Genomic DNA, 144179 nt, shown 5'->3' on the forward strand with positions numbered 1-144179 from the left:
CTTTAAGTTTCAACAGATCCCATTTGTTGATTTGTTTTTATTTCACTGTGGGAGGTGGGTTAAAAAGGATCTTGCTGTGGTTTATGTCTTAGTGTTCTGCCTATGTTTTTCTCTAAGAGTTTTATAAGTGTCTGGCCTTACATTTAGGTCTTTAATCCATTTTGAGTTTATTTTTGTGTACAGTGTTAAGGAGTGTTCTAATTTCATTCTTTTACATGTAGCTGTCCATTTTTCCCAGCACCACATATTGAAGAGGCAGTCTTTTCTCCATTGTGTGTTCTTGCCTCCTGTCATAAATTAGGTGACCATATATGAGTGGGTTTATCTCTGGGATTTCTATCCTGTACCATTGATCTATATTTCTGTTTTTGTGCCAATACCATACTGTCTTGGTTACTGTAGCTTTGTAACATAGTTTGAGGTTGCGGAGCCTGATTCCTCCAGCTCCAATTTTCTTTCTCAAGATTGCTTTGGCTATTTGGGGTCTTTTGTGTTTCCATTCAAATTGTAAAATTTTTTGGTTGTAGTTCTGTGAAGAATACCATTGGTAATTTGATAGGGATTGCATTGAATCTATAGATTTCTTTGGGTTGTATAGTCATTTTCACAATATTGATTCTTCCAATCCAAGAACATGGTATACTTCTCCATCTGTTTATATCATCTTTCTTTCATCAGTGTTTTATAGTTTTCTGAGTACAAGTTGTTTGCCTCCTTAGGTAGGTTTATTCCTAGGTATTTTATTCTTTTTGTTGTGATGGTAAATGAGATTGTTTTCTTAATTTCTCTGATATTTCATTGTTAGTGTATAGGAATGCAAGAGATTTCTGTGCATTAATTTTGTATTCTGCAACTTTACAAAATTCATTGATTACTTCTAGTAGTTTTTTGGTGGCATCTTTAGCATTTTCTATATATAATATCATGTCACTTGCAAACAGTGACAAATTTTACTTCCTTTACTAATTGTATTCATTTTATTTCTTATTCTTCTCTGATTGCTGTGGCTATCAAAAAGCAGCCCTACTGATGAAGAAAAGAAGACAGAGGTGAATTTGTGGCTTGCAGCTCAGCCTAAAACATGTTTTAATGAGGGAATATGAAAGCTGTTGACAGATGGGCAAAGTGTATTGAAAACCAAGATTATATCAAAAAATGATGTATTTGTCTTTTCTAAAAGTTAATTAAAATAAATTCTACAGCCAGACTGTGGATAATTTTTGACTCACCCTTGTGTATTGAATAAGCATGGCAAGAGTGGACATCCTTGCCTTGTTCCTGATCTCTGTGGAAATGCTTTCAGTTTTTTACCATTAAGAATGATGTATGTTGTGGGTTTGTCATATATGTCCTTTATTATGTTGAGGTAGGTTCCCTCTAAGCCCATTTTCTGGAGAGTTTTTATCATAAATGGGTGCTGAATTTTGTCAAAAGCTTTTTCTGCGTCTATTGAGATGATCATATGGTTTTTATTCTTCAATTTGTTAATATGGTGTATCACAGTGATTTGCATATATTGAATAATCCTTGCATCCCTGGGATAAATCCCACTTGATCATGGCATATGAGCCTTTTAATGTGTTGTTGGATTCTATTTGCTAGTATTTTGTTGAAGATTTTTGCAGCTATATTCATCAGTGATACTGGTATATATTTTTCTTTTTCTGTGATATCTTGTCTGGTTTTGGTGTCAGGGTGATGGTGGCCTTGTAGAAAGAATTTGGGAGTGTTCTTCCCTCTCCAATTTTTTGGAAGAGTTTTGAGAAAGATAGGTGTTAGCTCTTTAAATGAGAGAATTCGCCTGTAAAGCCATCTGGTCCTAGATTTTTGTTTGTTGGAAGAGCTTTAATTACATTTTCAATTTCATTACCTGTTGTCCATTTTATTGGCATATAGTTGTTTGTAGTAGTCTCTTATAATCCTTTGTATTTCTGCAGTGTCAGTTGTAATTTTTCCTTCTTCATTTCTAATTTTATTGATTTGCATCCTCTCCCTTTTTTTCTTGAGGAGTCTGGCTAAAGGCTTATCAATTTTATTTATCTTCTCAAGGAACCAACTTTTAGTTTTACTGATCTTTGCTATTGTTTTCTTTGTTTCAATTTCATTTATTTCTGCTCTGATCTTTATGATTTCTTTCTTTCTACTGACTTTGGGTTTTGTTCTTTTTCTAGTTGCTTTAGGAGTAAGGTTAGAGTGTTTGATTTTTGTTTCTTGAGGTGAGATTGAATTGCTATAAACTTCCCTCTTTGAACTGCTTTTGCTGTGTCCCATAGGTTTTGGGACATCCTGTTTTCATTGTAACTTGTGTCTATGCACTTTTTAATTTCTTCTTTGATTTCTTCAGTGATCTCTTGTATTTTTTAATTTCTTCTTTGATTTCTTCAGTGATCTCTTGGCTATTTAGTGCACTGCTTAGCCTCCACGTATTTGTGTTTTTTACAGTTTTCCCCCCAATCCTCCAAGCCCCTGAGGGTCCCTCCAGCTCTGAGAACCCCTCCCCTCTCCCAGCCACCTCTTAGGGGCTCTAGGGCCTGTTTTGCCTTCACTTTTCCAACTCCCTCACCGACCACCCCCCCCACATCCTACCTGGTTGCTTGCGGTTCCTCCCATCTCCTTGAGCACTGAGATCCCCCACCAGCATCAGGCAGGTGCCCTAGTTGTGGGGAGATGGGAACTCTGCATCCTCCAACGTTGCCATCTTGACTCCACCAAAACAGCATTTTTAAATGCCCACATGCGGGGTCACTCCTGTAGGCGGCCTGCACAGGGAGGTCAGTAGCCTCACAAGTACAGCTGCCTCAGCCATTCAAAAACAGGAATGCCCTGCTCACAGGCAGGCATGAGAGGGTGGGCTGAATGCAATGGGTCATGCAAGGAGAGCATCAGACAGACATCATTGAGAGCCAATGGCTGGGGAGGGAAGGTGAGCTTTGACACAAATCAGCAGCAAGAAGTGCTTCAAGAAAGAAGCCCACACCACATAGTCTTCTGTACTCCCAGTTGGGGGGAGCCTGGGAGTTTCTGGAGCTGCCTTGTAGATATTTGGTCTCCCATCTGCCTGGTTGGTGAGGTATCACATGGCCTTCCAGGCCAGCACAGGGACCTGGTGCCCCAGGAGTCACCATGGGCTGAATAGTGAGGGTGTCTAAACATGTCCTGTGATCAAGAACTCTGGGCTTTGCTCTAGAGACAAGACATGATAGATTTAGGCAAAAGGAAATCCCCAACCTGTCCCTTAACTTTTCCATTACCTTTGAGATAAGAATGATGAAACCAGTTCCACTGATGAAAGTGACCTAGTGGTGAAAGGTGCTATGTTCCAATGGGTCACAAATGAATTGGTTCAGAAGCTCAGGGTACAGAACTCTCCTCCCCTCATGGAGCACAAATGCAGGCTGACCCTGCTCTACCCTTCACTCTAATGAATAACCTCCCCCACTCCCCACCTCAAAGACCTGTACTAAAGCAATAATTTCTGCTGTTGCACCCCATGGAAAGACATACTGCTCAAGGACAATAATGTCTTTTTTTAAAAATAAATTTGCTTACTTACTTATTTATTGGCTGCATTGGGTCTTCATTGCTGTGCACAGGCTTTCTCTAGTTGTGGTGCTCAGGCTTCTCATTGTGGTGGCTTCTCTCATTGTGGAGCACGGGCTCTAGGCTCATGAGCTTCAGTAGTTGTGGCATGTGGGCTCAATAGTTGTGGCTTGTGGGCTCTAGAGTGCAGGCTCAGTAGTTGTGGCACACAGGCTTGGTTGCTTTGTGGCATGTGGGATCTTCCCGGGCCAGGGATTGAACCATGTCCCCTGCGTTGGCAGGTGGATTCTTAAACACTGTGCAATCAGGGGAGTCCCAATAATGTCTTTTATAATGTTCCTGTCACCAGGGACCCACAAGCCACCTTTTATGTGACAAGTAGCTGAGCAGTCAGGAGGGAGAAAAGGTGGGAGGAGGACAGCTGCCTGTGAGAGCAGTAGGTCTGGGTAAAGAGTGAAGAAAGGGCCAGAGCTGCATTGAATGCAGGGTCCCAGAAAGGTCAGGGACAGAGTCAATGGGAAACTCAATGGAGGGCACCATTGGGGGCTGAGGGAGACAGCCAGGTCCAAAGTCGTCTGGGATAGAAAAGGCCAATGTGAAGCCTTCATGACCCAGGAAAGCTGGGCAACAGCCATAGCCATTCCCATCATCATTGGTGTTAAGTCCATGGTGGGGCAATCATGCAGTCTTCACAGCTGTGTCCCCTCTGGAGGGGGTCAATTTACCTCATGATAGTGCATTAATTTCACTGTTTCTGATGATACCGAGCACTTGCCCACAGGGCTATCCAAGTCCCTGTCAGATGTAACCTCTCCCAAGAAGGTGGGGCTCTGCCAATCCAGCTTGGTTCTTTTTGCCACCTGGCTCTGTTTAGTGGCTCTTCTGACTATGGACTGGTTTCTGGGTCTTTGGGCCAATGTGCTGCTGAGGAGTGGACAATGGGTACTGATGTATTCACAAGTCCCAGTACAATTTGTACAAGGGAAAAGGTATTAAGACTTCAATGAATGATGTAAATTTAAATTGTTTTAGGGTAGCAACTACAATAAAAGTAGTGGAGCATATAAATTTCTATCATCGACAGTTAAATCACTTACATGAAAATACAGTAACAATGTAGAGAAAGATGGATAATGAGATAAATATGGAAAAAATAAGATGCTAGACACAAACCCAAATTTATTATATTATATAGTAAACTCTCCAAGTAAAAGAAAAGGGTTTTAAGACTGCATAGCAGAAAATTAGGTATTTTAAAAGTTCACATAATGTCTGTGTATAAAGTGACATAAAAAAGGTAGGAGTAGTATAAGATTGAGAAATTAAGGAAAAGCAAACTGATATAACTACTGATACATTTACTGATAAGCCTCACTAAGAAGCAGGACAGTAGAGATCCTTGTTCCCTCTTCTTGCCCCAAACATGAACAAATGTCTAGGGGAAGAGCTTTCATTACTGGATTCCAGATGCTTTTCTGTCTTTCCACCCAAACTGGGCACTGCTGTTCTGCCTCTTCCAGGAAGCCACATCTCCATCACCAAAACTGTTGGAACTGTGACTTGATTACGCCCTTCTTTCAAGGAAAGTTAGCCTGTTTGTATTGGTTCCCTTTGTCCCTGAATCTCTTGAGGTGACACAGAGGGCCCATGTGGCATCTGCATATATGCTGGGTTGTCTCACAGGAGAGGAATGCTGAGGTTGTAGAATTTTATTTCAGTTTCTTTGAAGTAGGAAACAAGCCTGCTTGTTTTCTCAATGGGAGAGATAATCTCGTCTTTTGAAGTCCCTCAGTGCATTTTTCACTTCTGAGGAAAAAGAGGGGTCAGAGCCTTGTATTCACATGTACAATATGATGAGCAGGAGTGAGATGCACAGATGAGGGTTTTCAGCAAGCTACTCCTGGTTCACACGTCAACTTGACTTTTGGAGAATTTTCACATGAAAATGACACCTGGTCAGCCACTGAAGAACAAGAGCTGGGATGAAATCTGCTTCATGGATCTCAGTGAGTACTTGTTGATGACACTACCACTAGCAGTCCAAGCAGCAGAATGAGACCAACCTGCATATAAACCTCTAACACGACCCATGAGGTCTCAGATTCAGGTAACTGCAACAAATTTTGCTGGAAATATAGGTCTTATTTCAGAAAATAAGAGTGTCATCTGGAGATAGTGTACAATCCACTACACTGCATTCAAGGGAGTTAAGACTAATGTGCTGATAATTCAGTGTCACTGCCAATAATTAAAGAGGTTAACAGATAGGCCAAATAGCAATATGCATACACAAAGAAGAACCACAACATGACACATTACTTCACCCATACAAACATGTAAATGAAGGTTCATGGGTAATTCCAGGCCAGGCTTTGTTTTTGTTTAATTTTTAATTTTCTACAATAAACTACATATATTTAGAGTGTACAATTTGATATCCCAATCTCCCAATTCATTCCCCCCCACAACCCTCCCCGCTTTCCCCACTTGGTGTCCATATGTTTGTTCTCTACATCTGTGTCTCTATTTCTGCCTTGCAAACTGCTTGATTTGTACCATTTTTCTATAGTCCACATATATATGTTAATATATGATATTTGTTTTTTTCTTTCTGACTCATTTCACTCTATATGACAGTCTCTAGGTCCATCCATGTCTCTAAAAGTATCCCAGTTTCATTGCTTTTTACAGCTGAGTAATATTCCATTGTATATATGTACCACATCTTCTTTATCCATTCATCTGTTGATGGACATTTAGGTTGCTTCCATGTCGAGGCTACTGTAAATAGTGCTGCAATGAACATTGGAGTGCATGTGTCCTTTTGAATTATGGTTTTCTCTGGGTATATGCCCAGTAGTGGGATTGCTGGGTCATATGGTAGTTCTATTTTTAGTTTTGCAAGGAACCTCCATACTGTTTTCCATAGTGGCTGTATCAATTTACATTCCCTCCAGCAGTGCAAGAGTATTCCCTTTTCTCCACTCCCTCTCCAACATTTACTGTTTGTAGATTTTCTGATGATGCCCATTCTAACTGGTGTGAGGTGATACCTCATTGTAGTTCTGATTTGCATTTCTCTAATAATTAGTGATGTTAAGCAGCTTTTCATGTGCGTCTCGGCCATCCGTATGTCTTCTTTGGAGAAATGTCTATTTAGGCCTTCTGCCCATTTTTTGATTGGGTTGTTTGTTTTTTTGATATTGAGCTGGATAAACTGTTTATATATTTTGGAGATTAATCCTTTGTCTGTTGATTCATTTGCCAATATTTTCTCTCATTCTGAGGGTTGTCTTTTTGTCTTGCTTATAGTTTCCTTTGCTGTGCAGAAGCTTTGAAGTTTCATTAGGTCCCACTTATTTATTTTTGTTTTTATTTCCATTACTCTAGGGGGTGGATCAAAAAAGATCTTGCTGTTATTTACGTCACAGAGTGTTCTTCCTATGTTTTCCTCTAGGAGTTTTATAGTGTCTGGCCTTACATTTAAGTCTTTAATCCATTTGGAGTTTATTTTTGTGTATGGTGTTAAAGAGTGTTCTAATTTCATTCTTTTACATGTAGCTGTCCAGTTTTCCCAGCACCACTTATTGAAGAGGCTGCCTTTTCTCCACTGTACATCCTTGCCTCCTTTATCGTAGATTAGTTGACTGTAGTTTATCTCTGGGCTTTCTATCCTGTTCTATTGATCTATATTTCTGTTTTTGTGCCAGTACCATACTGTCTTGATCACTGTAGCCTTCCTTGTAGTATAGCCTGAAGTCAGGAAGCCTGATTCCACCCACTCCATCTTTCTTTCTCAAGATTGCTTTGGCTATTCAGGGTCTTTTGTGTTTCCATACAAATTGTAAAATTTCTTTTTCTAGTCAGGCTTTGTTTTAAGCATGATTTGGACTATCATTACAATGGTTTGATTAGCCTCAAGAAAGTGTCATCAAGATGCTGCACCCTGGGGACTTCCCTCATGGCTCAGTGGTTAAGACTCCATGCTCCCAATGCAGTGGGCCTGGATTCGATTCCTGGTCAGGGAACTAGATTTCACATGCATGCCACAACTAAGAGTTTGCATGCTGCAACTAAGATCCAGTAGAACCAAAAAAAAAAAAAAAAAAAAGCTGCACCCTGATGGCTGTATGCAATATAACCCAAGGCTGCTCAAGCATCAGAACTATGTAACCTTTTATCAGATGTTGAAATGAGGATTTTATTATTAGACAGAGTGCTAGGAAGGCAAGATGCAACATACCTGGGTTCTGCCTAGCTGAAACCTGGCATGACATGGGGTACCAGAAACTTAAGATTGGGGTGGGTGGGGAGGTTAGGCATTCCTGCTAGTAAACACATCAGACCTGGTAATCCAGTAGCTGGGTTCACTGGTGGCACATAAATGAGGGACTGGTTAGTTCTGGTGACAATAATGGTGAGGTTGGTACCCCTATACTGAGGATGTCACTGACAGCTGGTAGAATTGAGCCAATAAGAAGTCCTGAGAGATCCTGTTCAATTTCTGTAATTCCCAGTGGTGACAAAGATGGGGGAGTAGCTGAGGACAAGTGAACCTCCATAAACCCATCTTTAAGAGGAGTAATAGATGTACTAGTCATTTGTCTGTGTCTGCACCCAAAGCCCACCTTCAGGAACTGCCAGTCATGGCATCAAGCAGTGCATATTATCAGGACAAGCCAGAGTCACATGAGATTTTCACTTTTCAAGCACTTAAAATGGGATGACAAACCCAGAGGGAGCCCACGTCACCAACAGCAGAGGTTGCTTGACCCAGACGCATGATATGATTGTTTTCCATGGGTTTGGAGCTGGATATAGGGGTGGAAAAGAGCATTCATTGCTCTCACCCTCTTTCTGCAATGCCTGAGGTTGAACATCCTCCACAGGTGTCAGAGGTGTTGTTCCCCCACAAGGGTCAGGACACCAGGGTGTCTCACATCAGTAGATGAAATCTCACTTTTTCTCCACTCATTGCATGCTCGACCCTGACCCTGAAAGGATCAGGTGTGGGAGAGGACAAGGCCATCTTTACAAGATTTACAGAGATGTACTATATCCTCCACTTTGGCCACTGGGACTTGATGTAGATGGACTTGGTGAACACTGTACACAGTCAAGCCATCCCTGTCTTCACAATGTAAGATCATGTCCATCCAACAGGAGAAACCAGGGGGTCCAAAGAGGATTAAGTGTGAATACTACAGGCCAAGTTGTGACCCAGATGTAGCAACTAGACTGGCCTGGCCTGATGATGAGGGGAAAGAAAGACGTATCATTGTCCAGGAAAGGTCAGGGCCAAATGACAAATGTTCAAAATTGATCTTTGGGACCACCCGAACACTGTCCTTTCTCAGAAACCCTAAGATTTCAGACTCAGGGTAGCATTTCCCATATTTACTACACTCCATTTTTCTTGACTGTGAATCACCCTATGTTTATTAAGCATGAGGAACAATCTAATGGAAAAAAAATGATGACTACAATATTTCTTACATTCCTAATGTTCTTTTCCACAGTGAGATCACAAGTGAACATCAAAGTACTGAAGAGATACACAGTTTTCCACAAATCTTACATTAGCAGAGTTCCTCTGCACTGCAAGATCTCCCATATTGAAGGAATATATATTTCCCTGAGGAAACAGTAATGTGCTTTCCATGTTTCTTAACGGTATGGCTTCACTGTGCGCCCTATCAGTCTGGGTTGTGAAATGGATGGCCTTCCTACATTCCTTCCACTTGAAGACCATCTCTCCAGTGTGCTCTTTTCAAGTCAAGTGAATCAGGACAACTGAAGGCTTTCCCACATACCTGACATCAATAAGACAAAGTGATTTCTTTCAAGACAAAAGAACTAAGAGAGCTGAAGGCTTTCTCACATATTCTTCATTTATAGGATTTTGCTAGAGGGTGAGTTTTTCCTGTATCTAAGAGGAATTGGAATAACTGAAGACTTTCTCATGTTGTTTACATCCTTAGGTTTCTCTCCACCATGAGTTCGGACATGTTTAGAAAGGTCTGATTTCCAAGTGAAGTCTTTCCCACATTTCTCACATTTGTAGGGTTTTATTCCACAGTGAATTGTCTTGTGACGATGAAGGTATAATGAACGTTTAAAGGATTTTCCACATTGCTCACATGGAAAGGGCCTCTCTCCAATGTGAGATTTTCTATGGTCCCTAAACTGAGATCTAACAAAAAATTTTCCACAATCTTCACATAAAAATTTTCTAGCATGAGTTTTCATATGTTCAGTAAGTACAAAAGACCTGATGAAGGCTTTACCACATTCCTTACATTTATATGGTTTTGTTCCAGTGTGAATTCGATTGTGAATCTTAAGATATGAAGAACTTTTAAAGAATTTTCCACATTTTTCACAGGGAAAGGGCCTCTCTTCACTATGAGATTTTATATGTTCTTTCAGTCTATAGGAAGTAAGGAAGGCTTTCCCACACTCCCTACATTTATGCAGTTTTATTTCACTATGATTTTGCATGTGATCATTAAGGGATAAGGGATAAAAATAGGATTTTCCACTTTCCTTACATATAATGGGTCTCTCTCCAGGATGAGATTTTTTATGGTTCCTAAGGTGATAAGCTCTAATGAAGGCTTTCCCACATTCCTTACATATAAAGGGCCTCTCTCCAGTATGAGATTTTATATGGCTCCTAAGGTGATCAGCTCTAATGAAGGCTTTCCCACATTCCTTGCATATGAAGGGCTTCTCTCCACTGTGAGATTTTATATGCCTCTTAAGTTCATAAGCTATAACGAAAGCTTTCCCACATTCCTTACATTTATAGGGTTTCTCTCCATTGTGGGTTCCCATGTGAATTTTAATGGATATATGATATTTATAGACTTTCCCACATTCGTTACATTCATAACTTTTTTTTGTGGTGTGATTTTGTATATGTAAACCACAGTTTGTGGAGTGAACAGAAGCTCTCCCATGTTCCTTCTGTTCACAGCATTTTTCTGCATTCTGAGTTACCACTTGTGCCTGAAGGGAAGGCTGATTAACACAGGCTTCCTCACCATCACTGCATTCCAAGGCTTTCTCTCCCATGCTGGTTTTCCCATCCATGATATTTGGAGTCAGGATGATGGCTTTTTGACACTGGTTAAACATAGAATGCTTCACAGTAGTAGAGGTTTTCTTCTGCTGAGTAAGGAAGCTTTTTCCATACTGATTATGCTCATAAGTGCTGCCTCCATTTTGAGTTCTCCTGTGTGTCCTAAGGAACGGATGTTCACTGAAGTCTTTACTATGTTGCTCACAGTCATAGAGTTCCAGTCTGTTCTGGATTCTGGCCTGTGAATGGATAGATGAATGATGATGCAAAGACTGCTCAGACTCATTAATTGATTATACTCATCTTAAACTTGAAACATCATTATAACAATGATGACTTTTAACATTTCTATTACGAGGGTGAGTCAAAAATTATCCGCACTCCATAAACCATGTATAAATTCTACAGCCAGAGTGCGGATAATTTTTGACTCACCCTCATACATTCATACACCTCTGCCCTGTTGATTTCTTTCAAGTTGAATGATGGAATCTTTCTGCCAGAATGATGTTCTGTTTACTCCAACCTTCAAATAATCCTGTACAGCTTTATGAATTGTTGTAAAATCTCAAATGTCCTGTTATATATGTGGAAATGAGGACTTATGGGAACTCTGAAGCAATAATTATCAGGTTAGGTTTAGGATATTCCCAAATTCATCCTAATCAGAATATCTTGCCATAGACATTGCTCTCCCCTGGGTGACTGCCACCTATTGCAAACATCTATCACTTGTGCTCATGATATAACTAATGAAATTCCCATACTTTTCTGAATGTGGAAAAAAACAAATATGATGTTTTAAACTTACCAATGTTACTGTTTCCATCCCAACAGATGTTTCATCCTCAAGATTATCCTGCTGAATTGCTGAGTCTTTGGTTTTAAGTTGCATTTCCCATAAAAAAGGATCAACAAATGTAAGAGTTTGTAGAGAGAAAGAGAACACTGAAGGAGTTAAAAATAATAATACTCAGTTTTATTTGTGTCCAAATTAAAGATGCTAAAAATATTGATACACATATAGTAGATTTGAGGAGTTTGGCTATGCCAAATATTTAACAATGATAGGGATGCAGAGTCAAAACCCAGTACCCATTTAAAAAGAATTTTATGAAAATTAAATATGATGGGGAAAAGAAACTGAACATTATCACTGAAGGAAAAGAGAAATGTTTAGAAAAATCACCTACATCAAAATGATAAACTTAAAGAAAGAGAACAAGCCATTTTGGATAAATAAGATGTGGTACATTGTACAATAGAATATTACTCAGCTATAAAAAGAATGAAATAATGTCATTTGCAGCAACATGGATGGACCTAGAGATTATCATATTAAGTGAGGTGAGTCAGACAGAGAAAGACAAGTATCATATGATATCACTCATATGTGGAATCTAATTTAAAAGATACAAACGAATTCACTGACAAAACAAACAAGACAATGATATCAAAAATAAACATGGTTGCCAAAGGGGAAATGTGGGATGGTGGGATAAATTAGGAGCTTGGGATTAACATATACACATTACTATATATAAAATAGATAACCAACAAGGACTTACTGTGTAGCACAGGGAACTCTATTAAATATTCTGTAATAACCGATATGAGAAAAGAATCTGAAGAAGAATGAATATATGTGTATGTATAACTGAATCGCTTTGCTATACACCTGAAACTAACACAATGTTGTAAATCAACTATACTCCAATATAATTAAAAAAAGAAAAAGCCATTTTGTGAGCTCAGAAATTTTGAGTAAATGTGAAGTACATATATATGACAACTTGAATATATCCTGAAACATCAGAGACCAGTGACCTCAGACTTCTGTCAAAAAGCACATCTTAACAAGTTTCCTCATTATTATTCCAAAGACACTGAAATTTTCATTGACCAGGAATCACTTACCTTGGAGGATTCCTCTTCTCTCCACTCTCCTCAAATCTTCTTGTTCCAACCAAGAGATCAGAGGGGGTTTCAATAATTGATACCCTGTTCATGAGGAAAGATATATTAATGGAACAAGCTCCTGCAAAACAGGAGAAACTGTCCAATGAGTTAGGGTCTATATTTCTAAAAATGTGGTAAAACTATTTCAGAAGAGACAGAAATGGAAATTCACCTCGTTCCATTCTCCACAAAAGTTGTTTCTCTCTGGCCCCTGAAGCCCATGTTCAGATTGATATACACAATTACAAAGCTTACGACTTTTTTTCAAATGGGAAACAAAGTAAGTACAAAAAAAAATGTTCATTCACATGGAGAAACAATATACCAATGACTGTCAAACTTCGGTGTCCATGAGAATCAAGTCCAATGTTTGTCACAACATGGATGCCTGGGATGCAAAGCCACAGTTTCATTCAGTAGGTCAAAGGTGGAGTCTGAGAACGCACATTTCTAATAGTGATGGTGATAATGTTAATCCTAGAATTACATTTTCAAACACCAACCGAATTAAAATGCATTCACATGAAGACCAGTGTTTGTTAGTTTCCATTATATTCACATTTGACATCACCCATGCTGCAACACAGTAAGTGCATCACATATATCTTTTCCCTAAGAGCCTACAAGATGATGGCAGCCTTACCTGCTGTGGTCAGGTTCTTGTAGTTCTCTAGCATCACATCTCTGTATAGCTTTCTTTGAAAGGAGTCCAGTAAAGTCCACTCTTCCTGGCTGAAGTCCACAGCCACATCAGCGAAGGTCACTGAGTCCTAAGCCATCACATACATACTAGCTTCAGTAAAGTAAGACCTCCACCAATGTTCCATGGGGAATGAGGATGGGAGATCCAATATTAATACAGGGCTTCAAGGTCTCTCACCATCTCCCCCAGGACACACTGGTCCTAGGTTCTCTTCTATCTACACTCACTTGTGATTGATATCCTTCAGCTATGGCTCTAATGGAACATGTAACACATGAAATTATCTCAATACAATGAGCCTAAAAGCATTTTATTTCCCCCTTGGAGCACCTAGGCCAACTAGAGGCACTTGTAAATGTTGATGAATGAATATATTCTTTGAGAAATGCACAGTTATCTTCCTTACTACATAACAGCACCAAGCAAAACAAAAAATATGCAGTCACCATCGTGAGAGGCAATATTAGGAGGTAATTACTGAAATACTGAGATTATTCAGGGTAAAGTGTCACAGGTATGAGCCTCCACTTTGGGAGGGAATTCATCAGGGACTGAGTCCTGTTGTGGCTTTATTTAAGAAGCTCTGGACACAGGTCTACAAAAACAAAATATGTCCATCTGGTGAATGCAGTAGGTTATTTTGTAGAAGGATATACTTTCTTCCTACCCACACTGTCCCCTTACCTGAGAACAATTTCCTAAACACTCAGCCATCATCCTTTCTGCCTCTATCTTTTTCCTCAGGAAGGCAGAAAGCGTCCTTAGAAAGAACACCTAGGAGAAAAGAAAGAAGGCATGAGCACCCAGAGATGACCATAATTCCCAGTCACTGCCTGGAAGTAATTCCACTCTACCTCAAAATCTCGAATATCCCTGCACACTCAAGAAATCTCACATAAATGCTACTGCCATGAAATGCCAGAGTAGCCCTATTTCACCTGGAGCCAGAATAGGGGATGGTGAGCCATGCTGACCACCAGGAAAAGAGTAATGGCTTTATTTTACAGGTAAGCAATCTTAAGACCTGAGTAATGTGACTTTTCATTTGTAAAGACAATAAAATACATGAATAAGATTATGCAGCAACTCTAAGACCTAATGCATATACTGGAAAGCCAACTTAGAGAACAGCATTCTCTGGCTCCCTTCAGCAATTCCTAGATGAACCAGAAGCAAGACTGCTTAGGCCCATACCAAAGGACTGGCAGATCCTAAAGTACAGTCTCTGAAAAAGGGCATTAATAAGGATATCTCATGGGACACACAGTTGTCACGCTGCGATGGTGAAATTTGCTTGAAAATTCCTTTCTTTGATGTCAAGATTATGTCAGGCAACTTATAAATGTAAGTGGATAGGGACATCTTGATCTCCTTGGAGATCGGGTTACATGGAGTCCTGCTTCATATCAATTATTAATCAACAAGTATTAGTTATCTCACACACAACATCATAAATTAGCTCTTTCTATGTAGATAACATAGTTACTAAAAGAGTATGCTCTACAACAAGAATATCAGTAACATCAATTGTTATTCACAGAGGACACTATGTACCAGAGATCTCATTAGGAGCTTATAGCTTATCTATATGTTTGGAACAACTTGAATATTGGAATCTACTCTTTCAACTGTAAATTATGTTTGCTGTAAGCAGAAATCAAGCATGTATGATAAAAATTTAATGTCCAGTAAATTAAAAACCCTTCAAATTAATAAAATAATACAAAATATCTCAATTTTTGTATTGACTAAATATTTCAGTAATACTTTAGTATATAGGGGGTAAAATAAAATGTATTCATATAAACAATCTTCCTTTTTCATTTTTGTTTATTGTGGGTACTGAAATATTTTCATTACATACATGGTCTATACATTATATTTATATTGGAAAAGCACTGGTGTAGGCTGCTGCTGGGCTTATGAAGGGAAAAAATAAAACATTTTATTTGGTCAACACCCTTGAGCTTCTCTTGATGGACGTTGGAGAATTTTGAAGCTCTAGTCCTCCTTTAAGTTCTTATCACTGGATTACTCCTTTATTCTTTCAATGCCCCTGTGCTAGGCAATCACTTGAGGTCAGGTACATATACAGAAAATATTCTAGGCATTAAATATCCACCATTCTTATTAGAGAAGATAGATGATAAAGTAATAATTGATATAGCAATTCATTAGTAACATGGGAAAACAAGCAGGTTAAAAAAATAAAAGGTATCCTACACACACGTACACACACACTCCACATATATTGTGTTAGTTCCTGAGCCAGATAAAGAAAGGGGAAATCATTAGGCCTTCCAAACTTGGTCCAAAAAGATCAGAAAAAATTTTATCAAACTTCTTAAAAAAAGAATTCAGAATACATGAGAGTACTGGGAAGCCCCCATGGGTCTCCATTGGAAACACTCAAATCAAACAGGTCTGCACTCTCTCCTTGCCTTGGACAAGGAGCAATACCCTGTCATACTTAGTCCAACATTTGTCTATTTTATTAATCTTTTCAGACAACCACCTTTTCATATTATTTTTCAGTTCCATTTTCATTCAATTTGCTTTTATGTTTACTTCTTTCACAGACTTTCTTCATTTCTTAAATTGTCTTTTAACATTCCGTATTTAAAAGTTAACTTCTTTTTATTAAATATCAGTAACATTTAATATATCAAACACAAATCACCAGGCCAAATGCTGACCTACAAAATGGTACTCTAATGATGACAATGAAAGCTCCACAGTTCATTATCTATGAATTATATTCACCCTCACTGTCCCCACAGTCCTTACTCTTCAGTTGAGAAGACTAAAACCCAGATACACATATGCTCAAAAAAAAAAAAAAAAAAAAAAATCACAGGTCTAGACTCCCTTATAACTGTACTTACTACTAGGGGTCTCAAACCAGGAATCCTTAGGCTGATTAAGTTTAGTGAGGTGGTACCTGCTAAAATGTTTTTTCTGTTTATTTTGTAGTTGGATATTGTGGGGAACCAGAGAGGACGCAGAGGACAATAACTTGGAGAAACCTGCAGATGGTGCATGACAGCTACATGACTGCAAATATGTTCTGAAAGCAGAACCAATCTCAAAGGAAAATGGACTGAAATAAGGCACTCACGTAGCCTGGTGGCACTGGCTCTTGGTTAAAGCTTAGCTATCCTCCCTAGTGGTCATAATTTACACAAGGCGTTCTGTTTTTGCTCTTCTAAAGTCTTATGCCTTGTGTTATTCATTATTTTGTTTTCTAATTTAGTCTCTGCTAGAATGCTTTTGATCTTTCTCAATAAATACACTATGAGAATCAGAGCTTGGGACTCTTAACTGACTTGGTCTTGAGTCCCCTGACCCCATGCTTTCCTATACTCTTGTGTGAATTTTCTTAATTCCGCCGTGCCACTCACATTCAGGTTTGTTCGTGTGGATGCTATCTCCACCGGATATAATTAATGTCTAATCAAATGCACAGATTTTAAGTATTTAGTGGGTGAGTTTTGATAATTGCATATACATGTATAATCACCAGCCTAAACAAGAAACAGAACATATTTATTTCCCTGGGAAGCCTTCTTGCCCCTTTCCATCCATTCCTTACTTCTTGTGCTCAGACAAGCACTTTCTGATCTCACTCAGTTACTAGATACATTATGCTATATATGTATATTAGGCAGTTAATACATCAATTTCAAATGTAAGTCCTAATTGATTTTTCGTGTACTGTTTAGTGGAACAATATGGGCAAAATTCACTAAAATCTCCCACTAGGAATTTGAAATTGTCTATTTCTTCTTCCACTTCTTTCAAGTAATGCTTTATATATTTGCAACATTATTATTGAGTGGATACACATTTGAATTTTTTATATTTTTGGAGAAACAGAATCTTTTATCATACTGACCCCTGTATCTATAGTAACGCTTCTTGACAACATTGTCTAACATTAGGTTCAGCTTCTGGGGGCAGAGTTTCTTTTCCTGGCATATCATTGGGAGCACTGTATCTGTTTTGGATGCCAATGTCTGCCAGTACAAAGAGTGGCATGGTGTCTGGCACACTGAAGGCACCCACTGATTGGTGACTGACAGAGTGGAGCTCCTTCACATCACTCAACTACACCTAGATTATACTTAAATAACCGTTTATAACACAACATATATCTGTTTTCAGAAATGTATTTGATTACTCTAAGGATGTAAGGGTGGGAGGAACACCATCTTTCGAGCACTTGCACCAGCCTCAGCTTATCTGCACATCTGTCACTTGTTTCCCATGGCCTCCTTACATGGACGTCTTAGTGCTCTAGGCCTTGCACTGGCAGTGGCACCCCAATTCCCTCTCTACATCTACATATCAGTCATGGCTTGTCTGCATTCCAGAGGAATGCTTCCTCCTTGCCCAGTGGCTGTTAAATAGTTCCAGTCCTGGCAACCTAGCAAATTTCCTCACATTCAATGGGCTGCCATGACACCTTCTCTAACAAGGTCTGAAATCAATCTTGGGGACAGGGCCCCACTATGAGTTTGGCCTTCCTTAGGTACTCTCCATGAACTCTAGGGTAAATGACAGAATTCTCTTTACAACTTTACATTTCTCCTGTTTAACTCAAAGTATGATTTCTGTCTCTTCATTTCATGCAGACTTATACACAATAGAGAAGATAGGTGATTCCTGGAGACAAAGTAGTAAAGATGAGATTTGGGGATATGTTTAGTCAAACCTTTGGACTCAAGCATAGAGCTGAAAACCTTGCCAATGGGAAAGACATCACAGAATTACAATTGTCAAGCTATCACCTATGGTGATTCTGGTACAAATCCTGCCTTGGGAGACCAGGTGAATGCTACACTTAAGAGTAAAATAATAATGGTGATTATAATGGTTGTGGTGAGAGATGGATTCTTTTGAGTGTACTTGCCCAGACAAAGACAAGCTCAAATCTGCTATCTCAAATCAAAGTCTGAAACAAGAGAGATTCCATGACAGATTAAAAACTCATTTCATGTGGTCACATGGGGAAGATATTGCTAAAAGTCAAACGCAGAGTTCAAGTACTCAACCATACTTAAAGTCAGTCCCACATACTTTTGTTTTGTTTTTTTAGGGGCGCACGAGCTTAGTTGCTCTGCGGCATGTGGGATCTTCCTGGAGCAGGGATCGAACCCATGTCCTCTGCACTGGCAGGCAGATTCTTAACAACTGCAGCACTTAGGAAGCCCTGTCCCACATACTTTTTCATGTGAAAATGAGGGTACTGATGAGGGAAGAACGAGACAGGAAACTTGAAATGGGGACATCTTCACGGACCCTGATGAAACTCACAATATTGAACCTTTAAGACACTCTGAGCCTCCATTATCAGGGAAGTAGCTTGCTCTTAGATTTCTGAAGATACTAGCTTTCCTCTGCTTGACAAATGTGTGATAATCTCACTTAGAGCAGATGCCTTGGAAGGAATGCTCATTCTCAAGACCCACCACAATTACCTGCTGTGCCTCTGGACACAAAACTAGTGCAAAATCCAAGGGGACAGTAAGCAACATAAGGTAGGAGAAAACAGCTTACATACAAAATAAGTCCAACTCTGCACATGTGTATCAAAAGAATTTATCAAACATGTAAGCTCCTAGGAGTTCCTAAGGGATTAAGCTCAGGCAATTCCAGTAAGTGCAAGTAATCTTTATGATAGGTTGCCAAGGCTTTTTCAACACTTTAGTACAGTTGCACTACCTCCTCTTCCTCAGTCCATGTTTATGGCTTTCTGCAGTACTCCTTACACCCAGCTGGCTGAGACAAAGCCTGGTTTATAGATGGATCTGCATAGTGAGCTAGTTACACCTGGAAGCTTAGAGCTGAAGCTCTATATCCTTACTGAAGGGATGACCCTGAAAGGCAGTAGTAATTAAAAATCTTCCCAGTGGCAGAAATTCAACCAGTACATTTGGCTGTCACTAGGTCTGGAGTGAAAAATGGCCATATGTATGGATACACATTGCTTCACGAACAGTTGTCAGTCATTTGACTGGATAGTCCAAGATGTGGATGGAACAAGATTGAAAGGTTGATGACAAAGAAGTCTGGGAAAAGGTATATGAAAGGATGACTCTGAATGCAGATAGACTGTAAAGTTATTTGTGCCCTATATGAATGTCCAGCAAGAGCAATCCACTGTAAATAACACTATTAATAATCAGGTGGACAAAATGATGGTCTGTAGATGTTGCTTTTCCCAGCCACCACAGTGTTTTCTCAATGGAGCCATGAACCAAATGGCCATGGTAATGGGGATAAAGCCTATCTGTGGGCTCAACAACATGGACTTCCCTTTTCCAAGTATGACCCAGCTAACACTACTGTTGTGTGCCTGGGAATGAAGATTTGGTTCCCTCCAGCAGGACATAACCCGGACCAGGTGAAGGTCTCATTGAAGGCAAGGGAAATGTGAAACTGATTGTTGAAGAAGTAACCCATGGATGTCAACCACAACCTCAAGACCAATTAGAGAAATAAGAACCGTAGCAGCTTTGCAAGTTTTCTCTTTGCTTTGTATATGTATACATGTATTTAATGCATATGTTTATTTATATATACTAACCATTCACTTCTATCTCCTCCCCATTTTAATTTATATACAGGTTACATTACCATTTAGTCTTTAGGAAACAATTTCTGGAAGTCTGTGAAGAAATGTGAGGAATTCAATTTTCTTCACTATGTCTTCATCATTCAAGCACTGACTAAGTATAGTATGTCCTTTAGTAAATCAACAGATGAAGGAATAACTTCATCAAGTAATTAAAATTCTCTCAATTTTACCTTCTATAAAACTCAAATCATTTCATTTATTTCCTTTGCTGTAATAATAATCCAATTGTAGTTTAACAGCATTGTGTTTTAAAACTTATTTATCATAAGCTTCTAGAGTTTGATTCCATGCATTCACTCTCACACTTTCTGAAGACCATTATCAAACTAGGAGTTGTAAGTAGACTCAAATCACTTTTGTGTGTGTGCGTGTGTGACTGCATTGGGTCTTCATTGCTGCACACGGTCTTCCTCTAGTTGTGGCAAGCAGGGGCTACTCTTCATTGTGGTACACAGACTTCTCAGTACGGTAACTTCTCTCATTGCAGAGCACGGGCTCTAGGCATGCAGGCTCAGTAGTTGTGGCATGTGGGCCTCAGAGCTCACGTTCTTCAGTTGTTGCAGTGCGTGGGCTCATTAGTTGTGGCATGCAGGCTTTAGAGTGCAGGCTTAGTAGTTGTGGTGCAGTAGCTTAGCTGCTCCACGGCATGTGGGATCTTCCCGGACCAGGGATTGAACCTGTGCCCCTGCATTGGTAGGTGGATTCTTAACCACTGCGCCACCAGGGAAGTCCCTCCATGGCCTTAGAATATGATTCAGAGTATGTAATTCCCTTGGCCCTATGCCCCACTCTCCAATATACCTCCCAACACTCTCTAGTTCTGCTCTGCTTCAGACAACCCTCTTTTCTCGGCTTAGGAAACACACTGAATTCTCAGCTTCTTTGGAATTTTTCTCATGAAGTTCCCTTCATCTGAAATGTTCTCATTCACTCTACACCTCCTCACCTTAGCTCAACAACCTAATTAGCTAAGTCACATCTATGCTTTCATTCTCAATTTAAATATCAACACCTCCCAATACATCTTTTCCCCTCATATTAAGCTACTATTATGTCCAGCTAACAAATTCACCAATAGTCAGTCATTTAAAATGTCTTCCAAAATAAACTGTAAACCCCATAGTAGCAATATTATCCTTACTTTGATCTCCATTGTTTCTCTATTTCTTGCACATAGCCTAGCTCATTAAAGATCATTGGTGGACTGTCAGAGAATTGCCAGTCCACACAAATGTTATAGTACAGATATGCACAAACTGAAGTAAAACAAACAAAAAATTACAACACAAAAACTAAACAGGAATCATATAAAAAGTCTGTGCACAATACAAATCAAAATGCAGTACTTCTGAAAACGTACTTGTACTTGAGTATCCTTAGGAAGAAAGTGGACTGGATATCACTTTTTTTTTTTTTTTTGGCCTTGTCTCACAGCTTGTGGGATCTTGGTTCCCTGACTGGGGACTGAACCTATTCTGCCATCAGTGGAAGCACCGAGTCTTAACCTCTGGACCACCAGGGAATTCCCTGGATATCATTTTTGAAAACAAGTGCCTTGAAGTTAAAACTAATATGTGGGGACTTCTTAGGTGGTGCAGTGGTTAAGAATCTGTCTGCCAATGCAGGGGACACAGGTTCAAGCACTGCTCCAGAAAGATCCCACATGCCGAGGAGTAACTAAACCCATGCGCCACAACTACTGAGCCTGGACTCTAGAGCCTGTGAGCCACAACTATTGAGCCCATGTGCTGCAACTACTGAAGCCCACGTGCCTAAAGCCTGTGCTCTGCAGCAAGAGAAGCCACCACAATAAGGAGCCTGTGCACCGCAATGAAGAGTAGCCCCTGCTCACTGCAACTAGAGAAGGCCCATGTGCAGCAATGAAGACCCAATTCAGCCAATAAATAAATAAAAAAAAACCCAACCCCTCCACAAAAAAACCTAATATGTGTTCCTTATGTTTCTCCAGAATAATTTTAATCCTAGTTTAATGTTGATTCAGAAACTACCAAATGGCACAAGATTTATGGAAATGATTTATATACTGTGAAAAGTTAACCATGTTTTTCCCCTTTGACCTAGAAATCCAACCTTAAAAATCTAGTCCTGAAAATGCACCTCTACAAATGTGAAACAACAAATACAGAAGATCACTGTTAGTAGTGCTAGAATCACAGATGCCAAAATAATTGATAGAAAGGTTGTTAGAAAACAAGATATTCTGAGTGCCAGAACATTACTCCACATATTACTTTCTTACTCAAGAAGAAAAGTCTACCTTTAAAATATAGGGCTCTGGTGATGATTACCTTAAGTAATCAAATGTAGCATCACTAACAGAAGGCTGAAATAATTCTAGGTCCTCCTGATGAAATACAACTTAAGATATACAACATCATCTACAATATATTTTGTAAATGATCTTTTGAAGCCTGCAGACCAAAACTATGACCCACAGGCCTGTTTTTGTGAATAAAGTTTTTTGGAGAAACAGCCATATACATTTGTTTATGAAGACCTATAGCTACTCCCCCACCACAAAAGTAGAATGGACTAATTCAAGACCTTGTGGCCTGGAAAGCATAGAGTACTTCCTACCTGTCTCTTTTCTTTTCTTTTTTTTTGGCCATGCCACGCAGCATGTGGGATCTTAGTTCCCCAACGAGGCATCAAACCCGCACCCCTTGCACTGGAAGTGCAGTCTTAACCACTGGACCACTGGGGAAGTCCCCTGTCCCTTTTTAGACAAAGTGTGTGCCAGCTGTTGTTCTGGACCCAACTACCAGAAATATAAGAAACAGAATAAACATTTAAACACACCATGAAAATAAAATCAGAAATTTCAATATGCTCAAATAAACAAGCTGACTTTACACTCCAAGAAACTAGAAAAGAAAGGACAAAGCCCAAAGGTAGTGGAAGGAAGGAAATAACAAAGATCAGAATGGAACTTGATGAAATAAAGCATAAAAATAAAATAGAAAACATCACTAAAACTGAGAGGTTTGAAAAGATAAAATAGACAAACCTTTAGCTCACTCACCAAGGAAAAGAGGACTCATAATTAAATATGAAAAAGATACTACAACTGATACCATAGAAATACAAAGGATCATAAGAGACTGCTGTGAACAACTGTACACCAAAAAACTGGACAACCTAAGAAATGGATAAATTCCTAGAAACATACATCCTACCCAGAGTGAATCATGAAGAGACAGAAAATGTGAACAGACTGATTACATGTAAGATTAATCAGTAATAAAAAACCTCCCAACAAACCAAAGTTCAGGACCAGAATGCTTCACTGGTGAATTCCACCAAAACATTTAAAGAGGAATGAATATCAATCCTTTTGAAATCTTCCAAAAAACCAGGAGGGAACACTTCCAAACTCATTTTATGAGGCCAGTGTTATCCTGATACCATAACCAGACAAGAACATCACAAGAAAAGAAAATTACAGGTCAGTATCCCTGAAGAACACAGATTCAAAAATCCTCAAGAAAATATTAGCAAACCCAATTCAATAATACATTAAGAGGATCATATACCATGATGAAGTGGAATATATCCAGAGATACAGGATGGTTCCATAACTGCAAGTCAACCAATATGATACATATTAACGAAATGGACAAAAATCATATGATAACCTCAACAGAAGCAAAAAAAGTATTTGACAAAATTCAATATCCATTCTTGATTAAAACTCAACAAAGCAGGTAGAGAGGGAATGCTGCTCCATAATAAAGGACGTATATCACAAGCCCATAGCTAACATCTTACTCAACAGTGAAAAGCTGAAAGCTTTTCCTCTTAGGTCAGAAAAAGATAGGGATACCCATTCTCACCACTTTTATTCAACATAGCATTGGAAGTCCAGCCAGAGAAATTAGGCAAGAAAAAGACAGGGCATCTAAATCAGAAAGGAAGAAGCAAAAGTGTCACTCTTTGCAGATGACATATTATATATAGAAAACTCAAAAGTCTCCACCAAAAAACTGTTACAACTAATAAATGAATTTGCAGTATAAGAAATCAATATACAGAAATCAATTGTATGGCAGGGGGATAAATTAGGAGTTTGGGATTAACATATACACCCTACTACATATAAAACAGATAATCAACAAGGACCTATCGTACAGCACAGGGAACTCTACTCAATATTCTGTAATAACCAGTAAGAGAAAAAGAATCTAAAAGAAGAGTGGATATATGTATATACATACAACTGACTTACTTTGCTGTGCACCTGAAACTAACACAACACTGGAAATCAACTATACTCCAATATAAAATAAAAATTAAATTAAAAAAAAACCGCCCCAAAATTATGCTAATGAAGGAAGCAAGAACTTATAAAAAAAAAAACAACTGTTTCTATACACTAATAACAAACTACTAAAAGAAAAATTAAGAAAATAATCCCATTTACAATTGCATCAGAAAGAGTAAAATACCCAGGAATAAATTTAACCAAGGAAGTGAAAGAGCTGTACATGGAAAGGTATGAGACATAGATGAAAGAAATGGAGAAGATATAAATAAAAGACAATATATTCTGTGGCTCATGAATTGGAAGAATTATTGTTAAAATGTGCCCTGTACCAAAGCAAGATAAAGATTCAATGCCATTCCTATCAAAATTCCAATGGCATTTTCCACAGAAATAGAACACACAATCCTAAAATGTGTATGCAACCACAAAAGGCTCTGAATAGTCAAAGTGATCTTGAGGAAAAAAGAACAAAGCTGAGGAATCATGCTGTCCAATTTAAACCATATTACAAAGCTACAGTAATCAAAACAGTATGGTATTGGAAACAGACACGTATCAGTGAAACAGAATAGATTCCAGAAACTCAAAACCACACAAATACAATTAATGTGACAAAAGAACCAAGAATATATGATGGGAAAAGGACAGTCTCCTCAATATATAATGTTGAGAAAACTGAACAGCCACACGCAAAAGAATGAAACTGGACTACTCTCTTACAGCATACACAAAAATTAACTCAAAATAGATTAAAGACTTGAATGTAAGACCTAAAACCATAAAACTCCTAGAAGGAAATATAACCTCCTTGACATCCATCCTGGAAAGGATTTTTTTGCATTTGACAACAATAGTAAATACACTAAAAGCAAAAATAAAGAAGGGGCACTATGTAAAAGTAAAAAAACTTCCTGTACAAGAAAGGAAACCATCAACAAAATGAAAAGGCAACCTACAGAATGGGAGAAAATTTTTGCAATTCATGTATCTGCTAAGAGGTTAATATCCAAAATATATAAAGAACTCATACAACTCAACAGAAAAAAAACGCAATTTAAAAATGGGCAGAGGATCTAAATAGACATTTTTCCAAAGAGATACAGATGGCCAACAGGTACATGAAAATATGCTCAACATTACTAACAAGGGAAATGCAAATCAAAGCAACAATGAGATATCACCTCACATCTCTCAGGATGGTTATTATCAAAAAGACAAAAGAATAACAAATGTAGGTGAAGATGTGGAGAAAAAGGAACCCTTGTGCACTGCTAGTGGGAATGTAAACTGGGGCTGTCACTAGGGAAAACAGTGTGGAGGTTCCTCAAAAATTAAAAATAGAACTATGATATGATGCAGCAATTTCACTTCTGGGCATTTACCTGAAGAAAACAAAGACACTACCTCAAAAAATATATATACCCCCATGTTCACTGCAATGTTATTTATAATAGTAAAGACATGGAAGCAACTTAAGTGTCAATCTATGGATAAAGAAAGAAAACACAGTGTGTTTGCATGCACACAGAAATATATACATACACAACACATACACACAATGGGATAAAAAAAGAAGGAAATCTTGCTGTTTGCAACAACATCAATGGACCTTGAGGTCACTATGCTAAATGGAGTCAGACAGAGAAAGACAAATACCAAAAGATCATATGATCTCACTTATATGTAGAACCTTAAAAAAAACCAACTATAGGGACTTCCTAGGTGGTGCAGTGATTAAGAATCCACCTGCCAATGCAGGGGACACGGGTTCGATCCCTGCCCCAGGAAGATACCACATGCAGCTGAGCAACTAAGCCCGTGCATCACAACTATTGAGCCTGAGCTCTAGAGCCTGTGAGCCACAACTATTGAGCCCATGTGCTGCAACTACTGAAGCCCATGCGCCTAGAGCCCGTGCTCCACAAGAGAGGCCACCAAGAGGAACCCATGAACCACAACAAAGAGTAGCCCCCACTCGCCACAACTAGAGAACGCCCGAGTGCAGCAACGAAGACCCAACATAGCCAATAAAATAGATAAATAAATTTATTTAAAAAAACACAAAAAACAAACTATAATGCATGATTTGCAGATATGGACATGCAGATTAATGGTTGCCAGAGGAGGCGAGAGGGGGATGGGATGAATGGGTACCGGTGGTCAAAAGGTACTTCTAGTTATAAACAAGCCCCAAGTACATGCAATATATATATGGTGGCTATTAGTAATAATACTGTATTATATATTTGAAAGTTGCTTGGAGAGTAGATCTTCAAAGTCCTAATCACACACAAAAATCTGTAACTATGGGCAGTGATGGATGTTAATGACTTATTTGGAATATGTATACAAACATTGACTCATTATGTTGTACACTTGCAACTAATATATGTCAATTATATCTCAACTTTAAAAAACTTAAAAATGTGTGACTTTTTAAAACGTGTTACTTTTCAAAAAATCAAATTAATGGACAAATAACAGCCAACGCTGTAGGTTAAAGGAGACTAAAAGACACGAAAAATTGCCATTTATAAACACTGACTGCCTCTCAGATCCAAAGACACTCAAAAATATATTTCAAAGCAATGTGGAGAATTTCAGTTTTTACAGAGTAGATACAAAGTGACATTATTACTTTAAATTTTCTTGGGGGGAAATAATAGTCTTGTGGTTTAATTACCACAATGTTCTTTTCTTTAGGAGATGTATTACCAAGTATTTAAAGGTCAAGTATTAATATATGGCTGCAATTTATTTTCAATTAACTCTCTCAAATAGTTCACCAAGAAATGTATTTATCTAGAGAGAGACCAAACATGCAAAATGCCCCATATAGGTGAATCTACTTCAAAGGACAATAATTGTACCGTAAGACCACATTTTATCTAGGTTTAAGACTTTTCAAACGAAAAATGTGGGAAAAAATACTTAGTCCAAACATCCTGTTAATCAGAAGTTCAATTATCTTAAAAATAGGGCAAAAAAGCCTCCATCCGTTTTTCTTGGAATCCCATGTTTTGAAGTTTTGTGGGGATATACGGGTTTAGGAGGAAGTTCAGATGAAGAGTGAAGTGAGTATTCTTGTTTTTCTCTTGTAGGAAGACTTGTGGCCTATATAAGTTTATATTTCTATACAGAAAAATGCCCAGCATAGACATCTATGAAAGTACATTTTTACCTGAATGTAATGTACCAAAAATAAAGAACGCGCAAAGATAACACCAAATTTTCAGATGAAACTTTTTTTTTTTTGCCATAGAAATGGAAACGGAGGCCCTTTCAAACTAACTTCCCCCCACTGCTTACCGGCATACGCCGGAATCGCGGGGTCCGTGAGAACACGAGGCTGCAGTCAACAGACTCTTTAAGGCGGAAATTCTTCACCTCTTGAAGAAAAATCACGAAGGTTGCTTTGGAGGCTTTTGAAGAGGGGAGAGCAAGATGAAACCTAAACGATCCCGCGGAAGCGTCCTTACGACATTTTGCCGGAGCGGCCTCGGGACCTGGCCGTTCCGGGAGGCCCCGAGGCCGCGGCGGAAGCGAGCGGCGGGCGCCAGGCCTCTCTAAGCAGGCCCCAGGGCGGCCCGGGACAAGGTCGTTCTGATCCCCCCTTCCCTTTCCTCTCCTTCGCGCCGGCCTAACAGACGCCGGCTTGAGTCGATCCACGACCTAACGGTAAACAGCGAAAGAAGCAGCTGAAGAGACTGCTGCCAACGATGGTCGCCACTTCCGCTTCCGGCTGGGAGGAGGTCGGAAGAGGCGGGGTTTCGGCGTTGGCGCCGTCCGCCACGTTTGATCGTTTCAGGTGGAGAAGTTCTAGTTTTCTTTGGCGTGGATACAGAAAGGCTCCGGGTGGGCTAGGTGCAGGGGCTGGGAACCGAATGAACCCCAGAGACAAGGTTGAAGCTGGAACCAGTCTTTAGGCGGGGCTACGGGTGGAGGGCGAGACCTGTTTCTGAGGCGGGTTTGGACGTGGGATATATTTTATGCGTATTTAGATTGCTGAATATTGGAGCCTTGAAGGGCATGGCTGCGGGCAGGGACCCATCCCAAGCAAGCACATCTGGAGGTCTTCTGTGTTCTTCTCCCCTCGTTCCTAGAGCCCTAACAATGATTTTCCCATATCGATAATCCTGCCAATTCATGAAGTACTCTATCTTCTCCAGTCAATTCCATAAAACAGGACACAATGCTAAACTCTAATACCGTCCCGTGCACCTGGGGGTTTGTTTTTCATTGTTTTTAAATCAGTAAGCAAGCTAAAACTTAGCATTACGTTTGCTAGACCTCACAACTACTTGGTACGTAAGATTTAAAGTTTCCCCATTTTTTGATAGGGAGTGGGGGGATTGCTTGTAGCCACCTAAAGCCCCAGCCTTTTTACTTATTTTTTTTTCTTTTGGTCTCTTGTCTTCCCCCCGCTTTTTTTTTCGTTTAGATATTTACCTGATAACTTTCTGGTAGTCCCGAGTGACGCCTACTGTGAGCAGTGGCCTCCTTTTCTAGACTGTCCCTATCAACCTCGGAGGAACTAGAGTCTATATCCAACGTGGGGGAATCCTTGTTTTGTAACAATTTGATTTTCAAGAAGGTGCTCTTACGTGTTGATAGGCAGCAGCACTCAAGAGAGCCCAAGTACACTGATTAGGAGATTTACAAACTGATTTGAGAAACCTTCTGAGGTTTCTTGGGAGCAAGAACAAAATGTTCCTTTTTTTCCTTTCTCGGTAAACATTGAGCCACCAGTCTCTATGGATGAGATCGCTCATATCCCACTAGGTTGGGGAATAAATCACTACAGAAGCAAAGCAAGGAGCAACAGAGAGCTAGAGGGTGCTGGTGTCTTTGGTGAGGACAGCCGCTGGGGAACTCCTGATCTCTTTGTCTCCCACAAGGGATGTTGTGGAGGAGATCGCTCTTGGTGTTGCAAGGAACATCATAAAAAACATGGTGATGAAGAAAGGTAAGTTGTTTCTGGTTGTCCCTCGAAACTGGTAGGGATTAAAAAGAATATTGGTAGGGATAAAATGTTATCTACTAGGTCAATAGCTCACATTTATATCAAGTGAATTAGTGAACATTCACTATTAGGGGGAAAATGATAAACACTATATAAGAATGAAAGGAAAATTTACCAGAAACATATAAAATGACTACATTTGTATGCATCCAGTTCTATTGCCTCAAAATAAAAGAATTTAAAAAACAATCTGATTACCCACAGTCATACTGGGGCATTTTAACATACCTCTCTCAATAAAGGGGAGATCAGGAGATAAGGTTTGTAATGATACAGATTTTAAAAACACAATAAGATTTATCCATCAGATATACTGAAAATCTATTATACCCAACAAGTACAGAATATACATTGTTTTCAATTATACTTGAAGGATTCTTTTTTTTTTAAATTATAATTTATTTACTCATTTATTGTTGGCTGTTTTGGGTCTTTGTTGCTGTGCACAGGTTTTTCTCTAGTTGCGGCGACCAGGGGCTACTCTTCATTGTGGTGCAGTGCGAGGGCTTCTCTTGTTGCAGAGCTCCAGCTCTAGGCACATGGGCTTCAGTAGTTGTGGTGTGTGGGCTCAGTAGTTGTGGCTCGTGGGCTCTAGTGCGCAGGCTCAGTCATTGTGGTGCACAGGCTTAGTTGCTCCAAGGCATGTGGGATCTTCCCAGGTCAGGGATTGAACCCGTGTCCCCTTTGTTGGCAGGCACATTCTCAACCACTGCACTAGGGAAGTCCCTTGAAGGATTCTTAAAACTTGACCATATGTGAGATGTATCAGTTGAGACTGAAATCCACTGAAACAGACTCTTCCCACAAGAGTGGTTTAAACCAGTTAGTTTATTTTTTTCATGTTACATGAAGTCCAGAAATAAAGCAACCCATAGTTGCTTATATACAGCCAAATAATATCATATGTCCCTATTAGATAATCAGCAGTGTATGATTGTCATCCTATTGGTCTGTTCTCTAGGAAAAAAGAAGAGATAAGACAAAGGACAAAAGGTAAAGTGAAAATGCCAGATATGATGCTCCCATTTCCACGGAATTCTTTAGAACCCACAAGCAGTGACCTCTGCCTCTTTCTCACTGGCCAGGACTGTGGGCTCATGGGCACTCACAGCTGCAAGGAAAGCTGGGAAATGAATCCTTAAAACTGTCCACACTGCTAATCTGAACACAGTTGTAGTTTTGTTACTTAAAGGAAGGAAGGGAGGAATGGGTATTGGGACAGCAACTTATTGTGTCTCACACATTAGGCCACATAGCAAGTCTCTAATGATTTTCTGTTTGAATCTATGTCTTACAGAATCTGTATGACAAAGACCATGCATTCTGTGCATAATGCAATTAAGTTAGAAATCTATTACTAAAAGATAACTAAAATATGCACAAAGTCTGCACATTAAAATATATATTTCTAAATAACCTACAGTTTGGTCCAAGACATCTTGATGAGAAATGGACAGTATTTAGTACTTAATTACAATAAAAAAATTATATATCAAAACTTTTGTGATGTAGAATTTAGGGTTATATAATCTGATGAGTTGTTGCACTTCAAACACTCACTGATAATTACAGTCATGGAACCACAACATTTATAAGGTTGGTCCCAGTATAACACAACTCAAGAGTTGTGCCTGAAGGCTTTCTAAATTGGTCACAATAGGGCTTCTCTCCAGAGTGCATTTTAAAATGAGGAGTGAGATGTGAAGGACCCCTTAAGGCTAGTCTGTAGTCATTTTATTCATAGACTTTCTGCCCAGCATGTATTCGCTTGTGCATTATAAGGTTAGTGCTGGTGCTGAATGCTTTTCCACACTGAATACATTTATAGGGCTTCTCTCCTGTGTGAGTTCTCAAATGTACCCTTAGGCAAGAGGAATTCCTAAAGGCCTTCCCACATTCTTTACACTCATAGGTTTTCTCTCCAGTGTGAGTTCTCTTGTGCACAATAAGATAAGAGCCTGTGCTAAAGGATTTTCCACACTGATTACACTCATAAGGTTTCTCTCCAGTGTGAGATCGTGTATGTTTCTTAAGGGATGACTGATCAATAAAGGCTTTCCCACAGTCACTGCATTCATAGGGTTTCTCTCCAGTGTGGGTTCTCATATGTTTTTGAAGGGATGAAGGAACAGTGAAAGCCTTGCCACATTCCTTACAGTCGTAGGGTTTCTCTCCAGTGTGAGTTCTTTTGTGCACATTAAGATGAGAGCTCTGGCTGAAGGATTTTCCACAATGATTACACTTGTAAGGTTTCTCTCCAGTGTGTGATCTCACATGTTTCTTAAGGGATGACTGAAAAACAAAGGCTTTCCCACAATCACTACATTCATAACGTTTCTCTCCAGTGTGAGGTCTCACACATAGCTGAAGGGACAAGGGACCAGTGAAAACTTTCCCATGATGTTTGTTACATTTTGAACTTTCCTCTACAATACACATTTTTTTGTGGACACTAAGGGAAGATCTTTTTCCATAGTCACTGCATTCACAGAGTTTCTCTCCAGTAGGTATTTGTTCATGTAATGAAAAGGAAGAGTGTAAGTTGAAGGACATAAGATGTTGATTACCCTCAGAAGATTTCTCTCCCGTGATAGTTCTTAATTGTTTCCTAAGGGATGACTCTTGATTGAAAGTTTTTCCACAATAATTAAATTCAAGAATTTTCTCTTCAGTGTGATTACTCACATGGCTCCTAAGAGTTGAGGGATGGTCAAAGTCTTGCCCATATTCTTTATATTTGTAGTTTTCCTCTCCCTTGCAATATCTTATACAAATAAGGTGACAGTTCTTTCTGAAGAATTTTCCACAATGATTAAATTCCAGTGGTTTCTCACCAGGGTGAATTGATGCCTAGAGAATAAGGAATAAGTGGTGACTAAAGAGTTTCTCACTTTCATCACAGAGGAACTCATTTCCATGTGGATTCTGCCATATATAGGAAGCATATTATTATGACTAACATTTTTACGATTTTCAGGGTGTGTGTATACTTTTTGCCTATTCTTTCAAGTTGAAATAGCTGAATACTCTTCCCAAGTCCCCATGGTATTCATTCCCATCAAAGGGCATCCTAAATACAGAGGTTTTTCTAATCATGTATGAGGAATGAATGAATTATTTATTAAATACTTAATAATGGAATCACATTTAAGTAAATGTTTACATTTTGATATTCTCTGCAAGGCAGTAAGTGTTGAGGTAGGTTTGGAGATTTCTCCAATTTTATGTAATTCATAAAGGCTTTCCTGAAGCAGCTTTCTGGTGAGTGAATTCCACTTGCCTCAAGTGTCTCCCCTTGTTTGGGTGCTGCTGCTGTTTTAATTCCTTGAATTTGGAGTTCTCCCACTCTAAAAAGCCAGGAATCATTTCTAGTGAATCTCACCATTTTTGTGCCATCAGAAGTTTTTCTCCCAGGAACATTCTGCATAAGAATTGCATCTTTTGATTTAAGTTGAGTATCCCAGTCTGAAAGTGAAAGGGGAAATTTTTTGTAATTATTGGGAGAAAAAGTAGGAATGAAAGAAAAAAAGGAGGCAGGCACCCTATGGATTTGTTTTCAAATAATAACATTAAATATAGGGAGAATATGTGAAACAGAAGATGCAACCAGTGACCAGAGAAATTAAAGAACTTAGCTCTGGAAAAAAGATGCCGACAATGGGAACAAGCAATGGAAGTGAGAACTATTTTACTAAGGATTCTGGAAGTTTGAGACAATAAGAGAAGGTATCTGGAAAGCAAGCAGGGAGAACTGAACAAGAAGTATTCAAGGAAATGTGCAATTGAAAGAGGAAGTAAAATAGTTCTTTCTTTGAGACCGAATGGAAGTATGAATGACTAGAGAGATGGTCAAAGAAGGAAAGCTCATGTAATGGCCTCAGTCTTCTTTTCCCACCATGACTGACATTTCCAACTGTATCACCCCTCGCAGGCTGTGGCTATTCCATACAATGATCCCTTTCTGCCTGGGCCTCACCTGTATAAGCATCTTGGAGAATTCCTCTCCCCTCTGGCCTCAGCTCTTCCTGCTCCACCTCAGTGATCAGACTGTGTTTGTAGAGATGATACCCTGCTCATGGAAAAAGACACATGATGTGGGAAGACTGTGAAGGAGACAAGAAATCTTTCTACAAAACTGATTCCAATACTTTGGTTTTAAAGGATTCTGAATATAGGCAAGTACAGCTTTAGGAGCACCAAAACAATCAGATCATATAGCTCTTCCACAGGGCCCCAAAACAAACATCCACACTCCTTGTCCCACATGACCTGACCCTTGAATTCCAAGCCCAAGATCTGCAAATTACCTAAACTTTTCAGGATTGAGAAAATACAATCAGTGCATTTTCATCAGATGCCACAAGACTGCCCCACAAGGGCAGGAACCATCCATTCTGTGTTTACCATCCATTGCCATCCTTTTCACAATTCCTGGAAAAGATATGTGATGAACTATTACGTGCATGAACAAATGAATATGAAGGAATGAGGCCAGCTTTACCCACTGAGGCCAAGTTCCTGTAGTTCTCCAGCATTACGTCTCTGTACAGGATTTTCTGAGCAGAGTCCAGCAGTGCCCATTCCTCCTGTGAGAAGTCCACCGCCACTTCCTCGAAGGTCACTGAGTCCTAAAACATCATATGTACATGCAGGTTCAGCCAAGGACCATCTCTGACTCTGAAGCAGAAAGACAGTGAGTGAGGCTGACAGGACTTGGGAAGGAGACCCAATGTGTAGGAAGCTCAGACATGCTTCAGAGGTCTCTCATTATTTGACCCAAGGCTCAGTTCTTGGATCTTTCCACTTTGTTCTCACTCCCCAGACCATCTCATCCAGCAGCTTAGCAGCTTTTCTAACACAGTAGAACTGATATTTCCACAACTAGATTGTGAGGAATCTGCTAGTCTTATTCAAGATCAAGACTGAGCATACTGCAGAATGAGAAAAATACTTGGAAACTGAATATTTTTCCTAATGAAAAAAATATTTATTTTCTTTCTTGGCACCCAGGAGAATATGGAACTAATACCCTGGAGGATTATCTGAAAAAAAAAAATTAACAAATGTTGAAGCCTTTCCTAAGACATTCTCTTCTCCCATTCTAAGAAGCCCAGAGAACTGGGGAAGCCTGAGGCCAGCCTGCTTGGGCTGTGAAGCTGTGGGTCATGGGTAAGAGATGTATCCTTTAGGAATAGCAGTGCTTTTTTGGAAACAGTAACTTCCCACATACTTGTGACCAGGTTGTTGGCAATCCTGTAGCCATTCTTCCTCTTGAGTCTCCCTCCTGACCAGGCAGAGTTCTGAGCGTGCACACCTAGGTAAGAAAGAAGCCATGAGAGTCCAGGCCTGACAGATATTCAACACTTACAGGTCTGGAAGCTTCCTCATACTAGCTTCAGAGTAACCACGCACACACAAATGTACATATCCATACAAACAATATAGTACAGATTTTATCTCCCTATCCAAGAACAATTAGGAATTGGGAATACTGTATGTACTTATTTTTTAAACTTTTCCCTAGATTGAACCACCAAAAATGCCTAGAGTCACTAACAACTCAGGAGCAATGAGCCCTCTAATGTTAAAATTCCCTCAAAATGCCATTTGTCTGTATAAGAAACCAGGACTCCTTTGAGAAATAGCTGAGTCCTGTGTGAAACAAGAAATGTTCAAGATGAGCCTGGAACAGCTTATACCAGAAAGCAAGGAGCCTATCACACAGGAGAAAACTTAAAAAAGTTCCCACTGGCTTAAGATGGAACAATTTAATAAAGAATAATGACTACAATCAGTTGAAATATACCAAATGTAAAACAAAGCCATGAATTTATAATGTTATTAAAAAAAAAAAGCCCTCAATGGTCACTACTGGAGGTGGCCAGGATATAACTTTTTTATTCTGAAAACTTGTTAAAAGAATCAAGTGTGTTATCACCCTGTCCCCTCCTTTATGAACAATATTTTATGATTACCAAATAGTTGTGGTGAGGGGAAGTTGTTTACAGAATAATCATAGAAACTTTATTAGAAACTTCACTTATTATGAAGAAAATGCTAGAATCAGAAAGTCACCATTCTGCAACCATTAGTAAATTAATGGACCTAGGCATTGACAATGGCTACTAAAATATTAGGTGAAAAGTGAATGGGGATGTTTAATTTCAACTTTTAATTTTGAAAAAATTTCAAACTCAAAAGCTGTAAGAATAGTGTAAATATGATGAACTTGCCTATACTCTACCAATTGTTAAAGTTCTGTCAATTTGATTTCTTTCTCCTCTCTCTGTAGGTGCATGTGTGTGTTTCATCAAGAATAATAATGAGAGGGATTTACTTGAGAGGAAATTGTAGATGTCATGACCCTTTTCTCCTAAATTCTTCAGAGTGTCATAGGAACTTGGGACATTCTCTAACACAAACACAATGATCAAAACCAGGATTTAATATTATTATCTAAGATACAATCCACATACAGAATTTTACCAAATGGCCCAATAATGTCCTTTATAGCAGTCACTTTTTACATTTCCCACCCAGGATCATGCCTTCAAACTATGTTTCTTTAATCTTTTTTAATCTGGATCAGCCTTTCTTCATCTTCCCAGGTTTGAAGAGTCCAGGCCAAATGCTTTACAGACAAACTACACCTCAGTTTTGGTTTGTCTGTTGTTTTCTCATGATTAGATTCACAAAGTTCATTTTTGGATGACATATTATGTAACTGATGCCAGTCTGTCTTATTATTGATGTTAACTTTGATCACTTGGTTAAAGTGGTATGTGGCATGTTTCCCCATTAAGTTACCCTTTTTTTCTTTTGTAACAAGAAATCTGAAGGGGATAATTTAAGACTAAGTGGATGTTCTGGGGGGCTTATAAAAGAAGATCAAGCTGACTCTGGAACCAACTGATAGATATTAATATCTCAAAAGAGGCATCTGGACATCATGAGTTCTGATATGATGTAATAAGAAACAACACTAATTATAAAATATTTTTGCCAAAAAAACCCTAACAAATCCTTTAATCTAATTGGGAGTTTACAGAAGAAGGGTAAGAGAAAGAGACAGAGGACATATTAAATGATATTATATACAGGACATAATCAGACAAGTCCAATTTGGAGGAGAAAGAGGAAGGGAGAGCTCTTCCTGATTAAGAGACTTAAGAGGCGTAACAATCCACTGCAAAGTGTGGCCCTTAGCTCTTGATTTGAACAACTATAAAAATACATTTGAGACACTTGGGGTTAACAGAACACAGACGGGGTACTAGATGATACTGGTAAAGAGAAAAGCATCCCTAGTTTTGGCACAAAAAGAGAGAGAGAAGCCCCGATATGCTGGAGCTGACCTGGTACTCTCAGCTAGGCCTTGCTGTTGTCATGAGCTGGCCTGGTACTCATAGCAACGTCTGGGTGTTCTGTTCAACACTCAAAAGAACAACAATAGACAAGGTCACTCTGTGACCAAGATATATTAAGACAAAAGCAAGAACACTCCGTAATTGTGTCTGAACATGGACAAAATATAAACATTTACACCTAAAAAATGACCAAAGCATCCATCCCCCCATTCTGGCTAATATGAGCGACTGCCACTTATCAATTATAATTTTAGCCTCAGTGTAGTTTTCTCCCTTTGTAGGTTAAGACTTACTAAGATACCCAACATAGAATACCCTTGCATCCCACAACATCCAATCCAGAACTCACTACAAAAGCACCTAATACAAACCCCAATTCTTTGTTTTATAGGTTAGAAAAATGTTTTTTTAATTTTAATAATATTAAGGCTTTGTAGTTGCATTTACTAAGTTCCTGGTTTCAGCTGGCATCTTAAAATATATTCCTTTAAGTTACATGATTTTAGATTCTCAATTGACAAAGGTCAACTAGACATTGACGAAGTCTAAAAAATGCCCAACACTGACCAATAAATTAGTTCAAAAACTAGAAAATTTGCCTTCAAAAATAGCTATTCCTACCAAAATGGGAAAAAGATATTGTTGTTGGATTAAACCACAATTTTATTTTAAATATCACCGTCCCTCGGAAAATAACACGATAGCTTGAAAAATCATATTCACTTACAGCCCACATTCTTGATCCTTGAAATGACATTTTATAATTCCAATATGCAATGCGCTTCTGAGTCAGTAGTTTTATCCTGGATGCGCTTTAAAGCAACCTTCCTGAATGTTAAAATGGTGTGTGACTTTTTATTAAACTTACTAGCTAATTTGCTAATATGTAAAGCAAGAGCAATGTTCCCCTTTTCTTTTTTTTTAAATTCTTATTTATTTCCTTGGCTGTGCGGGGTCTTAGTTGCAGCACACGGGATCTTCAGTCTTCCCTGTGGCATGTGAGATCTAGTTCCCCGACCAGGGATTGAACCCGGACCCCTGTGCACTGGGAGCATGGAGTTTTAGCCACTGGACCACCAAGGAAGTCCCTCCCCTTTGTTTTTTAAAAATAATTTTTAAATTTATTTTTATTCACGTAACAATGATTTATAAAATTACATGTTTCAGGTGTACAAAACCAAATTCCTTAATAAGTCTTTTCTAACACTTTCTTACTGAGACATCCCACAGTTCACCATGGTGTGCATTCTGCCTTGCTGCAATAAGTAATAAATCCAACTTGTTTAACTCTGTGTGTCCCTAGTGGTCTTTGGCTAAAGACCACTGATAATATCAAGAAATACTGTTAATTTGGGGGTGTATGATAATGGTGTTGTCATCATGCTAAAAACTTCTGTTAAAAGTTTATTTAAAAAATTGTTTAAATTGAATTTATATATACATTTGAATTTATATAAAATTATTTAGATTGAAATTGTATTTATACACACACATTCTTTTTTTTTTCATACTTTTTTTTTTTTTTTTTGGCACACGGGCTTAGTTGCTCCGCAGCATGTGGGATCTTCCTGGAGCTGGGATCGAACCCATGACCTCTGCATTGGCAGGCGGATTCTTAACCACTGCGCCACCTAGGAAGCCCTACACACACATTCTTTTGTAGATTCTTTTCCATAATAGGTTATTACAAGATATTGAATATAGTTCCCTGTGCTATATAATAGTTCCTTATTTTTTGTCTATTTTACATGTAGTTGTGTGTATCCATTAATCCCAAACTCCTAATTTATTTAAATTAGGAATTAAATTAAAATTTTATTTTTTAAAAGAATTATCTTGTAAGTCTCTTGTTCTGTAACAGTTCTCCTTGCTTTTTTGCCCCCAAACTGGGTTAGGTTGGTTGTATTCTTATGATGTCCTTTTCTTTTAGAGATACAACTCAGATTCTGGGTGAAATGACATGATGCTGATATTTATTTTAACATGCTCCAGGAAAGAAAAAAACTCAGTTATTATAGTACACAAGGGGAAGAATTAAGAATGCAAAACTGTGGTAATCACTGAAGATGGATAATGGGTCCAGGGAGATTTCATCATAGTACTCTCCATTCCTGAGTATGTTTGAAAATCCATAGTTAAAAGTTCTAAAGAAAAGAAAGAAAACTTTCCATACAGAAGGGGACAGAGAGAAAATATACTGGTCTAGACCTTGGCATCAGATATAGTAGAAAAAGAAAATCTTACATTTTAGTCCAAATTCACATTATTCATGTAGTTCAAAATTACTCCCTTGAGAGGATAATTTCATTTAAAGAAGGTTCCAGGTTTCATTACAGAGGGTCCTCCAGGCAATAAGCGTAAGCAAATGGACCTATCTCTGGAAAACTCAACTTCAAGCCAGGCCTCAAAGGATTCCCACAGATAAAATTCTAAGTAAATTGAGGAAGTCACAGTTAAAAAAATTATAAAACACAAATATATAATGTAACTTGAGTGAGAACCAGTCAAAACACAGGCAGCAGGAAAAAGAAAGCATAAGATTGCAGATATTAGACTTTTTAGATGTATTATATAAAAAAACTATATTTAACAGGCTTAAAGAAATTAAGAGAAACTTGGATAAATATGGAATAAGATACATCAGAAATGGTCAGTTTTAAGAAACAAACATAATTTTTAGAAATGAAAAACAGACTCATTGAAGTTAGAAATTCAATGCAAGGATTAACCACCAGATTAGAACTTTGTTACACCATTTGATAAGAAACTAGCTAGGAATTTCCTAGAACTAATAAAAGACACTAACCTTTGGGTCCAGGAAGCACAATAAATCCCAGGCTGAATGAATAAAAAGAAATCCACACCTACATTAATTTTCTTCTTTTGTGTTTGACTTTTTTCCCCCCATAATCTTAAAAGCAGCCAGGGAAAAAAACCCAGGTCACCTGAAAAGGAAAGACAAACTGATGTCTCATGTCTCAAGAGCAACAAAGGGTGTCAGAAGAAAACAGGACAACACCCTCTGTGTGCTGAGAAAAAAATAACTTATCAACCTAGAATTCTAAATCCAGTTAAAATGTCTTCTTTAGGTTCAAGGGTGAATTTATGAAATCAAATGCTGAATCTAATCAAGCTTCTAGACTAACTACTGTTAACAGGAAATACAGAGATAAACAAGTTAAACAATACAAAGAAACAGCAATCAACTGAATCCATAATGTAGGACAAATGTCTTGATATCTCCAATAAGTCAGTGGATTAAAAAAAAAAGGAAAAAGGAGGAGGGGATAAAACAAACTTAAGAGATACATATTCAAGAAATAATGTAGCTACCCTGTTAAGATCCTGATTTGAACAAACTGTGAAAGATATGCTGGAGACAACTGGTGAACTTTGGAGTTTGCCAGGTGGCAAAATGCAGTGATGGTTATGTACCAGTCAGAGACGCAAACTTAAGTACGGATAAAAGGACACAACTGGAATCTGCTGTAAAAAACAAGCCAGAAAAAAGAATAAGCAGGTAACCAGGCTACCAGCACTGTCCAACTATTATGTACACTATCTAATACAGTAGCCATCATTTACATATGGCTATTGAGCACCTGAAATGAGGCTAGTGTTATTTAAGTAATTTAAATTTTAACTTAAATTTAAATAGCCACATATAGCTAGTGTATTAGACAGGTCAGGCCTATGGGATCCAAGACTGGTAAAATACTGATAATTGTCAAAGCTGAGTGTTGAAGATAGGATTTGCTATATTATTTTCTCTACTTTTGTGTGTGCTTGAAAATTTCCATATGAAAAGCTTAAAATTTTAAAAGGGGAGTAGAATAAAGACATTTTTAAGTAAAGACCTGAGAGAGCTTACCCATCTAAAGATCATCACTAAAGTAAATTCTCAGTATTCCAGGAAATAGGAATTTTATGTCTGAAATGTTAAGTGAACTTTGATTATATAAAATAATAATAGCAATATCTAATTTGTGAGATGGAAAAGCAAGCTGGAATGCTAATACTGAATAATAAAAATACATAAATTGGGAGGGATGTGACTGTAGTCTTATGCTCCTGGTATTCTTCCACTAGAGAATAAAGGTATTGATTAGCTTTAGACTTTAAGTGTGCAAGATAAAATAGCTATGGCAACTACTGAAGAACACAGTGGGTTTAACTCACAGGCTAGAAGAAAAAATGGAATGAAGAAAAAACTTCAGTTATTACAAAGGCAAGAAAAATAAGCAGGGAAAAGAAAATAAAAGCAAGTAAAATAAACAGCACGATGTGAGATGGTAGAAAATGTCTTTATCAATAATCACAATATATGTACAAATAAATGGACTGAACTCTATAGTTTAAAAACAAAGACTGCCATGTTAGATTAAGATAAATTTCAGCTCTATGCTGTTTCATAAAATGCACTAAAAACAAAACAACACAGAAAGACTGAATCTCAAAAATGGAAACAATATACCAGGCAAACATTAACCAAAATAAAGTTTGTTTGGTTAACTTAATTTCACACATTTTAAGGCAAAAGGCACTACAAGAGGTAACTACATTAGGATATAAGATTCAGTTAATAAGAAGGTATAAAGAGTCTGAAGTTGTATACACTAGTAACAGAGTCTTATAAAATTTATAAACAGAAGGGAACAGAATTAAAGTAGAAACTGACAAATCTCCATCAGTGTAAGAGACTTTAACACACTACACTGAGTAATGGATAGATCAGAGGAAAAAAAGAGGATATGAAGAGCTGAATAGTAAAATTAATAACCATCTAAAACACTTATAGACACTACTCTAAATAAACAGAGAATACATATCTTTTTCAAGCATAAGTGGAATGTTTACAAAACTGGCCCCACTGCTACACTATAAAGCTAGTCTTAAGCCTTTCAAAAAGAATTTGTATACAGATACATACTCTGACCAAAATGAAATTGTTATATATTAATAACAAAAGAAAATTATGTTGATCCATATGAAACTGCCATTTTTATAGGTTTTTAAAAAAAAGGCTGAATGTTAGCAGTTTCACATGGTTCAATCTAATAGAAAAAAGCCATTGACATTTGGAGTTTAGAGAACATTATTACACTTATGAATATCTCATGGGTAAAAGATATAATTAATGAATTAAATTAGAAATTAGGAAATACATTAATGCTATGGTTATTGATCAGTGCTAAGTACCAAAACTTGTAGATTGCAGTTAAAGTGGGCCTTAGGAAAAAAAGAAAAAAAGTAGGCTTTATGTACTTACATTAGAAAAAAAAAGTTAAGTTAAAAATTAGTCTAAGTTTACAGTTTAAAAATTTAGGGAATTCCCTGGTGGTCCCACGGTTAGGACTCAGCTCTCTCCCTGGTCAGGGAACTAAGATCTCGCATGCCACATGGCGTGGCCAAAAAAAAAAAAAAAAAAAAAGAAAAAGAATTTAGAGGAAAACAACTCTCAAAATAAATGAAGAAAAATTGAAAGAAAGAAAGCATAAATATGATGAACTAGGAAACAAAAAACCAGAAAAAAATCAAATAAAAAAACTCTCTGAAATTAATAGGAAAAATCATGGAAGATTATTCAAGAGAAAAAGAGGGAAAAGGCGCAAAGAAAATTGAAAAGCAAAAAAGGAACACCATTATAGATGCTACAGAGATTAAACATGTGAGATATTATGAATAACTGTATGCCAAACAAGCTCAGAAGTCACAGGAAATAGATCAATTCCTAGAGAAATAAGGCAGAATAGTCCTAAAATGATGATCAAAAATGAACTAGACAGGGCTTCCCTGATGACGCAGTGGTTAAGAATCCACCTGCCAATGCAGGGGACATGGGCTTGAGCCCTGGTTGGGGAAGATCCCATATGCTGCAGAACAACTAAGCCCAAGCAACACAACTACTGAGCCTGTGCTCTAGAGCCTGTGAGCCACAACTACTGAGCCCATGTGCCACAACTACTGAAGCCCCTGCACCTAGAACCCATGCTCCACAACAAGGGAAGCCACTGCACTGAGAAGCCCGTGCACCACAACGAAGAGTAACCCCCATTTCTCCACAACTAGAGAAAGCCCCTGAGCAGCAACGAAGACCCAACAGAGGCAATAAATAAATACATAAATAAATAAGGAAAAAAATGATTTGTTTTAAAAAAATGAACTAGACAGTGATAGTTGCACAACCCTGTGATTGTGATTAATGGCACTGAATTATATGCTTAAAAGTGGTTATGATGGCAAATTTTATGTTGTATATTTTTTACATTTTAAAAAATGTATAAAAGTGGAATAACCTGGGCTGTTGCTGACCCCCTCAGAGAGACTCCAGGTCTTTCCAGCCCAAATAATTCACTGCCCAGATAGTATTTAAAAAACAAAACAACAACCACCACCAAAAAAGCAAAAACAAAGAACTAGGCATTTAAATTTCTCCCACAAAGAAAACATCAGGCTCAGAGGTTTTATAGATCAGTTCTGCCATTCAAAGAAGAGCTAATTCTAATCTGACTCAAATCTTCCAGGGATTAGACACACTTATGCAAAACTCCAGAACTGTGCATGATCCAAAACTTCACGTTTGCATTTTGGTTAATGTATTACAGTGTTTTACATAATTACCATGGGGGAAAAGAAGGGGAGGAGATGGACACACCACTTTTAAGATAACTTCACAAAACAGTGATTTATCAAAGGGTTTACCTTAATTAAGTATATAAAGAGAAGAGGAATGTTCCTTGAGATTGGTATAATATTGACATCAAACATGACATAGCCATTCTAAGAAAACAAAATGCTACACAGGTCTCATTAATAAACTTAGATAAAGAGTCTATAGAAAATAAGTCCAAAGCAAATACTTCAAAATATGAGAAAGATAATACATCAGAACCAAGCTGAGTTTATCTCAGGAATGCAAGAGAGGCTTACTAGAAAATCAATTAATAGAATTTGTTTCATTAATAGATCAAAGAAGAAAACAGAATGATCATCTCAGTAATACAGTAAAAGTGTCTGATAATACCCAACATTACATAATGATTTAAAAATAATTTTAGTCGTCTATTAAAAAACTGAATTTTTAAAGATGGGCAAAATATCTGTATAATATGCTTATTATTAGCCACCAGGGACATGCAAATCAAAACCACAAGATACCACTTGACACTAATTTTGATAGTTATAATCAAAAAGACAACAATTGGTGAGGATGTGGAGAAATCAGAACTCTTATTTGCTGGTGGGAAAGAATAATGGTGCAGCCACTTTACAGAACAGTTTGGCAGTTCATTAAAAGGTTAAATATACGATTATCATATGAATCAGCATCATACTACTACTTATAAACCCAAGAGAAATGAAAACTAAGTCCACACACAAAATTTAACAGGAAGGTTCATAACAGCATTATTTACAATAGCCAAAATGTGGAAATAACCCAAATGCCCTTCAAATTATGAGTGGATAAATGTGATGTATCCATTCAACAGAATATTATTTTGCCATTAATAGGAATTAAGTACTGATACTTGCTACAAGGTGGATGAACCTTTAAACATTATACTAAGTGAAAGAAGCCAGTCACAAAAGATAAAATATTGCATAATTCCATTTATATGAAATGTCCAGAACAGACAAGTCTATAAAGACAGGAAACAGATTAGTGGTAGCCTGGGCCTGGGGCGGGGTAGGAGGAATGGGGATTGAGTACTAATGAGTATGGGATTCCTTTCTGGAATGATGAAAATTTTCTAAAATTAGAAATTGTGGTGATGGTTGCACAACTCTGGGAATATACTAGAATACACTGAATACACTTTAGTTACATGTGAATTATAGTAAACGAAGAAAAGAGGAATAGAAGGAAATGTCTTTAAACCTGAAAATGTATCAAAAACGTGGCGCAAACATTTCAATTTACTAGATACAAGCTGAAGGCTTCTAAGACACAGAAGAAGTGGCTCCTTCTACTAATCATGATACAGACATGTTACAGTGCAGTAAGTTGGGGAGAGTGGACAAGGATGGGGAGACATGATAGGTTGGAAGACTGTAAAGGAATAAACCTGTCATTCATAGATGATATGACTGTATGTAAACATCCAAAAGCATCTACAGGTAAGATTACTTGAAAACTGAGAGGTGTGCAGCTTGCTGGATATAAAATATATGCCCTGAGGACTCAAAATAGAACAGGGGGCAGTTGGCAATATCTGAGAATATTACATATGATGGGACATAGTTTTAAAAATCGACCTTAAAGTCCTAAGTCCAGAAGTATGAAGAAACTTGCACAGGTCCATTCAGATGGAAACAATTCAATTGTCCACCAATAGGGGACTAGGGTGCTTCCACACAATAAAGAACTGTAAGCCAGATCAAAAAACAAAACAAAACAAAAGGCAGATCTCCGTGAACTGATGACTACTTCAAGAAATGTTATTAACGGGAGAAAATGAGGTATAAGAAAAGGTACCTTCTTAAGCAAAAGTAAAGTCTGTGGGCTTCCTAGGTGGTGTAGTGGTTAAGAATCCGCCTGCCAATGCAGGGGACATGGGTTCGAGCCCCGCCCCAGGAAAATACCACATGCCTCAGAGCAACTAAACCGCTGTGCTGTAACTATTGAGCCTGCGCTTTAGAGCCCGTGAGCCACAACTATTGAGCCCATGTGCCACAACTACTGAAGCCCATGCACCTAGAGCCCGTGCTCCACGAGAGGCCACAGCAATGAGAAGCCCGCACACCACAACATAGAGTAGCCCCTGCTCGCCACAACTAGAGAAAGCCTGTGTGCAGCAACTTACACCCAACACAGACAATAAATAAATAAATAAATAAATTTATTAAAAAAAAAAAAAAGTAAAGTCTGACAGGGGGCCTTTAAAGAGGGGAGGACAGGAGATGGAGAAAAGACGATGCGGACGTGCCCTGCCCGCATTTTCAGACGCTTCTCTTCCCAAGGGAAAGACCACCCTAGCGGTGGTCCCAGAGACGGGAGGAGCCGCGGCCCCAGCGGGCGCGCGCGGAGCGGACCAGGGCTAGGAGGAAAAGCAGCAGCGTCCTGAGGCCCCAGGAAGGGAGTTGCGCGTGAAGCCCCGCAGGAAGCGCCGCAGTCCCCGAGCAGCTGGCGCCGTAAACCTTACCCTTGACCCCTCCCCACTCCGAACGGCCCTCCCAGAATCGTGGTGGGAACCTGGGGTTGGGCCCGGCCGGCTCGGACGCCAACGGATATGGAAACGGAAAAGACGCCGGGGGCAAACATGGAGGAAACCAAGCAGCCAGCGGACGCGCACTTCCGCTTCCGGGCCTTAGGGAATGGGTTCTGAGACTCCAGCCTCCTCGGAACTCCGACGAGGGGGCGGGGCTGGGAGGAGGGCCCGGGAGGCGGGCCCAGAGAGAGTGGCTGGGGTATGGCCAGGCAGCTGGGGCACAGAGTTCAGGCTAAGTGCAGGAAAATTTATTTTAAGAAAAAGAGGCTTATCAACTTACTACTGATCAATTTAAGTAAAATGGTCCGCAGGTATTTGAGCCTAGGTCTTTGACTCCATATGGTCTCACCAAGGGAAAAAGAATACGTCCACAAGATTTTGAAAAGGAGACTAAGCAATCAAAAGGGAAAAGGAGTCCAAACTTCACTTCTGAGCCATCATGGATTCGCTTGCAAGTTCACTGCTCCTCCCCTCTTCCTAACCAATGCAAGCCCCCCAGAAGTCAGAGACCTTTTTTGTCCGGACTCCAATTTAAACAATGATTATCCTGGTATTAAAAACAAAAAACCGAGAGTATCGATTAGCACTGTAATCTACCTGCCAAGAAATGGGATTTTATCAGAGCCAAGAGAGGACTGACTCTTAAATCTGCATAACAGGAATCCATGATTTAAAAAGGAAATCTGGTAGTAGAGGAAACGACAGATTTCAAGGTGCTTTACGGTTGTTGTTACTACATTTAGACAGCCCGAAATTAGGATTTAAAAAAGTCCCAGTAACTTCCTCTCTGAGCTTTTTCTAGGCACCCCCATGAATAAAACACCTGCCTAGACATAGCAAGACTTAAACATTAAGAGGATCCTTATTACTTAACGGAATCACCCAGATCTGCAGATCTGTATTTAAAAGCTCATCTCCTCGCGGCTGACCGTGCCTCTCAGGCAGATTGGCTCCATAAAACATCTGCCCATGCACAGAAGGGCCCTGAAATCTTAGGCACTTATCTGCTAATATTAAAGACTTAGGAGCATGTGTTTAAATGGAAAAGTATCAATCTACCTTCCTCCTCAAAAATATTTTAAGGAGGCTATGTTTTTTTCACCACGTAATGAGCACAGCCTGACAAGGCAGTATTATGGGCACTGTGAGGATATTTAGGTACGTTTATTGACCAAGGACTCCAGGCTTTGCTCAAGGACCAAAGCATGAGGTACTGAGGCAGAAGTAAAGTGCCCACTAAGCTTCTTGAACTCCACTGTAAACACAGACACACTGCCTTTGCCAGTAACTCTGCCTTGGCCATCTGTATTCATGCTCTACACTAGAACCCCAGACCCTCCTGTTTCCAGAGGAAATGACAAGGTTGCACCAAACACAGATGCAGAGGTCAGGCTGCTTATTCACTGGGATACAACCTAGAAAGGAGAGTTCACTAATGAGACTGATTTCATTGTTTAATTTGGGGGGGGGGGGTAGGAGGAAATTCCAGAGGGGTCAAACAGCCCAGAAATTCATACTGTAGAATGTTTCTTCTCACCACAATTTGCTCCGCTCCCTGCTATAATCATTAATAACCCTGTTTGGGAAAACACAGATTGTAACTGCCCACCCTGGCCAGGCAGACAATAACAATTTGCATGAGTTCTTTTACGACAGGTCACCACCAACTGGAAGAATATGGGAAAAGTCAAAAGGAAAAGCCAGTCCACATGTCCTACCTACCTCCCAGAATTCTCCTCACCAGAGTCCATCTTGGCTGAGAGATGCGCACACCACTGGAAAGGACCCTAAGTCAGAGTGATTGGCCAGAGACAACCCGGAAAACCCACCCCATCACCATAAAACCCAAGACTGCGAGCCATGTGGCAGAGCAGTCCTCGTGGGTTCCCTTACCCTCCTGCTCTCTGCCCACCCCTTCCCAATAAAGTCTCTTCCTTTGTCAGCATGTGTCTCCTTGGACAATTCATTTCCTAGTGCTAGACAAAAGCCCATTCTTGGGCCCTGGAAGGGGTCTCCCTTCCAGCAACAACCTTTGGCGCTCACCTCAAGACTCTTCCAGCCGCTCATACCTCTGATGGATGCAAATATTTGGGGTGGGGGGGATGATGACAAGGGACACTAATTTGATGTTAATAATAAGTCTTAACAGTACCCACATAGATGCCTTCCAGGTGCCAAGCAGAACCTGAGGCCAGGAATGAGGCTGGTGTAAAACTACTGCACCAGATGTGAATTTCTCATTTGGATGAATCTCATTTGAGAACTACAGATGAACACTGAACATATGGGGGTTAGGGGCCCCGACCCTCTTCAAAGTTGAAAACCCTAGTACAACTTAACAGTTGGCCCTCTGGGTTCTGCACCTGCAAATAAAACCATCCATGAATTGTGTAGTACTGTAGTATGTATTCACTGAAAAAAATCTACATATAAGAGGACCCATGCAGTTCAAACCCTTGTTCAAGGGTCAATTGTAATGATGTATATCCATTACAGTATCATACTGTGTATTTTTCACTGCCCTAAAAATCCTCTGTGCTTTGCTTATATATTCCACCCATCACTCTCACCAATCCCTGGCAACCACTGATCTCCACAGTTTTGGCTTTTCCAGAATGTCACAGAGTTGAAATCATACAGTATGTAACCTTTCCAGATTGGCTTCTTTCACTTAGTAATATGCATTACTTAGTATATGCATTAAGGTTCTTCCATGTCTTTTCATTCATTCATTTTAAGCACTGGAAAATATTCATGTCTTTCATTCATATATCCATATCCATGTCTTTTCATTCATTCATTTTAAGCACTGGATAATATTCTGTTGTTTGGATGTACCATGGTTTACCCATTCACCTTCTGAAGGACATTTTGACTGACAATTATGAATAAAACTGCTATAAACATTCATATGCAAAGAAACACCCCCCCCCCCCCCCCCAAGCATGCATGTACTGGTTTTTGTGTGGATGTAAGTTTTCAACTTACCTGGGTAAATATCAAGGAGTGTGAATACTGTATCACTTGGTAGGATTCTGTTTAGTTTTGTAAGAAACCATCAAATTGTATCCCAAAGTGGCTGTACAATTTTGTATTCCCACTAGCAATGAAATGAGATTTCCTGTTGCTCTATATCTTTACCAACATTTTTCATCATCATTGTTCCAGAATTTGGCCATTCTCATAGATTCATAGATTTGTAGTGGTCTCTCTTTTTTTCCGATGATACATGATGTGGGCCATGTTTTCAAATGCTTATTTGCTATCTGTATATCTTCTTTGGTGAGGTGTCTATTAAGGTCTTAGTCCATTTTTAATCAGCTGTTTGTTTTCTTAATGCTGAGTCTTTTTATTTTTTAAATTAAAAAAAAAAAAACTTTTTAACCACACCATGAGGCATGCGGGATCTTAGTTCCCCAACCAGGGATTGAATCCATGCCCCCTGCAGTGGAAGTGCAGAGTATTAACCACTGGACTTCTAGGGAAGTCCCTTATTGCTGAGTCTTAAGAGTCCTTTATCAGTTGTGTCTTGCAAATATTTTCTCTCAATTTGTGCTTGTCTTCTCACTTGACAATGCCTTTCACAGAGCAGTTTTTAGTTTTAATAAAGTTTAGTTTATCAATTATTTCTTTTATGGATCATGTCTTCCATGTTGTGTTTTTAAAAGTATTGCCACACCCAAGGTCTTCTAGGTTTTCTCCTATGTTATCTTTAAGCAGTTTTATAGTTGTGTATTTAACACTTAGGGCTGCAATGCCTTTTGAGTTAATTTTAGCGAAGAGTGTAAGGTCTGTGTCTAGATTTATTTATTTTTGCATGTGAATGTCCCGTTGTTCCAGCACCATCTGTTGTAAAGAATTACATTTATCATATTCCATTTTTTTTGCTCCTTTGTCAAAGATCAGTTGACCATATTTATGTTCAATATCATTAGTCTTTAAATGGGTCTACCTTGAAACACAAACACACACACACAGAAAGGCAACTCATTTAAATAAAAATTTGCTTGGTTTTCTTTTCCAGTATCAATTTTCTTTACTCAGTAAGTGAAAACATGTACTCCAAAACTTTCTCAAATTCCTTACACTTTTAGGTCTTATTTAAAAACCTCTTTGTCAGACTTCCTAGGTGGTGCAGTGGTTAAGAATTCGCCTACCAATGCAGGGGACAAGGGTTCGATCCCTGCTTCAGGAAGATCCCACATGCTTGGAGCCACTAAGCCCATGCGCCACCCAACTACTGAGCTAGAGCCCATGAGCCACAACTATCGAGCCCGCATGCTGCAACTACTGAATCACGTGTGCCTACAGCCTGTGCTCTGCAACAAGAGAAACTACCGCAATGAGAAGCCCGTGCACCGCAATGAAGAGCAGCTGCCACTTGCCATAACTAGAGAAAGCCTGTGCATGGCAATGAAGACCCAATGCAGCCAATAAAAAAAAATTATAAAAAGAATTAAAATAAAATAAAAACCTCTTTATAACAAAGGTTTTTCATTAAAAAAAAAAACCTTTTTAGGATTTTTATTTGTAAAAATATATAAAAATATTTATTGAAAGCATTCTAATTGTTTTTACATTCATACAGAATCTCTCCAGTATGACTTTTAGAAGTACAATAAATTGACATAGCCTTTTCCATGCTCCCTACATGTGTAATTTATAGTTCTTCTCCAGTGTGAATCTTGTTTCCTAATGACAAAGGACAATCAAAGGTCTTCCCATATCCCTTTCACTCGAGGGACTTCTCATTACATGTGCTTTCATACTTTCCCAAAGCAGAGAATAAAAACAAAAAAGCCCTATACTTTTTATTACTAAAGATTTTCCCATATTCCTCATATAAATGGCTTCTCCCCACTGCGAGTTCTTAAATGTTGAATAAGATATGTGGATCAAGTAAAGGATTTCCCACATTCCTTAAATTCAAAAGGTTGTTCACCAATGTGAGTTCTCATGTATGCTATAAGTCCTGATGAAAGTGAAGGCTTTCGCACATATTTTTTACATTTATACAGCTTCTCTCCAGTATGTGTTTCTTTTATGTTGACTAGGGTATGAGGATTATCTAAATGCTTTACCACATTCCTTACATTTAAAAGTCTTTCTACACTGTGTATTCTTTTTTTAAAAATTTTTTAAAAATTTATTTATTTTTGGTTGTTCCAGCACATGGGGATCTTAGTTCCCCAACCAGGAATCGAACCCACATCCTCTGCATTGGAAGTGCAGAGTCTTAACTGCTGGACCACCAGGGAAGTCCCTACACTGTGCATTCTCAAATGTTAAATAAGAAATGAGAATAAATAAAGGCTTTCCCACACTGCTTATAAGGTTTAACCCCAGGGGAGTTTCCATGTGACTTTTAAAACAGAATGAAATACTAAATGTTTCCCCACATTCCTTACAATGATAAGGCAACTCACCAGTGTGAATTCTTCATATGCACAGTAAGGTGTGAGAAACTAGCAAAGGTTTTTCCACATTCCTTACATTTATAAGCTTTTTCTCCAGTGTGAATTCATGTGTGAATATTGTTTTGAGAAACAAACTCTTGGCTGCACTCCTTACAAATACAGTGTTTCTCTCTAGTATAAAATCTTATACATTCCCTAAGGTATGAGGAAGAAGGTGAGCCTTTCTTACAGTCAGTACATTTATAGGGTTACTCTTGAGTGTATGTTTTCTTGTGAACCAGGTGTAAATTTTGGTTGAAGGCTGTTTCACACCGATTATATGCAGAAGAATTCTCTCCAGAATGCACTGTCTTGGGTAGATCAAGGGCAGAGTTCTTTATGAAGGCTTTTTCACACTGATAACACTCACAAGTTTTCTTTCTAGTGTAAGTTCTCCTGTGAGTCCTAAGGCATGAGCTTCTTCACAATGGTTAAAATTAATTTCTCTCCAATGTAGCTTCTCTCCTGTCACTGAAGTGATTAATGATGACTTTAAAAGTTTTCCAGCTTTGCAATATTCAGAGATTTCCCCTCTGCCTTGAGTTCTGTTCTTCTATACAAAAAACAAATCAGTACTAAGTTTTTTTATTTGTTTTTATTTTTTTCCATTTTCACTGCAATGCGTGGTTCCAGACCCTCAGTGCTTTCAAATGGAATGAGTGCTCATTCTGCTAGCAAGTTCTGTTGTACTCTTTACTTTCACAGGGATTCTTATACAGTTTAGCTGATAATTGATTAGGATGAAATTATTTATCAAAAACTTCATCTAAATGACATAAATGGGAATATTTAGCTGAGTGAACTCTGTGTGAAGAAATGTATCATGAGGTGTGTTTAAAATGTTTGCCAAGGGCTTCCTAGGTGGCGCAGTGGTTAAGAATCCACCTGCCAATGCAGAGGTCACGGGTTCGATCCCTGCTCTAGGAAGATCCCACATGCCGCGGAGCAACTAAGCCCGTGTGCCAAAAAAAAAAATAAATAATAAAATGTTTGCCAAATTCACGAGGCTCAGAGACTATGAAAAATAGGTGAATGACACTAGCCTCAAATATCTGATACGGTTATCGTGATGCTTTTCTATCTTACGGAATTGCTAATCTTCCATTAATGTGGAAGGCAAGGAATTATACCTTGTGAATCTTACCATTTCCACCACATTGGATTTTTTTCCCATCCAAAGTATTCCACTGAGGTGCTGACCATCTGGTATTAAGACAAATTTCCCAATCTGAAATAAAATTTAAAAAAAAATTTTTTTCTTGGAGAAATAAATGGAAGGAAGGTATTAAAAATGAAGGCCAATGTGTATTTACTTTCAAACACTGACAAAATATATTTTAAAACAGAAAGAAAGAAGAGATTAAGAAATTTGGCTGGACTAAGAGTTTGGCCTGATAACGTGCTGTGGTTCAATTGGGAGGTGATTTACTAAGAAATAACTCTATAAATGTTCAGACTGACAATGAACAGAAAGCAGCATAACTAAGAAAACAAAGTTGAAAGGAAATGGATAAAGAGCTTAATGCAAATGCAAAATTTAAAGGAAAAAAACAAAAACAAAAACGGGACAGATCCTACTGTCAGGCCAAAAGGAAGTTTCAGAAGGAGAATGAAAAGTTGAAGAGAAAGGGAAGTTGGAGGTACCTAAGGAACCTCAGAAACCAAATGACCTCAGCATCCTTAGGAAAAAAATTCTTCAAAAGCTTCTTATTTAACATTTCCAAATGGACTGCAGTGCTCATTGATAACAGCTGTTTCTCATAAGGAATCACATCTGCCTTTTCTCTCACCTGGAAACCTATTCTATTTTCTTCAGCTTTCCTCTTTGTTCCACCTGAGAGATCAGACCAGGTCTGCATAGCTGGTGCCCTGCTCTCAGAGAAAGATGGCTGATGTAAGAAGAACACGTAAGGGATGACAAATACTTTCATAAATAAGGGGCCAAGACTCTGTTCTTCAGGGATACCAAATACTGTCAGGTATAACTTGAGAAGCAACAAAATGTTCATATCAACTCTATCAAATCAGCAAATTTTCAAATAAAACTAAAATGCAAACACACACACACACTCCCTCTCTTTGTGCACCAAAAGGGTTGCCAATCTTTTGCCTAAAACCCAAGCTCAAGCTTATATACATAATTTTGAAGTCCTAAGCCTTTTATCCTAGAAAAAATAAAGTCAGTACAATAAACAGATCTTCATTTTCAAGCGGAAGCCACTTCACTGTAAAGTCTATGACCTCAAAGTTCACTGGATCCTAAACCATCACAAACATCTTGGCAACAGGCAATTGCCATCTCCTTCAATGTTCCCTGGAGAAAGAGGAAGGGAGACTCAAAGCCCAGACAGGTTTTATGTTTTCCCATCATCAAATCCAGGGCTTGATAGTCCTCAGGCCCCTTCTCCTCTCTACCTGGACCTATTCATGGTGACCTCATCCAATTACATAGCTTTAAGAGCACCTCTCTCACCTAAACGATTGTGACCTCTTCTGGTCTTATTTTTCTCTATTGACAGGTTAGCCATAGTCCTGAACACATTACAGACACAAATAAATGCTGGTAAATGATTCATTTCTCCAGTGACAGCACAAATTCTCAGAAGCACATGTTGGGTCCCTGTTTATCATAGCACAATGAGAGCACACAATCAGTATGGATGAATTGGATTGAATTAGTAAATATGGGGATGACAGTATCATTGTCCTATGTAAATGAAAGGCCCTAAGACCTAAGGAAATTTAACTGGGGACTCAGTCCCTAAGCAGGCCCTATCTGAAATAGAAGCTCTGTTTCACTAGAAGGAAACATATCCACCTGGTAGGAAGAACATATGCTTTTATAAAAGAATAAATTTCCTACTTACCTGAAAATAATTTGTCAGATACCCAGTCACAATCCTTTCCCCTTCTGACTTATGAAGACAGAAAAAGTCTTGAAAAAGACAACCCTGAGGAGAAGAAACAAAACCTGAGAATCCATGCTGCCCTCAGTTTCCATACTCACAAGCCTGGAAGCCACTCCACACTAATTCTAAATGAACACACACACACACTGCTGCCATAAAATGCCCGATAGCCCACCTCATCTGAAGTCAAAAATGGGATTTGGGCTTTGATAAACACGAAGAAGAGTTTAATAATCAAATCTCATTTTACAGATAAAGAAATTAAAGTCCAGAGAAGTAAAATTGTTGGGTTTTTTTTTTTTTTTGGCTAACAATGATAACTTATCATGTGGTTAAGTAGAACCTTTCCCACAAAAATAGGCATACTTACCCCTCTTTCCCAAGTCCCAGGATTTAGACAACAGGATATTGTTATATACTTAGGCCCCCTCCTAGACAGCCTAGAAGCAGAACTGCACAGACCCAGACCACAAGACAGGCTGCTCACAGGCCAGTTAAGGCACAGTCTCTGAAAGGACCATCGACAAGGACTTACCACAAGGGAAAAGATCAGTCGTTGGCATCCTGTGAATTTGATAGTGAAATCTGCCTTAACACGTCTTATTCCTGAAGTCTCTTCAAGACAGTGTCTGAATTCAGTGGATAAGTCAATCTCAATTCCTCTTGATTAAGTAGTAGTGGAAGTCTTGCTTCATACCATCAATCTTTAAGCAGTAGGCATTATTTATCTGTCATCAAGCATCATTCATTAGCCATCTCTCTGTAGAACATGCAAGTTATATTATGTGAAAGTCATTAGAAACTGTAGACTACATGCATATAAATAATAATTGCCATTTAATGAGTACTCATTATGTGCCAGAAACAGTGGAAGCTCATATGATTATCAACATAGTTATTATTGCTGTCATTCAATAATTGAGGCAACTTATGTTCAAATAGGAGTAATAATTGGCCCAAGATCACCAATTAGGAAGTGGTGAGCCAGAGTCTGAATGCAGGTTACTCTATCTCAAAAGCCTGAACTCCTGAAATTATTGTTATTCTCCAATATGAGAATTTACTTTCAATCAAAAAAATGCAATTACCTGTTAAGGACAATAAAGCAAAGCACAATAAAACAAGGTATGCCTGTACATCACAAACAGGAAATAGACTGTCAACATACTTTCTTGGAAATAGACATTCTTACAGACCTTGATCCTGTGAACCTCCACAACCACTTATCCATTATACTTTGGGTCATGGAAACAATATCCCATAAACTCAGCATGACTGCTGTGGCCTCCTTAAGAGAGGATGGACCCAAATTTGGGCCTTTGATATATTCCACCTGCAGGAGGGATGGCCTCCCCTGTCTTGCCAGATGCCATGGTGCTGGAGGATGTCAGTCACCCCTCCCCCAGGCCCTTGACTACCTAGGAAGCCCCCTGGGATTAAATGAGTAAATAGCAATGAGAATTGGAGGACTATACAAACAGCACTGTTAACCATCATATGTGATGGAACCTGATGTAATGTTGCTGCTTTCCATCCCTTAGCCATGATGTTCCTAATAAAGGATGGCACCCAAGAAATAACACACTTGGTCAAACTTCAGGCAGTCGTCTCAACACTGGATGCCCTGGCCAACAAATGGCCCCATAATTCCATTTGCTATAAACTGCTGGGCTATTACCTAAAAATTGTCCCATTTCATGGTACAGAACTCTGGCAATCTGTTGCCTCACAGACACCCAAAATATAAATCAAAATCACATGTCTTTACATATAACTAACACTACAATACAAGGCCTTGCCAGCATACTCCTTATTCCCTTTGGAGTTATAGACATTACTGGTAGTAACCAAGACACACATTTCACTGCTTAGAATACACAATGCTGTGCTCTTGGAAAAGGCATTCATAGAACTTTCACGACCCCAATAACTCATTTAACTGAGATACATAATGGTCTCCCAAAAAATTCCTTTTCATTAAATTCCAGTCCAACAAATAAACCTGAAAAGGTCTCTATTTTGCCCCAAACCTTAACCTATTTTTATAAATTTTTTATCTTGCCCTATCTGATAAGGGCTGGAGGCCAGATTGAGGGGGTGTATTCAACTGGGATCTATTAACCATAGATTGTCCCAAAGACCAGGCAGCTATTCAACTGATATGGAACCCATGTAAGCCTAAATTTAATTCAAAAAATAAAAACCCTGCTGAGCACAGCTGCATACCAGTATAGGTTAAGTGTGGACTTAGTTACTGGTCTGGGTGCTTTCATTGGTTTACAATCCAGAGGCCCAAACCCTCCAATTAAGCCACTATTGCAAACAAACATGGAAAATGCTGAGATCCACATCAACTGGAGTAGGTTCCCACTTGAAAAGGATACTCTAGTCTCACCCTGGCCCAGGAGCTCACCACCAGAGATGACGTCACCCCAGGAGATATCACCCCAGTCTGAGATCTTGCTGTTGGAGATGACTTTGCCCCCTGTGCTAATGTCACCCTGACACTAAAACCATCACCCTAGCAACCCCATGGACTGTTTCTTCTAAGGTGCAAACGGGACACAGGACACTTTGTGCTTTTCATCCTGTGATATTAATAATTCTATTATGATTCTGAGTTCCTTGTCTGCTTGGCCCATGATCCATGTATACTCCTTGCTCTCTGCCAAAACATATACCCCTACATTCCATGCCTAGAGGTTACCAGTATCTACATCATTCCAAAAATTAATGGACTGTATGGTTCCAACTACATGACACTTTAGAAAAGGCAAAACTATGGAGTAATTAAAAGATCAGTGGTTGCCAGCGGTTGGGGGTGTCAGGGAGAATAGGCAGGACATTGGATTTTGGGGGTGGTGAAAACACTCTATCCGATACCGTAACAAGGGATACGTGTCATTACCCTCCAACAACACAACTGCCAGATGTGTCACCCTGATATAAGCATATTTCTAATCTACTTTACAACTCCACCAGGATATTGTTAGGGACTGCAAAAAATTTCAGATTTATTTTCTTGACTAATGCAATATAAATGGAAAACTTAATTGTTGGGTGGCCTACAGACTCCTTGTACTTTAGTTGTGTTTCTCCTCTCCATTATCACACTAAATTGTTTTCTGTGTTGGTTAGAGGAACTTATGCCCCACTGTCTAAAAGTCTCCACTATCATCACCCCAGTTTCCTTACTCTCATCAAAACAGGAGAGTACCAATTGTATTGTACACTCACGCATACACGCATGCGCACACACACACATACATTTTTTCTGTATATTATGACTTTTGACACCTGAAAAAATCCTTTCTGCTTGGAGAGAGATGGCCTCTTGGGGCTAGCCAACTCTTAGAAACAGCAAAGGAAACCGAAAAAAGATGGCAGAGGAGTAAGACATGGAGATCACCAGGCTCCCCCAAATACATCAAGAATACATCTATTTGCGGAAAAGCTCCTAGGGGACACCTTCCGAATGCTGCCAGGGGACCTCGGACCTCCAGAAAGGCAAGAAAATTCCCACGTAACTGGGTAGTGCAAAAAAAAAAAAAAAGGGAAGAAAAGAGATAAAGGAATCCTGAGGAGACATGCCCCTCTGGGAGGGAGCTCTGAAGGGGGGAAAGCTTCCACACACTGGGAATCCCCCTCACTGGTGTGTAGGGACAGGGGGAGTATTGGAGTCCCCAGAGGAGAGAGCAACAACAGGTGTGTGGAGGGCAGAGCAGAAAGATTCCCGCACGGAGGATTCACGCAGCACTCCCCAGACAGAGACGCTGGTCTGCTCACCTGCAGCGGCAGGTGGGGGCTGGGCGCCTAAGGTTGGGCTTTGGAGAGCAGACACCAGGGGGAGAGCTGGGGCTGGCTGCAAGAAAACAGCCTGGGGGGAAAGTGCACCACAGCTAGCTGGGAAGGAGTTTGGGGGAAAGCCTGGGCCTGACGCAGAGGCAGGGGACCTTTGTTTCGGGGTGCTCAAGAGAAGCCTGCTGTTCCTCTAACTCACAGGCTGCAGGGCAGCGCCTGTGCAAGCACCACCTGCGACCTGCAGCTGCTAAATTGAAACACAGAGCCTGTCGCCTGCCGCCATTGCTTCCAAGAGTCCTGTGTGCAAGGCAGGTCATTGACCACACCCTCCTGGCAGCAGGTGCAGCCTGCCAGTGCCGGGGGTCCTGTGTTAGGGACCACCTTCCCTGGGATAGCACATGGGACACCTCAGGCTCACGCCAACCTCTGCTGCTGCAAGCACTCCCGCACGTTTCAATTAGACTGCCATACCTCTCCCTCCCCCCAACTTGAACTTGCAAGTGAGTCCCAATCACCCTCTTTCACCCCCTCTTGCCTGGGCAGGGAACCGACTCCTGAGAGTAGCCCACATGCAAAGAAGGGACCAAAACCAAAACTGATCCTCGAGGACTGCAGGACCAAAGAAGAGAAAGGGAAACAGCCGCAGGGGGAGCAGATTTAATATCCACAATAGGCTTCATACACTCTGTATCTGTGGATCACCTGAACAGACTAGTGTTTCTACAATAGAGGCTGTAGATTTAGGGGGCACCTGTGGACTGTGGGGGCAAATACATACAGGACTAATACCAGATTACAATCTGAGCTCTCCACAGTTCTCTCCACAGCAGGTGCAGAACCTATCTAGAAGCACTGGAGGACTTCCTGGTATGTCTGACATGTTCCTGGTTTTATGTATTTGTTAGTTTAATCTTTACTGTATACATTTGTATGTGGGTTTGTAAATGGCTTTGATTATTCCCTTCTTTGTTCTCTCTCTTTCTCTTTTCCTTCTCTTCTCCTTCTCATTTCTTCTCTTTTTCTAAGTGCAAGTGTGCACATCTCCTTGTGTGATTTTGACTGTTTAGAGTTGCTTTTACCACCTGTCTTGGGGATTTGTCTGTCCTTTCCCTTTCTTCCTTTTTTTTTCTTCTTTTTTTGTTTTCTCTCTTTCTACCACCTTTTTCTCCGTGCTGTGCAGTTTCAAGAAGCTTGGTGCCCCGGTCAGGGCTCAGACCTGGACCTCTGAGGCAGCAGAGCTGAGTTCAGGACATTGGACCACCAGAGAACTCCTGACCCCAAGGAATATTAATCAGCAAGTGCTCTCCCAGAGGTCTCATACTCAACACTAAGATCCAAATCCAACCAAAGGCCAGCAAGCTCCAGTGCTGGATACCTCAAGCCAAACAACTAGCAACACAGGAACATAACCCCACCCATTAGCAGAGAGACAGCCTACAGTCACACTAAGGCCACAGACACAGCCAAACACACCAACAGATGTGGCCCTGCACATCAGAAGGATAAGATCCAGCTCCACACACAAGAACACAGGCACCAGTCCCCCTCACCAAGAAGCCTACACAACCCACTGGACCAATCTCCCCACTGGGAACAGAAACAGAGTTAAAAAGAACTACGACCCTGCAGCCTAAGGAAAGAAGACCCCAAACACAGTAAGTTAAACAAAATGAGAAAACACAGAAAGATGTAACTGATGAAGGAACAAGGTAAAACCCCACAAGACCAAGCAAATGAAGACAAGATAGCCAGTCTACCTGAAAAAGAATTCAGAATAATGATAGTAAAGATGATCCAAGATTTCAGAAATAGTCTTGAGACACGGAGCAAATGAAAGAAATGTTTCACAAGGAGCTGGAAGAACTAAAGAGCAAGCAAACAGTGATAAAGAACACAATAACTGAACTTAAAAATACTCTAGAAGGAGTGCAGAGCAGAAGAACTGAGCAGAAGAATGGATAAGTAACTTGGAAGATAGAATGGTGGAAATAACTCACATGGAGAAGAAAGAAGAAAAAAGAACAAGAAGAATTAAGGACAGTCTCAGAGACCTTGGGGACAACATTAAATGTATCGACATTCAAATTATAGGGGTCCCAGAAAAAGAAGAGAAAAAGAGAGTCTGAGAAAATATTTGAAGAGATAATAGTGGGAAAATTCCCCAACATGGGAAAGGAAATAGTAAATCAAGTCCAAGAAGCACAGAGAGTCCCATACAGAATAAACTCAAGGAGAAATACACCAAGACACATATTAATGAAACTAACAAAAATTAAACACAAAGAAAAGATATTAAAAGCAGCAAGAGAAAAGCAACAAATAACTTTTGAGGGAAAATCCATATGGATAGCAGCTGATCTTTCTGCAGAAACTCTGCAGGCCAGAAGGGAGTGGCAGGATATACTGAAAGTCTTGAAAGAGAAAAACCTACAGCCAAGAATACTCTACCCAGCAAGAATCTCATTCAGATTCGATGGAGAAATCAAAAGCTTTACAGACAAGCAAAAGTTAAGACAATTCACACCACCAAACCAGCGTTACAACAATTGCTAAAGGAACTTCTCTAGGCAGGAAACCCAAGAGAAGGAAAAGACCTACAAAAACAAACCCAAAACAATTAAGAAAATGGTAATTGGAACATACATGTCAATAACCACCTTAAATGTAAATGGATTAAATGCTCCAACCAAAAGACACAGACTGGCTGAATGGATACAAAAACAAGAGCCTTAATATATATGCTGTCTACAAGAAACCCACTTCAGACCAAGGGACACATATAGACTGAAAGTAAGGGGATGGAAAAAGATATTCCATGCAAATGGAAGTCAAAAGAAAGCTGGAGCAGCAATACTCCTATCAGACAAATTAGACTTGAAGGTAAAGACTATTACAAGAGACAAGGAAGGACACTACATAATGATCAAGGGATCCATCCAAGAAGAACATATCACAATTGTAAATATCTATGCACCCAACATAGGAGCACCTCAATACATAAGGCAAATGCTAACAGCCATAAAAGGGGAAATCAACAGTAACACAATAGTAGGAGACCTTAACACCCCAAATACAACAATGGACAGATCATCCAAACAGAATATAAATAAGGAAACACAGGCTTTAAATGACACATTAGAGCATCTCAACTTAATTGATATTTATAAGACATTCCATCCAAAAACTACACGGAACATTCTCCAGGATAGATCACATCTTGGGTCACAAATCAAGCCTTGGTAAATTCAAGAAAACTGAAATTGTATCAAGCATTTTCTCCAACTACAACATCATGAAACTAGATATCAATTACGAGAAAAAAACTGTAAAAAATACAAACACATGGAGGCTAAATAATACGCTATTAAAAAACCAAGAAATCACTGAAGAAATCAAAGAGGAAATAAAAAAATACCTAGAAACAAATAACAATGAAAACACGACAATCCGAAACCTATGGGATGCAGCAAAAGCAGTTCTAAGAGGGAAGTTTGTAGCAATACAAACCTACCTCAAGAAATAAGAAAAATCTCGAATAAACAACCTAACCTTACATCTAAAACAATTCACGAAAGAGGAACAAAAAATTCCCAAAGTGAGCAGAAGGAAAGAAATTATAAAGATCAGATAAGAAATAAATGAAAAAGAAATGAAAGTAACAGCAAAGATTAATAAAACTAAAAGCTGGTTCTTTGAGAAAAAAACAAAATTCATAAACCATTAGCCAGACTCATCAGGAGAAAAAGGGAGAAGATGCAAATCAACAGAATTAGAAATGAAAAAGGAGAAGTATCAACCAACACTGCAGAAATACAAAAGATCATGAGAGACGGCTACAAGCAACTATATGCCAATGAATTGGATAACCTGGAAGAAATGGATAAATTCTTAGAAAAGTACAATCTTCCATGACTGAACCAGGAAGAAACAGAAAATATGAAGAGACCAATCACAAGCACTGAAATTGAGACTGCGATTAAAAATCTCCCAACAAACAAAAGCCCAGGGCCAGATGGATTCACAGGCGAATTCTATCAAACATTTAGTGAAGCGCTAACACCTATCCTTCTCAAACTCTTCCAAAATATAGCAGAAGGAGGAACACTCCCAAACTTATTCTACAAGGCCACAATCACACTGATACCAAAACCAGACAAACATGTCACAAAAAAGAAAATTACAGGCCAATATCACTGATGAATATAGATGAAAAATGCTCAACAAAATACTAGCAAACAGAATCCAACAGCACATTAAAAAGATCATGCACCATGATCAAATGGGGTTTATCCCAGGAACACAAGGATTCTTCAATATATACAAATCAATCAATGTGATACATCATATTAACAAACTGAAGGGTAAAAACTATATGATAATCTCAGTAGATGCAGAAAAAGCTTTTGACAAAGTTCAACATCCATTTATGATAAAAACTCTCCAGAAAGTGGGCATAAAAGGAAGTAACCTCAACATAGTAAAAGCCACATATGACAAACCAACAGCCAACATCATTCTAAATGCTGAAAAACTGAAAAAGCATTTTCTCTAAGAATAGGTACAAGACAAGGGTACCCACTCTCACCACGAGTATTCAACATAGCTTTGGAAGTTTTAGCCACAGCAGTCAGAGAAGAAAATGAAATAAAAGGAATCCAAATTGGAAAAGAAGCAAATTGTCACTCTTTGCAGATGACATATTATACATAGAAAACCCTAAAGATTCTACCAGAAAACTGCTAGCACTAATTGATGAATTTAGTGAAGTAGCAGGATACAAAATTAATGCACAGAAATCTCTTGCATTCCTATACACTAACAAGAAAAGAGCAGAAAGAGAAATTAAGGAAACACTCCCATTTACCACTGCAACAAAAAGAATAAAATACCAAGGAATAAACCTGCCTAAGGAAGCAAAAGACCTGTATGCAGAATACTATAAGACACTGATGAAAGAAACGAAAGACAATACAAACAGATGGAGGGACATACCATGTTCTTGGATTGGAAGAATCAACATTGTGAAAATGACTATCCTACCTGAAGCAATTTACAGATTCAACATAATCCTTATTAAATTACCAATGGCATTTTTCACAGAACTAGAACAAGAAATTTTATGATTTTCATGGAAATGCAAAAGACCCCGAATAGCCAAAGCAATCTTGAGAAGGAAAGATGCAGCTGGAGGAATCAGGTTCCCTGACTTCAAACTATACTACAAAGCTACAGTGATCAAAATAGTATGGTACTGGCACAAAAACAGAAATACAGATCAATGGAACAGAATACAGAGCCCAGAGATAAATCCAGTGATAGAGCAAAAATAAAGATGCAGATGTAGAGAATGGACTTGAGGACACAAGGCGGGGGGGGCAGTGAAGGCGAAGCTGGGATGAAGCGAGAGAGTAGCACTGACATATACACACTGCCAAATGTAAGACAGATAGCTAGTGGGAATCTGCTGCATAAAACAGAGAGATTAACTTGATGATGGGTGATGAGTTAGAGGGGTGGGATAGGGAGGATAGGAGGGAGTCACGGGAGGGAGGCGATATGGGGATATATGTATAAATACAGCTGACTAATTCTGCTGTACAGCAAAAATTGGCACAACAGTGTAAAGCAATTATATTCCAATAAAGAGCTTTAAAAAAAAATAGCAAAGTATTCAACCAGGAGCATGACTTTGATATGCAAACTAACCAATGAAGAGACACACTATCTCCAGCAGACACATACACCATAGGAGGCAATATTTCTCTGCCTTAAACATCCCAGGTCCAGGGGAGCAGGCAGCTAGAGACCACTGCTATACCCAAAGTGTGCCAAAATTATTCAAAGCAGTCGATCCTAGTTGTTTCCTCTGCCCTGCCTTGCCTTTTCCCATGGAAACTCCAATAAAAGGCAGTGACCTAAACCTTCCCCTCTCTCCTGCCCCTTCTGCCTCTTAACCATCCTGGTTTTCCCACATCACCCTGAGTGGTTATATCATATCTTGCCTCCTAGGACCTAACAGTATAATAAATTTGTTTTTTGCTGAGCCTCCAGTATCCTCTTGTGGCAGCACCTGACTGACCATCTCATAAATTTAGAATATGTAACAGAGTTACTATTGCTTTCTTTTTTTTTTTTTTTATAAATTTATCTATTTTACTGGCTGTGTTGGGTCTTTTTTGCTGTGCACGGGCTTTCTTTTAGTTGTGGTGAGTGGGGGCTACTCTTCATTGTGGTGCACGGGCTCCTCAATGCCCTGGCTTCTCTTGTTGCAGAGAACAGGCTCTAGGCGCGTGGGCTTCAGTAGTAGCAGCACATGGGCTCAATAGTTGTGGCTCTTGGGCTCTAAAGTGCAGGCTCAATGGTTGTGATGCATGGGCTTAGTTGCTCTGTGGCATGTGGGATCTTCCAGTGTCCCCTGCGTTGGCAGGTGGATTCTTAACCACTGCACCACCTAGGAAGCCCCTACTATTGCTTTCTTATTCACTGAGAAACTTTGTTCTCGAACATCAGAGACTATCAGAAATTCAGTTTGAAATTATATCAGTAAGACTGAAAGATCCCAATTTTGCCTGGAGGATATACATCATTATTTTGATATTTGACATCAAGAAGGTGTCCTGATTTAGAAACCAGGAACTGAGCTTCAAATAAAGGGTTTCTGGACACAGTATTCCACATCTATCTTAATTTTACTGTTTCCAAGGAAACAAGAGCCTGGGTTGTTTGTAGTACACACTTGATGTTAACCCTTTAACACAGTCCTGCTTTGCTCCGATACTATCAAATTACTTCTTCCTTTAAATTTCACCTAAACGTCACAATTCTCAGAATCCAGTAAGTATATATTTTGCATTGTTTGGTTGAGACATCCACGATTCCTTTGCTATGCAGTCTCCCTCATTGCAATGAGTCAAAAAATCTGATTTTGTTGGACTACAGGTTTGCTCCTACTGTTACTAGGCTGCTTTGGTTAGGATAACACAAATTCTATCCACAGGAAACTAGCTGACTAAACTATCATACATGCACTTATAAAGTGCTCTGCAGCCACAAAAGAAGGATAAGGAAGATCACTATGAACTGATATAAACTGATTTCCAGTATTTAGTTTAAATTAGGAAAAAAGTACATTCATGAGAAGGTAAAAAGGAAGAAAGGAAGGAAGAAATACATGCACATACATACGAATTTTGAGAACATTTACACCAGAAACTAATAAAATGGAAATGGTTAGCTACAGGTGGTAATGTGATGTGAGACTTCGGAATATACCTTTTTACATAGTTTTACCTTTGAACCATGAAAAAATTTTATAAAATAAAAAAAAATAAGTTAATACAGAAAAGAAGCAAACCTTAAAACTGAATGTAAACAGAAATGAACATAATAGTGTATCAAACTGATAATAAAACCATGCAGAGAAAAGACTTGAGTTTATACAAATATTTAAGCACAGTACTACGAACTGCATATACTTAATATAAACCAATAAAGACAAGAAGAAATGCAAATAAACGTAATACTTTATTGAGCAAGTCTACCATTGGTACTAATACTGGTATTATAATTTTTGAAACTACTGTACCTATACTGTTGGATAAAGCAATATATTAGCACTATTACAAACCAAGGTTTTTATCATAAAAGAGATACAAGTATAAAATAGAGAAAGAAAAACGCACATATTAAATTTTTACTAGGAATATGAGTATAAACTTATGTAAGAAAATATATACTTTAACTGGGTTTTTGAAAAATAATATGAGAGTATGTTTGTGATATAATTTATATGAAAGGGGGATATAAAATTATAAATACAATCTCATGTCAATTTTGTCTCAAAAAAAAAGAAAATATATATTTTAGATATCTACTGAAAGGCCTAGACACAATTATACCCCAATAGCACTGAGCCCATGTATCACACAGACCTTGGTGTCTACAAGGAAATAGGCTTCTTGGAGAAATCATTGATTACAGGTCTGTAACAGGAAATTACAAAATAAACTGGGGATTTACACTCAAAAACTAATAGGGATGTGTTGAAGGGATACATAAATCAAATTAAAAGGACTACTCTTGGCTAAATTTGGGACAGCCTGAGCATCAAATTACAGCAACTGTTTATAATATGATGAATGAAAGAAAAAACCCAGGAATAAGTTGTGACACTCCGAAAGGGAAAAAAATATAGAGGGCAGGAGAAGTGAGGAGGGGAAGCGCTTGTTCAACAAGAGCTTGTGAACAAGAGCTAAAGAATGCAGAAGTAATGACAGAATTAGAAAATATATATATATACACACACACATATATATCATTTCATAAGCCCCAATGTAAAAACAGGTTGAAGGGAAGATCAACAAGTGATGTTAAAACCATTGGGTGAAAGGGTTGAGGAAGAGATTATTCCCCTGTTGCCAAGTATTACCTACAGATTACCACAAAGAAAAATGTGACTATACGAGAGAGATGGGCACTTTGACTAAATGCTTTGCATTCCTAATACACAATGGGATAACATGCATTTATGTGCCTGATAGGATACAATATGAAGTACAAAACAACATCGCCTAGAAAATTCTCAAGTCTCTAAAACTGCAGTCTAACTTGGTAGTCACTGGCTCGCTCTATGTGGCTACTGTGAACATGAAATGTGACTAGTGTGACTGAGGAACTGAATTCTTAATTTTACTTAGTTTTAATTAAGTTCAGAAATAAAATTGTTCAGTTACTAAAAAAACTTTTCAGTATGTTTGGAACAATCTGGGTTTGTAAATCTACTTTTTCAAGAGTAAAGCTAAATAAGATCAAGAATTTCCAACAAAAATTTAGCATTCACATTGAGATGTGCTTAAGTGTAAAATACACACCGGATTCCAACAACTCAGTACAAAAGAAAAGAAATGTAAGATGCCTTATTAATAATTTTATATTTGTTACATTAGTCATTAATTTCACCAACAGTTAGACATATTGAGAACTGGATAAATTGGGTTAGATAAGATATATTATTAAAAATAACAACACATGTACGTTTTCTTCTGATTTGGCTACTAAATTTTTCTTAATTAATGTGTACTTCACATTGTATTAGACCCTACTGCTCTAGAGGCAATGTCCACTTTATGAGAGAGACAAGTTAATTAAATGAAAACACCCTAACAGAATGCCAACATTTTACAATATAAATCTCCTGGAATCTGCAGGAACCAAAAATACAGGCAAATGTTTTAGGTAAAAGAGATCTAAAGCCAAAATGCAATGTGCAAATCTTATCTGGATCCTAGCTCTCCCCCAAACCCAACAACTATAAAAGATACTTTTGGAAAGCTGGAGAAATTTTGATTTTCTTGGCTGGACAACGGAGTTTTGTTCTTAGTAGGAGACTGTCCTCATTCTTAGGAGATGCACGCTGAAGGTTAAAGAGGGAAGTGAATGTCTGCAATTTACCATTAAATGGTTCATTGTAATATACATAACGAGAGCCAAATGAGACAAAATTTTAGTGAATCTAGATCAAGGGGTCATAGATATTCATTTTATTGACGCCACAGATTTTCTTTAGATAAAAAATTCAAGATGAGGGAATTCACTGCACGGGCCAGGGTTCAATCCCTGGTTGGGGAACGAAGATCCCGCAAGCTGTACAACGCGTCCAAAAAAAAAAAAAAATTAAGATGAATACCTGGAAGAAAAATCCACCCGTCAAAAATTCATCTTACTTACGGCAAATTCAATTCCAACTTCTGCTACTAACAGAAACCAGCCTACATCGTCTTCCTTCCCAGAGACCCCTATATTTTGACGCTTTGGGGCTTTACAGGGCTTTATTATTTACATGAATTCCTTCACTCATGCATTTATTTAGATCAGACACACGTGCTCCCTAATAACCTGCAAAGCTTTCTCTTTCCAACGGAACATAACATACCGAACTTCAATGACCGACCATCATGGCCGGAACAAAACCACTGAGTGCTCACCGGGGCCCGGGGGCCACTGGGGCCGGAGTCACCGTGACGAGAACGACAGAGATGCTACTCCTTTTCCTTGTGGAGAAAGGACCCAAAGATTGTTCTGGAGGCTTTTAAAATCGGGAGCACCGCGGATGGAGAAAAGGCCTGGCCGACCCGCCTCCTCCCAGAGCAGCCGCCGGCACCCCAGCCGGCCAAGCGGGCCCGGGCTCTTCGGGGAAAGGGCCGTCGCCCAAGAGTGCCGGCGGGAGGCCGGGGCTGCCACGTCAGCGCGCGAGGCCAGCGTCTTCGGACCTCAAGCCTCCTCTTTGGTGTTTCTTCTCTCGCGCTTAACCGCACAGAGGCGGGACACCAAGAGGCGAAAATTTTACCTCAGACTCAGGCAACAGTCGCGAACCACTCAAAGCCGCCGCCTGACGCACGCGCAGACTCAAATGCGCACGCGCACTTGCAGTCTCTCCCCCGCCCCCCCAGTCCCCACCCCCCCATAGCGTAAGGGGCGGGGTCGCGGAGGTTGGGTAGACCCCCGAGGCCACGCTTCTCGCTTCCACAGGCGGACAGCTACAGTTTTCCTCCCGCGGAGAGGTGATGGGAAGGTGGGTCCGGACCCAGAAGGCGAGTCTGTGGCACAGGATCGGCGCTGTGGTTTGTTTTCCTCCATAGCCCGTGTATCTTACATGTCTTACAGGAATAACAATTGCTTTCAAAATTTGGTACATAGTTGAAAGCATCATACGCGTCATTGCACAACTCTTGCTGCACTTTCCCCACGGAGATATGTATGCAGTTACCGCATAGCTGTACTTGACTTTTTCACGTGGCAACATAAATTCCCTGTGCACCAGTCATTTTTTTCAATATAGTTTAGCTTCCTTTCTGTGATTCCCCTTTCCTGGGGAGGGAGCTACGTACAAACTGCAGTTAAGGCGACAGGGAACAAACGCTTCGGCATCTCAGTCTGGGGCTTCTGACACTGGAGGTGAAGAGGTGACCATAAATTTAAATCTAAGATGGCTTCTGCTAACTTAATCTAAGGTGGCTGAGGCTGATGTCCAGAAGCAATGAGGAGATTCTTTAGCTATTGTGTTGCGAGAGTGACTGTAATACCCAGTTGGACTCTGGTTTCCATTATGTTTTTGAGCTTGACAATCTACTTCAGCTACCAACAGAAAAAAACAAAAACAAAACACCCCCCCCAAACCCCCAGATTATTGTAATTTGGGAGACCGAGGAAGGAGTTCTCAGTATCAGCCTGGAGTTGGTCAAAGGCTAATTGTGCAGTGACCTCCCGCGGCAGAGATTCATGGGTGTTAATAGTCATGCCATAGAAGGAGGCAAATAATTAAGGTGGCAATGCACAGCCTATGAGAAGCTTTAGGAATCATTTAAGTTGTCTTTCAGTAAAAGGAAAGGGAATTTTAAATGGCGTTATTCACTCTGGTGTGAAGGACTTGTTTCCCAACGTTATGGTCATAAACTATATAATAAACCTACTAAATCTGATTGAATTGTAATTTATCCTCGTAACTTTGTTCATTTGTTTATTTTTTGCTGCACAGCTTGCGGGATCTTAGTTCCCCAACCAGGGATAGAACCCGGGTCCTGGCAGTGAAAGCTCCGAGCCCCAACCACTGGACTGCCAGGGAATTCCCAGAAACGTTATGGCTTTAGATAGCAAAGTTTTCCAGAGATAAAGAGATTCCTCTTGAGCGGATGTTAGATCAGGTGAATATAAAAGTAAGTTATCGGGGCTTCCTAGGTGGCGCAGTGGTTGGGAATCCGCCTGCCAATGCAGAGGTCACGGGTTCGATCCCAGCTCTAGGAAGATCCCACATGCCCCGGAGCAACTAAGCCCGTGCGCCAAAAAGTAAGTTATCTACACCTAGAATCAAGGTAGACGAATAGGGAAGTCGAAAGCCTTGGAGATTATAGCTGAGAAACTGGAAGAAGTATTAGGGGCTTTTAGTGAAGACTTGTGGCGTCACAGTCCACATGAAACTGAAAAATTATTGGGAGTCAGGATGTAAAGGAATACTAGAGAAAGCTGAAGAGAGACCTACTACTGTGAAGTATGTTGATTTCAGAGGTAAAGAAGCCAGACTGGCATTTGGGTTGGGGGCCACGGGAAATGTGGGCACACAATAAAATTTGTAGCCCTTGTGTGTTTTTACAAAACAATATTCACTCTCATTATTATTTATTATTTTTTAAGGGGATAGGAGTGTTGCAGAGACTAGTACACGGAATGAGTAAGCTCATATAGAATGTGCAACAATAGGTCATACTGCCTCTAGTGCTTTGAGATTTGAGACTGGCGCAATTTTCAGAGGCATTATGGGGTTATATTGATTCATATGGGTTCTATAATCTTTCTTTTCCCCACATCTGTAGATGAAGTTGCCTCTGTAGATGAGACATCAGGTACTGAGGAAAGTAAATCAGAAAACTGAAGTAATTATAAAGGGGAAGTGAGTTGGAGACACAAGAATGGAGAGTCATCAAGGAAAGCCACCATAAATTAGTATTTTAGGACATGAGTCTGAGAGATTAAAAAACAACAACAGCATCTTTCAAGTGTGCACCCAATATTGGCTCTACAATGAGCCAAAATTTCTCATCTAAAAGGTCAGTGGGGGTGAAGAACTGAGAAGGATGTGTTGAGAATTAAGGGTCCCAAAGAGACAGGCAAGATTGGGAGAAAGAGAGGGAGAGGGAGACAATGTGAATATGTTTGGTTAGTAAGTCCCACCTTCAAGAACTTTTTATTGCTCCGAGGAATGTTCATGGAAAGCTGAGAGAAATTAATGGTGGAAAGTATTATGTCTCTAGTGTCTTCAAAAACTGATATTTGATGGCCATTTACAAATAGAGTTATTTCAGTTTGCTGAACCAAGAGTCATTTAAAAAATTTTTTTATTGAAGTATAGTTGATTTACAATGTTGTGATAGTTTCAGGTGTACAGCAAAGTGAATCTGTTATACATATAAAATGTCCACTCCACTCTTTTTTAGATTCTTTTCCCATATAGATCATTACAGAGTATCGAGTAGAGTTCCTGTGCTATAAGTAGGTCCTTATTAGTTATCTATTTCATATACCAAGGGTCATTTGTAGTGTAAGTTATAAACATTTTCATACCCTCTTGGGGTGTGTGTGTGTGTGTGTGTGTGTGGCAGAATCAGTCTTGACATCCAAACAAAATTTGGGGTGGGGTGTCTGTTCTGTATCTGCAGAGTCACCATGACAATAGGGCAACTGGTTCTGTGGATATTAATCAGCTTCCTTCTCCAGCTGTTCTTGTCCTCCCAGCGGGCTCCTGAACAAAGTAGCCATGGTGGCAGGGATGGAAGATATGCATGGGCTTAGCAATATGGACTACTGTAACTGAGCAGGATCCTATGAGAGCTTCCCAGAATAGGAGCTCCCCTCCCCCCCGCAATGTCCTTTACCTGCCTTTTGTCTGTAGAAAAATTTTAGTTGATAAATTTAATGAGAGAAGTGAGATAATGCAGAAAGAAAGGAAAAGTCAAGCAAAACAAAATAATAGTAGTTAAGCCATTAAATTCAAGGAGATTTAGTTCCTTCTCAAGGGCTATAGATAATATTCTGAGCCATATCCTTTGAGCTGTTTTGCAGATACTGAAACTACAACCAGATGGACGAAGTTAACTGTATGCTGCCCACAAGCATGTAAGCCCCAGACTGGTTGGAACCAGAGGGTTGATGATGTTGAGTCCTGATTACCTCACCACTAACCAATCGGAAGAATGTACACCAGTTGATCACACACCCAACAATCCCCCTCCCTCACCCTGTCTTTAAAATCCTTTCCTTGAAAACCTTTGGGAGTATAGGTCTTTTAAGCACTAGCTGCCCTGGACTCCTTGTTCTGCATGTTGCAATAAACGCTGCACTTTCCTTCATCACAATCCGGTGGCAGTACATTGGCTTTACTGCACCCGGGCAAGTGGACTGAGTTTGGTTCATGAACACTACTACTCACCAAGGCTGATCTGCTAAAGCCCAGGCTGGGTGCCCAGTATGCCAACAGCAAGATCAATACTGAGCCACTGATATGGCACCATTCCTTGGAAGAATCAGCCATTTACCAGGTGGCAGGTTGATTGGACCACGTCTATAACGTAAAGGGAAGTGATTGTTTCTTAGTGGAGTGGACACAACTCTGGATATGAATTTGCCTTCTGTGTCTTCAGTGTTTTTGCCAAAACCCACCAACTGTGGAATACCAATGCACCCTCATGTTATTCCACACAGTATCACTTCTAACCAAGAAACTCATTTCATAGCATGTTCATGACATTTTAACACATTTAGAGAATCATTTAACTATTCTAGAATGGCCTCTTGAAGATTCAGCTGTAGCATCTAGATAGCAAAGGCTTGCATGGCTGGGGTAATGACCTCCAGAATGTGGTGTATGATTTAAATCAGCATCCAATATATGGTGCTGTGTTTCCCACAGCCAGGATTCATGGGTCTAGGCACCAAGGGCTGGAAATGGGAATGGTTCCACTTACTATTACCCCTAATGATCCACTAGCAAAATTTTGCTTCCATCCCCATGATGGGTTGTGCTGATCTAAAGGTCTTGTTGAAGGAATTGGTAGAGGTAGGCAGGACACCGAGGCTGGCAATACAGGAAGCAATGTTTATTGTACCGGTACAGGCCCAGTGGATTCACATCCAAAGACTGAGCCCCGAAACAAAGAAAAGTTTCCCCTTTTATAAACCAGTTCCCGTGCTTTTTTGGGAGCCTATAGCTATGCTTATCTAGGCAGGGGCAAGGTACAGAGGCCAGAGTGCAGAAGTTAGGTTTTCCCTTATCTCCTTGACTCAGATGTCTGGGCTGTTTATAGCAGGATCTTTGTGAAAGAGGCCATAAGTTACTTATTCCCTGAGGCTTGCATTCTCTTCTGTTTGCCTCTTCCTTCCCTGCTTTTGTTATTAACCTGCCTCAGTCTTGGCTCCAAAGAGAAGAATTCTTCCACCAGAAGACATAATAATGATTCTACTGAACTGGAAGCCAAGACTGCCACCTAGCAACTTTGGGATCATCAAAAAATCAACAAAGATGGGAGGGGTGGTTACTGCACCAGTTGAGGTGATTGATCCTGATTACCAAGGGGAAACTGGGTTGCTTCTACACAGTGGGAGGGGGTATGTCTGGGATTTAGGAGATCTCCAAGGGCATCTCTTAGTATTCCCTGGTCCTCTGAATAAGGTCTTGAAATCTCCACAACCCAATGCAGGTGGGAGTACTAATGGCTCAGACCCTTCAGGAATGAGGTTTTAGTCACCCTACTAAGCAAGTAACATGATCAACCGAGGTCAAAGGAAATATGGAATGGGTAGTGGAAGAAGGTAAAAGGCAGTGAGGACTACAGAACTCTTCGTACATAAAAATTCCACCCAAGCTCCTGCACTAAGCAATTTGACCAAAGTCTAGCATGGCTTCTAGCAGCATAAGGTTGTGTCTCTAGGATGACCCCAGCACCCCCACCCCCCCCCCATTAAAATGCCTTCCTGAAAAAGCTCAACAATTCCAGGAGAAGTTACTGTCTTAGCCAATACCTGATGACAGGCCCCTGCCCTCTCATTCTTAGAACATTTTAAAAAAATTTATTTGTTTGTTTGTTTATTTATTTATTTATTTTACTGGCTGTGTTGGGTCTTTTTTGCTGTGTTCAGGCTTTCTTTTAGTTGCGGTGAGTGGGGGCTACTCTTCATTGTGGTGCACAGGCTCCTCATTGCCCTGGCTTCTCTTGTTGTGGAGCACAGGCTCTAGGCGCGTGAGCTTCAGTAGTTGCAGCACATGGGCTCAATAGTTGTGGCTCACGGGCTCTAAAGCGCAGGCTCAATAGTTGTGGTGCACGGGCTTCGTTGCTCCGTGGCTTGTGGGATCTTCCTGGAGCAGGGATTGAACCCATGTCCCCTGCACTGGCAGGCAGATTCTCAACCACTGTGCCACCTAAGAAGCCCAGAACATTTTTTAAAAGGCTTACCATTGTGAATACGTATCTCATAACTCTGAAGTGTTTCTAAGGATTTGTATCTCATAACTCTGAAGTGTTTCTAAGGATTTGAGAGCCTTTCCTTTGAAATGTAATCATTAGGAATGATAGGGCCTCTCTCCCAATATCTGGGGCTTCCCTGCACACTGGCCCAGGGTAAGTCCTTTGTCCACTTTCTCCAGCTTCTTTCTTTGCTCCCCCTGGGAGATCAGAAAGAGTGTGTATAGCTGACATGCTACTCAGGGACAAAAGAAACCAATGAGGTAAGACAGTGAAGGACAACAAACATTTAAAAAAATTGTGGTGAAATATATGTAACATAAAATTTACCACTTTAACCCTTTTAAGTGTACAACTCAGTGGAATTAAGTACATTTGCAATATTGTGCAATTACCCCCACTAGTCATCTCCAAAATTTTCCCACCATCCCTAACAGAAACTCTGTAGGGTAACAAACATTTTTATAAAATTGGTTCAATATTTTCGTCTCCAGGGTCTCTGGAGATGAAAAAACATGAGTTTAACTGCAGTAAAATGAGGATGCTGAATTTGTAATCAACATGGTAAAACTCTATCAAGGTCTCATTCCACAAACTTTCTCTCTATGCCTCACAGTGACCTCTGAAGTGGGTGCCCACATTTAGACACTTTAAGAGCCTCCCTGGGAGAAGCATCCTCACCTGAGATTGAACTTGAAATGACAGGACAAAATTCACTTTCTGGACACTATTATTCTCTTTAGCCTTATCCTACTATTGTTGGTGCCTATTTTGTAACTTTTCCACAGATGATGACATTGCTCTAAACACTCTGGTATATGGGAATTTCCTGGAGGTCCAGTGGTTAAGACTCTGAGCTTCCACTGCATGGGGAGTGGGTTCAATCCCTGGTCAGGGAACTAGGATCCTGCATGCCCTGTGAGTGGTAATGAACAATCATATTACCCTGGACTTCTTGCTGGCCAGTCAAAGCAGGGTATGTTTGGCTGTCAGCACTTCTTGCTGTACCTGGCCCAATATTTAATGGGCTTGGCACTGGATGGGGACACTGGCTGTGGTATATTCTCTGTGTACCTCGAATCACCCTAGTGGGAGTCATGGTCCCAGTCACCCTTGTCAGATATTCCCTAAAAGGAACAGAACCATTTAGTCCAAGCCCTATCAGTACAATTTCTTAGGATATCTGTGTTAGTCCCCTATTGCTGCTATAACAGGTGTCGACAAAAGTAATCAATAAGCAATCTACGATAGGAATAGAAAAGAGTTTTATTTGAGCCAAACTGAGGACTATAGCCCAGAAGCCAGCTTCCCAGATTACTTTGAGAAACTGCTCTAGAGAAGCATGGTTTTCAGCACAGTCGTATGTCTTGTGAGAACAAAGAACATTAAGCAAGTCAGGGACACATTCCTTCAAGGTTTAAAAACAAAAACAAAAACAGATCAGGGACTTCCCTGGTGGCACAGTGGATAGGACTCCATGCTCCCAGTGCAGGGGGCCCAGGTTCGATCTCTGGTCGCAGACCTGGATCCTGCATGCTGAAACTAGGAGTTCACATGCCACAGCTAGAGAGCTGGAGGGCTGCAAGTAGGGAGCCACAGGGCTGCAACTAGGGAGCCCATGTGCCACAACTAAGGAGACAGCAAGCCGCAGCTAAGAAGCTCTGGAACTGCAACTGAGGAGCCTGCCTTCCACAGCTAAGACCCAGCACAACCAACTAAATACATAAATAAATATTAAAAAAATCATCTTTAAAACAAACAAACAAACAAACAAACAAAAACAACAGATCAGCATGTGCACAGCTAGTCAGTATGGCCTTGGCACCTGGAAAGGGAGTCTTAGTACAGAAGGAGTACCAGCACTGGCATCCCAAATGGCATCCATTTTTAGCATGGGTATTCTTTACTTCCGGTCAATGAACCCTTCTCTTTAATAATTAAAGCAGATGTGCAATGTACATTTGATATACCACAAACAGCCTATTTTAGTTAGCATAAAAATGCAAGTAAACTCATGTATAAGCCAGAATGACTTCCCCATACCTCAATATGTGAACATTTCTTTTCAGGTTACCAGAAACAGTATCTTAAAACAACATAAGTATTGTATCTCATACCTGTAGAGGTCAGGCATCGGAAATAGGTCTCACTGGGCTAAATTCAGGGTATCCACAGGGCTGTATTTCTTCCTCAGGCTGAAGGGAAGAATTCATTTCCTTGCCTTTCCAGCTTCTAGAGATTGCCTCCATTCCTTGGCTCATGACCCCACATCACTCTGACCTCTGCTTCCATCCTTACATCTCTTTCTCTGACTCCTGCCTCCTGTTTTCACTTATAAAGTTCCCTGTGATTACATTGGGTCCACCTGGATAACCCATGGTACTCTCCCCATCTCAAGAGCGTTAATGTAGTCATACCTGGGAAGTCCCTTTGGGCATATAAAGCAACATTCACAGGTTCTGCGGATTAGGACATGGATAACTTTGGCAGGGGGCACTATCCTGCCTACCACAAAAAGTACCTAAAAAAGAATTCTTAGCTAGATGAATGAAAGATTGAGGGCTAGAGGTGTAGAGAAATGGCTCTACCATGGTGCCCTTGAGACTTTACCTCTATCCACACATACAGGCAAAGACTTGACCTGTGGTGAATCTGTGTGTTGGCCCTGTGACCCTCCCAGAACATGAGAGGATGGGAGGCCTGTCATGAGAATTTCTTATTGCCTCCTGGGTTCTAATGCTATAAGAGGCTTCTGCCCTGCCCCCTTCAGAATATAAAAAGGCTTAGCTGTGTCTAGATTTGGCTTTTCAACTATGGGGAAGAGGCACAGTCACAGATTAGGGGTTAAAGCTGGTGGTCATTTGTAGCCAGCAGTAGAGGATCTGATTGTCCCAAGAGTATCGCCCAAATGCTGTTGCCTAATACAAAGTGTTTTTGTTTTTGTTTTTCATAAAAATGGAAAATTTTACTTAGGCCAACCTAAGGATTATAAGGTGGGAGACAGTCTTTTAGAAAGCTCTGAGGACTGTTCTGCTCGTTAGAGGTCAAAGCACAATTATGTAAGTTTTTGAGACAAAGGGTTAGAGTCAAATAATGTCTCATTGACAGTTTACACAATCCAGATCTTACATCTAAAGCACTGAGTAGTAGGTCATGGGTTATTGGGACCCCTTACAAGATTAAGAAGAAAGGTTATCTACTAAGAAGGTCTGGCTAATGCAAATGCCCAATATACACTTAAGGAGAGGGAGGAGGCCCAAATGGGCCCCCCAAAATTATGTTTAAATTTTTCTTGTCTTGTCATAAAATATGAATTTTATTTCATCTTCTGTAAAAGATTAACGGTAATGAAATCACCTATCACATGAGTTGTTGTGAAGATTAAATGAGACAATACTTAGGAAACCAGGGGTGAGGCTGTGAGGTGGGAATGGTCCACCCAGAGGGAAAGAGCATTCAATCACTGATATTGTTCAGAATTGTCTTGGGACACCAGTATAGCTCAGTACCTGGCACTCAGTATAGACTCAATAGATGGTGGTCATTTAAAAGTTCAATTTAGGAAATTCCCTAGTGGTCCAGTGGTTAGGACTTGGCACTTTCACTGCTGAGGCCCTGGTGCAATCCCTGGTCGCAGAACTAAGACTCCACCAGATGCGAGAAGTGGCCAAAAAAGGAGAAAAATTCAATTTCATTTCAGTTCTTTTCATTGTTTTACCTGATTTTTTTTTTTACCAGAACATCGCATAAATTTATTTCAGATGTAACAGCAATATTAAAATCAACAAGTTTAAATCTTAACTGCACCAAGTAAACTTAGCTATTTAAGTATTTTTAAAGTTATTTCCTCCAAAAAACTGAGGGAGCTTTTCTTTTCCACCCCAAATATCATGGTTTCCCGATAGTTCTATTTTTGGAGGACTTTCAATTGATGAGTAAACTGCTTTGGGGATATTTCAGAACTTCTTTCCCCAAATGAAAACTAATCTAGACAGATTACATATTGCATAGATTTCTCTGCAGATTCTTTTCTTTAGAACCTTAATGCAATTACCATACAATATAATTTTTACCTATTTGCCCCACAGAAAAAACTACCTGCCCTGAAATATGATGGATATATCCTGTGATCTTCCAGTTAATAGAATTGTTTTACCTCAATGATAATTTTTATCAAATTTCAAAACAACCAACTCAATATGGGACATTATTTCAGTCTTTACTGACTCATAGGCACATCAACTAGTGCCCAGCTTCTACCTCCTCTACATTCTCTCCCTCCATAAGTGGATGGAATTATTTCATGTAAGTTTGATGAAGGACAATTCATCCTTCACAAACACAATTTAGGTTAAAGTCAGTGACTAGTGTGGGAAAAGAAACACTAAAATGACCGGGAGCCAACACACTCAATTCAAAATTTAATATTTTTTCCTCCATAAATAATATGTACTTAATTGTCATGAGGCAGCTATTCGGTTTTCATTAACCACATTTAGGGATACATACATAGGACTGATTAGATAGTCCAGGTGAAATGATTATAGAAATAGAGGCAGTGTCATCTCACAAAACTCATTTATTATCAAAATCTATTTTGATATCTGAAGTTTACAAAAAGGCTGAACTCTTCAAACTAATTATGCCTTCTGTAACTCAAGCACTCTTCTGGCAAGAGCAAGCTGAAGCTTATCCATGAAGGTAAAGGTGCTTAATGTTAAACTTTTCTTCTAAGCTTAGATTTGGACTGCTTAAGAAAGTGATACCCCAGATGATTGAACTTGGTGTATCCCCCAAAAAATAATAAATAAATTAAATTAAAAAAAAAAAAAAGAAAAGAAAGTGATACCCAAGAAACCAGCATGGTATGTCTACATTTTTACTATCTTAATGTTAGAACCCTGTAGACACTCTTTGACGGATCTTCCTTTTCTATATGATTCTTGGCACTCAACTAAGACTGCTGAAGTCTATTGTACCTTGTATTTTTATATTCTCAGATAAGAACTTAAGATTATAAAATGTGCATAAACATTGTGTAAAATAATTTTGTCATTCAACATATTTGAAGAGATAAAACTTTTATGCCAGAACTTACATAAGAGGATAAATATTACAAATCAACCTTCCTTTTATTAATTTTATTTATTTATTTATTATTTTTTTGGGGTACACCAAGTTCGATCATCTGTTTTTATACACATATCCCCGTATTCCCTCCCTCCCTCGACTCCCTTTCCTTTTAAAGTCAAATGACAGACCACTCAAGCCCTGTGCATTGTTTTAAAGTCTAATGAAAACATTTCTTGGGCCACCAGTATTGGCAATGTAGGAAATTTTAAATATTGGAGATGGGATTATGGAGGAAAACATGAAAATTTCAGATGTCTTCTATCTTACAAAAAGTTATGGACTCTTTAAAGCCACACCCTGTGTGCCAGGAAACAATCTGGCATAAACCAGTACTGTCAGTAGAGGAGGTCACAGTGACATTTGTGTTATTAATACTTCTAGACTTCTACTTTTTCCAAGAATAGAAGCAATATGTTTAACAATTCCCCTCCCCCAAATCCTTAAACTCAATATCACAGGCACAGAATGTAAGCAAATCTGGGATGTTCTCCAACGATAAGCAATAGCACAGCTATGTTTTCCTCAAAAATACTGTCTAGATATTCTTTTCCTCTAAAATCAAATGTTCAGTGGCCACACTTCTTTTTTTTTTTTTTTTTAAAGAACAATAGTAAAGAGTATTTATTTATTTATTTATTTTTTTTATTTTATTTTATTTTTTTTGGGGGTACACCAGGTTCAATCAACTGTTTTTATACACATATCCCCATATTCCCTCCCTTCCTTGACGCCCCCCCCTCGATTCCCCCCCACCCTCCCTGCCCCAGTCCTCTAAGGCATCTTCCATCCTCGAGTTGGACTCCCTTTGTTATACAACAACTTCCCACTGACTATTTTACACTTGGTAGTATATATATGTCTGTACTACTCTCTCGCTTCTTCTCAGTTTCCCCTTCACCCCCCGCCCCCTCCCATACCTCGAGTTCTCCAGTCCATTCCCTGTATCTGCTTCCCTGTTCTTGTCACTGAGTTCATCAGTACCATTTTTAGATTCCGTATATGTGAGTTAGCATACAATATTTGTCTTTCTCTTTCTGACTTACTTCACTCTGTATGACAGATTGTAGTTCTATCCACCTCATTACATATAGCTCCATCTCATCCCTTTTTATAGCTGAGTAATATTCCATTGTATATATATGCCACATCTTCTGTATCCATTCATTTGTTGATGGGCATTTAGGTTGCTTCCATGTCCTGGCTATTGTAAAGAGTGCTGCAATAAACATTATGGTACAAGTTTCTTTTGGGATTATGGTTTTCTTTGGGTATATGCCCAGGAGTGGGATTACTGGGTCATGTGGTAGTTCTATTTGTAGTTTTTTAAGGAACCTCCAAATTGTTTTCCATAGTGGCTGTACCAACTTACAGTCCCACCAACAGTGCAGGAGAGTTCCCTTTTCTCCACACCCTCTCCAACATTTGTTGTTTCCAGACTTTGTGATGATGGCCATTCTGATTGGTGTGAGGTGATACCTCATTGTGGCTTTGACTTGCATTTCTCTGATGATGAGTGATGTTGAGCATCTTTTCATGTGTTTGTTGGCCATCTGTATGTCTTCTTTGGAGAAATGTCTATTTAGGTCTTCTGCCCATTTGTGGATTGGGTTATTTGCTTTTTTGGTATGAAGCTGCATGAGCTGCTTGTATATTTTGGAGGTTAATCCTTTGTCCGTTGTTTCATAGGCAATTATTTTTTCCCATTCTGAGGGTTGCCTTTTAGTCTTGTTTATGGTTTCTTTTGCTGTGCAAAAGCTTTTAAGTTTCATGAGGTCCCATTCGTTTATTCTTGATTTTATTTCCATGATTCTAGGAGGTGGGTCAAAAAGGATGTTGCTTTGATGGATGTCAAAGAGTGTTCTGCCTATGTTTTCCTCTAGGAGTTTGATAGTGTCTGGCCTTACATGTAGGTCTTTAATCCATTTGGAGTTTATTTTTGTGTATGGTGTTAGGAAGTGTTCTAATTTCATTCTTTTACATGTTGCTGTCCAATTTTCCCAGCACCACTTATTGAAGAGGCTGTCTTTTTTCCATTGTATACTCGTGCCTCCTTTGTCAAAGATAAGGTGCCCATATGTGTTTGGGCTTACTTCTGAGTTCTCTATTCTGTTCCATTGATCTTCCTTTCTATTTTTGTGCCAGTACCATACTGTCTTGATCACTATGGCCTTGTAGTATAGTTTGAAGTCAGGAAGCCTGATTCCACCAACTCCATTTTTCCTTCTCAAGATTGCTTTGGCTATTCGGGGTCTTTTGCGTTTCCATACAAATCGTAAGATTTCTTGCTCTAGTTCTGTGAAAAATGCCATTGGTACTTTGATCGGGATTGAATTGAATCTGTAAATTGCTTTGGGTAGTACAGTCATTTTCACGATGTTGATTCTTCCAATCCAGGAACATGGTATGTCCCTCCATCTGTTTATGTCATCTTTGATTTCTTTCATCAATGTCTTAAAGTTTTCTGCATACAGATTTTTTGCCTCCTTAGGCAGGTTTATTCCTAGGTATTTTATTCTTTTGGTTGCAATGGTGAATGGGAGAGTTTCCTTCATTTCTCTTTCTGCTCTTCCGTTGTTAGTGTATAGGAATGCAAGAGATTTCTGTGCATTAATTTTGTATCCTGCTACTTTACTAAACTCATCAATGAGTGCTAGCAGTTTTCTGGTAGAGTCTTTAGGGTTTTCTATATATAGTATCATGTCATCTGCAAAGAGTGATAATTTTACTTCTTCTTTTCCAATTTGGATTCCTTTAATTTCTTTTTCTTCTCTGATTGCTGTGGCTAACACTTCCAAAACTATGTTGAATAACAGTGGTGAGAGTGGACACCCTTGTCTTGTTCCTGTTCTTAGAGGGAATTCTTCCAGTTTTTCTCCATTGAGAACAATGTTGGCTTTTGGTTTGTCATATATGGCTTTTATGATGTTGAGGTAATTTCCTTCTATGCCCATTTTCTGGAGAGCTTTTATCATAAATGGATGTTGAACTTTGTCAAAAGCTTTTTCTGCATCTATTGAAATGATCATATGGTTTTTATCCTTCAATTTGTTGATATGATGTATCACGTTGATTGATTTGCGTATATTGAAGAATCCTTGCATCCCAGGGATAAACCCCACTTGATCGTGGTGTATGATTTTTTTAATGTGCTGTTGCAGTCTGTTAGCTAGTATTTTGTTGAGGATTTTTGCATCTATATTCATCAGTGATATTGGTCTGTAGTTTTCTTTTTTTGTGACATCTTTGCCTGGTTTTGGTATCAGGGTGATGGTAGCCTCATAGAATGAGTTTGGGAGTGCTCCGCCTTCTGCAATATTTTGGAAGAGTTTGAGAAGGATAGGTGTTAACTCTTCTTGAAATGTTTGATAGAATTCGCCTGTGAATCCATCTGGTCCTGGGCTTTTGTGTGTTGGGAGATTTTTAATCACTGCCTCAATTTCTGTACTTGTGATTGGTCTGTTCATGGTTTCTATTTCTTCCTGGTTCAGTCTTGGAAGATTGTATTTGTCTAAGAATGTATCCATTTCTTCCAGGTTATCCAATTGATTGGCATATAGTTGCTTGTAGTAGTCTCTCATGATGTTTTGTATTTCTGAGGTGTCCGTTGTGACTTCTCCTTTTTCATTTCTAATTCTGTTGATTTGCATCTTCTCCCTTTTTTTCTTGATGAGTCTGGCTAATGGTTTATCAATTTTGTTAATCTTCTCAAAGAACCAGCTTTTAGTTTCATTTATTTTTCTTATGGTTTCTTTCCTTTCTTTTTCATTTATTTCTGCTCTGATCTTTACGATTTCTTTCCTTCTGCTCACTTTGGGGTTTCTTTGTTCTTCTTTCTCTAGTTGTTTGAGGTGTAAGGTTAGGTTGTTTATTCGATCATTTTCTTGTTTCTTAAGGTAGGACTGTATTGCTATAAACTTCCCTCTTAGAACTGCTTTTGCTGCGTCCCATAGGTTTTGGGTTGTTGTGTTTTCGTTGTCATTTGTTTCTAGATACTTTTTGATTTCCTCTTTGATTTCTGTAGTGATTCCTTGGTTGTTTAATAGTGAATTGTTTAGCCTCCATGTGTTTGTATTTTTTGCAGTTTTTTTCCTGTAATTAATATCTAGTCTCATGGCGTTGTGGTCTGAGAAGATGCTTGATATGATTTCAATTTTCTTGAATTTGCTGAGGTTTGATTTGTGACCCAAGATGTGATCTATCCTGGAAAATGTTCCGTGTGCACTTGAGAAGAAAGTGTAGTCTGTCGTTTTTGGATGGAATGTCCTATAAATATCAATTAAGTCGAGATGGTCTAATGTGTCATTTAAAGCTTGTGTGTCATTATTTATTTTCTGTTTGGATGATCTGTCCATTGATGTAAGTGGGGTGTTCAAGTCTCCCACTATAATTGTGTTACTGTCGATGTCCCCTTTTATAGCTGTTAGCATTTGCCTTATGTATTGAGGTGCTCCTATATTGGGGGCATAGATATTTACCATTGTGATATGTTCTTCTTGGATGGATCCCTTGATCATTATGTAGTGCCCTTCCTTGTCTCTTTTAATAGTCTTTACTTTCAAGTCTAATTTGTCTGATATGAGTATTGCTACTCCAGCTTTCTTTTGACTTCCATTTGCATGGAATATCTTTTTCCATCCCTTCACTTTCAGTCTATATGTATCCCTTGGTCTGAAGTGGGTTTCTTGTAGGCAGCATATAGAAGGGTCTTGTTTTTGTATCCATTCAGCCAGTCTGTGTCTTTTGGTTGGAGCATTTAATCCATTGACATTTAAAGTGATTATTGACATGTGTGTTCCAATTACCATTTTCTTAATTGTTTTGGGTTTGTATTTGTAGGTGTTTTCCTTTTCTTGTGTTTCCTACTTAGAGAAGTTCCTTTAGCACTTGTTGTAAGGCTGGTTTGGTGGTGCTGAATTCTCTTAACTTTTGCTTGTCTGGAAAGCTTTTGATTTCTCCCTCAAATCTGAATGAGATTCTTGCTGGGTAGAGTATTCTTGGCTGTAGGTTTCTCTCTTTCAGGACTTTCAGTATATCCTGCCATTCCCTTCTGGCCTGCAGAGTTTCTGTAGAAAGGTCAGCTGTTATCCTGATGGGTTTTCCCTTATATGTTGTTTGTTGCTTTTCTCTTGCTGCTTTTAATATTTTTTCTTTGTGTTGAATTGTCGTTAGTTTGATTAATATGTGTCTCGGTGTATTTCTCCTTGGGTTTATTCTGTATGGGACTCTCTGTGCTTCTTGGACTTGGTTCATTATTTCCTTTCCCATGTTGGGGAAGTTTTCCACTAGAACCTCTTCAAATATTTTCACAGACCCTTTCTTGTTTTCTTCTTCTTCTGGGATGCCTATAATTCGAATGTTGGTACGTTTAAGGTTATCACTGAGGTCTCTGAGGCTGTCTTCTAGTCTTTTTATTTGTTTATCTTTTTCCTGCTCTGTGGCGTTTATTTCTTCCATTCTATCTTCCAACTCACTTATTCGTTCTTCTGCCTCAGTCATTCTGCTGGTTATAGCATCTAGAGTATTTTTAATTTCAGTTATTTTGTTATCCATTGCTGTTTGTTTTTCTGAGTTCTTATGAACTGTTTCTTGTACTTTCTCTAATTTGTTATCGAGATTTTGTATCATTTTTACTATCATTACTCTAAATTCTTTTTCAGGCATTTTTCCTATTTCCTCCTCATTTATTTGGTCTTGTGGGTTTTTTTCCTGCTCCTTTGCCTGCATGGTGTTTCTTTGTTTCCTCATGGTTGTCCAAGCTTTTGGGGTTGCTTGTCCTGGTGATAGAGGTGTTTATAGAAGACTGTCCAAGCCTCAGACTAATGTCCAAGTATTGGATTAGACGAATATTCAGTCTAGGAAACACATACATGTATAAGACACACAATTATTGAATCCGTTAGGACATAAGGCTCTAGAAAGACCTGCAGAACCCCAGTGTGCTATCAGATATTCAGAGAGAAACCCAGCAGAAATTGACAACTGAAACAGAACAAATCAGAGACAAAAGCAAAAGCAAACAAACAACAAATAACACCCTACACATACAAACATCAATCCAGGGAGATTTTGTAAGCTAGGATCAAATATAGAAATGAGCTGGAGTACCACCAGAGAGAATGGAGATTCTCAGAATGTAATTAGACAACTGTACTAAGAACTAAGATAAAGACAAAAGCCTAATATTAATACCAAGGCAGTGCATCATCTGGAGAATAGAGCAAGGAGTCTGAGCAGACCGATAGTGTTGCTTATAAGTATGTTAAGATAAAATACACTTAAAATGGCTGGAAGAAAGGGGAACAGAAGAGCGTAAGGTGGTTGGAAATATGCAATGAAAAAGAAAGGAATAGAAGTGTATAAAAGAAAGGGATGAAAGGAAAGTATGAAAGATATTTTGTCCGTACTACCAAAAACTTAGCTAGATATAGAAGTATTTTAAAAGGCAAAAAAAAGAAAAAAAAAGAGTAAAAAATATCCTTATAAAATTATGTTGTAAAACTTGTAGATCCCTTAGGGCTAAGATCGTATTTAATAAATCAAAAAAAAAAAAAAAAAAAAAAAGAGAAAGGAAAAAAAAAAAAAAAAAATCCAGAACTGATCCCCGAATGGACCAGTTCAATAGGTATTGATACTACTATTTCTGTTTCCTTAGCGTCTCAGCTGTAAGTGTCCTTTTCCTTGCCTTGGGTTTTTTTTTTTTTTTTTTTTGCGTTATTCTGTGACCAGCAGAGGTTCCTTTATTGTTCGTCTGTAAGCCTCGGTGTGTGGGGAGGGAGAGGGTGCAATAGTGGCTCCTTCTCCTGGGAGGGAGTGAGCAGTGGCGCACTGTTGCTTCAGTCAGGCTTGGAGGTGCCTGTTGCAGAGGGCGCTGGTGGCTCAGGCGTACACAGAAAGTCTTAGAGTTAGGCCTCTCTCGGGGTTTTTTCTTTTTGATGCTGTTTTTTTTTTTTTTTTTCTCTCGGCAGCCTCCCTGCTGCTGGCGTTGCAAGGAGTTTTAATCTAGCCCCGCCCGAGCGCCTGAGGGTGCTTGTTATCCCTGAGCGCCTTATGTGGCCCCGCAGGGCGTCTCTCCGCTGCCTGTTACAGAGGCGCAGAAAGAGAGAGAGAGGCTATGCGTGCGGCTCCTCCCCCCCGCCCGGGAGCCTGCAGCCTCCAACCGCCATCATGGCCGGGCAGCTCTCAGGGATCGGCACTCCTCTCCGCGGACCTCCTCCCTCCTGTCCTCTCGGTCCGTCACTCTACCGGCAACAATGTTTCTCCCCCTGAACCAGCTCTCCGGTTCCCACGCTCCCGCTCCTGGACCCTCCGTTCAGCCGCGGATCGATGTCTCGGTCCGGGAACGCTGAGCTGCGCTGCGGACCCTCCGTATGTTTCTCACTCCCTCCCGTCTGCCACAGCTCCGCCGCTTCACCCTCTTTGAGCCCTCGTAGATGCCTCCCTACCGGCTATGTCAGGTTCTCCGCAGCCCTTTCCGGTGTCCGAGGCCGTCTGCTGGTGTTCAGCTGGTTCTCTGTGGGAATGACTGCGTCCTTCCGTGCATTCCCAATGCATCTGTGGAGAGGGATGCACTCCACGTCTCTCTACTTCGCCGCCATCTTTTTCTCCCCCGGCCACACTTCTAACAGCCGGCATTAGCTGACATTAAATGCATTTATTGTGCCACAAGTCCATCTAAGCTTCCTTTGAGGTATTTTTTAATATGTCCAAGAGACAACACCTGCTTCAGGTTTATTTAGGGGCATTGACCTATAAGGACATCAACTCTGTTTTTAAGATTTGACTAACTATTGTGGGTTTACTGAAGAAAAAGGACAGGAGGAAAAAAAAAAAAAAAAAAAGCAAATCACAACAAACCTCTTTAGGTCAGTTAAAGGCCATATCTCTAGCTGGGATATTAAAAAAAATTAATCCTACTAGCCCACACTCTAAAAGTTAATGCCACTAGTAACAATCAACAGCAGGGAAAACAGACCTGCTGACAACCAGCCCACTCATTAGCAAAAAAGCAGTTTAACTCCAATACTGAGACCAAAGTATTAATATTACGGACTCAGACTGTCCCACCCACCCTCAGCCACCAGTGAGGAAGGAAGAAATAACTGCTTAACAGAACAAAATAAGCCTCGTATTTCTTACAAGGATAACAATGGTCCACCTCCTGAGATAATACTAAGAGGGACAAAAGGTGGAGTGAAGGCAATGTATAGGGATTAGTATCCCACAAAATCTTGAAAAACCCAAAGTACCACAAACACACTAAACTTGTCTATGAGTTAGAGAACAAGATATTGCAGCTGCTCCTTCTTGTCCTTTGAAATATACAATATTTTGTAGGCTCTGCCCTTCAATGTGAAAGCAGGACGTTAAAAAAACAAAACAAAACTGAAATTGACACTCAAATTTTGGGGACTATATATCTTAACTGTGAAACTAAACAGATCTATACCTTCTCCTTCCTACAATCAAACTGCCTCACAAAAATAAGAAAACTAAAACAATCCAAACACGATTAATAAGTCCTTAAAAGTTTAAAACTTTTAGCGGAAAGGGAAGGAAGTTCTGAAAGGAGGAAAAACAAGAACAAGGAAAGGGGAAAGCTTTAAAAGAGGGGGGAGGGGAACCAATGGGCCTCTCTTTTATCTGGCGACAAGCAGGTGCAAGAAAGTTCACCTGTAATTTGTTCAGTTGTCTGTCTTTTGCACATCTGGGTTCTGGCCAGAAGGGACTTTGAGGTTTTTCTGTAGCACATGAGCATCTGCGGGCTCTATCCTCTTATACTAGTTCTTCTTTGTCTCAATAATCTCAAAGCCAGACTTTCTGTAGAAGTCAATTGCAGACTCACTGCTGATCTGGACATGCAGATAGATGTTGTCAAAAGGGCCATCTTTTTCACAGATGTTTAAGACATGCTTTAACATTTTAGTTCCTATTCCTAGCCTTCGGTATGGTGCCAGACATCCTAGTATCATGATGTAAAGTCTCTTCTGATTATGTGAGTGATCCACCCTACAGCATACAGCACCTACTGCAATATCATTGAAACAGGCAAGTTTTGCTAGCTTGCCAACCTCCAGCACATCCTTGTAAAACGTGTCATCGTAGCTGACTGGAAAGATGACCTGGTTTAATCTCTTCAACTGTTTAATATTGTGTGGTGTCACATCTCCCAGCTCGATCCGGCTACCTTTCATCTTCTCCAACTGCTGAGGTCGTTGTCACCACCGATATCAACGCCGTTGCCGCCGCCGCCGCCGTGAGCTCTCCCCGCCCTCAGCTCCGGCCACTGAACCCCACAAGCCGGCCTCCTTGCCTAGGGCAGGAGGAGAGTGGAGCGCAGCCTTGCGTCTCCGGAGGGGGCGAGCGGTCGCGCTGGTGCCACCGCTTCTCCACGTGCACAGGGGGTACTCGCCGCTGCGCTGTGACCTTTCCTACCTTATTTTATTTTAATAACAGTTGTACTGAGATATAGCTCACATAAAGTCCATTCTCTTAAAGTGTGCAATTTGGTGGTTTTAGTATATTCACAGAGTCGTACATAGATCACCATTATCTAATTCCAGAACATTTGAGTCACCCTCCAAAAAAAAAAAAACAAAACTACTGACCATTAACAGTCACTCTCCATTCTCTGGCAACCACTAATTTGCTTTCTGGATTTGCTTATTCTGGACATTTCGTATAAATGGAATTATACAACATATGGCCTTTTGTGTGTGGCTTCTTTCACTTAGCATAATGCTTTCAAGGTTCATCTGTGTTGTAGCAGGTGTTAGTATTTCTTTCCTTTTGATGGCTGAATAATGTTCTATTGATCTACCCAAGACCAATTTTCTTTCTCCATTCATCAGTTCAAGGACATTTGGGTTGTTTCCTCTTTTTAGCTATTACGAAAAAAGCTTATGAGCACTCATGTGCAAGTCTTTATGTGGACATAGATTTTCTTTCTCTTTTTTTATTGAGGTATAGTTGTTTTACAATATTGTGTTAGTTTCTACTGTACAGTGAAGTGGAGTTCTCTGTGTTATACATCAGATTCTCATTAGTTTTCTATTTTATACATATTAGTGTATATATGTCAATCCTAATCTTCCAGTTCATCCTAGCACTCACCCTGCTTTCCCCACTTGGTGTCCATAAGTTTGATCTCTACATCTGTGTCTTTATATCTGCCTTGCAAACTGGTTCATGTGTACCATTTTCCTAGATTTCACACATATTTGTCAATATATGATATTTGCTTGCTGAGCCACATGGCTTGCAAGATTTTAGTTCCTGGACCAGGGATTGAACCCTGGCCCTCAGCAGTGAGAGTGTGGAGTTCTAACCACTGGACCACCAGGAAATTCCCAAGTTCAAGGTTATTAGTTCCACTTCCTGGGTCTCTGGAGCAGTCCAGGTTTGTTCTACTTTGCCTTTAGTGGAGCAAAGTACACAGGCCGTAGTTTAGGCTGTGAAACTTTTACTAAATAGAACACATTTAGCTATATCTATAACTTCAAACCATTTACCCATGTTACTTTGAATGTCATCCATCAAGGCGATGATAATTTGGTAGGGGTGTTCTAATGAAGGGAATAGTCTTGTTTAACCCTCTATAGTCTGTAGTCAGCCTCCACATATTCATACTGGCTCAGGTCACACCAGGGAACTGAAAGGTGACATGGTAGGAATCAGTACCCCTTCTTTCAATAAGTCAGCTATGACAGGCTGTACTCCTTCAGCACTTGTCCTTAGCCAGTACTGTGGCATACTGGCCACCCGCACAGGTAGGAGAAAGTTAATTGGTTCCCATCAGGTGACACCCACCATAGTAAAAGCTTTAGGCTTGTTTCATGAGGTTGACCCAGGAGGTCCATTCCAATAATGGGAAAAGGGATAGTCTGGGAGGAACAACCAGGAAAGAAGCATCTCTTAGCAAAAGTGGGCCAGTTTTAATAGTTAAGCAGGTATTTGCCTTTTTAACTAATCCTTCTTTCAGTTCATTCACTTCCTGGGGTGGAAGGGGAGTGCTTCTTGGATTAAGTCCTTAAGGAGAGAGATGATGTGTATTTCCTCCTTCAAGAGAGAATCAGCCCCTCTTTTTTTGCCTTTTTTTTTTTTTTTTTTTGTCGTTTGTTACTTTTTGGATGGTCACTGGCAAAGCAGAGGATAAAGTATCTCAATTTCTATACAGTATTCCTATTGTGGGACATCGTGCTGCTTTTTTTTTCCTCCAGTAGAGGGCACCAGACCTTTTTTCCAGGATCCTCCACTCCATCACGTCTCTTCTCCCCAACAGTTTGGGCTCCTACCTCCTCTCTAGGTGCCGTCCTGGTGAGAAGCTGTCTTAAGCAGGGCCCAACGCCCATCTCGTGGTTTCGAGCATTCTTTTAGAAGCATAATCCACCTCTTTCGGGCTTCTAGAGAGGCAGGGATATAAACTTCCCTGACGTTAGTTACTTTAAGCAGTGTTTTAGTTGGCTCAGCCCAAGAGTTGCGGGGGTAGGGTGGGGTGGGGTGGTGGTGGTAGTCTTAATATCCCTCTGGGGAGGACTTAGAATTATGCCGTCCTTGACAGCAGATCTGAGCGGGTCACAGCAGAGGCGTGCTAAACGTGGACAAAGAGGCCTCCCCTAACCGTACTTAAGAGACCTGCCTCGGCCTGCCATCTCTGCCTTATTAGCTGGTTAACCTGCTACAATGGTCCCCAGGGATGAGGACATCCTCTTGCCTCAAAGTACTCCAAATCACCAGCCTGACTGTGAGACCTCCCGTTGCTACAGTCCCACCCCTAGATCTGGTCCCCCCGCCCCCGCTCTTTGGAATTTTCATCTTAGCCACGGCCCTACGCCTGGTAGCATCCCAGCTCCTCCCCACAGGCCTAGTCAACCAAGCCCCGCCATTGGCTTAGTCCCTCTCCAGCCTCGTCCAACCCCAAGTCCTACACTGACCCAGCCCCAAGGAAACTAGCACCCTCCGCCACTTACGGCTGGAAACTGCCACCGCCCCTCCCAACCCAAATTTCCCAGCTTCCGAGGCCCCGCCCCTTACGCTGTGCGTGACGCAGAAACAGGAACCAGAAGTGCGCTTCTGCGCGTGCGCAAGCCGGCGGCCATGTCCGCTTGCATCCCTGTCTAAATTTGACGTAAATTTTCGCCTGGGTCAGCGTGGTAACCGGTTCGGCCTATCCCGCCCCTAAGTCCGGTGCTTGCGAGGTGGAGACCTCGGCCTTGGGGTCAGCGGTTAAAAGGCGGCTGCTTGGGCGGTGCCGGCCATTCCCCGCTGGGACACCCGCGCCTGGGGCCTCCAGCAACCGTGGCTGGTCCCAAACTCGCTGAATGAGCAACTCTGTGAGGCTCCGGCAGTCGCGGTGAGTCTGCTGCAGGCGCGAGCTGGAGAGCCATCCTCGTACTTAATCGGCCTCCAAGAGCATCCTCTGCTCTCTTTCCAGGAAGGAAAAGCATCCCTGCCATTCGGGTCACGGGAACGAGAGTCTCAACCTCGTCTCTACGCAGGTGTGTGGATTTTGGCTTGTTGGGTGAGAACGGCGTGACATTTGCCTGAGTCCCCATCTCTCCCTGGTGCGAGAGATGTTATTTAACCTGTTATTTCTTTCTTTATTTTTGGTCTGCCTGTGGGCATCAGTTTGCTACATTGTATGCAGCTACATAAAAGTGAACTGATTACTAAGTATCTTTTTAACCCCCGCTTGCCAATTGCCTCTCTAAATGTTAATCATTTATCTGTAGATTTGAATTTCGCACCGGAAGTGTGATCATATGCCAGTTTCAGCGTTTTCTTTTTTATTCCTTGTACCTTATATTCTTTTTATTTATTTTAGTGTGTTTGCCAGGACTTTCAGTTCAATGTAGAATAGCATGTAAGTTGCATCGTTGCCTTGTTCCTGATCCCAGAGGGAACTATTCTGCCATTTCACCATTAAATAGGATGTTTGCTATAGATGTTTGTGAATAATATATATATATTTCTAATTAAAGCCTATTTCCCTCTAGTCCTAGTGGGTTAAATTATTATCATCAATGGATATTGATAGAGATCAGTCACAGTTTTGTATGGAAGGGGTGAATCATATGATCTTTTTCTATTAACGTGGTGAATTATATTAATCATTTTAACTATGTTAATCATTTTAACCACGCTTCATTCCTAGGAGGAAATGAACCTAGTTTGTGATTATTAAATTCATTATTCATTTCTGGGCTGTATTAATACTTTAATATTTTGCCCTTGTGTATGTGAATGAGACCTTTTGTATATGTGTGTGTGTGTATTTGAGGGGTTTTTTTAATATAAATTTATTTATTTATTGGCTGCATTGGGTCTTCGTTGCTGCACACGGGCTTTCTCTAGTTGCTGCGAGCGGGGGCTACTCTTCATTGTAGTGACTTCTCTTGTGGAGCGTGGGCCCTAGGTGCATGGGCTTCAGTAGTTGCGGCACGTGGGCTCAGCAGTTGTGGCTCACGGGCTCTAGAGCAGACGCTCAATAGTTGTGGCGCACAGGCTTAGCTGCTCCGTAGCATGTGGAATCCTCCCAGGGCAGGGCTCTAACCCGTGTCTCCTGCATTGGCAGGCAGATTCTTTACCACTGAGCCACCTAGGAAGTCCTGTATTTGAGTTTTGAGTGCTTGTCTCGTCTTAGAAATACACAGGAAAACAGCGCCCCCCCCCCAATGGAATTATGAATCCTTTACTTATTTCGTGAACCTGCCTGTAAAACAATCTGTAACTTTGGTTTCCTTTGTAGGTATGTTCTAAGCTGCTAATTTTTTTCTTTAATGACTGGATGTGAACAGGTTTTGTTCTTCTATTTATTTTATCTATTTATTTTTTCGGTCTCATCCCGTGGCATGCGGAATCTTAGTTCCCTGACCAGGGATTGAACCCGCGCCCCCTGCGTTGGAGGCGCAGAGTCTTAACCACTGGACCGGCAGGGAAGTTCCTATATTTTTCTTAGCTTTTAAACATTTTTTTCACTTTATTATTTTTTAAATTGAAGTATAGTTGATTTACAATGTTGTGTTAATTTCTGATGTACAGCAAAGTGACTCAGTTATACACATATATACATTCTTTTTTTTTAATATTCTTTTCCATTATCCCAGGATATTGAATATAGTTCCCTGTGCTATACAGTAGGACCTTATTATTTATCCATTCTACATGTAATAGTTTGCATCTACTAACCCCAAACTCCTAGTTCATCCCTCTCCCACCCTCTCTCCCCCTTGGTAACTACAAATTTGTTCTCTATATCTGTGAGTCTGTTTCTGTTTTGTAGATAGTTTCATTTGTGCCATATTTTAGATCCACATATAAGTGCTATCATATGGTATTTGTCTTTCTCTTTCTGACTTATGTCACTTAGTGTGATAATTTCTATTTACATCCATGTTGCTGCAAATAATATTATTTCAAGTATTCCATTGTGTATATGTACCAGATCTTCTTTATCCATTCATCTGTTGATGGACATTTAGGTTGTTTCTATGTCTTTGCTATTGTGAATAGTGCTGCTTTGAACATAAGGATGCATGTATCTTTTTGAGTTATAGTTTTCTCTGGTTATATGCCCAGGAGTGGGATTGCTGGATCATATATTAATTCTATTTTTAGTTTTTTGAGGAACCTCCATACTATTTTCCGTAGTGACTGTACCAACTTACATTTCTACTAACAGTGTAGGAGAGTTCCCTTTTCTGCATACCCTCTCCAGCACTTGTTATCTGTAGACTTTTTAATGCTGGCCATTCTGACCACTGTGAGGTAGTACCTCATTATAGTTTTGATTTGCATTTCTCTAATAATTAGCGATGTTGAGCATATTTTCATGTGCCTATCTGCCATTTGTATGTCTTTGGAGAAATGTCTGTTTAGGTTGTCTGCCTTTTTTTTTTTTTCCTTGGCCATCAGCATATGGGATCTTAATTCTCTGACCAGGGATCAAATCGATGCCTCCTGCATCAGAAGCATGGAGTCTTAACCACTGGACCACCAGGGAAGTCCTTCTGCCCATTTTTTGATTGGGTTGTTTGTTTTTTTGTTGTTGAATTGTATGAGCTGTTCATGTATTTTCAAAATTAAGCCTTGTCAGTTGCATTGTTTCCAAACATTTTCACCCATTCCATAGGTAGTTGTTTTGTATTGTTTATGGTTTCCTTTGCTGTGTAAAAGCTTGTAAGTTTGATTAGGTCCCATTTGTTTATTTTTGTTTTTATTTCTGTTGCCTTGGGAGACTGACCTAAGAAAACATTGGTACAATTTATGTTAGAGAATGTTTTGCCTATGATCTCTTCTAGGAGTTTTATGGTGTCACATCTTATGTTTAAGTCTGTAAGTCATTTTCAGTTTGTTTTTGTGTATGGTGAGAGGGTGTGTTCTTTTTTTTATTTTTATTTTTATTGGAGTATAGTTGGTTTACAATGTTGTGTTAGTTTCAGGTGTACAGCAAAGTGAATCAGTTATACATATACGTATATCCATTCTTTTTTAGATTTTTTTTTCCAAATAGGTTATTACAGAGTATTGAGTAGAGTTCCCTGTGCTATACAGTAGGCCCTTATTAGTTAATCTGTTTTATATATAGTAGTGTGTATATGTCAGTCCCAATTTCCCAATTTATCCCTCTTCCTCCTTTCCCCCTTTGTAACCTTGTATGCTTTCTGCATATGTGACTCTTTCTGTTTTGTAAATAAGTTGATTTATACCTTTTTTAAGATTCCACATATAAGCAATATCATATGATATTTGTCCTTCTTTCTCTAGGTCCATCCATGTTGCTGCAGATGGCATTATTTCATTCTTTTTTTTATGGCTGAATAATACTCCATTGTATATATGTACCACATATTCTTTATCCACTCCTCTGTTGATGGACATTTAGGTTGCTTCCATGTCTTGGCTATTTTAAACAGTGCTACAGTGGACTTTGGGGTGCATATATCTTTTTGAATTATGGTTTTCTCTAGATATATTCCCAGGAGTAGGATTGCTGGATCATATGGTAGTTCTATATTTAGTTTTTTAAAGAACCTCCATCCTGTTCTCCACAATGGTTTTACCAGTTTACATTCCCACCAACAGTGTAGGAGGGTTCCCTTTTCTCCACATGGGAGGGTATGTTCTAATTTAATTGATTTACATGCAGCAGTCCAACTTTCCCAGCACCACTTGCTGAAGAGGCTTTTTCCCATTGTATATTCTTGCCTCTTTTATTGAAGATTAATTGACTGTAGGCATGTGGGTTTATTTCTGGGTTCTCTGTTCCATTCCATTGATCCGTATGTCTGTTTTTGTGCCAATACCACACTGTTTTGATTACTGTAACTTTGTAGTATTGTCTGAAGCCTGGGAGGGTTATGCCTTTTGCTTTGTTCCTTTTCCTGAGGATTAATGTGGCAATTCTGGGTCTTTTATGGTTCCATATACATTTTAGGATTATTTAATCTAGTTCTGTGAAAAATGTCATGGGTAATTTGATCGGGATGGCATTAAATCTATAGATTGCTTTGGGTAGTATTGCCATTTTAGCTTTTCTGATTCTGTTTAAGTTTTTTAAAATATTGTTAATTTTGTCATATTTGTCTTATTCATTTTTTTCTAAACCTTTATGCTGTTCTTTTTCCACCCTTGTAAGTCATTGGTTAACCCATTGATACTGATTTGTCTTCTATAGAAATTGATGATATTTGTAAATACAATTAGCCCTTGAACAACATGGGTTTGAAAAGCACAGGTCCACTTATATACAGAATTTTTTCAGGATTTTCCACTGCTGGAGGGTTGGTGTTCCAAGCGCTGCAATTGTTGAAGAGCCAGTTGTATATAAATATATGTACCGTACCAGCCGTGGCTTTCTAGTGTTATCTGAAACAGTTATTTTAATTTCCTGCTTCTACCCTGTCACATAAGTAGTCCTGACTTGCTAAAGATAAATATGTATCTCCTTATTCCTGTAATGTGATGCATTTTTATATAGCCATATACCACCACCTGATAATATTTTGTTAATTTACTGGTCTTTCTTCAAACGATTATAACACCCAGGTGCTTTAGGATTTTTCTGTTTTGTTCAATGCTGTATCTCCTGTGACTGCACATAGTAGGACAGGGTGCATATTACCTAAATAAACATGAGATGAAGGAGCAGGAGGTAGGGGCCTTGAAGGAAGCATCCTTGCTGAAGATATAGGGCTTAGTCAAAAAAGAAGGAGCTCAAAGATAAAACACTTGAATAGCATACTTCATTTGTCTACTCTCCATAGCATGCCCAACAGGATTCTAGTCCAGACCCTGGTAATGTGAGGGCATAAGGGCCTCACTGACAACTAAATTGTGAGGTATATGTTCAGAAATACACTCATTGGGCATTTAGGCTTTGAAGGTAAAATAGACCTGCATACACACCTGCCTGAGCAGCTTTCTGATTGGGTGACATTGAACACATGATTAAGTGACTCTTTGCAAGATTCTTTAACTATAAACTGGTTGTGGTAGTATCTGATTTGCAGAGTTTCTATGAAGAATGAATAATCTTTTTTGCAAAGGTATGGACATCTCTTTGCCAAGTCATTCTCATATCGTGGTTACTCAAATGGTACATGTTGTTAGTAAAGAATGTTACGGTTTTTATTGGCTTTAAAATACATACTTCATCCACTGCAGTGGAAGAAACTGTTGCGTTTTCATTATTTGAAATTTGTGCAGTAGTGCTACAGATATCATTGTCAGAGATGACACACATTGATAACTTCAAGTATTCTTGTTCTGCTACTGCTGTACCTCCTGTACAGGCAGAATTTAGCATGAGAAGTCATCTCACCTGCATGTGAAATTCAGTCAGTTGATGCTCTTTCTCAAAAACCAGGTTTTGGGGACCCTGCAGCCTTTGTGGGAGAGGGTCTAGTAGTCAGGGGCTGAGCAGTAATACATGTTAGCCTGCCAAATGGTGCAGAAATAAATATTGGGAGCGGAACCTCCGGAAGTCTGGCATACAACTCAGACTTTCCTGGATTTGAGATGGAGTGTGTATTCTTACTATTGAAGGCATTCTCTGATTTGTTAAGTGTCTTTATAATCATGGGCAAATTGACAGCTAAATTTTTTTAGACTACAGTTAACTTGCTTATAAAATGGGACTCTTAACCTGTTTTTTTTAATGATCTGCAAGAACCAGAGGACTGTTTTCTGTCTGTAGAAGAGATAAGATTGCTCTAACTTTTTTTTTTTTCCACCATTTTCTTACAAGATCGGTGTGTGTTTGCTTGGGTGTCTTGGGGGTAATGCATGCGTGTGTGTGTGTGTGTGTATGTGTATGTGTATGTGTATGTCTGTGTGTTTTGTGGGGAGCCATCACTCATAACAGATGTGCTGCAGAATCCACAGTCTTGATTTTGGATTCTCATGTCTTCTTTCTCCTGCCTCAGCTCTAACTTCTCAGTACTCTGCCTTTCTTCAGGAAGGGAACATGGAGGAAGAAAGAACAGCTGCTGAATTACGGAAAAATATGGCACAGGTAAGTAAGAGCTATTAATTCTCCAAAAGAATATTTCAGTTCCACTGGGGTCATCGATTTCCTGATTGTTTAGAGCAGGGATCAGGAACCTGTTCCTTCATTGGGCCACATAGTAAGCATTTTAGGCTTTGAAGGCCATAGAGTTTCTGTTTTACTCAGTTCTGGCATTTTAGTGTGAAAGCAGCCATACACAGTATGTAAACAAGCGTTTTCTTGTGTTCCAGTAAAACTTTACTTACTTAAACTAGTGATGGGCTGAATTTAGCTCATGCTCTGTAATTTACAGCCCCCTGGCCTAGAGTGCAAGAAAATATGGCTGTCTGAGGGCCTGGGTTGAACGTCGTGCTTCTTGCAGACTTCTGGGTCTCAGGTTTGGGGGAGGGGGAGTAAAAGAAAAGCTCCCTGTCCCTCAGTGTGTTTTTATTCATTAAAACCTCAGCCAGATTTGACCCAGTGTTTCATGTTGTGCTTATTGCTATGGTGGGAAATAAGGAAGCAGGTGAAATTGTTTCTGTAACGAGGAATTTTTGCTGCTTTCAATGTGGAAATCATTATTTCATTTCTAGAGCATTTCTCTGATTTCGGCTGTATGCTCTGAATGTTATAGATCATTGTAAGACTGGAATTGGTCAGCATCGAATTGTGGAAAGATAAATTTAGTGTTTCAAAAGTGCTGTTAAATCTGTGAGACCATTTGATCAGTCAGGATGCTTAGGCAGAAAGAGAAGGATCTGATGACTGAATCCTAGGGTAGATGTTTGGAGAATGAACTTCCTATGAATTGGTTATCAGTTCCTCAGTATTGTCAGCGTCATTCATCTTCCTGCACACGTTGGGGTATTTGGTACCTTTCTGAACAAAATATGTGGAATGTTTTAGGACCCAGTGGTCTTTGAGGATGTGGCTGTGGACTTTACCCAGGAGGAGTGGGCTTTGCTTGATCTTGCTCAGAGAAACCTCTACAGAGATGTGATGCTGGAAAACTTCCGGAACCTGGCCTCATTAGGTAAGGATGGCAATATTCCTTCATTTAGTTGTTTAGAAAACAGTTTTATCTTACTAATTGACCTCATTCTAGGATTTGGGCTGAGGAATGGTAATAAATTGGTAAATAAGACAGACGTGGTCACTGACCCCAAGGAGCTTACAGTCTAGTGGCTTCACTGTGAAAATAAACAATGTGTATTGTTAAAATATTCCACCAATATAAAACAACAACAAAAAAAGAATTAGTGGAAATCTTATCCATTCTGACACTGGCACTGAATGCAGAGTTTTCATTTATCCAGTGTTATAAAGATACTGTCGGTCTTATTTTTCTTCAGTCATTCTTTCATTCATTCACTCATTCATTAAGCATTTTTTTGAGCCTGAACTCTATATATCAAACCCTTTTGAATGTACACTGTAAAAAAGAAGATGTCACTATTCAAAATGCTTAGGTGTAATGGGCAAGAAGATAAATATGAAATTAACATAAAAAAAGAAAATAAACGTGTATTGAACTGACTTCCTCTTTTTCTTGTGGTTGGAAGCCTCAAGGCTTATTAAGTGTAGAAAGTGTGGGCACAGACTTAGCACTTTAGGGCACAGGGAGAAAATTGGTGGTTTGGGACCTTTTGAGAATTTTACTGCTGTTAATGCTCTTTACCCAGAGACCACCAGTTAAGCAAGTTGAGTTTATTACTTGGAGCAGTGAGGGAGAACACATGCCATGGGGAGCCGTGGAGTGTCTCAGAAAGAAAGTGTTAGAAAGTAAACACTATAGGATTTGTATACTTAGGTTGAATGATTTGGGGGTAGGTCTATGGAAGCAGGCTGTATTGATTTCCTAGGCCTTGCATAACGAAGTACCACAAATTGGCTAAGAACAACAGAAATTTATTCTTTTTTTGTTTTGTTTTTTGTTTTTAATTAATTAGTTTATTGGCTGTGTTGGATCTTCGTTGCTGCACACGGGCTTTGTCTAGTTGCGGTGAGTGGAGGCTACTCTTTGTTGTGGTGTGTGTGCTCCTCATTGCTGTGGCTTCTCTTGTTGCAGACCAAGGGCTCTAGGCGCATCGGCTTCAGTAGTTGTGGCACATGGGCTCAATAGTTGTGGCTCATGGGCTCTAAAGCACAGGCTCAGTAGTTGTGGCACATGGGCTTAGTTGCTCCGCGGCATGTGGGATCTTCTGGAGCAGGGATCGAACCTGTGTCCCCTGCATTGGAGGGCAGATTCTTAACCACTGCGCCACTTATGAAGTCACCAGAAATTTACAAGAATAAATTTACGAGAATAAATTTCTCGTGGTTGGAAGTCTGAAATCAAGGTGTCATGATCCTTCTGAAGGCTCAGGAAAAAACCCTCCTTATCTCTTCCTAGCTTTTGGTGGTTGCCAGCAATCCTTGACTTGTAGCTACATCACTCTGATCTCTATCTTCATCTTCATATGGCCTTTGTCCTCTGTCTCTAAGTCTTTCTGTCCTTGTAAGGACACCAGTCATTGCATTTAGGGCGTACCCTAATCCAGTATAACTTATCTTAATGATTATATCTGCAAAGACCCAATTTCCAAATACAGTAACATTCTGAAATTCTGGGTGGACATGGATTTTTTTTTTCAGTACATTTTTTTTTCTTTTAAAAAGTTTTATTGAGATATAATTGACATGCAATAAACTATATATATTTAAAGTGTATAATTTGATATTTTTTTCTTATGGAGTTGTCTGTTTTATACATATTAATGTATATATGTCAGTCCCAATCTCTGAATTCATCCCACCCCCTCCACTTTCCCCCTTCTTGATGTCCATATATTTGTTCTCTACATCAGTGTCTCTATTTCTGCCTTGCAAACCGGTTCATCTGTCAGTATACTTTGATTTTTTTAGAGCAGTTTATAGGCTCACAGCAAAGTTGAGTGGCAAGTACAGAGATTTCCCATACACTGCCTGCCCCCATACAGCCTTCCTACCAGAGTGGTGTATTTGTTACAGTTGATGAACCTACACCGACACATCATTATCACTCTAAGTCCAGAGTTTATATCAATGTTCACTTTTGGTGTTGTACATTTTATCGTTTGGACAAATATATAAAGACATATCTACCATTATAGTATCATAGAGTAGTTTCACTACCCTTAAAAATCCTTTACCCCCTCTACCCCCATTTATCTTTCCTTCCCCAAACTCCTGGCAACTACTGATCTTTTCACTGTTTCCATAGTTTTGCCTTTTCCAGAATGTCATGTAGTAGGAATCACACAGTATATAGCCTTTTCAGATTGGCTTATTTCACTTAGTAATATGCATTTAAGGTTCTTCCACCTCTTTTCATGGCTGGATAGCTCATTTCTTGTTAGTGCTGATTAATATTTTATTGTATGGATGTACCACAATCTGTGTATGGATTCACCCACTGAAGAACATCTTGATTGCTTCCAAATCTTGGCAATTATGAATAAAGCTGCTGTAAATATCCACATGCAGGTTTTTGTTTGGACATGTTTTTAACTCCTTTGGGTAAGTTCCAGGGAGTGCAATTGCCTGTTTGTATGGTTAGGAGTATGTTTGGTCTTGTAAGAAATTGGCAAACTGTATTCCAAAGTGGCTGTACCATTTTGCATTCTCAGCAGCTCCACATTCTCAAAATTCCTTGTTGTCAGTGTTCTGGATTTTGGCCATTCTTATAGGTGTGTAGTGATACCTCATTGTTTTGATTTGCATTTTCCTGATGACATTTGATGTGGAACATTTTTTCATATGCTTATTTGCCATCTGTGTATCTTCTTCGATGAGGTATTTGTTAAGGTTTTTAGCCCATTTTTTTTAATTGAGTTGTTTTCTTTATTGTTCAGTTTTAAGAATTCTGTGTATGTTTTAGATAACACTTCTTTATCAGATATGTCTTTTGCAAATAATTTCTTCGAGTCTGTGGCTTGTCTTTTCATTCTCTTCATGGTTTTTTTTCAGAGCAAATATTTTTAATTTTAATGAAGCCTAACTTATCAGTTCTTTCTTTCATGAATTGTGTCTTTCAGGTTATTATCTGTTGATCATAAAGAGAAGTAGTTATTTTACCAGCAAAAATGGTTTATTTGGAAATAGCAGAGGAATTGCAATTTGGGACAAGAAAGCTATAACAAAAGCCATAGGCAAGTCCAAAAAACAATGGAGAAGAACATAATTTTATAGAGACAAAGGAGAAAACTGGGAGAGGTTGTTTTGGATAAAAGTCTATTGGAAAAAAGTGAGAGTTTGGGGTGATTTTGATTTCATGTTAGCTTAATTGCTGGGGTAGTTGATTTCTTATAGGAGATGCAATGTACATCTTTTCCTGTTAGGATTATAATTGCTGATTCTTGTTGATGATTATTTTGTTGGGGTCTATTATTGACAATTCTTCCTATAATTGATGTTGTATAGAACTGAATGAAAGCTCCCCCTTCTGGCCTCTACACTCCATTTTAGTGAAGTTTCCCTTTGTTAATTATCACATATCTAACAAGTCATTGCCAAACCCTAGGTTATGTGCATTTTTTTTGTTATCTTTTTTTTACATATTTATTTATTTATTATTTATCTATTTTTGGCTGTGCCAGGTCCTAGTGGTGGCACATGAGATCTTTAGTTGTGGCATGCGGTCTCTTAGTTGCGGCATGTGGGCTTCTTAGTTGCAGTATGGGGACTTCTTTTTCTTTTTTTGTATATCTTTATTGGAGTATAATTGCTTTCAATGTTGTATTAGTTTCTGTTGTACAACAAATTGAATCAGCTATATTTCTACATATATCCCCATAACCCCTCCCTCTTGAGCCTCCCTCCCACTGTCCCAATCCCATCCCTCTAGTTCATCACATAGCATCAAGCTGATCTCCCTGTGCTATGCAGCAGCTTCCCACTAGCCATCTATTTTACATTTGGTAATGTATATATGTCAGTGCTACTCTCTCACTACATCCCAGCTTCCCCTTCCCACCATGTCCTTAAGTCTGTTCTCTACGTTTGTGTCTTTATTCCTGCCTTGTCACTAGATTCATCAGTACCATTTTTCTAGATTCCATATATGTGTGTTAGCATACGGTATTTGTTTTTCTCTTTCTGGCTTACTTCACTCTGTATGACTACTTTGGGTCCATCCACCTCACTACAAATAACTCAGTTTCGTTCCTTTTTATGGCTAAGTAATATTTCATTGTATATATGTGCCACATCTTCTTTACGCATTTATCTGCTGATGGGCATTTAGGTGGTTTCCATGTCTTGCCTATAGTAAATAGTGCTGCAATGAACATTGTGGTACATGTTTCTTTTTGAACTGTGGTTTTCTCAGGTATATGCCAGTAGTGGAGTTGCTGCGTCATATGGTAGTTCTACTTTTAGTTTTTTAAGGAACCTCCATACTGTTTTCCATAGTGGCAGTTTCAATTTACATTCCCACCAACAGTGCAGGAGGGTTCCCTTTTCTCCACATCCTCACCAGCATTTATTGTTTCTGCATTTTTTAATGATGGCCATTCTGACTGGTGTGAGGTAATACCCCACTGTGGTTTTTTTTTTTTAATAAATTTATTTATTTATTTATTTAATTGGCTGTGTTGTGTCTTTTTTGCTGTATGCAGGCTTTCTTTTAGTTGTAGTGAGTGGGGGCTACTCTTCATTGTGGTGCGCGGGCTCCTCATTGCCGTGGCTTCTCTTGTTGTGGAACATGGGCTCTAGGTATGTGGGCTTCAGTAGTTGTAGCACATGGGCTCTATAGTTGTGGCTCATGGGCTTTAAAGCACAGGCTCAATAGTTGTGATGCACAGGCTTAGTTGCTCCATGGCATGTGGGATCTTCCTGGAGCAGGGATCGAACCCGTGTCCCCTGCATTGGCAGGCAGATTCTTAACCACTGCGCCAACTAGGGAGCCCCCTCATTGTGGTTTTGATGTCCATTTCTCTAATAGTTAGTGATGTTGAACATTTTTTCATGTGCCTCTTGGCCATCTGTATGTCTTCTTTGGAGACATGTCTATTTAGGTCTTTGGCCCATTTTTGGATGGGGTTGTTTGTTTTTTTGATATTGAGCTACATGAGCTGCTTATATATTTTGGAGATCAATGCTTTGTCAATTATTTCATTTGGAAATATCTTCTCCTATTCTGAGGGTTGTCTTTGTCTTGTTTATGGTTTCCTTTGCTATGTAAAAGCTTTTAAGTTTCATTAGGCCCCATTTTTTTTTTTTTTTTTAAGAACTTTGAGATACAGTTAACAGACAATAAACAGCATATATTTAGAGTGTACAATTTGGTATCCCAATCTCCCAATTCATTCCCCCCAACCCTTCCCGCTTTCCCCACTTGGTGTCCATGTGTTTGTTCTCTACATCTGTGTCTCTATTTCTGCCTTGCATTTCCTCTTTCATAGTTGTTAGCATTTGCCTTATGTATTGAGGTGCTCCTATATTGGGTGCATAGATATTTATAATTGTTATCTCCTCTTCTTGGATGGATCCCTTGATCTTTATGTAATGTCCTTGTCTCTTGTAACATTTTTTATTTTAAAGTCTATTTTATCTGATGTGACTATTGCTACTCCAGCTTTCTTTTGATTTTCATTTGCATGGAATATCTTTTTCCATCCCCTCACTTTCCATCTCTATGTGTCCCTAGGTCTGAAGTGGGTTTCTTGTAGACAGCATATATATGGGTCTTGTTTTTGTATCCATTCAGCCAGTCTGTGTCTTTTGGTTGGTGCATTTAGTCCATTTGCATTCAAGGTAATTATTGATATGTATGTTCCTATTACCATTTTCTTAATTGTTTTGTTTTTGTTTTTGTAGGTCCTTTTATTCTCTTAATGTTTCCCACTTAGAGAAGTTCCTTTAGCATTTGTTGTAGGGCTGGTTTGGCAGTGCTGAATTCTCTTAGCTGTTGCTTGTCTGTAAAGCTTTTGATTTCTCCATCAAATCTGAATGAGATCCTTGCTGGCTAGAGTGTTCTTGGTTGTAGGTTCTTCCCTTTCATCACTTTAAATATATCATACCACTCCCTTTTGGCTTGCAGAGTTTCTGCTGAGAAATCAGCTGTTACCCTTATGGGAGTTCCCTTGTATGTTATTTTTTGTTTTTCCCTTGTTGCTTTTAATAACTTTTCTCTGTCTTTCATTTTTGTCAGTTTGACTACTATATGTCTTGGTGTGTTTCTCCTTGGGTTTATCCTGCCTGGGACTCTCTGCGCTTCCTGGACTTGGGGAGCTATTTCCTTTCCCATGTTAGGGAAGTTTTCAACTCTAATCTCTTCCAGTATTTTCTCGGGTCCTTTCTCTCTCTCTTCTCCTTCTGGGGCCCCTATAATGTGAATGTTGGTGCATTTAACATTGTCCCAGAGGCCTCTTAGGCTGTCTTCAGTTCTTTTCATTCTTTTTTCCTTATTCTTTTCCGCATCAGTGGTTTTCACCATTCTGTCTTCCAGGTCACTTATTCGCCCTTCTGCCTCAGTTAATCTGCTGTTGGTTCCTTCTAATGTATTGTTCATTTCAGTTATTGTGTTTCATATCTCTGTTTGTTTGCTCTTTAATTCTTCTAGGTCTTTGGTAGACTTTTCGATCTTTGCCTCCAGCCTTTTTTCAAAGTCCTGGGTCATCTTCACCATCATTATTCTGAATTCTTTTTCTGTAAGGGTGCCTGTCTCCTCTTCATTTAGTTGTTTTTCTGGGGTTTTATCCTGTCCCTTCATCTGGTACAAAGTCCTCTGCTTTTTCATTTTCTCTGTCTTTCTGTGGCTGTGGTTTTCAGTTCCACAAGACAAAATACTGCTGATACTGCTTGATACTGCTGTCCGCCCTCTTGTGGAGGAAGGTATCTAGGAGGCTCATGCATGCTTCTTGATGGGAGGGACTGATGGTGGGTAGGGCTGTGTGGGTGTAGCTCAGTAAGAGATTAATCCAGTTTGGTGGGTATAGCTCAGTAAAACTTTAATCTGCTGGTCTGCTAATGAGTGGGGCTGTATTCACACCTTGTAGGTTGTTTGGCCTGAGGCTACTTAGCACTGGAGCTTACAGGCTTTTTGGTAGAGCTAATGGTGGACTCTGGGAGGGTTCAGGCCAATGAGCACTTCCCAGAACCCCTGCTGCCAGTGCCCCTGTCTCCTCGGTGAGCCACAGCTGCCCCTGACTTCTGCAGGCAACCCTCCAACACCAGCAGGTAGGTCTGGTTCAGTCTCCGATGGGGTCACTGCTCCTTCCCCTTGGGTCCTGGTGAGCACACTTTTCTGTGTGCCCTCCAAGAGTGGAGTCTCTGTTTCCCCCAGTCCTGTGGAGGTCCTGCAATCAAATCCCACTGGCTTTCAAAGTCTGATTCTCTGGGGATTCCTCCTCCTGTTGCTGGTCTCCCAGGTTGGGAAGCCTAACATGGAGCTCAGAACCCTTACTTTAGTGGGTGGACTTCTGCAGTATAACTGTTCTCCAGTTTGTGAGTCACCCATCCAGCATTTATGGGATTTGATTTTAACGCTATTGTGCCCTTCCTGCCTTCTCATTGTGGCTTCTCCTTTGTCTCTGGATGTGGGGTGTCTTTTTGGTGAGTTCCAGTGTCTTTCTGTCGATGATTGTTCAGCAATTAGTTGTAATTCCGGTGCTCTTGCAAGAGGGAGTGAGCACATGTCCTCCTATTCTGCCATCTTAATCCTTGATCCCCATTTGTTTAGTTTTGATTTTATTTCCATTATTCTAGGAGGTGGGTCAAAAGAGATCTTGCTTTGATTTATGTCATAAGAGTGTTCTGCCTATGTTTTCCTCTCAGAGTTTTATAGTGTCTGGCCTTACATTTAGGTCTTTAATCCATTTTGAGTTTATTTTTGTGTATGATGTTAGGAAGTGTTCTGATTTCATTCTTTTACGTGTAGATGTCCAGTTTTCCCAACACCACTTATTGAAGAGGCTGTCTTTTCTCCATTGTATATTCTTGCCTCCTTTGTCAAAGATAAGGTGACTATATGTGTGTGGGTTTATCTCTGGGCTTTCTGTTCCTGTTCTGTTGATCTATATTTCTGTTTTTGTGCCAGTACCATACAGTCTTGATTACTGTAGCCTTGTAGTATAGTTTGAAGTCAGGGAGGTTGATTCCTCCAGCTCCATTTTTCTTTCTCAAGATTACTTTTACTATTTGGGGTCTTATATGTTTCCACACAAACTGTAAAATTTCTTCTGCTAGTTTTGTAAAAAATGCCATTGATAATTTGATAGGGATTGCATTGAATCTGTAGATTGTTTTGGGGAGTATAGTCATTTTCACAGTGTTGATTCTTCCAATCCAAGAACATGGTATATCTCTGCATCTGTTTGTATTAGAACATGGTATATCTCTGCATCTGTTTGTATTATCTTTGATTTCTTTCATCACTGTCTTATAGTTTTCTGCATACAGGTCTTTTGCCTTCTTAGGTAGGTTTATTCCTGGGTATTTTTTCTTTTTGTTGCAGTGGTAAATGGGAGTGTTTCCTTAATTGCTCTTTCTGATTTTACATTGTTAGTGTATAGGAATGCAAGAGATTTTTGCACGTTAATTTTGTATCCTGCTACTTTACCAAATTCATTGATTAGCTCTAGTGGTTATCTGCTGGCATCTTTAGGATTTTCTATGTACAATATCATGTCATTTGTGAACAGTGACATTTTTACTACTTATTTTCCAATTTAGATTCCTTTTATTTCTTTTTCTTCTCTGATTGCTGTGGCTAAAACTTCCAAAGCTATATTGAATAACAGTGGTGAGAGTGAGCACCCTCGTCTTGTTCCTGATCTTAGAAGAAATGCTTCTAGTTTTTCACCATTGAGAATGATTTTGGCTGTGGGTTTGACATAAATGGCCTTTATTATGTTGAGGTAGGTTCCCTCTAAGCCCACTTTCTGGAGAGTTTTTATCATAAATGGGTGTTGAATTTTGTTAAAAGCTTTTCCTGCATCTATTGAGATTATCATGTGTTTTTTTTACTTCAGTATATTGATATGGTGTATCACATTGATTGATTTGCCTATATTGAAGAATCCTTGTGTTCCCGGGATAAACCCCACTTGATCCTAGTATATGATCCTTTTATTGTGCTGTTGGATTCTGTTTGCTAGTATTTCATTGAGAATTTTTGCATCAGTGTTCATCAGTGATATTGGCCTATAATTTTCTTTTTTTTGACATCTTTGGTTTTGGTATCAGGGTGATGGTGGTGTCATAGAATGAGTTTGGGAGTGTTCCTCCCTCTACTATGTTTTGTTAGAGTTTGAGAAAGATCGGTTTTAACTCTTCTCTAAATGTTTGATAGAATTTGCCTGTGAAGCCAGCTGACCCTGGGCTTTTGTTTGTTGGAAGATTTTTAATCACAGTTTCAATTTCAGTGTTTGTGATTGGTCTGTTCATATTTTCAATTTCTCCCTGGTTCAGTCTTGGAAGGTTGTACTTTTTAAGAATTTGTCCATTTCTTCCAGATTGTCGATTTTGTTGGCCTGTAGTTGCTTGTAGTAGTCTCCTGCAATCTTTTGTTTTTCTGCAGTGTCAGTTGTTACTTCTCCTTTTTCATTTCTAATTCTGTTGATTTGAGTCTTCTCGCTTTTTTTCCTGATGAGTCTGGCTAATGGTTTATCAATTTTGTTTATCTTCTCAGAGAGCCAGATTTTAGTTTTATTGTTGTTTGCAATTGTTTTATTTCTTTTTCATTTATTTCTGATCTGATCTTTTATGATTTCTTTCCTTCTGCTAACTTTGTTTTTATTTATTTTTTTATTCTTCTTTCTCTACTTGCTTTGGGTGTAAGGTTAGGTTGTTTATTTGAGATTTTTTCTTTTTTATTGAGGTAGAATTGTATTGCAATGAACTTTCCCTCTTAGAACTGCTTTTGCTGTATCGCATAGGTTTTGGGTCATCATGTTTTCATTGTCATTTATATGTATTTTTTGACTTCTTCTTTGATTTCTTCAGTGATGCCTTGGTTATTTAGTAGCGTATTGTTTAGCCTCCATGTGTTTGTATCTTTTGCAGTTTTTTTTCATGTAACTGATATCTAGTCTTATAGCATTGTGGTCAGAAAAGATGCTTATACTATTTCAGTTTTCTTAAATTTATTGAGGCTTGATTTGTGATCCAAGATGTGGTCTATCCTGGAGAATGTTCTGTGTGCACTTGAGAAGAAAGTGTATTCTGTTGTTTTTGGATGGAAGGTCCTAGATATATCAATTAAGTCCATCTGGTCTAATGCGTTATTTAAAGCTTGTGTTTCCTTATTTATTTTCTGTTTGGATGATCTGTCCATTGGTGTAAGTGGGTTGTTAAAGTCCCCTACTATTATTGTGTTACTGTTGATTTCCCCTTTTATGATTGTTAGCATTCGCCTTGTGTATTGAGATGCTCCTATGTTGGGTGCATAGATATTTATAATTGTTTGGATTGAGCCCTGTATCATTATGTAGTGTCCTTCCTTGTCTCTTGTAGTAGTCTTTATTTTAAAGTCTATTTTTTCTGATATGAGTATTACTACTCCAGCTTTCTTTTGATTTCCATTTGCATGGAATATCTTTTTCTGTCCTCTCACTTTCAGTCTTTATGTGTCCCTAGTTCTGAAATGGGTCTCTTGTAGACAGCATATATATGGGTTTTTTTTTTCTGTGTCTATTTAGCCAGTCTGTGTCTTTTGGCTGGAGCATTTAACCAATTCACATTTAAGGTAATTATCAATATGTATGTTCCTATTACGATTTTCTTAATTGTTTTGAGTTCGTTTTTATTGGTCTTTTCCTTCTCTTGTGTTTCCTGCCTAGAGAAACTCCTTTAGCATTTGTTGTACAGCTGGTTTGATGGTGCTGAACTGTCTTTAACTTTTGCTTGTCTTTGAAACTTTTGATGTCTCTGTCAAATCTGAATGAGATCCTTGCTGGGTAGCTTAATCTTGGTTGTAGGTTTTTCCCTTTCATGACTTTAAATGTGTTCTGCCACTCTCTTCTGGCCTGCAGAGTTTTTGCAGAAAGATCAGCTGTTAACCTTATGGGGACTCCTTTGTATGTTATTTGTTGATTTTTCTCTTGCTGCTTTTAATATATTTTCTTTATATTTCATTTTTGATAGTTTGATTAACATGTGTGTTTCTTCTTGGGTTTGTCCTGTATGGGACTCTCGGTGCTTCCTGGACTTGACTGACTATTTCTTTCCACATTTTAGGGAAGTTTTCGACTATAATCTCTTCAGATATTTTCTCTGACCCTTTCTTTTTCTCTTCTTCTGGGACCCCTGTAGTTCGAATGTTGGTGCATTTAATGTTGTCCTAGAGGTCTCTGAGACTGTCCTCAATTCTTTTCATTCCTTTTTCTTTATTCTGTTCCATGGCAGTTATTTCCAGCATTCTGTCTTCTAGGTCACTTATCTGTTCTTTTGCCTCAGTTATTCTGCTTTTAATTTCAGTTATTTTGTTGTTCATCACTGTTTATTTGCTGTTTAATTCTTCTTGTTTCTTGTTAAACATTTCTTATATTTTCCTCATCTGTGTCTCCATTCTGTTTCTGAGATCTTGGATCATCTTTACCCTCATTATTCTGAAGTCTTTTTCAGGTCGACTTCCTATCTCTTCTTCATTTGTTTGGTCTAGTGGGTTTTTACCTTGTTCCTTCATCTGCTGCATCTTTCTCTGTCTTCTTGTTTTGTTTAACTACTGTGTTTGGGGTCTCCTTTCCTTAGACTTCATGTTCGCAGTTCCTCTTACTTCTGTTGTCTGTCCCCAACGGGTTAGGTTGTCCAGTGGCTTGTGTAGGCTTCCTGGTGAGGGGGACTCATGCCTTTGCTCTGGTTGGTGGAGCTGGATTTGTTCTTTTGATGGGCAAGGCTGCATCTGATGATGTGCTTTGTGGTGTCTGTGAGCTTAGTATGACTATAGGGATCCTGTCTGCTAATGGGTGGGATTGTGTTCTTGTCTTGCTGGTTGTTTGGAATGAGGCCTCCAGCACTGGAGCTTGCTGGTCGTTGGGTGGAGCTGGATCTTAGTGTTGAGATGGAGACCTGTGCGAGAGCTCTTGCCAATTAATATTCCATGGGGCCAGGAGTTCTCTGGTGGGCCAACGTCCTGGACTCAGCTCTCCCACCTTGGAGGCCAGGTCCAACCCCTGGCTGGGACAACAAGATCCTGCATGCTTTTTTGGAAGCCTGAGGTCATCCCCTGCCATGTTCAGTAGGTGTTCTGTAGGAGCTCTTCCACATGTAGATATATTATTCATGTATTTGTGGGGAGGAAGGTGATCTCCACATCTTACTCCTCTGCCATCTTGAAGGTCAGTACCTCCATGCAGACTTCTTAGTTGTGGCATATGAACTCTAAGTTATGGTATGCACATGGAATCTAGTTTTCTGATGAGGGATCGAACCAGGGCCCCTGCACTGAGAGTTCAGAGTCTTTTTTTTGTTTTTTGTTTTTGATTTGAATTAATATTTATTTAAATGTCATTTTTAAAAGACAACACCTTTCAGTATGAATCTCATTTGCAGTTTCAGAAAATCATACAAGAGTGCGGATTCTTTAACCACTGGACCACCAGGGAAATCCCTCTTACATTATCTTTTGGGAGTTTTATAGTTTTACCATTTTTCATTTAGATCTGTGATCCATTTTGAGCTAATTTTTTACTCCTTATTGATGGGGTCCCAAGTTGTCCCAAAGCCCTGAATGGCCCTGTGTTCCCCCCTACATCCCACCCCCATGTATTTTGAGTTAATTTTTGCAAGAGTGTAAGGTCTGTGTCAAGATTCTTTTTTTTTTTTTTTTGTATGCTGATGTCTATAAGTTTTTTTTTAGCACCATTTGTTGGAAAGACTTTTTTTCTCCATTGTGTTGCCTTTGTGCCTTTGTCAAAGATAAGTTGACTATATTTATGTGGGTCTATTTCTGCACTCTGTATTGTGTTCTGTTGATCTATTTAGGCATAAAGTTTTGAGGGACACTGTTCAACCCAGTCCATGGTTGTCTCTTTATATTGGATTCTGACAGAAAGCAGGGGAAATTCTACTAGTATTTTGTGCATGGCACAGTGACTTTTTTGTTTGTCCCTAGGCTAAATTATGAAGTAGTCTTATTTTGTCTCATTTTATCATGGTCTCAGGGTAACCTTGTCTAAGATCAATATTCAGAGATTATTTATCTTCAACAGGAGAACAGAATGTCCTGCCTGTCAATATTGGGCCAGCTTCTAATAATATTGAGGTTTAGGTGTGAATGTCAGGTCAGTTCTAGACATCAGAGCCCCCTCTTTAAAAAAAAAATAAATTTGACGTTTTGTTGCAAATAAATTCAAACTTGCTTTGCAGTATCAGAAGACCTAAGTTTTTGCCATGTTCCATGGAAGTGTTTGTGGTTACTCATTGTTTTCCCCTCATGATATGCCTTTCTGCATGAACAGGGTATCCACTACACACACCCTATCTGATCTCCCAGTGGAAACAAGAGGAGGACCTGGAGACAGCGGAGAGAGAACCTGTCCATGGGGAGCATCAGGAAGGCAAGAATTCTTGGGAGAAACTGACCTGGTTGAGGGATATTACATTTGGAAAAATCAAACAAAAGCAAAAAGAGATTTTGTTTTGTCTGAGGAAGCTGATCTCCCACAGATACCTTAGATTACAATTTTGACTTTTCTTCAGTCCTCTCACACTTGCCTTGCTCTTTGGGAAAGATCATATTTCCTCTTTGTAACGTAGTATTTGGTCATGTGTGTTTTACCCAGTTCCTTTTTATCTTGCTCTCCTAGTAATACCCAGTTTTCATGGGATTGTTTCTTAGTTGCTTTGCCATTTTGACCCTGTGCTTATTACCAAAGTCCTGAACCAGCCACACTGCCAAAAATCCTTTGCTTATGGATGCTTCTGTTTTTTTGTTTCAGGTTTTGGTACTCAACTTAAAACTAATGAGTCAGTTGCTCCACAAGATATTTATGGAGAAAAAATATCCAGTGAACAGAATGTATCAAGGTTCAAAAGGAGCAATTCCTCGTTGTCCATTTTACACAAAAGCTGGCAATACCATGGTATTGATTATCGGAACAAAAACTCTGAGAGACATTTGAGGTGAGTGCCATTCATATAAGAAGAAGTAGTGTCTTAGGAGAGAATCTTAAAATATCATGAAATTTAAAAAAGCATGTATATAAAACGTGGTCAAAAATTGTGATTTCATATGGAATTTTCATAAGATATTTTTTCCACAAATGAGATTGAGCTCTTCCGTATTGGACACATAATTCATTTCCAAGCAACCATCAGAAAAATCCCATAAGTGAAAAACTTAGTGATGAGCCCTCTGTAAGAACTTTCAGCTTATAATTGAACAGGGCAGAAAAACACACAGTCACTGAAAATGGTAAAAATTTACTTGCTGCTAATAATGTGCTTTTTATTTTTTAAAAGAAGTCACATGGTGGAGAACATCTTTGAACGTAATGAAGAAAATCAGTGTGGACAAACCTTTGGCCAAATTTCAAATCTTAATATATTCAAGAGAACTACTGGAGTAAAAGCCTATGAATGCCATGAGTGTAAAAAGGCCTTCATAGATCACTTATCCCTTAAGAATCACATAAAGTGTCACATTGGAAGCAAACCCTATCAGTGTAAGGAATGTGGGAAAGCTTTCCATTTTTTTGCTTGTTTTAAGAAGCATATGAAAAATCCCACTGAAGAGAAACCCTATGAATGTAAGGAATGTACCAAAGCCTTCAGTTGTTCTTCATTCTTTAGGGCACATATGAAGATTCATGTAGGAAAGACAAACTATGAATGTAGGGAATGTGGGAAAACCTTTAGCTGTTCTTCATCCCTCACAGAGCACAGGAGGATTCACAGTGGAGATAAGCCTTACGGATGTAAGGAGTGTGGGAAGGCCTTCAGTTGTTCCTCCTCACTCTCCAAACACAAAAGAATTCACAGTGGAGATAAGCCATATGAGTGTAAGGAGTGTGGGAAGGCCTTCAGTTCCTCTTCTCACCTTATAATACACATAAGAATCCACACTGGAGAGAAGCCTTACGAATGTAAAGAGTGTGGGAAGGCCTTCAGCGAGTCCTCAAAGCTCACCGTACACTTGAGAACACACACGGGAGAGAAACCCTATAAATGTAAGGAATGCGGGAAAGCCTACAACTGTCCTTCCTCCTTAAGTATCCACATGAGAAAACACACTGGGGAGAAACCCTATGAATGTCTGGAATGCGGAAAAGCCTTCTATCTTCCCACTTCCCTGAATACGCACGTGAAAAATCAAAGTAGAGAGAAACCCTACGAATGTAAGGAGTGTGGAAAAGCCTTCAGCTGTCCCTCATCCTTTAGAGCACATGTGAGAGATCACACTGGAAAAGTGCAGTATGAATGTAAGGAATGTGGGAAGGCCTTCAGTCGTTCCTCATCCCTCACCGAACACTTAAGAATTCACAGTGGAGAGAAGCCTTATGAATGTAAGGAATGTGGGAAAGCCTTTATTAGTTCCTCCCACCTTACAGTACATATCAGAACTCACACTGGAGAGAGACCTTATGAATGTAAGAAATGTGGAAAAGCCTTCATTTACCCCTCAGCCCTTAGGATCCACATGAGAACACACACTGGGGAGAAACCCTATGAATGTAAAGAGTGTGGAAAAGCCTTTCGCCATTCTTCATACCTTACTGTCCATACAAGGATACACACTGGAGAGAAACCCTTTGAATGTCTGGAATGCGGGAAAGCATTTAGTTGTCCTTCATCCTTTCGAAGACATGTAAGAAGCCACACTGGTGAGAAGCCCTATGAATGTAAGGAATGTCAGAAAGCCTTTGTTTGTCCCGCTTACTTTCGAAGACATGTGAGAACTCACACTAGAGAAAACACATAAAGTAAGGAATAAGGAGATGTCTGCAAGGCTTTTTCAAATCTTGGGTAACATGTGAGATCTCACACTGTGGAGACACCCTATGAATGTAAGAAATTGTTTCTCATCTTTTTGAAGAGTTTTGAGAATTCACAACTGAGAGAAACCGTGTGTATGTAAATCATATGGTAACAGCTTCATGAACATCACTTATTGTGTTCTAAGAAAATTCATACTAGAAGCAAAGGTTGGTGCCTCATCCTTAAAGTGGACTACTGCTGGCTCATTGATTTCCAGTTTTAATTTTCTGATATGAATGTTGAAGGTGATAAATTTCCTCTAATACCTTTCAGCTCTAGCTGCATATGTTTTATTATGAAGTGCTTTTATTTTGGTTTGGATGTAAATGTTATTTCCATTATAGAGTTTTTTGGACCAATCAGGGATTTGAAGTGTATTTTTTCATATACAGGCATGAATGGCCTTTCTTAAAATTTTTATTATTAGTTTCTAATTAATTCTCATTTTTCTCTAAGTGTGCAGTTGTGGTATCAACACTTTGGTATTTGTAATTTTTTTGTAAATGGTAATTTCATTTTGATCTATTATGGCAGAAACTGGAAATTGCCTACCCAATATTCCCCCCACCCTTTTTTCTTTTTCCACTAAAAGATTATCAGTTTTTACTATTAAAAGCTTTTCCTATCTAATAAGTAATCCAGTGGAAATTCATAAGTGCAAAGGTCTTGAACGAAGAGTCTCATCTGTTATATTTTTGTATTTTGTTCTTTGTCCTTGCTCATGACTGGGGATTGAACCCAGTGTTTTGAATTTTTATAAAAGAGACCTTATGACAGGAAAGCTAGAAGTAAAGTTGGTTGGGCTGGCTTGTGTTGTGTTACTTTGGGTGTGGCTGGGACTACATTTCCCAGAATCACTTCCTTATCCATTTCTAGATTACAGTTGTCTAAAATAAGAATTTGTGTGAGAATTGGAAGGCAGAGGGAAGAAGCCATTATTCTGAGTTTAGCGGGGCCATGAGACAGGGAGACAGATCTGTAGGGGCCTTGTGAGCTCCAGTTTCCAGCTCATTTTCCTAATTGTTGGACTCACTGATCAATACTGGCTCAAAATGGAACATTAAACGCGTGACTTCACTTATCTCAGAGGCAGCAGCTCCATAGACATTTCCATAAATTCCTCCATCATGGCCATACACGGCTGCTTGGATTTTTCTGGCAAGTTCTTGCTTTGTAATTTTGCTGGTATCACAGCCCCTCTGGCACATCAACTGAACATATAGAGTTGGCCCCAGTTTGGAGGAGCAGTTTGTTGTCATCTGCATAGTCCAGCCCCATCATGTCACTCTGCTCAAGGAGAAAGACACATCTGTGCAAGTCTCCTGTGATCTCCAGACAAGGAGAGGAGCTGTGGACAGTGAGGAAGATTAGGTGTAATTGAGGTAAGCATCAGATAGTGTCCTGCCATTTTAGTGGAGGAAGGTTTACATTTAACACCTTCAAAAGGGGAAGAGTGTACTTTTTTTTAATCTGAGAAGATGAAAACCATTGGTTTGTGGTTCTTTAGGTACATTTAGCCACACTTTTTCCTTCCATTTTATTTCTCATTTACGTCAAAAAGTATAACTGTACCACTTTTCCTTAATTACTTTTTACTGTTTTATTATGGCATATATACACTAATATGTATGAAGTGTGCTAATCTTAAGTGTACAGCTTGATGAAATTTCACAATGTATATACCCTGGTAAACATAGAACATTTCCAGGATCCAGAAATTTCATTCATCTGCCTTTTCAATAATTGCTGCATGGAGGCAACCACAATTTTGGCTTCTGTTGTAATTAATTAGGTTCACTTGTTCTTGATCTTCATGTAAATGTTAAAATACAATATCTACAGTTATGTGTTGGGCCTCTTTTCTCAATATGATGTCTGATTTGCCTTTTAATTGGCCTTTGGGCAGGCTTATGAACTTATTTCTCTTGGTGTATGCTTTGTATATAGGAATGAAATTACTGAATCATAGGATAGACTTTATTTTTAGTTTTGGTAGGTATTTCAGTTTTTCAAAAAGTTTGATTCCACCTATATTCTTAAAAGCAATGCATGAAAGTCCCAATTGTTCCACATACCTGGTCAGCACTTTCTAATTTTAGCCATTCAGTATAGGATGTGCTAATATCTTGTTTTTGGTTTTAATTTGCATTTATCTGATATGTGATAATGGTGAATACTTTTTTATGCACTTGTTGGCTAGTTGGATATCGTTTTTTTTTTGGCTGTGCTGCATGGCTTGTGGGATCTCACTTCCCTGACCATGGATTGAACCCCAGCCATGGCAGTGGTGAAAGCTCAGAATCTTAACCACTAGGCCACCAGGGAACTCCCGGGATATCTTCTTTTATGAGGGTACCTGTTGAAGCATTTCACCCACTTTAGGTTCTTTTTTTATTTTTATTTGAAGGGTTTCCTCTGGTTACTTGTCCTTTTTTTTTTTTTTTTTTTTTTAAAAAAAACTGTGTGTGTATCTCAGTCTATATCTAGTTACATACATATACATAAAACGTGTTATATGCTATATATATATATATATATATATATATATAAAGTTATGTATATTATATATATGTGTATTGCAGAAAACTTTTCCCAGTGTCTGGCATGTGTTCATTCTTTTCATTTTTGTAAACTATAAAGGGAATTTATTGGTTCAATTACTGAAAAAATCCTTGGGTCTAACTAACTTAAGAGATGGCTGGATCCTGGAGCTAAAAAGATGTCTGTCTCCATGTTGTGGCTGTGCATCTTTCTGCATTAGCTATTCTTCCTTGTGGGCTCTTTCCCTTCACAGTGACCCTCAGAAGATCCTGGCTGCTTTCTTTCTGGGTTGAAGTCGCAGGGAAAAGAGAGTGATTGTCTTTCTGAACAATTCCAATATGCTTATTCCACTTGAATCTGATTGGCTCACTTGCCAACTGTTGTCAAATCACTGTGGCCAGAGAAATGTAATTCTCTGGTTTGTTTAGGACTGGCTTCCATACTCATCCAGAAAAGAGAGCGGATTCAGTCCTATCTGAATCATAGGGTCCTGGCAATTGTGATGTATAAGGTTAAGGGAGGAGGTAACAGGGAGCAGGTAGGGTATAAAAATAGAGGTGATAATAACATCAGCTAGCACAATGTGCTTACTCTGGTCTTAGCAATTGGAGGGAACTGTGAAGTCTTAAGAGCTCTCAGCCAGGGCTAAGTAGTTCTGGAAATCCTTCCAGAAAGGTTTGATTCTGTCTGTTACCATTTCTTTAGATTGCTAAAGATATTTTCTCAGTCTTTACGTAGCTTTGCAGTATTTTTGGATATCCAGTAGCAAGAGCCTTCCAACATTTTTATTCATCAAGGTTGCCTTGCCTTCTCTATTTCCTATTTGATCCTATATTAATTTTAGATCTTCTTGCCAGTTTTCACAAATCTTCTGGGACTTTGCTTGGAATTGCATTGACTTTATAGAATAACCTGAATAAAACCGACATCTTTACAATATTGAGTCCTCTATTGATGAACATAATATTAATTATTCATTTCTCTAGGTCATCTTTAATTCCTCTTAACAGTGTTTTATAGTTTTAAAATTGTAGAGGTCTTGAATAACTTTGTTTAATTTATTTCTAGGTATGTGATATATTTTCCTTTGTAAATATTTTTATTTATTTTCCAATTTTGGGGGTTAGCACAAAGAATTGCAGTTTCTTTTTGTATGTTGATTGATCTTTTATCAATGACATTTATAAATTCAATTATTTATTCAAATAGTTTATGAATTATTTTGGATTTTCTGTGTATACAGTCCAGTCAATGATAATAAAAGAAAGTCTTACTTGATTTCTCAACTTTATCTTTTATTTTTCTTGCCTCATTGCTTAATAGTGATAAATAGAAGTGATGAAAATGAACATCTTTGCCCTGTTCCTGATTTTAGGGGAAAGTGTTCTATATTTTACCATTAAGTATAATAATAGCTGTAAGTTTATCACAGATAACTTTTTTTAAATGAAAGAAATTCTGTTCTATTCCTCGATTGCCAAGATTTTTTTTAATCATTAATGGATATTGAATTTTATCTAGTGCCTTTTCTGTCTATGTCAGGGTCTTTAAAAAATCCTTTGGTCTGTTAATGTGGTAAATTACTACATTCCTTGATTTTCAAATGGTAAAACAAGATGTATTCAAGATGTATTCCTGGAATAAACCGTACTTGGAAATGGTATATGTTAGCTTATTAGCCTTTTCATTTTGCTAGTTTCAAAATGCTATTTAAAAAAACTTATTTCTGTGTGTGTCAATGAGGCTTGTCTTGTAATTTCTTTTATGTTAATATACTTGTATGCATTGTATCAGGTTTGTGCTGCTTCATAAAAGAAGTTGGAGACTGTTCTGAAAGACATTTGAACTATCTACTATCTATTTTTTATATGTTTGGAAAAATTCACCAGGGAATCTATTTTTGGGTTTTCTTCACAGGAAGCTTTTGTAAGATAGTTTCACTGGTGAATTATACCAAATGTATAAATAGGCAAAAGATTAACATAAAAACAAATTAAAAATTTAAGTAGTTCTGTTAAATTGTATCTGTCCATTACATAACTTTCCAAATTTGTTGGGATAAAGTTATATATAATATCCTGTAATTTCTTTTCAATGTCTCAAAGCTGTAATTATATCCCTTTTTTCATTCCTGATCTTGGTAGTTTATCCCTTTTTTTCATTCCTTCCTCTTGGTAGGGATTTTGATATATTAATTTTTTTTTTGAAGAACCAACTCTCAGTTTATTTTGTTCTACTGCTAATTCTTAAGTTTTTGGTCTTATTCCTTCTACTGAATTTGGATTTAATTTTCTCTTATTTCCCTAGCTCTTTGCTATAGATGCTTATATCAGTGCCTGTCTTCTACTATGTCCAATTTGCTTATGTAACCATCCAATCAGAATATTCTACTATTGACATTGTCAGTTGCAATTCATTTGAGATATATGCGGAGGAACACCTTTGTGTGCCCGTTATCATAAGGCCACGTGGTTTCCTTGTTGGAATGGAAAGAAAACTGGACTGGGAATCAAGGTACCTGATTTCTGGTCTTCACTTTTCAACTCATTACCTCTGTGACCTTAGAAAGAAGTCATTTAAACTTTCTGGTCCTTAGTTTGGGGGGGGTGTGTGTGTGTGTTGGCGGGGGGGGGACGACTCTGTGCTATGAAATCATTACAAATTCATATTTTTGTGAAAAAATGTATATGGGAGTCCCATATATTCATCCCCCAGTTTCCCCCAGTGGAAATCCACAGAGATTATTTAGATTTCACCAATTTTAAATATGTGTGTGTGTGTGTGTGTTTGCAGTTTTAGCATTTGTGTAGATTAATGGAACCACTAACCATAATCAAGATACAGAACTGTTCCATTACCACAGAAGGACTCTCTTAGGCTATTTCTTTGAATTCACACCCAAATCTCTCCGTCACTAGCCCTGACAACCACTAATCTGTTCTCCATTTCTATAATTTTACTTCAAGAATGTTTTATGAAGGGAATCATACACTATGTAACCTTCTAAGATAGAATTGTCACTCAGCATAATCCCCTTCAGATTCATCCGAGTTCTTGTGTTTGTTTTCATTGCTGAGATGTTAGTAACAGATGTTTTGGAGATGCTCTTCATCAAATTGTTACGTTCTTCCTAGTTTGCAGTGATGTTAAAAAAAAAAAAACCAAAAAGCCTGAATATCATAAATAGGTTTTGGGTTTTGTTGTGTCTTTCCTGCACCAACTGATATGACCATGGCCTGTTTTTTTTTTTTTTTTTTTTTTTAAGTATAGTTGATTTCCAATGTTGTGATAGTTTCAGGTATACAGCAAAGTGATTCAGTTACCCATATATAGGTTATTACATGATATTGAATATAGTCTACTGTGCTGTACAGTAAATCCTTGTTACTAACCTATGGCCATAGCCTATGGACATGATGGATTGTATTGATTTTCATATAATGGACCAACCTTGCACACCTGAACTGTATCTCCAGTTGTGATGTGGAATTCCTTTTACCTTTTGCTGAATTCAGCTTATTAACATTTTGTTGAGGATTTTTGTGTCTAAGTTCATGAGAGATATTGGTCTTTAGTTTTCTTTTTGTCCTTTCTTTGACTTTTTGTTTGTTTTTTAATCAACCATGCTACATGGCATGTGGAATCTTCTTAGTTCCCCGACTAGGGATTGAATCCATGGCCCATGAAAACCAAGAACTCAAAACCCTAATTTAGTCATTTTTAAAAGGAAGGAATCTCTTTGCACTGACTGGTATAGCTTTATCTTCTGCAAAGGACATTCTTTTTTCCACTATCAAAGTTCCTGATCCATGATGTTAGTAGGCGATTTAGCTTAGTAGCAAAAGGCCAAGTATGTTAACCTAGTTATTATGCAAGCTTTCCAAAAGACTCAGATCAGTGCCTCAGAAACTATGTGCAACATCTCTAAAAGAAAAATGGGTACTCATATAGTGGACAATAGAGATCATAGTCAAAAAACATATTTGTCAAGACAGGAGACAGGGAAGTGGGCCTTCAAAGTAAAGTCCTAAAGGTACCATTACTAGTGAAAGGAAAGAGCTATCCTTTGCAGAAGTAAAGTACAGAAGGCTGAGTTTGGAGCAAGGTGACAATATCTTATTAAACAACACAGATGACTTGTTATATGCAATGGAAGGAGAATATATGTAAAGAAATATCAGGAATGTTGGGGAAAATAACATTGCCTGTTGCTACAGTGATCTTTTTTTTGATGATCCCTCTTGTGAGCTAGTATGACTTTAAGAACTTCACCATCTGCTTGTTCATGAACAGTAATGGATCAAACATACTACTAGTCATCTTTGAACAAAACATGATTATATCATTAGTTCCCAATCTTGGCTATACATGAAAACCAACTGGTATCATTTTAAAATCCTCATGCTAAGACTAAACCTGAGTCCAATTAAATCATAATCTGTGTTGAGAAACAGTCATCAATAATTTTTAAACACTCCCAGGTGACTCCAATATGAAGACAAAGCTGAGGATCAGTTACATGCATTCTTAGATGTAACATGCATAAACAGATGTGAAAGATGCAAAGTTCTGTGGACAATAGACATGAATTTTGGAAAGTGTTGAAGATTTTAATTATCTAAAAAAGAGTTTTGCATTTCTCCAGGGTGTCTGGATCATAGATAAGAAATTAAGAGGGTCTATAGCTATAACATGATTAAATCATGCAGTGATTATAATGGGGATAGAATCCCACAATAATCCCTCAATTCCATTAAAGATGTACCAAATGAAGCAATATACAGATATGAAACATTGAAAGTATTGAAAGGCCCAAGAGCTGCAAAAACTATGGAACCAAATAGGCCTAATTTTGAATTCCAACTGCTTGGTTTTAGTGACTTTTTCTACCTACACAAAACAAGATGGCACAGGCTGAGGAGCCTCCACATGGCCTTCTTGATGTCCCTGTTCCTCAAGCTGTAGATGAAGGGGTTCAGCATGGGAGTGACCACAGTGTACATCACTGAGGCCACTGCACCCTTTCTGGGGGAATGTGAAACAGTAGAACTGAGGTACACCCCAAGGCCTGTTCCATAAAATAAACACACAACTGCCAGGTGAGAGCCACAGGTGGAAAAGACTTTATACTTCCCACCTGTTGATGAGACTCTCAGAATAGAGGAAACAATGTGAGTGTAAGAGAAGAGAATCCCTGTGAGTGGAAAACCACCCAAAATGGCACCAATTAAATAGATTAGTATGTTGCTGCTGGGGATTTCAAAACAGGCAAGGCTGAATAGCTGAGACGGGTCACAGAAGAAATGAGGGATTTCCACATCCACGAAGAAGGTAAGTTCTAACAATATCAAGCTATGCAGCTGGGAGACCAAAAGGCTGATGAAAACTGACACCAAAACCAACAAGCCACAGAGGCATGGGTTCATGATGACAGTGTAGTGCAGGGGGTGACAGATGGCCACAAACCGGTCATAGGCCATCACAGTCAGGAGTAGACTATCCAAGCATCCAAAAAGAATAAAAATTGACATCTGAGTCAGGCAGCTTCCATAGGAGATGATTCTGCTGTGAGTCTGGATATTCACAATCATCTTGGGGACAGTGGTGGAGGTGTAACCAATGTCAGCCAAGGACAGGTTGGAGAGGAAGAAATACATGGGGGTGTGGAGGTGGGAGTCAGAGATGACAGCCAAAATGATGAGCAGATTCCCAAGCATGGTGACCAGGTACATGGACAGGAAGAGGCCAAAGAGGAGAGGCTGCAATTCTGGATCCTCTAGGAGGCCCATGAGGAAGAATTCTGAGACATAGGTTATATTCTTTGGTCTCATGTGGCTTAGACACCTCCTAGAAAGGAAAAGAGGCTTCAAATAAGTAAAACAAGCAAATAGGGAGCCAGCATTGTGTTTATATTTTGGATTCAAGCAAATCAAAGTAAAGATTTCAAATGAGGATTATATATTCCAGTACCTTTAATGATATTTCCCAGTGGTGGCAAACTCATTTCCTCTTAGAACTGTTTCCTCACTGATTTCCTGGCTATTTACCTGTCTCTGTATACACTCACTTGAGAGACAATGAGCCAAAGTGTGATAAAGGATAATCCAATTTGGAGTTAATAAAGTCACAAACAGTAGAATATCAGTCATCACCTTTGAAGGAAATATATGGAATAAGAAATATCTTTCTCCCTTAAGAAAAATCACTCCAATAAAACACAGTAGAAAGTAGTCAAATATTCTTTATCCAAGTGTAGTGCAAGGAGTTCCCTTAATTGGAACTTTCGTAAACACTCTATAACATTACCAGTATTCTAAAGTCAGATGTATTTAATCAGTTAGAATTTTGATAGGATTGTTATCCTCATGAATTTTCATCATTATTGGTTTTCTGATATCCATCCTCAATGGAAAGAAGTGCTCACTCCAATATGTGAGTTATCTTTTAAAAATCTTTTCAAATATTAATCCTAACACTGAGCTTTTTATGCAAGGTTAATTGTATAAACTTTACACAACTTTGGGGATGGTCTTATGTTTGGGACTGCTTTTTGTTTTTCTTGACTCCATATGTAGTGGCCTCATAAAAGTGTTTACACATGCTTCTAACTCTAAAACATGTGAAGCATTGTTTCCTCATCAAACTGACCCTCTTATTTACAGTTGAGTTTTTACAACCAGGGAGTTCCCAGAGCTATGTCTGAAATCCAGTCTTCTCAAGACTAGTTAAAAACTTTTCATGTCAATTCTTTCTGATAATGGGGGTTCCAATTCTCCTTAAATCAGTTCCCTAAAGGCAACTTGGGTCTTCCTTTCTCCTGGCAAGTACAATGCGATTTAATTTGAGAAAAATGCAAAAGAGGAAAGTACAGAGAATAATACTGAAAAAACCTAGATCTTTTCTTCATCTATAAAATGGGGATTAAAATGGAATGCATTTTCCTCAACCAGAAGTTGGGACTGAGGCTCTGGGGTGGGAGCACTGAGTCCAGGATGCTGGACCACTAAAGAATTCCTGGCTACAGGGGAGATTAATTGCTGATAGCTCTCATGGAGGCCTCTATCAGAGTCTAAGACCTGGCTCCTCCTGACTGCCTGCAGCTCCCAGCACTGGATGCCTCACAAAAAACAACAAACAAGACAGGAACACAAACCTACCCTTCAGCATACAGACAACCTAAAGTCATACTAAGCTCACAGACACCTCAAAACACCCCCTGACATAGCCCTGCTCATCAGAGGGGAAAGACTCAGCTCCACACACCAGAGTGCAGGCATCAGTTTCTCCCATCAGGAAGCCTACTCAAGATACTGGACCAAGCCCACCACAGGGGACAGAGAACAGAAGCAAAAGAAACTATGACCTGGCAGCCTAGGGAAAGGAGAACTCAAATGCTGTAAGTTAGATGAAATGAGGAAACAGGCAAAGGAGCAGGCAGGCAAAGGAGCAATACAAAACTCCACAAGACCAAATAAATGAAGAAAAAATAGGCAAATTGCCTGAAAAGAAATTCAGAATAATGATAGTAAAGATGATCCAAAATCTCAGAGAAATAATAGAGAAAATACAAGAAACATTTAACAAGGACCTGGAAGAACTAAAGAGCATACAAACAGTCATGAACAACACAATAACTGAAATTAAAAATAGTCTAGATGGAATCAATAGCAGAATAACTGAGGCAGAAGAATAAGTAAGTAAGCTGGAAGATAGAATGGGGAAATAACTTCCACAGCACAGAATAAAGAAAAAAGAATGAAAAGAATGGAAGACAGTCTCAGAGACCTCAGGGACAACATTAAGTGCATCAACATTGAAATTATAGGCATCCCAGAAAAAAAGAGAAAAAGAAAGAGCCTGAGAAAATATTTGAAGAGATTATAGTCAAAAACTTCCCCAACATGGAAAAGGAAATAATCAAGTCCAAGAAGTGCAGAGAGTCCCATACAGAATAAACACAATGAGAAAGGCTGAGACACATTAATCAAACTAACAGAAATTAAACACAAAGAAAAAATGTTAGAAGTAGCAAGAGAAAAGCAACAAATAACATACAAGAAAATCCCCATGAGGTTAACATCCAAAATTTCTGCAGAAATTCTGCAGGCCAGAAGGGAGTGGCAGGATATATTTAAAGTAATGAAATGGAAAAACCTACAACCAAAAATACTCTACCCAGCAAAGATCTCATTCAGATTTGACAGAGACATCAAAAGCTTTACAGACAAACAAAAGTTAAGAGAATTCAGCACCACCAAACCAGCTTTACAACAAAAGCTAAAGGAAATTTTCTAGGCAGGAAACCCAAGAGAAGGAAAAAACCAACAAAAACAAACCCAAAACAATTAAGAAATTGGTAATAGGAAGGGAGAGAGTGCGGGGATGTGTGTATGGGAACCGATGATTGAACCTGGTGTACCCCCCCCCCCCCAAAAAATGCAGCCATAAAAAAAAAAAAAGAAATTGGTAATAGGAACATACATATCAACAATTACCTTAAATGTAATTGGATTAAATGCTCCAACCAAAAGATGAAGACTGGCTGAATGAGTACAAAAACAAGACCTGTATACATGCTATTTACAAGACAACCTCTTCAGACCTAAGATGCATACAGACTGAAGGTGAGAGGACGGAAAAAGATATTCCATGCAAATGGAAGTCAAAAGAAATCTCGAGTAGCAATACTCATATCAGGCAAATTAGATTTTAATGTAAAGACTATTACAAGAGACAAGGAAGGACACTACATAATGATACAGGGCTCAATCCAAGAGGAAGATAAAAAAATTGTAAATATCTATACACCAAACATAGGAGCACCTCAATACATAAGGCAAATGCTAAAAGCCATAAAAGGAGAAATCAACAGTAACACAATAATAGTAGAAGACTTTAACACCCCAATTACACCAATGGACAGATCATCCAAACAGAAAATAAATAAGGAAACATAAGCTTTAAATGACATATTAGGCCAGATGGACTTAATAGATATTTATAGGACATTCCATCCAAACACTACAGAATACACTTTCTTCTCAAGTGCGCATAGAACATTCTCCAGGATCACATCTTGGGTAACAAATCAAGCCTCGGTAAATTTAAGAAAACAAATTTTATCAAGCATTTTTTTCCAACCACAACACTATGAGACTAGATATCAATTACAGGAAAAAAACTGTAAAAAAAATACAAACACATGGAAACTAAACCATATGCTACTAAACAGCTAAGAGATCACTGAAGAAGAAGAAATCAAAAAATACCTGGAAACAATGGACAATGAAAACACAATGACCCAAAAACTATGGGATGCAGCAAAAGCAGTTCTAAGAGGGATGTTCATTGCAATACAATTCTACCTTAAGAAACAAGAAAAATCTCGAATAAACAACTTAACCTTACACCTAAAATAATTAGAAGAAGAACAAGGACAAAAACAAAAAACCCCAAAGTAAGCAGAAGTAAAGAAATTATAAAGATCTGATCAGAAATAAATGAAAAAGAAATAAAGAGAACAATTGCAAAGATCAATAAAGCTGAAAGCTGGTTCTTTGAGAAGATAAACAAAATTCATAAACCATTAGCCAGACTCATCAGGAAGAAAAGGGAGAAGACTCAAATCAACAGAATTAGAAATGAAAAAAAGGAGAACAACTGACACCACAGAAATACAAAAGATCATGAGAGACGACTACAAGCAACTATATGCCAATAAATTGGTTAACCTGGAAGAAATGGACCAATTCTTAGAAAAGTATAAGCTTCCAAGACTGAACCAGGAAGAAATAGAAACTATGAACAGACCAATCACAAGCACTGAAAATTAAAACTGTGATTAAAAATCTTCCAACAAACAAAAGCCTAGGCTCAGATGGCTTCACAGGTGAATTCTATCAAACATTTAGAGAAGAGCTAACATCTATCCTTCTCAAACTCTAACAAAATATAGCAGAGATAGGAACACTCCTAAACTCATTCTATGAGGCCACCATCACACTGATACCAAAATCAGACAAAGATGTCATGAAAAAAGAAAATTACAGGCCAATACCACTGATGAACATGGATGCAAAAATTCTCAACAAAATACTAGTAAACAGAATCCAACAGCACAATAAAAGGATCATACACTATGATCAAGTGAGGTTTATCCTGGGAAGGCAAGCATTCTTCAATATATGCAAATCAATCAATTGATACACCATATCAACAAATTGAAGTATAAAAACCATATGATAATATCAATAGATGCAGAAAAGGCTTTTGACAACATTCAACACCCATTTATGATAAAAACTATCCAGAAAGTGAGTATAGAAGAAAACTACCTCAACATAATAAAGGCCATTTATGACAAACCCATAGCCAACATCATTCTCAATGGTGAAAAATTGAAAGCATTTCCTCTCAGATCAGCAACAAGACAAGGGTGCCCACTCTCACCAGTAGTATTCAACATAGTTTTGGAAGTTTTAGCCACAGCAATCAGAGAAGAAAAAGAAATAAAAGGAATCTAAATTGGAAAAGAAGTAAAACTGTCACTCTTTGCAGATGACGTGATATTATACATTGAAAATCCTAAAGATCCTACCAGAAAACTAGAGCTAATCAATGTATTTAGTAAAGTAGCAGGATACAAAATTAATGCACAGAAATCTCTTGCATTCCTATACACTAACAATGAAAAATCGGAAAGAGCAGTTAAGGAAATACTCCTTTGCCATTTACCATTGCAACAAAAAGAATAAAATACCTAGGGATAAATCTACCTAAGGAGGCAAAAGACCTGTATGCAGAAAACTATGAGAGTGATGAAAAAAAATCTAAGACAATAGAAACAGATGGAGAGATATATTATGTTCTTGGATTGGAAGAATCAACATTGTGAAAATGATTATACTCCCCAAAACAATCTACAGATTCAATGCAATCCCTATCAAATTACCAATAGCATTTTTCACAGAACTAGAACAAGAAATTTTACAGTTTTTATGGAAATGCAAAAGACTCTGAATTGCCAAAACAATCTTGAGAAGGAAAAATGGAGCTGGAGGAATCAGGCTCCCTGACTTCAGGTTATACTACAAGGCTACAGTGATCAAGACAGTATGGTACTGGCACAAAGACAGAAATATAGATCAATGCAACAGAATAGAGGGCCTGGAGATAAACCCACACACATGTGGGCACCTTATCTTTGACAAAGGAGGCAAGAATGTATAATGGAGAAAAGACAGCCTCTTCAATAAATGGTGTTGGGAAAATTGGACAGCTACGTGTAAAAGAATGAAATCAGAACACTTCCTAACACCATACACAAAAATAAACCCCAAACAGACACTATAAAACTGTTAGTGGAAAATATAGGCAGAACACTATGACATAAATCAAAGCAAGATCCTTTTTGACCCACCTCCTAGAATAATGGAAATAAAAATAAAAATAAACAAATAGGACCTAATGAAACTTAAAAGCTTTTGCACAGCAAAAGAAACCATAAACAAGACAAGAAGACAACCCTCAGCATGGGGGGTATATATATATATATATATATATATATATACAGCTGATTCACTTTGTTATACAGTGGAAACTGCATAGCATTGTAGAGCAATTATACTCCAATAAAGATGCAAAGAAAAAAAAATGGAACCCATCTTATAGGGTTGTTGTAAGAAATTAAATAACAAAGGTAAAGTGCTTAGACCAGTGGCTCTCACTCCTGATTGGCCATTATAATTACCTGTGAATCTTTCAAAATATACCAGTGCCCTGGATGTAGCCTAGAACCCGTAAAATCAGAATCTCTACATTGAGTTTGTTGGTGATTCTAATGTACAGCCAAAATTGAGAACCATTGCCTTAGAAAATTACTAGTCATTTGATAAATGCTCCATTAATCTTACCTATTATTATTATTTTTATCATGAATACCCACTCACTGTATTAAAAATGTGAACATTCAGTAATATTTTTCAACTTATATTTATAGGTTAATTTTATTACCAATAAAATTTCAGTTTTCTTGCTATCCCTTCATGATCCCATTTCCCTGCATATTTGTCACCTAAAGTGAACCACTGTCATGAATTTGACGGGTATATTTTCCTGCAAGTGTTTTCATGAAGTTAGGATTGATTTTGTATCCATAAGCAGTCTTCTTGGAAACTTAGCTGAAAAAGAATTTTTATTCATGTTATCCCTGAAACGTTCTCATTAAAACTTTATGTTTAAAGTCTTTTTGTAAAGTACATGCATCTCATTCAAACACTTTAGGTGATGCTAGAGGGATAGATTTCATTTTGTTTTTCAATTCCTTATTATGACAAACCTATGCAAATTCTTTTCCCTCTCCATGTCACAAAATTGAGAATATACATAAGATGATATATAGGAAGTATAGTTGTTTGCATTGTAAAAGGAAGTGCACATTTAATTTTACTATTAGTTGCCGACATTTTTTCCCCACTGAAGCAACCTGATACAAGCGACTACCTGCTCTTATTGCTGAGATACAGAATAAGGAATGTCCCTGGAATCTGTCCATGAAAGCTCACATGAAATCCTCAATGTGCAGAGGAAATAATATTTGCATATCTCAGATACGTTACTACTCATAATAACGAACCAAAGATTCATGCCAGAAAGACCCCTGTGAAGCACTTGGCCTATTCCCTGAATTCTCAGATAACCTCACTGAGTCCCAGGAGGAGAAAGCAATGGTTCTGCCTTCGTTTGCTCATCTGGGACAGAGCAGGCTTGAAAAAAATATGTTCATTCAGCTCTAGTGGAAGTGACAGAAGCCCGAGGACAGGAGTCAGAAGATGAGAGTCTGGTTCCCACATCTTTCACACAATAAATGTGGAGTATGCATAAATATCTCAATCTCTTTCTGATGGCATTCTTTACCCAGAAAGTGGGAAAATAACATCCCTGGAAATATTAATATTCAGTTGTGGTATTTTAATTAGAATTAAATTACTATTGTAGTAGGAGGTTTGTTGATGAAATTTAATCTCCAAGATGTATTTAGTGACTTTTATTTAATTACATGGCAGAAAGGTCAAACCTTTCTTTCCCCAGGGAACTTGAGCAATGAATGACTTGATATCCTAAATGTGAAATCCTAAAATTATCTTAGTCCGTGCCTAAATCAATTTATCTTCTTCTGCTCTTTCTTCTTCCTTTAAATTTTTTAAAAATTTAATTAATTAATTAATTAATTTTATTGTCTGTGTTGGGTCTTTGTTGCTGCACACGTGCTTTCTCTAGTTGTGGCAAGTGGGGTCTACTCTTCGTTGTGGAGTGCAAGCTCCTCATTGAGGTGGCTTCTCTTGTTGCAGAGCCTGGGCTCTAGGAGGGCAGGCTTCTTCAGCAGTTGTGGCACACAGGCTCAAAAGTTGTGGCTCATGGGCTCTAGAGCACAGGCTCAGTAGTTGTGGTGCACAGGCTTAGTTGCTCTGCAGCATGTGGGATCTCCCGGACCAGGGATTGAACCCATGTCCCCTGCGTTTGCAGGCGAATTCTTAACCACTGAGCAACCTAGAAAGTCCTCTTCCTTTAAATTTTGCATTATTTAAAATCTCCACAATTTTTTGATAATTGAATGATGTGTATGGCATAAAGGAATATGTTCATAGAAACACCCAAACCCTATTATATCTTGTCTCTAGTGTAATGGGATCTTGCTGGAAGGGATTAAAGCATAGGCAGAAAGCACCCAGTGGGTAGAAATCATATTGCATAACATGCATTCATGTGAACTAAGAGTTTATTTAATGTTTAACAGGTTTATTTGTTTGTTTTTGTTGTCTACTCTGTGCCAAAGAAATATAGGCACCGAGGAGTCAGAAATGAATTAGGCTCTGTTTCCCTCCAAATACTCAGTATCTACTTGTATAAGGACAAACCAAAATGTCCTGTCAGAGATACAGGGAAATTCATACCTCCAAATGACAGGATATTTTAATCAAAGAGTATGAAGTGAAGCTATTAATATTAATAACAATAGTATCTGAAATTTGTTTTTCCCTCTCTGTGTACACTCATTATTTAGAGCTTCCACTATACTGTTTCATTCTTACAACAACACAGTTGTATCAACTAGGGACCAACTCAAATGCAATTCTGAGGTTCAGAGATACTAACTTGCCCCATATCACTCAAGATAATAAATAGAGCAGACAACATTGAATTGTCAGTCTCTGATGCCCATACACTAAATTTCTTCACTTTGTTTCCATGCACTTCATAAAACTTAACACAGAAGTCCAGGGGTCTTAACCAAAATCACAGCTAAGATATACCTTTTCACTGATTTCAGTTTCCTAACTAAGAATGGAACCCAATACTCTGCCTTATGTCTCCTTTGGAGATTGAGAGGGACTAAAGTACAAGAGTAAAGGAAGAAGTGGACAGCCGAATCATAATCTAGGAGTAGGAGCAAGAGAGAGATCTGTGCTAAATTATAATCTGCTGATCCTTCTATGAGGCCTGCCTTGATCTCAGCTCTCCTTCCTAGAGGCAGTGCAGCAAAGGCATCCCTTATCCTGCACTGAGGTCTACTGGGAATGTCCAGAAGGGAGAGGATAGTGAACATGGGGTCTCTGTCTGGAGGGACCAGACCAATAAAATAACAGGACAGAATTCTGGCTGTGTCTGGAGTCTGAATGCCTGGGTTCAAATGTGAATTCACTCCTATTTTACCCCATGCCCTAATACAAGTTATATTTAAATGCTTTGATCCGTTATTCATCTGTAAAATTATGATACTATTCATTCCTCTTTCTTGGTGATGATTGTGCAGATGAAATGAAACAAGCTACATAGAGCACTGAGCTCAGAGCCTGGCACTTAGGAAATCCTCAATGAAGAATCATGATGCCATGTTTAATATCTTTGTTCTCATCCTAATCCTCACTTCATGATTTTGGAGTACTTAGGGGACAGTTTAGAGAGACCTGTTCCTGGTATCATGGGGGTAATGCCTATGGGAACTAGAACTAGTGTGGGAGGAAAGCTGAACTCTGAATGAGAGTTCTTGAACCCCACCAGAACCGTGGACATAAATGTCATAGTGTCCAGAGCTGTAACTTTGCATATTAGTGCCCCACCATCCATCTATTCCAACAGTTTTGCTTGTTCTGACAATGAGAAAACAACGCTCCCACAATCCCTCCTCCAACCTCTGTCTCCCATGTCACTCACTGCGCTGAGCTGAGACCCTGCTGCTGCATGACCAAGGACGGCCAGTCTGCTGCCCCTCTCTGCCTGGTGACCAGTGATGGCTGAAGCTCTATCCTCAGGATTGGCAGAAAGGCAGACTCCAGCCAGAACCTCCTGTTGCAGATGACTACTGTGCGACAAGGAGACACAGGTGTGAAGCTTGCTAGACATGGACCAGCAACCTGAAGGGCTGGAGACACAGGCTGACTGTTTACAGTCGTGTGGCCTTGAGGGTTCAATGCACAGAGCTCATAATTAGCCAACTTGGTCCATGCACTCCATTCCCTGAAGACTTCCCCACCTTCGGAGAACTACAGGAAGAGAAAAGTCAGTGTCCTTGGTCCAGCTCAATTACTTCTGAGCCCCACTCCTTCCCAGGGGCAGTTCACTTGGCCTCTTTCTGTCACATATCCAAAAGGAAGACCCTTCCTGTAAAGAGCAGACTTACTATTTGCTCAGCTAAAAATTCAATTGCAATATTGATCACTGAAATTGCATTCACAATGAAATAATAACAGGAATACTGGCATACTTATTGTTAACATTTGCAATGCTAGAATCTGAAAATATGTCCATGTTTGAACATTTTTATATGAGCTGGGAGAGCTTCACATTTTTCTTCATATAAGTCCTTCTCATTCCTTGCGGAGATTAGTCCTTGGTAATTTTTTGTTGCTAATTTAAATTATTTCCTTGGTTTTATTTGTTGCTAATTGGTTCATATTTGCATTGTAGAAAATAATTAAATTGTATATTTCTATTATCCAGCACTCTTTATTCTGAGTGTCTCTAGTTGTTTTTCTTTTTTAAAAATATTTATTTGTTTATTTACTTATTTATTTATTGGCTGTATTGGGTGTTAGTTGGAGCACACAGGCTCCAGAGCATATGGGATCTGTATAGTTTGCAGCTCATGGACTTTCTAGTTGAGGCATACAAGCTTATTTGCTCCTTGGCATGTGGGACCTTAGTTCCCTGACCAGGGATCAAACCCACGTCCCCTGCACTGGAAGGCAGATTCTTAAACACTGGACCACCAGGGAAGTTCCTCTAGTTGTTTTTCTTGAGCACAAGTGTATTATCTGAAATTATTCATCGTTGTGGTTTTTCCCTTTTGCGTAGGCTACCTCTCCTTGTGATACAATAAAATAGTGATAGAACGGTAACACCTCCCCCCCCCCAAAATTAGAAGTGGGCAGAAAACCTGAATAGACATTTTTTCAAAGATGTTATACAGATGGCCAGCAGGCACATGAAAAGATGCTCAGCATCACAACTAGGGATGTAATGTACAACATGACAAAGCTAATTGACACTGCTATGCATTGTATATGACTTGTTAAGAGTAAATTGTAAGAGTTCTCACCACAAGGAAAAAATAATTTTCTATTTCCTTAATGTTGTGTCTATATGAGATGATGGATGTTCACCAAACCTTTTGTAGTCATCATTTTGTGATGTATTGAAGTCAAATCATGTGGTACACAAACTTATTTATTACTGTTTGTCAACTATATCTCAATAAAAATAGGCAGGAAAAAGAGAAAGACTGAGTGACTTTCATGGCCCTGTTACTAGTAGTCTGTTATCTGGATTTGAACCAGGCAGTCTAGCTTCAGGGCCAACATTCTTAATCACTAAGCAACACTTCCTCGGCAAATGCAAAATTATCTGGGGCTTCAGTCAGAATCTTTGAGTTAAGTGTATTTCCAATTTTTTGCAATCTCATACAATGCACAATGAACATTTTCAGACATGTTTCCTCATTTACATGTGCAAATGTTCTCCCATAATAGCTAATGAGAAGTTGGATAAGTGGGTAAGCAGGCTTTTAGCATTCTAAATTTACATTTATGATATATGCTAATATATATATATTTAGCATTCTAAAGTTAAATTATGATAACCAGAATTTACATATCAATTTACTATGTAATTAAGCAGAAGTACATTTTTAAGGGCTTTGTTGAGGAATAATTGATATATAGTAACCTGCATGATTTAATAAGTTTTGACATGTGTACATACTTATAAAACCATCACCATACTTGAGATAATAAACATATTCATTGGTCTCAGAAGTTTCCTCTTGGTCCAACACAATTTCTCCTTGCCATCCCTCTACCTCTCCCATCAGGCAACCACTGATTGGATTTTTCACTACAGATTTTTTTTTACATTTTCTAGAATTTTAAGTAAATGGAATCAAACTAAAAAAAAACAGTAATAGAATAGACTAGTTTGTGTCATAAATCACAATGATGAAAATGCTTCTAGGGCCCTACCATTAAACTTGACACTAGTTATTGGTTAGTATACATATTGTGTTCTCTCTATTCCTGTTCTATTAAGATTTAGAATCTGGAATTTACCAAATGCCATTGTAACATCTCTAGAAATTTTGTATGTTTTTTTCTTTAGCCTATTAATAGGATGACCACAACTTTCACTTACTGTTTTCCTACGTGCCAAACACTGTCCCAAACACTTTGTACATATTTAGTTTCTTAATTGTAGTAACTCTATAAAGTAATACAATTATTATCCCAATAACATGAGAAGGGGTCAGCAAAATTTCTTTTAAAGAGCCAGATAGTAAATACTTCAGGCTTTGCAGGCTATATGTTTTTGTTATATCCATTCAGCTCTGTCATTATGGCACCAAAGTAGCCATAAACAACATGTACATGAATGAGCAAGGCTGTTTCAATAAGACTTTATTTATGTAAATAGTTGATAGTCTAAATTTGGCCCACAGATCATAGTTTGGAATAGATTTAAAAGTTGGGTGAAGTGCCCGGGATCACACCTTGAACTTGGCCAGAATCTTAAAGACAGCATTATTAAATTAGTTATGAATTCCTAGAATTCTTATTTTAAATGGAAATATAGAGAAGTAGTAATAATGTCTACCACATTTGATGTGAACTTAACCTTTGACAGTTTTTATCACATTATGTAGAATCTTCATAATGACCTTGGAATCAGAGTTGCCAGATAAAATACAAGATGCCTATTTATTTATTTTCGGCTTTTAATTTTTTCAGTCATTCAAAATGCCCATTTAAAATTGAATTGTTTGCCTGAAATTCCAGTTTGACTGGGCATGTTTATTCCTGCTAAATCTGGCAGCCCTTTGTGGAAGATAAGGGCATGCATCCCAATCTGCCCTTAGGAATCTGAGGCTCAGAGAAGAGGTATCTGCACACCTATAAGTTCATTGCAGCATTATTCACAATAGCCAAGAGGTGGAAGTAACCTGAATATCCATAGAAGATGAGTGGAAAAAGAATATGTGGTATATACATGCAGTGGAAAATATTCCATTCAGCCTTAAGAAAGAAGGAAATTCTGTCATATGCTACAACATGGATGAACCCTGAGGACACTGTGTTAAGTGAAATAAGTCATAAAAAGAGAAATACTGCATGATTCCCCTTAAAAGAGGTATCTAAAGTGGTCAAACTCATAGAAACAAAGGATAATGTTGGTTGCCAGGGAGTGAGTGGATGGAGTGGTGGGGAGTAGTTCAGGGGGGTGTAGAGTTTCTGTCACGAGGGATGGGAGAGATGGTTTCTGGGGATTTGTTGCACAAAAATGTGCATGTGATTGACCTTATTGTATTGCACACTTGGAAATTTGGGGGAGGGTGAATATTATATTATGTGGGGATTTTTGCTACAATAAAAAAATCAGTCTTTTTATGGCTGAGTGGTATTCCATTGCATATATACCACATGTTCTTTATCTATTCATCTATCAATAGACATTTATATTGCTTCTATATCTTGGCTATTATCAATAATGTTGCAATGAAGACAGGGGTACAAATATCTTTTTGAACTGGTGCTTTTGTTTTCTTCAGAAAAATACACAGAAGTGGAATTGCTGGATTATATGGTAGTTCTACTTTTAATTTTTTGAGGACTCTCCATACTGTTGTCCATAGTGGCTGCACCAATTGACATTCCCACCAACAGTGCAGGAGGGTTCCCTTCTCTCCACATCCTCACCAGCATTTATTATCTTTTGCCTTTTTGAAAATAGCCATTCTGACAGGTGTGAAGTGGTATCTCATTATGGTTTTTTTTAAAATACAGTTTTATTGGGGTATAACTGCTTTACAATGTTGTGTTAGTTTCTGCTGTACAACAAAGTGGATCAGCTATACATATACCTATAACCCCATATCCTCTCCCTCGTGAGTCTCCTTTCCATCCTCCCTATCCCACCTCCTAGGTTGTCACAAAGCACCAAGCTGATCTCCCTGTGCTATGCTGCAGCTTCCCATTAGCTATCTATTTTACATTTGGTAGTATATATATATATATATATACATATATATATATACACACACTATATATATGTATATATATGTCAGTGTACTCTCGCACTATGTCCCAGCCTCCCCTTCCCCCACTGTGTCCTCAGGTCCATTCTCTATGTATGCATCTTTATTCCTGCCCTGCCACTAGGTTCATCAGTACCATTTTTTTTTTTTGGATTCCATATATATGCGTTAGCATAGTCTTTGTTTTTCTCTTTCTGACTTACTTCACTATGCATGACTGCTTTGGGTCCATCCACCTCACTACAAATAACTCAATTTCATTCCTTTCTATGGCTGAGTAATATTCCATTGTATATATGTGCCACATCTTCTTTATCCATTCATCTGTTGATGGGCATTTAGGTTGCTTCCATGTCCTGGCTATTGTAAATAGTGCTGCAATGAACATGATGGTACATGTTTCTTTTTGAATTATGATTTTCTCAGGGTATATGCCCAGTAGTGGGATTGTTGGGTCATATGGTAGTTCCATTTTTCGTTTTCTAAGGAACCTCCATACTTTTCTCCATAATGGCTCCATCAATTTACATTCGCACCAACAGTGCAGGAGGGTTTTCTTTTCTCTGCACCCTTTCCAGCATTTATTGTTTCTAGATTTTTTCATGATGGCTAATCTGACTGGTGTGAGGTGATACCTCATTTTGGCTTTGACTTGCATTTCTCTAATGATTAGTGATGTTAAACATCTTTTCATGTGTTTGTTAGCCATCTGCATGTCTTTTTTGGAGAAATGTCTTTTCAGGTTTTCTGCCCTTTTTAAATTGGATTTTTTTAAAATAATGAGTTGATTGATTTCTTTACATAATTTGGATAATTAACCCCTTATCAGATATATCATTTGGAAGTATCCTCTCCCATTCAGTAGGTTGCCTTTTCTTTTTGTTGATGGTTTCCTTTGCTGTGCAAAAGTTTTTTAGTCTGATGTAGTCCCCTTTATTTATTTTTGCTTCTGTTGCCCTTGCCTAGGGAGACAGATCCAAAAAAATATTGCTGAGACTGATGTCAGAGTGTACTGTCCATGTGTTCTTCTAGGAGTTTGTTTCAAGTCTCACATTTCAGTCTGTAATCCATTTTGAGTATATTGCTGTATACAGTGTAAGAAGATGGTCCAGTGTTTCCAACATCATTCATTAAAGAGGATGAGTTTTCCCATTGTATATTCTTGCCTCTTTTGTTGTAGATTAACTGACCATGTAAGTGTGGGTTTATTTTTTAGATCTCTATTCTGTTCCATTGATCTATGTGTCTGACTTTGTGCTAGTAGAAATGATTACTGTAGCTTTGTATAATAGTAGAGTTTGATGCCAGGGAGTGTGATATCCCCAGCTTTGTTTTTCTTTCTCAACATTGTTGAGTACTACTTCACCACAAAAAAAGAATGAAATCTTGTCAATTGTAACAACAAGGATGGACCTTGAGGGTATTATGCTATGTGAAATAAGTCAGAAGGAGAAAAACAAATACTGTATGATCTCACTTATACGTAGACTCTATAAAACAAAACAAATGAATGACTAAACAAAACAGAGACAGACTTATAGAGAGGAAACTGGTGGTTGCCAGAGGGGAGGGTGATAGGGAATAGAACAAAACAGGTAAAGAGGATTAAAGAAGTACAAACTTCCAGATACAAAATAAATCACAGGGATGTAATATACAGCATAAGGAGTATAGTCAATAACACTGTAATAATTTTGTATGGTCACAGTAATTGCTACGGTTACTGTGACAATTTTGTAATGTATTTGATTGTCAAATCACTCTGCTGTACACCTGAAACTAACATGGTATTGTATGTCAACTGTACTTCAATTAAAAAAAAGTTTTAAGGGAAACAAGACAGAACAAAGGGGCTTCTGTGGCGGCGCAGTGGTTAGGAATCTGCCTGCCAATGCAGGGGACACGGGTTCGAGCCCTGGGCTGGGAAGATCCCACATGCTATGGAGCAACTAATCCCGTGCACCACGACTGCTAAGCCTGGGCTCTAGAGCCCGTGAGCCACAACTATTGAGCCCACGCACCAAAACTACTGAAGCCCGCGTGCCTAGAGCCTGTGCTCCGCAACAAGAGAAGCCACCACAGTAAGAAGCCGGCACACTGCAACGAAGAGTAGCTCGCACTCTCTGCAACTACAGAAGCCTGTGCGCAGCAACAAAGACCCAATGCTGCCAATTAAAAAAAAAAAAAAAAAAAAAGACAGAACAAAAACAAAAGTCTTACTTCAGGCAAATGTTCATCTTCAAATCAGAAGCAATCAGTTCACAAAATTAAAACTGCAATTCATTTCTTAAATAGTAAAAAGATGATTCGTGATTGTGAGGTACATGGTAAATATTTAACAAATATTAAGTTATTAGAAATTACTATTTGGAAGTGCAGTATCATACTTTGAATTGGAAAATGGACCTAAAGAATGTCAGTGTTTGCTGCTGTGCAACAGAGAAAATACTATTTCCACAAATTCCTCTTTTGAGTTCAGTTGCCCCTTGAACACTGGTTTGAGCTGTGCAGGTCCACTTATACACAGACTACAGCACTACATGATCAGTTGGTTGAATCTGTGAATACAGAATCACTGATATGAAGTAGTAATACATAGCTTTTTTCTACTGCTCAAGGCTGGTGCCCCTCACTGCAGCATTGTTCAAGGGTCAACTGTAGTAACATGTGTGGTTAAAAGTGTGATTTCTGAGGTCAGGTAGATTTTAGCTACCAGTTGTATGACCTTGGGCAAACTCCTTAGTTTCTCTGCCTCAAGCTCCCCATCTGTGAAATGTGGATTATGATAACATCTATCTCAAAGTTTGTGTGTGTGAAGAGTCAATGCATTAGAGTTATAAAGTGCTTCAAATAGTGTCTGACACAGAGTAATAGCTCATAAACCATAACTATTTCAGCTGAATCAAACTATTAATATTTATATAATGCTAACAAGCCTTATGTTTTCAGTCAAAAATAAAGCAATCTTGGTCTCATACTTTATTGATGGGATTCTTTCCTTCCCTTAACCACACTCCCTCCATAATATAAGGAGCCCATATACTGTGGATGGTTTAAAAGACATCTGGTGCTTGCCTAGGAGATGCCAAGTGAAGGTCACATGAAAATGCTGTCTCAGCCCCAGCTGACTCTAGTAGTTCCCTGTCCAACCACACACAAGCCTGCTTGTCCTAACTGGTTCTTCAGAATTCCTTGGTCTCTGGAGGCAGTATAGTATAGTGATAAAGACCATGGGTTCTGGATTCAGACATAGTTCCACTACATATTAAGTATATAATACTGGCCAATTATTTGAGCTCACTTGTGTTGTTTCACTGGGTGTGTTATGTGGATAATAAGTATCTCTTGTCTTTTTGATATTAGCCATTCTGACATGTGTGAAGTGATATCTCATTGTGGTTTTGATTTGCATTTCCCTGATGATTAGTGATGCTGAGCATCTTTTCATGTGCCTGTTGGCCATCTGTATATCATCTTTGGAAAAATGTCTATTCAGGTTTTCTGCCCAGTTTTAAATTGCTTTTTTTTCTAGTGTTGCCATTCTATCACCATTTTATTGTGTTACAATGAGAGGTAGCCTATGCAAAAGGGAAAAATCAAAATCACAGTGATAAATAATTTCAGATAATATACTCAAGAAAAACTAGTGACACGCTTAGGATAAAGAGTGTTAGACAATGGAAACGTACAATTTAATTATTTTCTACTTTGCCAATATAAACCAACTAGCAATAAATAAAACCAAGGAAATAATTTAAATTAGCAACAAAAAATTACCAAGAACTAACTTCCACAAGGAATGAGAGGGACTTATGTGAAGAAAAGTGTGAAGCTCTCCCAGCTCATATAAAAATGTTCAAACATGGACATATTTTCAGATTCTAGCATTGCAAATGTTAACAATAAGTATGCCAGTATTCCTGTTATTATTTCATTGTGAATGCAATATCAGTGATCAATATTGCAATTGAATTTTTAGCTGAGCAAATAGTAAGTCTGCTCTTTACAGGAAGGGTCTTCCTTTTGGATATGTGACAGAAAGAGGCCAAGTGAACTGCCCCTGGGAAGGAGTGGGGCTCAGAAGTAATTGAGCTGGACCAAGGACACTGACTTTTCTCTTCCTGTAGTTCTCCGAAGGTGGGGACGTCTTCAGGGAATGGAGTGCACGGACCAAGTTGGCTAATTATGAGCTCTGTGCATTGAACCCTCAAGACCACACGACTGTAAACAGTCAGCCTGTGTCTCCAGCCCTTCAGGTTGCTGGTCCATGTCTAGCAAGCTTCACACCTGTGTCTCCTTGTCGCACAGTAGTCATCTGCAACAGGAGGTTCTGGCTGGAGTCTGCCTTTCTGCCAATCCTGAGGATAGAGCTTCAGCCATCACTGGTCACCAGGCAGAGAGGGGCAGCAGACTGACCGTCCTTGGTCATGCAGCAGCAGGGTCTCAGCTCAGCGCAGTGAGTGACATGGGAGACAGAGGTTGGAGGAGGGATTGTGGGAGCGTTGTTTTCTCATTGTCAGAACAAGCAAAACTGTTGGGATTGACAGATGGTTACAGCACCAGTTTGCAAAGTTTCAGCTCCATGCACTATGAAGTTTGTGTTCTTGGTTGTGAAGACCATTGAGTTCAGCTTTCCTCCCACACTAGTTCTAGTTCCCATAGGCATTACCCCCACAATAGCAGGAACAGGTCTCTCTAAATGGTCCCCTAAGTACTCCAAAATCATGAAGTGAAGATTAGGATGAGAACAAAGATATTAAACATGGTATCATGATTCTTCACTGAGGATTTCCTAAGTGCCAAGCTCTGAGCTCAGTGCTCTATGTAGCTTGTTTCATTTCATCTGCGTAATCACCACCAAGAAAGAGAAATGAATATTTTGTCATATCATGGGTAAGAGAGCACAGCATTTAAGTATTACTTCTATTAGGTCATAAGGTAAAATAGGAGTGAATTCAGGTTTGAATCGAGGTATCCAGCCTCCAGTCATAGGACACTTAGCCAGAATTCTCTCCTGTCATTTTACTTTTCTGGCTCCTCCAGGCAGAGACCCCATGTTCACTATCCTCTCCCCTCTGGGGGTTCCCGGTAGACCTCAGTGGAGGATAAGGGGTGCCCTTGCTGCACTGACCCTAGGAAGGATTGCTGAGATCAAGGCAGGGCCCATAGAAGGATCAGCAGATTGTAATTTAGGACAGATCTCTCTCTTCCTCCAGCTTCTAGATTTTGCCTTAGCCGTCTTCTTCCTCCTTCATTCTTGTACTTTAGTCCTTCTCAATCTGTAAAGGAGACACAAAGGCAGAATGTTGGGTTCCATTCTTAGTTAGGAAACTGAAATCAATTAAAAGATGTATTTTAGCTGTGCTTTGGTTAAGACCACAGGAAGCGCAGGGAAACAAAGTGAAGAAGTTTGGTGTGTGGGCATCAGAGACTGACCATTCAATTTAATTTTGTTTCCTCTATTTATTATCTTGTGTGATATGGGGCAAGTTCTTAGCATCTCTGAACCTCAGTGTTTTCATCTGAGTGGACCCCTAGTTGATACACTGCATCATTATAAGAATTAAATGGTAGGGCTTCCTAGGTGGCTCAGTGGTTAAGAATCCACCTGCCGATGCAGGGGATACAGGTTTGATCCCTGCTCCAGGAAGATCCCACATGCCACGGAGCAACTAAGCCTGTGTGCCACAACTATTGAGCCCATGTGCCGTAACTACTGAAGCCCACGTGCCTAGAGCCCATGCTCCACAACAAGAGAAGCCACGGCAATGAGGAGCCCGCCCACCACAATGAAGAGCAGCCCCCACTCACCACAAGTAAAGAAAAACCTGCGCACAGCAAAAAAGGACCCGACACAGCCAATAAAATAAATAAATAAATAAATAAATAAATAGATTAAAAAAAGAATTAAATGGTATAGTGGAAACTACATATGTAATTCCACATGTAATGAATGTACACAGGGAGGGCAAAATAAATTTTAGATACTATTATTATTATGAATAGTAACAGGCTGACTTCATAGAATTTAATTAAGATATCTCATCATCTAAAGTGTATCTCTGCACCTCTGGAGAGACATTTTATTTTGTCCTTATACAAGAAGATACCAAGTGTTTGGAGGGAAAGAGACTGAGTCTCATTCATTTCTGATTCCTCAGAGTCTGTACTTCTTTGGCACAGTGTAGGCAACAAAAACAAACAGAACTCTTAAAAAATTAAATAGACCCTTCGTTCACGTGAACACGCAGTACGCAATATGCTTTCCAGCCACTGGTACTTTTCTGCCTGTACATTCATCCCTTCCAGTAATATCCCATCAGAATAGAGACAAAATACAATGGGACTTGTGTGTTTTTATGGCATGAACTTTCTATGAACTGATTATTTTCTTTTTATAACACACATCGTTCAATTATCAAAAAATTATGGTGATTTTAAATGATGAAAAATTTAAAGGAGGGAGAAAGAGAAGAGGTAGATAAATTGATTTACTTCATAGACTAAGACACTTTTAGGATTTCACATTTAGGATGTCAAGTCATTCATTGCTCAAGTTCCCTAGGATAACAAAGGCTTTGACCTCTCTGCCATGTAATTAAATAAAAATCGTTAAATACATCCTAAGATTAAATTTCATCAACAAACATCCTACTACAATAGTAATTTAATTTTAATTAAAATACCATAACTGAATATTAATATTTCCAGGGATGTTATTTTCCCACTTTCTGGGTAAAGAATGCCATCAGAAAGAGATTGAGATATTTATGCATACTCCACATTTATTGTGTGAAAGATGTGGGACTTAGACTTTCATCTCCTGACTCCTGTCCTGGGTTTCTGTCACTTCCACTAGAGCTGAATGAACATATTTTTTTCAAGCCTGCTCTGTCCCAGATGAGCAAACGAAGGCACAACCATTGCTTTCTCCTCCTGGGACTCAATGAGGTTATCTGTGAATTCGGGGAATAGGCCAAGTGCTTCATAGGGGTCTTTCTGGCATGAATCTTTGGTTCATTATTATGAGTAGTAATGTACCTGAGATATGCAAATATTATTTCTTCTGCACTTTGAGGACTTCATGTGAGCTATCATGGACAGATTTCAGGGATATTCCTTATTGCGTATCTCAGCAATAAGAGCAGGTAGTCGCTTGTATCAGGTTGCTTTAGTGGGGAAAAAATGTCGGCAACTAATAGTAAAATTAAATGTGCACTTCCTTTTACAATGCAAACAACTATACTTCCTATATATTATCTTATAGATATTCTCAATTTTGTGACATGGAGAGGGAAAAGAATTTGCATAGGTTTGTCATAATAAGGAATTGAAAAACAAAGTGAAGTCTATCCCCCTGGCAGTATTAGGCATCAGCTAAAGTGTTTGATTTAGATGCATGTACTTACTTCATAGGAAGTCTTAAAACAAAGTTTTATTGAGAACATTTCAGGGACAACATTTATAGTATGACATTTTTCAGCTAAGTTTTCAAGAAGACTGCTTATGGATACAAAA

At 39.0% G+C, this 144179-nt stretch overlaps 5 protein-coding genes across 12 annotated transcripts; 1 reads left to right on the top strand and 4 right to left on the bottom strand.

The window, feature by feature from the left end:
* Nucleotides 1-8249: 8249 nt before the first annotated feature.
* LOC130837379 (zinc finger protein 426-like) lies at nt 8250-27811 on the bottom strand. 2 transcript variants are annotated; one of them, XM_057710272.1, is made up of 6 exons: nt 27521-27811; nt 13971-14060; nt 13227-13353; nt 12542-12625; nt 11436-11500; nt 8250-10863 (listed from the first exon to the last, which is right to left on the bottom strand). In XM_057710272.1, exons 1-6 carry the CDS (start codon nt 27524-27526, stop codon nt 9433-9435), a joined length of 1803 nt encoding a protein of 600 aa, XP_057566255.1. In that variant the 5' UTR covers nt 27527-27811; the 3' UTR covers nt 8250-9432. The 2 variants fall into 2 exon arrangements, with proteins under 2 accessions (XP_057566255.1, XP_057566254.1); XM_057710271.1 differs by having other exon boundaries at nt 11436-11572.
* Nucleotides 27812-30751: 2940 nt separating this feature from the next.
* Nucleotides 30752-68270, bottom strand: LOC130837380 (zinc finger protein 177-like). Of its 4 annotated transcripts, none has more exons than XM_057710274.1 (9): nt 67960-68270; nt 54711-54935; nt 54134-54217; nt 52411-52494; nt 34465-34548; nt 33736-33862; nt 33211-33303; nt 32617-32699; nt 30752-32084 (listed from the first exon to the last, which is right to left on the bottom strand). In XM_057710274.1, the coding sequence occupies exons 4-9, from the start codon at nt 52438-52440 to the stop codon at nt 30969-30971; spliced, it is 1533 nt and encodes a 510-aa protein (XP_057566257.1). In that variant the 5' UTR covers nt 52441-52494; nt 54134-54217; nt 54711-54935; nt 67960-68270; the 3' UTR covers nt 30752-30968. The 4 variants fall into 4 exon arrangements, with proteins under 4 accessions (XP_057566257.1, XP_057566256.1, XP_057566258.1 ...); XM_057710273.1 differs by having other exon boundaries at nt 33740-33911; XM_057710275.1 differs by lacking the exons at nt 52411-52494; nt 54134-54217; nt 54711-54935; nt 67960-68270 and adding an exon at nt 45745-45792.
* Nucleotides 68271-87809: 19539 nt separating this feature from the next.
* On the bottom strand, nt 87810-88307 carry LOC130837384 (N-alpha-acetyltransferase 50-like). The gene has a single exon (XM_057710279.1). The coding sequence runs from the start codon at nt 88305-88307 to the stop codon at nt 87894-87896; it is 414 nt and encodes a 137-aa protein (XP_057566262.1). The 3' UTR covers nt 87810-87893.
* Nucleotides 88308-91206: 2899 nt separating this feature from the next.
* ZNF699 (zinc finger protein 699) lies at nt 91207-118734 on the top strand. Of its 4 annotated transcripts, none has more exons than XM_057710266.1 (7): nt 91207-91465; nt 91547-91610; nt 97571-97627; nt 98507-98633; nt 112021-112119; nt 112501-112684; nt 113024-118734. In XM_057710266.1, the coding sequence occupies exons 1-7, from the start codon at nt 91434-91436 to the stop codon at nt 114480-114482; spliced, it is 2022 nt and encodes a 673-aa protein (XP_057566249.1). In that variant the 5' UTR covers nt 91207-91433; the 3' UTR covers nt 114483-118734. The 4 variants fall into 4 exon arrangements, with proteins under 4 accessions (XP_057566249.1, XP_057566251.1, XP_057566252.1 ...); XM_057710268.1 differs by having other exon boundaries at nt 113027-118734; XM_057710269.1 differs by lacking the exon at nt 112021-112119.
* Nucleotides 118735-121965: 3231 nt separating this feature from the next.
* On the bottom strand, nt 121966-122937 carry LOC130836188 (olfactory receptor 18-like). The gene has a single exon (XM_057708265.1). It carries the CDS (start codon nt 122908-122910, stop codon nt 121966-121968), a length of 945 nt encoding a protein of 314 aa, XP_057564248.1. The 5' UTR covers nt 122911-122937.
* Nucleotides 122938-144179: the final 21242 nt, after the last annotated feature.

The sequence above is a fragment of the Hippopotamus amphibius genome, chromosome 15 (genome assembly GCF_030028045.1).
Source record: "Hippopotamus amphibius kiboko isolate mHipAmp2 chromosome 15, mHipAmp2.hap2, whole genome shotgun sequence".
NCBI classification, from domain to species: Eukaryota; Metazoa; Chordata; class Mammalia; order Artiodactyla; family Hippopotamidae; genus Hippopotamus; species Hippopotamus amphibius.

Excerpts from the sequence above, each read along its gene's own strand:
- LOC130837379 (XM_057710271.1), bottom strand. Across the intron at positions 12,626-13,226 it reads CAAGAACCTGACCACAGCAG|GGTATCAATTATTGAAACCC; the intron begins GTAAGGCTGCCA and ends CCTCATGAACAG. Across the intron at positions 11,573-12,541 it reads GAGAAGAGGAATCCTCCAAG|TGTTCTCTTTCTCTCTACAA; the intron begins GTAAGTGATTCC and ends TAACTCCTTCAG.
- LOC130837380 (XM_057710273.1), bottom strand. The coding sequence starts at position 52,440 with ATGGGAAAAAAATCCAATGTGGTGGAAATG. Across the intron at positions 34,549-52,410 it reads AATCCAATGTGGTGGAAATG|GTGTGCACGCTCAGAACTCT; the intron begins GTAAGATTCACA and ends TTTCTTACCTAG. Across the intron at positions 32,085-32,616 it reads CTTCTGATGGCACAAAAATG|GCATCAATTCACCCTGGTGA; the intron begins GTGAGATTCACT and ends CTTATTCTCTAG.
- LOC130837384 (XM_057710279.1), bottom strand. The coding sequence starts at position 88,307 with ATGAAAGGTAGCCGGATCGAGCTGGGAGATGTGACACCACACAATATT.
- ZNF699 (XM_057710266.1), top strand. The coding sequence starts at position 91,434 with ATGAGCAACTCTGTGAGGCTCCGGCAGTCGCG. Across the intron at positions 91,611-97,570 it reads TCAACCTCGTCTCTACGCAG|GAAGGGAACATGGAGGAAGA; the intron begins GTGTGTGGATTT and ends GCCTTTCTTCAG. Across the intron at positions 112,685-113,023 it reads AACTCTGAGAGACATTTGAG|AAGTCACATGGTGGAGAACA; the intron begins GTGAGTGCCATT and ends ATTTTTTAAAAG.
- LOC130836188 (XM_057708265.1), bottom strand. The coding sequence starts at position 122,910 with ATGAGACCAAAGAATATAACCTATGTCTCAGAATTCTTCCTCATGGGC.